The sequence below is a fragment of the Pseudopodoces humilis genome, chromosome 9, assembly GCF_049639895.1.
Source record: "Pseudopodoces humilis isolate 2021_Gansu_Grassland_sample_001 chromosome 9, ASM4963989v1, whole genome shotgun sequence".
In the NCBI taxonomy this organism is placed as follows: domain Eukaryota; kingdom Metazoa; phylum Chordata; class Aves; order Passeriformes; family Paridae; genus Pseudopodoces; species Pseudopodoces humilis.
Genome location: NC_142208.1, coordinates 17616958 through 17749651, shown reverse-complemented (window position 1 = coordinate 17749651; position 132694 = coordinate 17616958). Strand labels below are relative to the sequence as shown.

Below are 132694 nucleotides of genomic sequence, written 5' to 3'. Positions count from 1 at the left end.
ACTGGGGGTACAAGTTGGTTGGTTGACGGGAGGTTTGGGGAATTAAATGTGTATCTTTGAAAACTGGCATTAGAATCTGATTAGATGGCAGGAAAGGCTGTGGAAAGAGGTAAAGAGGTTAAAAGTAATACTGGCACCAGAAAAGAAGCAGATACTTGCAAATAGTGAAGTGCTTACTCTTCCAGGGTGTCTGAGCATTCATGCTGCTATCCCACTCTCAGCTCCTTTTTCAGTGTGTCTCCATCAGAAAGTCACCTCCCTGGGCATGGGCCATGGGTTCCTTCCCCACATCTTTAGCCATGACTTGCTCAGAGGTGTTTCCTAAGTCATGGTACTAAGGTGTACCCACTTGCAGGTTCTCTCCTAGGTGGAAATGAAAGTACCAGCTCTCTCTGAAGTGTGTCATGCACTCAGCTCAGACATGGAGCTGGATGTGCATCAGCCCAGCTCTGACAGGGTTTTCCAGCCAGTAGCTTGTGTCTTGGCTGGATGGCTATTGCTACTGGCCAATGTAGCCTGACTCTTCAACTCAGTCTCCCTTGCTGGAAAATCAGTTGCAGTGATTCTCACTGGCTGGAAGATTGAACTAGTTTCAGGAAGCTGGTTCAGGAAGTCCTGCCAGCATATCTGAACTTGCTTTCCTCTTTTTGCAGGGTGAATTTAACTCTATAAACTAATTTTGGGATTGTCCCTTTCCCAACTCTCAAGCATTCCTTGCAACAGTATGATTCTCATTGCCCCTAAAAAGAAAGGCCTCTTACTTCTTAGTCATCCCATGGGAAGTAAGCTACCCTTTTCCTATCAATCCCCATTTTACATGTGGGGAAATGGAATAAGAGCAATAAAATTCAGTAGATCAGCTCTAATTTGAGGTTCTTCCTTTCTAGAGAGAGCATGAGAAAGTTGTGTATCTGAAGCATGCTAGTTTTATGCTTCTAGAGAGCAGACAACAGGTGCAGGCCTGGCTGCTTGGAATTACTTGCTCTGTTGCATGTTGAGCAGAATATAAACCCCAAAAGATGTGTTTCTAACTAGCAAGCTTCAACCAACAGCTGCTCTTTCCTGCTACAGTAATAGCGATGTGGTATCTAGGAAGAAATTGCACACACTGAGATAGTATCACAAGGGCGTAGTTTTCTTTATTTATACTATAAAAAGGCATAAATATTTTGCAATCTGATGTGGCTGGTACATTTAGAGGTTAACTGAGTCATGGTCTTTTATGGCCAGAAGATGGGGGTTTGATTGCTTAGACTGATCTCATCATAACACAGGCATTTGGATTTCCCTGAAGCATTTCCCTCTTCAAATTCAATACAGGGGTGCTTGATCTAGGAGTCATCTGTGAGATGATGTACCAAGACATGACTCACCCTGGTGCTTGAGACACTTGTCTCACTGGTGAATTCCTCCTGCTGTGAAAGATAAATGCTGTGTTTCTAGATCAGTGTGCATTCTAGCTCCACATCTTGCAACAGATGGCATTCTTGCAGCAGCCTTGTGTGACTGAAGATCCTTCTCTGACCATGTTCCCTACTACATGCTTCCCCTTTCTTTTGATAAACTGAATAATTTCCTGAGTCTTTTGCTGTAAGACTTATCTGTTAACCACTGTGTGCACAGCGTGTGGGCAGATGACAATGATGATTAAATGGCTATTTCAGTCATTATTTCACAGGCTGCATTTCCTCATGCTTGCAACTGTGTATCTGCAGTTTTTCCATAGATTTTTGTCACAAACCGCACAGCAAATTATCTGTGTAGCTGAACAAATTTCCTGTTTGTGCGTATGCAAGCAGAGGACAATACCTTCAGGGAGTAAAAGAAATACTGAGTTGTTCAAATATTTCCTTCTTAGAATTGAGTGGGGACCTGGACTTCAGTAGGTCCCTGTCAAGCTTCAAATTCAGCATGCTGTATATCCAGCAGCCTTTTAACTTTAGATTTGCAGTGTTTAAAATCCAATACTTGGTGATTAGGCTCAATCTCTAATTACATAGCTGAGTTGCTGTAGAATCGTAGAGTAGTTTGAGTTGGAAGAGACCTTGAAGATCATCTAGCGCTAACACCCTGTCACGGAGGGTTCTATCATCAATGCTAGAAATATTTAACTTGTATTTACCTTAATCAGGGTTTGCTCTAATGTTCATTCAGGCTTTTGTCTACCTGTATAGAGCAGAATACAGCAGAGATTTCTGGGGAGCCTAGAGTTACGTGGAGCTGTGCAAGATACAGCAGAGAAACGCCTTAAACTCAGTGCAATTACCACAGTCTGTCAGCAGTGGGAATTAAACATCCTTTAATACAGGACACTGAAGAACCATTTCATTCCCAACTTGGTGCTTGTTGTAGAGCTCCTCCTTCACTCTTCAGTGCCTTGTCTGAGCACTTCCCTCACATGCATGAAGTGACTAATGTCATGTGCAAACTAGCAGCTGCTGCGTGTCGATCCTCCCTCTCCCCTTGCTGCCTTTTCACAATCCCCTTCAGGAGAAATCCCATAGGCAGGTGGTGTGTTGGTCTTCCTGCAGACATGGCAGCAGAAGGTCCTTTTGTCTCTGGGGGAAGTACAGCAGTGCCACTGTCTCTGGGGGAGCTAAAGCACTGGATGATTCTCATTTAAATGGCTGCAGATACTTTATAATGCAGTGCTCTTTGTTACAGCCTGCTGCTCTCAGATGGATCGTCTGCTTCACTTGACCAGTAAGCTGAGCCATGCCATTTGTCTCAAAGATACTGCAGTCATGACAGCAAGGGGAGCTCTTTCTGCCTCAGGCAGTATCAAATACAGACTCCAACCTTCATTTTCTTTCTGGCTCTAGGGTCAGGTCTAGACAAGCTACATGACATAATGAGCCAGTTCTCACTCATCTGTGAGGAAAATGTTACAGGGATCATTGTCAAAGCTGGTTGGTAACTTTTCAGATCTGCCACCTTCATGTTTTTTGCATGTTCTAGAGAGATGTGTCTGTGGCACTGTCTGCTGCCACTCATACCTTCTAATGGTTAGCAGCCATCAATCTTCAACAGTAATCAACAATTAGCATTAGCCACTACCCTAATAATTATAGGCTACTCTGTCTGAGGACATGTTTGCCGAAAAGCAGACATGCATGGTGACAAAGCCAACCTGGTAGGCTGATGATCAGGTGTCACAAAGTGTTTGGGTAAAGCTTTGAACAGTTTGGCTTCGGTGCTTGCCTGGTTACCACTGAGCTCCAAATGGTAGAAAAGCTGTGTTTCATCAGGCCTCAAACATGCAGATCTGGTTTGCCTGGCCCTGGGGAAACATCAAGTCAAAGGCAGACTTCCTACCCTCCTGTGCTTGTGGGAGGTATGTTAGTGTTGCCTGGTTTTCACCTGGCCACTGCATTTGACCCAATGTAAACAATCACATTAACAGGCTTCCTTGTGGACTGCAGAAAATCAGAGGTGATTTTGGCGTGAAAAAAAATGGGGGTTTTACATTTTAACCTAGAAGCAATGGATTTACACCACTGGAATCCTACTTAAGCCTGGTTTGTATCAGTATTTTCAAGCTGTTTCATCAGCAGCATTTCACAGCAGGTTTTCCTTGTTTGGGGAATAAAAGGCCATCTGGAAGCCTTCTCCTTCCTAGGAACTGTACTGCTGAAACATTACTTTTCTGGCATCATTAGATCTCAAAGGCTAATGAGTGCTACATGATTTAAAAGTGGGGTTACTGGTACTTCTGTCTGCAGAGTGGAAGTGAGTAGAAATAATCAATAAGCATGGCCAAGGTTTAGGTATGTTTCTTCTCCCTTTGTTTTACAGGCCTAACTTGACAGGAAAGATATGAATAGTTCTCAAAGTATGCATGAGAAATGTTTCTAGAAAGAAAACTTTCTTATAACTACTTGTGTCTCAAAAGGAAACCAGCAGATCCGGGTAATAAAATGGATGTGGGAGGCTTTGCAAAATACATGTACTGAAAGCAGAGGCTCTGAAGAGAGCAGTGACAGAACAGGTTTGAGCTGCATTTGGGTGACCCACAGAAAAGTCTGAGGCTTTGCTGAAGTAATGGACCATACTCAGATGTACAAATTGATTGAAGCAGCTAATGACAAAATGTCTCTCCATAACATTTTTGGGAGTTACATAGGTGGAGATCCAGAAAGTATGTTTGGGAATAAGCCAGCAACTCACCCACAGTCTGGATATGTTCTGGGTGAAGGTTCTTGGCTCTGTTTATGTGAAAAATCTCCCAGAACGGGTGTTACAAATCATGAAAAGGGAATTTCTGCTTCAGCATTTGACCCAGTGTGTGGAAAACTGCCAAAAGAGACTCAGTGGGACTGACCACATGTGATGGGGCAACACTAAAAATTCAAGATTTTATAAACACTGACATCTTGTGAAACCAATTCCTGAAAGACCTCAGAAGTTATGTGAATCCTAGTATCATAGAATATCCTGAGGTGTTAGGAATCCACAAAGCTCACTGGGCCCAAGTCCTGGCCCTGCACAGGAAAACCCCTGAATCACACCATGTGCATGAAAATGTTATGCAGCTGCTTCTTGAATAATATATAAATACAAGAATAATAAAAATATATATAAAAACAAGAATTAAAGGTCTCACAAGCAGGTTGTTGTCTGAAGGCTTCAGCTGCTTTCAGAAACATGCAGTGCAACCTCACTTCATGGACTAAACTTTTCTGTGCACATTTCCTTCCCCTTTGGCAGAATGTGCTGTGCAGCAAATGGGAGAACCACAGGGAGGAGGAGAGAGCTTGTCCTTTTGGTGAGATACTACTCTGAAAAAGTTACTGGGGAGACTTGCAAGAATCATGTATGACTTGGCACTGGTAGAGAGTTAAACACACTTTATTTAAAAATCTGAGGATGATAAAGAGTGATGAGGGGTAAATTAGGAGCAACTTTTTGGACACTTTTTGACAACACATATGTCAGCATACAGCTTGTATATATATATCAAGAGAAACAGCCTTACTGATATGTGTTTGCCTGGCTGTTTCTTCAGGCAATTTCAAGAAAAGTAATTCACACAAAATACTTCCAGTGGAGCATGAAAGCACTGTTGAGTGAAACAGTGCTTTGGTTTGGTTTCATACCACTTTATCTCTTTTAAAACTTTATCTCCTTTATCAATAGAATCACTTAAATGCTGCAGCCAAAATCATGTCAAGAGCCAGGAGCTAAAGAGAGAAAAATTCAAATAAGGACAGCTGCCGATTGATTTATCATTGCTGACAATTTTTGAACTCAGTCTGTCTGAATCTTTAAAGATTATGCTGGCTGTCTAACAAGCAAAAATTCATTGTGCTGCAGGGACGGTAAAGCCAAACTGCATTAGTTTGTGGCTTCATCATTTATAAATGCACATTTTAACAGGAGAACCCAGTTTAGAGGAGTCAGGAGAATAAGGAAAAATCCTTTAACAACTGGAAAAAATCTAATGGGTACAGTTATATATCTGCAGTTTTTCTGTGGTACTTCTTTATGGTTTTGTTTATTGCTTTTGGTCTCGTTTGATCTGCCAAAGTTCATCTGTCTATAGGCCTTACACGATAAATGTTTTCACTATGAGTAAATTCACTGGGAAAAAAGTGCATGTAAAACCAAGTTTCCTGTTAGTAACGGGGGGCACAAGTAACAAATGGTATTTTCACACCAAATTTTCTTAGGCCAGTAACATTTCAGAATATATTTTGGGTGTATTTTTGGTTTTCCAAATCTTGGGCCCCTTAAAGCTGGAAAATGTCACTTGTTTGTTCCTAAGGCAAAGTTAAATCACCAAACTGTTCTTGTATTCTTCTTATTCTTCAGCCATTCACATAGCTAATTAAATTCATAGGACCAGTAAATGCAACTTTTTTTCATCGCAAAGAGTGTAATTATCCAGTCCTCCCTTTAAAGTTGGCTGGCTTTCACCAAGGTTTTTGAAGGAAGAGCTTAGCTTTTTATTGCCATAACAGGTAAGATTCAAATTCTGTCCTTTTCTTCATAAATAAGACAGCATCTTGCCACTAACAATGCTGATTTTCAGGCTCTGAAAATGACTCATAACTGCCTGTGTGAGTTGGTGTCACCCAGATGGAGCCATATGACCAAGATGGCCCTTCACACGCTACAGCATGAGAACATACTGACAGCAAAAGAAATCGTGCACTGGCTCCCCATGCCCCCCATGCTGGTGAGGGCAGCAGGAACATTGTGAGAGCTTTGCCAGCGCTCTGTGTCCCCAGGCATGCAGTGTCCATGGCCTGACTTCCCACACCTGGAGCACTGGCAGGACACAGCTGCACATTCGGGCCTGGAGACGAGGTAAGAGAGGGCAGATGTGATGCAGCTGTGGAAGGGTTTTGGCATTCAAGGGTTGGGATGTGAGCCAGTGAAGAAAACCAGAGAGAAATACCTGACACAAGTATGGCTTGAATCCTGAATCCTGATACAAATTGTATGCCTTTAATGTTGTAGGTCTTCCATGTGTTGTCACTGCCGTTTTCCTGCAGCCCTGGAACCCAGCTTGTTTCAGCTGGACGGTGGTTTGGTTTGGAAGCAACTTTGTGACTGTGTTTAGCTAGTCCCCAGTGCTCTGGGAGGTCATCAGGATGGCTGACAAAAAGAAACTCTCTCTTCATAGCACAATGATGAGATCGGAATTTTCTAGAGTGTTTTATGATAGATTTATGAAATGAGAGTCTCAGTGGCCATGATCTCTCATATTCCAGGTGTGGGTCCTTGTGGAGGATGGGAAGGAGTGCTGGAATTCTTGGAGGGGCAGTCATGGGGCAGGCACATCCCTGGGAGAAGTACCACAGGGTGTGGAGCAGGCAGGGAGAGGTACCTGTGGTGTGACTCCTTCCGTCTGGGGCAGGGCACCTGAAGCAAAGAGGGAAGGATGCCGAGGGGGCTCAGAGCACAAGCTTTGAGAGTGGAAATGGCATAGGTGAGGATCACACAGGGAGGAGTTGGGACAAGTATCTTGAGAGATGAGTGAAGCTGAAGCACTGCCCAAAACTGAGCAGCAAGAGAAGCTGAAACACCAGAAGCTGAAACACCTCAGCCCCGCAGAGATGCAAAGGAGAGCTCTGGAGAACTGCTGGAGCCTCCAAGAGTCCTTGGGGGGCTGTGGGGACTGCCCTGGCTCTGCACTCTGAAGTAGTCAGATGTTCTTGCCACTGGTGCCCTCTGCTGCTGCCCGGCTGTGTTAATATTTTTTAGAAACATTTCTTGTTCTTTGCCAACACTGTTAGTATTTACCACTGGTAAACAAAGTGCCCTGGCATCTCACTACAGGATTTCTGAAGAGAGTATGTGTTAACATGGAGATAGGATTTTCCTCTTTGGTGGGGTTTTACTTCTGAGAGCACTAAGGTCCACTTCTTTACATCTCAGCAATTTGTGTGGTTGTCCCTGGTGATCCCTGCTCGTCTGCTTTCCTTTGGAATCAGCACTGAGCTCAGATTCAGATTTTCCAGGAGCTTACTGTTTTCACCTGGACATGTCTGACATTCCCCTGGTACAGTGATTTTTCTAGTTTTAATCACAAAGTCACAGCTTTATTTGAATGACTGCTATTGACTTTTTCCCTCCCTCAGTGGTTATCCGTATAAAAACACTGTGTCATTTTGTGTAGACGCCATTCCCATGCCTTGGCTGTGTACAGCACTTTTTCTTGATGAATAGTTAACAGGTTCCATTATCTGAGATTATAAAATATGTTGATGAAATGTGCTGAAGTTGTTCCAGTACTTCATCCAGCTATAACCATGTAAAAGACTCTTTTCCTCTCTCAGCCACAGCAGAAGCACCAGAGTAGCAGTTTCTGGAGCCAGGTGGTACAAGGAGACCCCTGTGATGGTAAAGGCAGTCCCACAGCAGCAATGTGGCCATGAGGTATCAGTGTGGGGCCTTTGGGACTATCACAAGCTCTGACTGCAGGAGTGCTCTCAGGCACATCCTGTCACCAACCAGTCAGTCCCTAAGCTCTGTCTCTACCTGCATCTCCAGAGTTTTGCAACTGAAATCTTCTGCCACTCTCTTTGTGCATCTTTTGATAGCAACAAGTGCACAAGCATTAGTGTGTGTGGTGGCAGAAACAAGAGGTAATAGGAAACATCAAGTTTAAATTTGCTCATTTTATAAAGTTTGTGTTTGTGCAGACCCCTTGCAAAAGGAATGGTCAGAGCAAAGCAGGGAGAGAAAGGTCAACTATCTCTGAAAGCAGAGACAGAAACTCAGAAAAGGAATATTCATTGTCCAGCTCCACAGCAGAATGATTTTCAGCTTGTTATCAATGAGCTTTCTCTATACCTATTTGACATTAATAATCATATCAGAACTGGGTCATAGCTTTTCCTTTCCCAGGAGCCTGCCAGGCCAAGGTTGAAAATCAGTTATATTGTAGAGAGGTCTTTTTGACGGTGATGAAGGCATTACTGGATAATTCTGCTCTTATTAATTCCTGTGTTAATTCAAAGTGTTTCTTCTGAATAGAATTTTTGCATATTTATATCAGTGTATTGGAGTAAAGAGTCCTTTTTCATAAAGAGATTTTCTTTGATGTATTTATTACTTGGTGTCTGCATTTGTCATTTCTTGGGCTGGGGTCCCAGACAAGAAGGTACAAGAGGATTCTTCTGGGTAGGCAGAGGAATGAGACTTAACTTTAGAGCCTACCTGCTGCTAAGTCCATCCTTGAGTAGGGAAACCACCATGTAGCTGTAATTCTTTGCATGTAGTGTTTTGTGGCAGTGACTGCTGTGTGTGCATCCCAAGGAGCTGAACAGCAATGGAGAGAGGAGGATCCCTTCAGCCTTATTTACCATATGGTTTTAAAGTTACACCCTCATCTTCCACAAGCTGCTGGCAATGTTTTAGACCCTGGCAATACCCCTCAAGTTCAGCTGTTGGAAAGAAGTGATCTTTATTTATTTCTCCCAGCAAGACAAGTGGGAAGAGGTGGTTTATGAATTTGAGGCATGAACAGGAGCCCAGCTGCTTTCAAGGGAGACTAGATGGTATAGTAATGCTGCCATTAACTGTCTTTAATAAACAAAGATGGAAAACCCCAAGCAGTTGGACCCCTGCAAATCCGATTCATTGCCTATGAAAATTCCAGCCTGGCCAATTCCAGCCAAGAGAGGGCACTGAGATCTCAAAACACTCAGCCTGAACACTTTACACAGTTGCTGGTGGGACTGAACAGCAACAGGATATCCTCTCTCCTGCATTCTCCTATTCTGATCAGAAATTATTAACAAACCAGCCAAGCAGCAGAAAATGTTCATTTCTCAAGATAGTACCAGTTAATGACTGTTCATTCAATCATCATGGGATAATATGAATAACGAGTGCTCACCATGGTTTGGTTTTCTTTGCTTTGTTTTGGGAGCGTGGGGGTATTGTATTGTTTTGTTTTGTTTTGTTTTGTTTTGTTTTGGGTTGGTGGTTGGTTTTTTGGGGGTTGGGTGTTTTTGCCATAGGCCACCTACCAGCCTTTCAATGGTCTGTTACTAATGACACCATTTCCAGACCCTGTTCCACGCTATTTCTCTTCTGGCAAGGAGAATACATCAGTGGGGGGCAGGAACCCAGCCATTACCTATAAACAACCTTTGCAGCCATACTGCAAGGATTTTTTTTTTGTTCACTTTTAAATAGCACTTTTAATGCTAATATATCAGTACATGACCTTTGGGAATAAAAATAGGCATGAATAGGAATAAAAATTTTCTTTGCTGAAACATAATTGTGATAAGAAATGGTTTGGGCTTTGGGAGGGTTGAGTGTGTGTGTGTGTGTGTGTGTGTTGCTGTGTATTGGTTTGGGCATTTTTTTGAGAATTTCTTTGTGGATTTGGATGAAAACTGGGCTAAATAAACAGTATTTACTTTCTGATGAAGAGATAAAATTCTGTCCCCCCACTTCAACTCTGTCATTATCTGAATAACATCCTAAATTGTACAGGAACACACAGGTGGAAATGCATGTGGAAGTGTAAGAAGAGCCAGGCACCAGCCCTGGGCCAGACCAGCGTTCCATCTGTGCCAAAGACTGGCAGTAGGTGGGAATTCATGAGATGTGAATGTGTGTGGCACATGCTTCTGGCTGCTTGCAACATACTCTGTATGGATAAAAAGGTGGTGTTTGGGAGATAGAACGAGGTTTTCCTCACCCCTCCAGGCACAGTCCTAGATGGGGCCAAGGAGAAGACTGAGTGTGGGGCTGTAGCAAGAATTTAATCTGTGTAACTCTTGATGGGATTAATTGGTTCGTTCGTGAGATTAAGGGTGTAATTCTTAGGTTGAACAGGAGACGGAGTTGTTCCGCATTAGATGGCAGCACTGAGAATCGGCCTAAAGGAGAAGTTGCTGTCTGACACGCTCGGTTTATGTTCCTGTAACATGGAAAAGAACTCAGGGTCTCAGCTGTTAAAACAAACACCTGTGCAGACATCTAACTTCCTGGGCCACAAAATGATCAACCTTTTGGTACAATCACTCTGTCGAGGAGTATATGACTTTCAGCACAAGCTCTAAATGAATATCACCCAGGTTTGTTCAAATTTCTGTAGCCGACCTGCAGGCTGTGCATATCCCAGTGCTGCAGGCTCAGGTGTGTCAGATATGGTCCACATGCCCTCACCGGTTCAATCACATTGCACCTGGCCATTTGTTGTACAGCACATTGCCAGCACTGAGGCAAATAATGTGCCTGACCAAAGGCCTGGAAAGAGAGAGGATCCACAGAGCACCTAAGGAAGCAGCACATTTTCAGCACCTCACCTTCTCCAGCACAGAAGTTGCTTAGCAGCCATCTGGAGAAATCACTTTGTTTATCCATGACACTGTGAACTCCTCCCTGGACTTGGGATAAGCCAGCAGTAGAAAAGTAGGGGAGGAATGTCCCATTCATTCTGGAGCCTGTTATTCAATTTTTTGAGCTATAAGAGAAGGCCCATATATTTTTTTCCCTTGGAGGGTTGAGAGGAAAAAGGAGAGAGTTGGGAGAAACAGTATATAAAGAAAGGAATCAATATTACCTTTTTGATTCTTTTTTACTTAACCCAGCCCACAGACATAAGGAACTTACCATATTATCACACTGATAGAGTGAGACTATATATACATGCTACTTGTAGATTCAAATTTCCTTATATATCAATAAAAAAATAAATTAAGAAACAATGGCTGAAGCAAGTAGTTTAGAATCCTTTTTAAATTGGTGTATATTATCCAGCTAGCTGTATTTATTTTCATAAATGTATGCTTTGTCTCATTTTGTTTGTTACTTTCAACTACTCTTTATATTAGCCAAGATAAATTTCCCCTTAGGGGCAGAAGGGGAAGCACCTCATAAGTGCCTCCTTGATCTTTGTACATCCCTTTCTTTCCAGTAGCACAGCGTGTCTTTCCATGGAATGAAATGGGACCCCGTGCCCAGGTACCTACCAGTATCTCTCGCTCCTGCTTCTTCCTCTGCAGGCCAGAGTCCCCTGCAGGGTCTCAGAGGTGGGCACAGCCCTGCTCCCAGAGGCTGCTGCTCACAGGCTGTGCCCTCATCCTGCCTTTATTCTGCCACCTCTTTTCTTCCGTGTACCTGCCACCCCCAGATAACTCTTGTTTGCTGCCCAGGTTTTTGTGCTGAGGTTTCCTGCTAGCAGCACGTGGAGACCCTGCATCTGACCAGTCTCCTATGGGGAGTGACGGCAGATCCATGCTGCTTGGAGCTGGTTTTCTGGGCTTATATTTTGCTTAGAGTCTTCTCTTTGCCTCCAAGTACATAGTCTGTGAGACATTCAAAGTTCAGGACCTGCTTTTAGGGGTTGGACTGATGATTTTCTGCCTCAATTGCTTTTTTTTCCCCCAGGCATCAGTCTGCAAATGCTATTCAAATGGACCCGTGGAAAGCTGAATTACTCTGCCTCCAGAACAGACACAAACCTCTCATAAGGATGAATTCAGTATTCAGGATAGGGAAATCTCTTTATTTCATAAAAAGAGGGTGACAGTGTTCTTTCTTCTTCTTTCTCAATTTTTTCTTTTCTAAGGCTGAAGCATTTCTAGGCAGGCCTTTGCCATCACATGATCTATAGGTACCCCCAGGTAGGTAGACACACCTGGATCAAATAATAAATAATAATCCATCCTTAACAGCTCTTAGTCTAATGAGCCAATGTACCTTACATGAAAGGTGCAATGGAAAAGGTCATGGAACACTGACAGAGATCATGGAAGTTCATTTCCAGTGAAACCTAGTAACAGAGTCTGATGTTGGAACCTTTCAAGTGGTGCCCAGATTAACTGAGTTCATTAAGAAATATTTAACCAACCTATTTGCACTGATAAATCAAATGTCTGTCTTGCCAAGCCCTTGTGAAATATTAGATAAGCTTTGCAATGTTTGTTTTGCTTTTAGCAAATGTGTCATTGGAGCTGTTGAATACTGTGAGAATATATTGTACAATACCATATGTGGATCACTCTGCATTTTCTGCCATAGCACTACTGGAATATTTACTTCAATTAATAACTTCATCTGAAAGTCACAGAGAAAGAAGGAAGAGGTACCTACCTAAATATTTGATTTTCTTTTTTTTCTGACAATTTTTCATTGAAATATCATATACTTCATACCTCTTAAGTGGGAAAAATAAATCATAGTTAATGTTCTCCTCTTTCACTATTCCAAAAAAATTAAAAGGGATTGGAGACATATTTCATTTTAATGAGAAAGAATGCATTAGGCATCGCCATTTCCAGAGGAGGTGATATGTGTAGTGAATGATATTGTGGTTGGGGGGAGGGAAGAGCCACTTTCACACTTGAGGGAGACAGGGATGACACCTGAAGCAGGAGAGTCTTTACATGGGCCCTTTTTACCCATGCATGAAACCTGTAGTGAGGGAGGACTGAAAGAGCTTGTTGCACACTTTGGAATGGGGCAACAGAATCAACCCCTGAATTCAGACTGCTGCCATGGAAGAGGATGGCCCCTGTGGGTTCTAAACCAATCACTATTAAACATTACATGGAACTCAAATACAATGATTAGTTTAGAAATCTCTCTTCACCATGAGGTAGTCACATATTTTGCTTTAAGCAAGTGAACTCTGCCTTTGGCTCATTGACTAGTTTATCTTTTATGTTAATTTTCAAGCCATTGCTGCTTGTGTCCCACTAGGTAAACAGAATCTGTTCATCTGCTACCCAGATACTGCTTCTGAGTTAATGCAAGTTCTTATTCCTTGTGGGATGCAGGCAACAAATGATGCAATGGGTCAACATGCACTGCCAGAGCATTTCATGGCTGATTTTCACTGTGATGAGCAGACAGTACAAAACATTCTAGAAAATCCCCACTGACCCTGCAATTTCTTCTTCTCCTTCTGTCACCATGTAGCTGGTGTAGGCCCTCACACAGGGCTTGATGGGGTCTTTGGCCAAGGCAAGTCCTCCCTGTCTCACCTGTCACTGTCCTTGTACCCCACAGCACCACTAAATACTCACCAGTTTGGCACTGACTTCTACAGAGAAAGGTCTCTCCCGGGCTGTGCCCTCCATGCTGTCCTGGGCTTTCTGCATTTCTCTTTGACTATCATATACTGAACATGCTTCTCTTGCTTTCCTGCATCTTCTGGCACAGCTCTTCTTTCTCAAGTTATTCTACATTTCTTTGGTTACCAATTAGAGTAGGGAAACATGATTTTCACTTTTACTGCTTGTAATTTGGCATGTTTTAGGAGAAAAGCCCAACTGACAGCTACCTGTAAACTTGGAGTTAAAATTCAGTTAGTTTATTTTCTTCATTAAAAAACTAACATCCCAAATAATAAGGAAATATGTAAATCCATCATTGGGAACTGCTCTGGCAGATCAGGCTGATGAGATTAGGCAATGGTGTGTTCTCCTGAAGACATCTGTATTGTATTGCACTAGGGACTCCTCACGTGGTGCTGTGGAAATTGCTGTGCCCTGACTATCTGCACAACCATTAGGGAGACTTCTTGGGGTGGTTGTGTTTCTTTGATTTCCTCCTTGATCTTCTCAAACCACTCTGCTATTTCTGTGCTTCTGTCTCTGGCAGGACTGAAAGGCATGATGAAGGCATACATTTTATCACTTGGTGTCAGCATCAGTTACTGCTTTTTTTGTGCTTTAAATGCATGATTTATCATCTGTTTCCCTTATGACTGTAGTTAATTGATATCATGAAGTGTTAACAAAGGTTTTGTTACTTGGTGATTACTGAATTCTTCTTGAATTTTAAATTATTTGGTGAGTTTTTCTGTTATCATTTTTCTTTATGATATGCTCTGTTTTCAGAGCATACAGACTACCAGCAAATTATATCCTTCCATGATTTTTTGTGATGATGATAAGCAATTTTCTAAAGTTGCAGACTGCCTCTAGTTAAGACCCTAGCCCGAGTTTGAGCAGGTCTATGATCAAATCTTGTTTGTCCTGCAGATTCCCTGCCTCTGGAAAGGCACAATGGGCACTCTGCCCCATGATGATGGTGCTGCAGCTGGGGACAGCTGAAATGTTGTCCCTTTGCTTCCTTATCTCACAGAGCACAGACCTTTTGGTTGACCTGCTGTACAGCACAGTGGTTCTGCAACTGGTCAGGAGGAGCTCAACTGCTCGTGCATGTCGCTGAGAGCAACATTCTCAGGAAATCTGCTAAGCTCAGACACCCTCTTTGAAACTGGCAGCTTACACTTCTGTGCCTCTTTTTGCCATGTATAGCACCTGACTGACTTTTCCAATTTCCTGACTTTTTTTTCCTGACTTGGGGAAGTGCATGTTCTTTCTTTATAGTCTAGAACTGAGCACCTTTACTGAGACATGATAGGGTATAGCAGCAACATTGTGATTTACTGTTGGTGGAATCACAATACAGGTCAAGAAAAGGCTGTTATTAGCTTCATTTCCATGCCCTTCTGATTACTAAAAAGCAGTTTGTCGTGGATTGCGAATGACTGATGAACTTCATTGACTTAATTCTTTTTCAGGTAAGTTATGTTTTGGGTCTAGTGAGTTCATACATAAATATTTAACCAAGTTTTTTGATCAAGCTGGTCAAATGTAATTTTGTGATCTGAAAACTAACGATGTGATTTGTATCTTATCTCTAGTACAACGCGTAGCATTTTACAAATATGGGTGTACACACATTGTTGAATACTGAAGATATCACTGAACCTTAATACTTGCTGACCATGGCAGATCCTTTGTCAAATTGCTGCCAGAAATAAGGCAGAGGTTGATCTTGTATTGTCTACACAGCACTAAGGAATGTCCTGTCTGAAAGTAGTAAAAGTTTAGCAGCTAAGATGTTGCTATTCACAGCAGAACAGGCAAGACGATTTCCACAGGCTATTCTGCCAACTTGCCATCCTGGTTTTGGATGGGTAGAGTTCATTTTCTCCATAGTAGCTGGTATGAGGCCATGTTTTGGATTTGTGCTGGAAACAGTGTTAATAAATCAAGCATGTTTTAGTGATTGTTGAGCAGTGCTTACACAGCCTCAAGGTCTTTTCTAATTCTCCTACCACCCAGTCAGCAAATAGGTTGGGGTAGCATAAGAAGTTGTGAGGAGACACAGCTGGGACAGCTGATCCCAGCTGTTCAAGGGGATACTTCATAACATATGGAAACATCCTCAATGCATAGAGAGAAATAGGTTGGGGACCGCTGCTCAGCAGTGACTGGGCATCAGTTGGTTGGTAGCGAGAAATCCTTTTAGTTTCCATTACTTGTCTTTCTTGAGTTTCACTTTTATAAGTTGTTGTTGTTCTTCTTCTTCTCCTTCTTCTTCTTTTTCTTCTTCTTCCTTCTTCTTCCTTCTTCCTTCTTCCTTCTTCCTCATTATTTATTTCAATTATTAAAATGTTCTTAAGTCAACCCATGAGTTTTCTGACTTGTAGTGCTCCAGTCCTCTTCCCCTCTATCCTGCTGGAGAGGGAGAGTGAGTAAGTGGCTGTGTGGTGCTCAGCTGTCAGCTGGGGTTAAAGCATTTCAATGAAAAGGTTTAGTGAAATGTCACTAATTTTAATGTAAGGACATACGAGCCTGAAGATGGGTGTGCCAGATCATGACAATAGTCAAGGCAGCCCAGAATTCTGTCCAACTCCAACACTAGCTTAAAAATTAGTTCCCAAGGAACAGAACAAAACCAAACACGGCTACCAGAGAGGAATATTCTTTCAGACTTCTTCAGTCTCCAGTGATTCCTGAGCTATCAGTGGTATCTTTGTGTTTGAGTACCCTCAAAGGATTTTGCTCCCATGAATTGGCCTGGTCATTTTTTGGACACATACATCTTGAAAAAGGGTGTTCCATAGCCCAAGGGCATGGCGTGTGAAAAGCCACCTCCTTTGGCTTATTTGAAAATATAGAAAAGGACAAATGCCATTTATTTGTGCCTGGATGCCAAGGAATAGACACTGGCTGATAGTCTGTACCCAGCTTTCCACTGTGACAACTCTAGATTTCTCTCTAACAGGATGAGGGAGGAACTTGGAAGAACAAAAATGATAAAATTTCCTGGACAAGATAAAGACAGTTAAACAAAGAGAAGGAAAAAAAAAATAAACAAGTGATGTAAAGATTCACCACCAGAAGGCTCATGATCACAGAGTCTCTGAACAATGACTGCATTGGAGAGACAATTCCCCAGTTTTCATTGCCAAGCATGATGTTAAGACATGGATTATCTCTTTGGTCAGTTTGGATTGGTTGTCCCCACTCCCAATCCCTTGCTATCCCCCAGCCTGTTACTTGGGTTAGGGACAGAAGGAGCAACCGAGAAAGCCTCAGTGCTGTGCAAGCATTGTTCAGCAGTAGCTGAAACACTGGTGTGTCCTCACCATTGTCCCAAATCTAAATCACAGCACCACACTGGCTGCTGTGAGGGAGCCAGATCCATTATGCCTAAGCAGGCTGTGAATACACTTAAGGGGCTGTTCTGGGGAGAAGGTGGTGTCTGTTTTCTCACAGACCCAATCTGGAGGACAACAGAAGCAAGTTAAATAAGTGCAGGTCCCAGATTAAAGGCTACATGTAAACACAGGACAGAACCCCAGGAGCTGGCCCATACATGCCACAAGGCAGGCCCAGCAAGGCAACAGCCTCCAGAAGGCATTCAAAGGAGGGCCTGGAATTTGAGAGACTGGTACAGACAGCAGCATCCCACCCTGTCAATTTGAGTTTGAATTCACAGGTGGACCAGAGAATGGTGCCAGTTTGTAACAAGACGAGAGGCCCAGGCATCTGCTTTGCTACCACACTGGGAAGAAAGCTTGGAAGAGTCTTTTAGGTGATTCCTGTGAATGTGAACTATATCAGGATGGGTCTTTCAGACTTAGATAAGCCTTTCATATTCAAATAGCCTTTCGCACTCAAACAATCCCTGTCATTCTGTCATCAGAGGTGACCCAAGACCTTTGGCAGTTAAATCTCTTTCCAGTTAAATCCATGGATCCCTCCAAGCAGCTCTGGCTTTATTCCCAACACCATTTTGAAACCCTTCGGGGATTACGTGAGTAATTAGATAAATAATAAAAAAGCCATGTCCTGATGTGGGATGATGCTGCAAGCAAAGTCCTGCTTTTCCAGTGCATTAGGCTTCATGGCAATTGTTCACCCTCAGGACTGCCAATAGAGGAATGCAAGGCACTTTATCTACAAAAGTAAAAAAATCAGAGTTTTTCCCTTGATGACAATAAAACTGTTTTCAGCAGTATAATCATCCCTCCAAAGTCTAGAAGGTTCCTTTCAATTTCACTCATCTGCCCACTTCTGGTTTTAAATACCCTGGTGCACAGTATTCAGAGTAATGCCCATTGTACCAGAATTTGCAGAACTTATTGCTGATAAAAAAATCCATTAGGACCAGGAGAAATGAGCAGGGAATTAGAGTCATCTGCCTCAAAACAGATCCTTAGCAGACAGACATGTAAATCTGTATGTCTCCAGAGCCTTCTTTTGTAGTCAGGGGAAACAAACTTCTTCAGTGACTGACTCATTTCACAAAAATAAGCTCATAAGCAAAGTGGGATGACCTGTTCTCTGGAAGTATTTCCCCACTAACAGAAGAGACCGCCAGCTCATTTGTACACCCACCTTTTTAATATCTAAATTTAAGCAGGACGTGTTTCTTTCCTCACCGTTGTAGAATCTGTTAGTTCTCAGCTACTTGGGCTAAAGATAAAATCTGCCCATCCTTAAACCCCATTTTGACAACTCAGTAGAGAACAAAGTGTGGTGTTTACAGTAGGCCGGCTATTCTTGTATACATGAACACTCAAAAACTGATTGAACAAATGTGGGCTCAAGTTCTAAACCAACAACGAGTTCACACAGGAAGACAAATTACTTACCATGGCCAAGGAGACAAAGAAGAGATTAAGATACATATATATTCTTATGTATAGGATATATATTCTTATATATGGGATATATAAGGATATATAAGATTATATGCATTTTAACGCATCCTTCCAGCATCACAGCATCTAAGGGCTCAGTATAATTTTGGGTAAGTGTAAAATGATGGAATGTGATGGGGAGAGTCTTGGCAGGTGGCAGAGCCTGTTTCTCTGACTGAAATGGTCCCTGACGTGGTTGTTTGGGTGGGATACCCCGAATCTGACATAAGTTGTCTGAAAATCTGGATGAGCTCCCTCTCTAGTGTGTAAAGAGAAACAGGCACTGCCAGAGGACACTGACACCAATTTAATGCTCATCCATCGTCAGTAGGTGCTTTACAGAGACCCAGGTGTCTGAAGCAAAGAGCAGGAGAGTGGTCAGAGTGTGACCAGAGCCTATGTGAGGGTGAGGGCTCTTCTGTGGGGCAAGACCTACCCAGGAAGCATAGAAATGAGGATTTCTCTCCCCTGCTAGGGGTTTGGGGCTGTAAAACATAAAGCTTCTCAAAAACAGAGGGGAAGGTGGGAGGGGGAGGAGGGAGAATAAAAAAGAGAAAGCTGTTTCAAACAGAACTGTTCAGAGATTTTGCTACAGAGAACTGATACTGAGCTTAGCTCAACTGATTAGAACATGGTGCTAGTAACATCAAAGTTGTGCATTTGATCCCTGTAGGGGCCATTCACTTTAGAGCTGGACTAGATGAACTTTGTTGGTTTCTTCCAACTCAATATTCTGTGTTTGGCACACTTCATTTTTCTTGCCAGCATTGTCGACTGTGTTGTTTTTGAGCACCAGTTTCATAGCTAGAGATAAACAGAGATAACCAATCTTCTTCTGCAGATTCTCAATCAGGATTACTTTACAAGCAATGTCATGTCTCTTTCTTATTACACAGGGACTTTCTAAGGTAATGAAAGCTGTTTCTTTTTTTTATTCCATTAATACTTCCATTCCCTTTCTTGCACTACAGTTTTTACCATCTTCTGCTCTCTACACATGTTCTCATTCCTTGTTCATTTTTTTCCCATACCAGGGCTTTGCCAGGTCTTAATTGCGATTGCTTTAGAACTATTACATAACTCACAAAGTCAGCTTTAGTAACATTCATTCTTATCATGAGCAGATTAATAAGTAAACTTGTATCTCAAAAGGAATGGGAAGGCACTATTGGCTAATTTCATCCATGTCCTTTGGCACCACAGCATATAAATAGGCATGGATTTACAGGTCCAGCATCAGGCTTTTCTGACACTTGACTTCTCTTTCCTCAGCCCACCATGGAGGCCCTGGGAGCGACCACTATTTTCTTGCTGGTATGCATCTCATGCCTCTTGGCATTTGCCTCATGGAGAAGCAGATCTCAAAAAGGTAAAGAGCCTCCTGGTCCCACTGCATTCCCCATTGTTGGAAACCTGCTCCAGATAAACCCATGGAATTTGCCTGGAAGCATAAAAAAGGTAAGGGACTGTCTTATTCTTTCCTATGTTGTCTTCATGGCATATAAAATAAAGTCCAGTCCTGCCGGTCTTAGCTAAATTCATAAGCTTAATTTGCATTGACCAAATGTTAGATTCAAACAGAAAAACCATAGTTTCCTATATATACATGCTTATTAAGTCTATATATTGCAATAATCTTTTTGTTTATTGTATTTCTAAGTCTATATACTACAGGTGTGTGTGTATATCTATATATCTATATCTATATCTATATCTATATCTATATCTATATCTATATCTATATCTATTATAAGTCAGTCTATATATTTGCATACTGAAATGAGTTCTGTGCTGACCTCACAATTTGTTCCACAGTACTACTATTTGCAGTGGATTTGCAGTCAAGGCACTGATGCTGTTGCAGTATAGTCCTCCTGTGCTCAATTCCTTATCATGCTGGCAGCATGCTGGCCCTTTTCAATGGGAGAACCCAGCTCCATTCTGCTGCCTCTGCTCCCTAGCAGATATGCAGGATCTCCTAGGAGTGGAAGAAGCAAGTGCAGAAACTGTAGTAAAAATGTTTGGAGTTGAATCGTGCTGTCCATTCCCACCCCTGACTGATGTCACCCATCTGCCTAAAATAACCCTTTGAGAGACAGTTTCACTGTTTGTGGTCAAAAAACCTTTAAGCATTTGCTTCTATATTGTGTATATAACTGATTTTAGAGCTCATGTAAATTGCTATCCACTATGCCCTGCACAAAGGCATTCTGAAATCTTTTGCCAGCCCTGTGAAGGGCTATTTTCTTTTGTCAGATTTGGACTGGATACTCGCCATTTCCATTCATATTCCCTATTTCTTGTACAATTCCCTCTTCCCTTGTCTGTAACTCATAATTGAAAGATCTCTGCACTATTGCTAATCAATGTCATGTCCCGACAGTGCTGGGACAATGACACATTACCCCTCAGACCTCTTTGCTACAAACATCACATGATTATCATTCATGTTGTCATGTTGTTCTTTATGCTCACCTTTCCTGCAGCTCAGTGAGAAGTATGGTCCTGTCTTCACGGTGCATTTAGGCCCACAAAAGGTTGTGGTCCTGTATGGCTATGATGTTGTAAAAGAAGCTCTGGTTGATCAAGGAGATGACTTCAGTGGAAGAGGCAGTCTACCACTGCTCAAGAAACTCTTCCAAGGCACAGGTATGTCCTTGGCAATGCCAGAATGCAAAAAGATGCTTTCAGAGCTTCAGAAACACAGCTGAGAGGGAAGTGCAGGGGAGAACAGTAGATTTAGTTTACTACTTTTGTGCAAACAAATTAGCAATTAAAAGCCAAAAACTCAGCTCATTACTTGGACCCTTGAGTAAATTCATCCCCTGGAGAACCATTAAAGGTCCCAGGATGGCTTCACTGAGTGCCTTTTTATAGCATGCTTCAAGCTCCATCTAAAATTTTGTACTTTAAATGTGCCTCTAAGGTCTTACATTCATTCTCCCTTTTCTGAAAATCTGAATATACACACAGCTAAGGAACCAGCAAAAGGAAAGCCCACAACACAACAAAGATAAGGTAATATAGGCTAACCCAGTAACTGCCACAGTCCAGATTAGGTCATGAGATTATTCACCAGGTCAGTCCCTAATATGGCATATATAATACCAAATTCCATGGTGTTATATATATAGTGCAGTACCAATGGTATTTTCCATAATGATATGCTCTATGAAGGTGCACAGCAGAACATTTGACTGGTTATGTCAGTGTAAAGGCCTTGTGCCCAAGACCAATTCAGCGTTACTTCTTACTGACTTCCGAACATAGTTTTTCTGATCCTGGGAATAAAGTCAATTTTATTCAACTGCTGTGACAGATGGATCAAATTTGTCACCTTAGCAATTGCTGAGAAGTTATTATTTTGGGTAGATGGCAATTGCAGTAACTCCACAGAGAGGTGTCTTTGCATGCTGAGTATTTACTGTGTAGTTTTCATTAAAGGGAAAAAATCCCTGATTCATCATGAAGGCCTATTTTCCCTCCTTGTGTCAGGCATTGTGACCAGCAACGGGGAGACCTGGAAGCAGCTGAGACGATTTACACTCACCACCCTGCGGGATTTTGGGATGGGGAAAAAAGGCATTGAGGAGCGAATCCAGGAGGAAGCTCATTTTCTGGTGGAGAGGCTCAAGAACACACATGGTATGAAAAGGACTGTGCCTGCTGAGACTCTGTACATATCTGCAGTGAGACAATGACGAGTGTAGGGCTGCTTCACAAAATCTATGACCCAAGGAGTGGGCTGTTTCTGCCCCCTCCTTCTGTAGGCAAAGTTATCAGTGGGTCAATCAAAGGCACTGTGACAGTATGGAGGATAAAAGTAGAAGAGCTTTTGAAAGCACCTTTTAGCCTATTCTGCTTGAGGAACAAGACAGGAAGTGGCAAAAGGAATGGCTCTGCCACAGAGCCAAGGGTTTGATGGAATCCAGCACTGGAGACAGTGCTGGATACTGTCAGGTAACCAAGTATGCTCTTCTTCACCATGTCCCCTGCAGCTCCATGTAAACAGATCTTGAAGAAGTAGGTGACCAGAGAACTCATTTGCAGATATTTGGGGTTGGGTCCAGTCCATCTGAGCTCTCGACAATATGTCCCAGTATTGGTGCTGTTGTCCAATAGGAACAGGGATATAAGCTACTTCTGAGGGCAGGGTATAAGGTTACCCACTTGGTTTCAACCTGTAAATGTGTTTTTTGGTAGTATTTAAGTCAGTGGTACTTCTAAGTGTGTCCCCTGAGGGTGGCAGAGTTCCAGCCTGGACCCCAGGCTTCTTTTTCATTGCCAGCCCTCAACGTGTGCCTATTCTGCAAGGGGGGGAAAGCAGATGGATCTAAGAGAATGATTAAGCATCACTGTTTTCCATAAGCCACTAGAAAAGTCAATCTGGCTTCTCAGATAAACATTCATTTTATAAATCAGAAAAACCTCTCACCTGCATTGCTTTTGACTATCACAGTAATACTGTATTTCTTGTGCCCTTATGCAAGCCTCTAACTCTGGCTCACCTTGTTACAGCATCTTTTACTGTGTGTTAAAAGGTTTTACAAGCAAGATGTATACAACCAAGAAGTATAAATCCATTATTTACCCTTAATGCAATTAATAAATAGCTATGACCAGGGTCTTCTACATTCAGCATTAATATACTCACCACCTCTGAGATATCTCCTGAGTCTTCAATGGCCATAGAGTAACTGGTCAGGCAGAGAATTGGTGCTATTGCTTCTTGGAATGGTCTGCTACCAAGTTGACATTTTCTCACTCTGTAGTTTTCTTTCAGGATTTTATACCTTTTCATGTTACTGTTTCTCATCTTGAAACCTTGAGATGCACCCTATCACTATCTGTAATTATAGCTTTCCTTTCTTTCTTGGATCTTATCTTGCTTTTTGCTTACACCATAGTTCTCTTTACAGGAGTTATGCAGCTGTGCTATCAAAACTAGACTTTGATCACTGGCATTGGAACCGCAAGGAAAGGGTTATATAACAGGTTGCACAAATAAAGTTAATAAGGAGAGTGCAATAACCTAAAGATATGATTCAGACAAAGCCCCCATGGTTTAATTGGGATTTTGTGGGAATGTTTAGACTCTTTCTAATAAACAGTCTATAAGACAGACAGGCATGTGCTAGCTGAAGAGGAACTAAGGCACTCAGACCAGTGTTCTGCTGAGAATAAGACAAAAGTGATACTTAAACCACTGTAAGAGTGAAAGTAGTTCACTTCAAGAAGAGAAGAATAAATTGGATAAGCCCTTCACCATCCTTTCAAAGGAGTGCAAAATTCTGGATCTCCAGAGAACGTGAAACTACCCTGTAGTGTCAGAGGAGGGGATGATTCATGAAATACTGAAAGCAAGATACCATGTTTTTGGTGGTTGTTGCAGAGCGACCCCTCAACCCCAGCAATTGCCTAATCCATGCGGTTTCCAACATCATCTGCTCCATCGTCTTTGGGGATCGCTTTGACTACAAAGACAAGAAATTTCTAACTTTAATTGATTGGATAGAGGAAAACAGCCAGCTTCAGAGCTCTATACAAACACAGGTGTGTGTGGTTTTATTTAATACATTTCTTAATAATACAATATTTTATTAAGGAATGTTTACTCATGTTATTAGTTTTTAATTGCAGTGGGTTTCCCTAAATTTGAAAAAAATTTTGGAAGTGAAAAAGGCAGTTAAACAAATTCCTGCTGGTTTTTCTTTACCTTAAGGAATTGCCATTGAATGTCCAAAGGCTATCATTGCAGAAGTTGCTCAAATCCTTGAATATAGTGAAATCATAAAGTAAATGGCAATAAAATCCTGAGTAAGAAAGACCCACTGTTCCAAAACAGTTTAACTGCCCCTGTTTAACTATTTTCATAGTTATAATCAGAGGAACATTTTATTTTATCCACATTAATCAGAATGTGCTTTTTAATCTCTTTATTTTTACAGGTATATAATTTCTTCCCAACTCTCATGGATTATATACCTGGACCTCATCAACTTTTGATAAAAAATTTTGAAAAAATTGATAAATTTACAACTGATATCGTATTGGAACACCAGAAAACCCTGGATCCCACTTGTCCTCGAGATTTTATTGATGCTTTTCTTAATAAAATGGAACAGGTACTGTAAGAGTAGAGATGTATTGGATTATATGGAAATTCCTGCTTGATTCTCATCTTTACTTGTGATGGGGCATTGGGTTTTTGCAAATAGAGGGGAACTTGCTCTTCTTGATACATTGACTTCATTTTATCCTCTCCATTTTCTTATCAATGAATTTTAAACACAGAATTAACAGCATGAACCAAAGTAATGAAAGCTGAATACCAGTCTGGTTAATATAATTCGATGCTCCTTCCATATTAAAAAAGTTTCATAATATTATTCAGTAAACCTACCATAAATGCTGCTGTTCTGGAGAACGAGTGTCATATTTTTGAAAGAACATTAGATGTGTCCATAAACCTACATTATGGGTACAGGATTTTTCTTTTCAAGCAAACTTCTTGGCATTGTCATTCAAGACTTTCTGCCAAATCTTCCTGCAGGAGAAAGGGAATGATGACTCAAAATTCACCATTGAGACCTTGAGCAGAACCACGCTCGACTTGTTCCTTGCAGGGACAGGGACCACAAGCATGACACTGAGATTTGCAATTCTGATTCTCCATAAATACCCAGAGATAGTAGGTAATGGAAATAAATAGTTTAAAACTTTTTAATAGGTTGTGGGGTCAGTTTGGACAATTCCTGTCATTACCACATGTGGCAATAGTCCCCTAAGTAAGGAAATATATTTTTGCAGTGTGGAAATGTGTATAAGTCTTAGTTGTGTTCATGGGAAGCAGATGTTAATACTAGGTATATTCGTATATTCCTGGTGTTCTAAAATCAAATTCTACTGTAAATGTGTAGAGAGGTTTAGGCAAACAGATGGGGGACTTGTTCATTCGACATCTACTGATTTCTTAACAGAGAAAATGCAAAAGGAGATTGATTCCGTGATTGGCCGAGACCGAAGCCCTCGCATGTCGGATCGGAGCCAGATGCCCTTTACAGATGCTGTGATCCATGAAGTCCAGAGATACATTGATTTCCTTCCTCTTAATGTCCCACATGCTGTAATCAGAGACACCAAGTTCAGAGACTATTTTATCCCCAAGGTCTGTTCCACTGTGTCTGAGAAAGGTTGTAATCTCTGGAAAACAATGATGTTATTTTATTTTATTTATTTTAAAAAGCATTGAAAGGTGATACTGATTTTTTTTTTTTTTGGAAGAGGATTCTGGAAGTTATTGAGTCCAACCCCTTCTATTAGAAAAAAAAGAAGAAAATACTTTTTCATCCTCTGTATGAAGAGGGAGGTTTTTTTTTTTTTTTGGTAATTTATTTGGAAGCAATATTAAATACTCTAAACAGACTCACTATTAAAATTCACTAAAAAACATCTTTGCCATACCAGTGGCATATATTTTCACGCATTAAATGTTCATTAAAACTGGTTAAACTTTGACTACCCTTCTATTTAGCTCTGAGAACTTCATAGTGCCTCCTTGCTTTGACGTACCTCCATTGTACCTTTCTTTTTTGTTAATTCAGGATACTATGATATTCCCTATGCTGAGTTCTGTCCTACATGATAGCAAGGAATTTCCAAATCCAGAAAAATTTGACCCAGGACATTTCTTGAATGCAAATGGTACCTTTAAAAAGAGTGACTACTTCATGCCATTTTCTGCAGGTAAGACCTCTTGCTGTTTCAGATCCTAGACCATCCTCTCCTGAAATCTCTCTGAAGATTTCATGGCTCAATCAACATTGTCAGCACAGTGATGTCAGGTGACATCTGCTACAGTCATTTCTGGGCAGCTCTACCCCCTGTTAGAGTTCAGTTGACTTTGTTTTTTAGCAAACACAAAACCTCCTCCAGTGCTTTCTACAAGATGTGTATGAAGTGGGACTCAGCAATGCAACTTGTCTCTCAAACTTACCATCAAACATCAGCAGAACATGAGCAACCAGAGCCTTCAAACTGCCCTCACACACTGAGCGCTCTCATTCTAGACCTTTAGTTCCTAGTTTAATTCATGCTTCCTCAAAATAGTGCAGTGCTGCCTATGCATTCTGAGATATCTGAACTCTCATGTAACTGTGGCTAAAATCAATTATCAGAAAAATACTCCACTGTAACTTTTCTTTTTTTTTTCTTTTTGCTTGTAGGAAAACGTGTTTGTGCAGGAGAAGGTCTGGCCCGGATGGAGATATTTATATTCTTAACATCCATCCTGCAGAACTTTACTTTGAAGCCTACTGTGGATCACAAAGACATTGACATTAGCCCAATAATCACCAGTCTGACAAACATGCCCCAACACTATGAGGTCTCTTTTGTTCCACGTTAGCCAAGTGAAGACAGTTTCCAGATCCCAAACTCAACTGGTTGAATGACAGTCATTCCCCAATCTGTTGAGAATGAAACACTCAGACCATTTGGTAAATACTTTATGGAGAGAAGAGTGCTTAGAAAGTTGTATGGTGCTTCTATAATCAGCACAGCCAGATCTTAACAGAATAGGCAATCACATGGGGAAGGACACAGCTCCCTGTGCAAAATTACACAGATTCGTCTCTGCATCTACCTCACTCAGCTCTGGTTCCTGTCCAGCTCCTGACATGCCAGACTGTCTGCACTAGTTCTCTGAGAGCCCTGCCGCTGCTGTTCCTATCACCTGAGGGGTTCCATCAGGAACAGACGCTTGTACTCCAGGGTTTTTACAAACTTTGCTTGAAGTACCTCTCTCTGTACTTTGTCTGTAATCTATTTGTAAAGGCAAACATAAAACACTGAGGTTGTTTTTTTTTCGATGTTAAATAATGACCATCTATTGTATTCTTGCCTCAGTACTTCCTGTCTACTGTGGGGGGGAGAGTTTATCAATGACCGGGCAGATGGGTCATCCTCTGTGTGATTACAATGAGGGTTTATGGAATTACAATTTATACTGCAAAATAAAGAAGCAGTATACTGAATTGTTGTTTCTCTGATGTTCCAGAAAATCTTTTATTGAAAAAGCAGTGTCCACAAAGCTTACATTCCAAAATCTCTTTCAAGTCCTGTACACATCTGACGGCTTCACTTCACTCATATGAAATGTACTAAGGCTTGAAGAATGAGCTAGCTAATGACCTGTAAACATCCATTCCCAATTTGGGATAAAGCTGCACTGACCCTATGGGACCTATCAGAACCCCAACTGTGGTTACAGAGCTGTTCATTGGGTAAAAAAAAGACAAATTTAAATAATACCAGGATCCCCCCTCCACAGCACCTTTTCCTAGATGAACGCCAGCTTGCATCTTCCCAATATTTTATGAAGTACACAAAGATCACTACAGCAATATTACAGTCACAAAAAAAAAAAAACCCATAATTAGAGTTTATATAACTTGCCAAACATATATGTACAGATCAATGGCAGGAATTTCCTATCTTGATCACATTCCCATCAATGTATAATATATAGTGATTACAGTGAAGAGAGCTGAATTTGTACTATGTGGGAAAAGACTGAACTGTAATATTACCACAATGCCATTAACTGTCTATGTGAAACCAATGGAAGTTGCTTCCTTTCAAATATTAATAAGCTAGATATACTATGCATTACTAGCATGGCACTGCAAAGGCAAAAAGCCACAAATGTCACAGGATCACAGAAATAAGTCCTCTTACCAGATAAAAAGAAGAAAGCACTGTACTTCCTCTTTAGCTGTGCCACAACTAAAATAGCCAAAGCAAATGAGGGAGCAGCTTGCTTGTACCAGTTATCTTCCTCCAGGCTGAAAAGCCAAGGAAGAATGAAGCTGCAAGCTAATGCAGATCAGCAAAACAGCTTTAGCACCTGGAGACTCCACCATGAAGTGCGCTTTGGGATCAGAGGAGGGTTAAAGCCATTTGCCCCGATTCTGAAGACTGGATACCTCCACTGAGTATTGCTCTGAAACTTGAATGACTTCAAAATAACATGTCAGAGTGACTGGGCTGACCATCTTAAGATGCTGGAAAAACAGAATTCTTCTGCTTCTGCTAAAAGAGCTGTATTTGCTAGGCTGATTTTCATCCCCTGGTTTTCAGTTGCAGTCCAAGCCATTAAAAACATTAAGGTTTCAGCTCCAAAGTGGTTTACAGACCACTTTTAAGACACACTTTTCCCCTGGACTCCCATCCATCAGCCCTCCTTTAGTTCTGTTTTCCTCTTGTTCCTCCCTTTAAGAACCCGCTATTTTCTTACTCTATTTTCTACCAGAAAATGCTGCAAAGGAGAACTGTGAGATTTAACCTACTTCTGTATCTCCTCTGGAATTTCTCAGGGATTCTCCAGGTGAAATATCTGAGCAGTAACCAAGTCATAGCTTTGGCTGGCTTTTTGGACTGACTATACATTTCCCCAGTACAATGCTGTTCACACACACCTATGTCTCTTCCATGGTGATACTCTCCAAACACCTGCCATCCTTGACATGATTTGGATTCTACCAGCAACACAGAGCTCCCTCAGGCAGGGAGGGTAACAGTTATTCAGAGACACAACTGGGAACACAGCTGTCAGCTCTTAATCTAACTGGGATGCCACTGTCACACAGTCCTCCAGTCAGCCAGGAACTCCATCTCTTAAATTTCCTCTCAGAAATAAAGTCAATTGTGGGACAAGCCCCTTCTCCCATTTTTGCATCCTGGAGGTGGAATACTCAAGACTTTCTGAAGGAACTCACTACTTCTTACTTTTCTTACCTGAAAACACTAAGCACTTGGTGACAGTGCATGGCTAGAAGGATCTCCATCTTCAGAATCCCTGGAGGTTTTCATCCTTGTAGTTTTAAAATGGCACTGTATTTTGTGTACAAGCAACTTTTTCAACACAAACAAGGCATGGTCCAAACTGTGCCTCTCCTGTGTGATCTGTGGTTTTCCCTGCTGGCAGGGACTCCCTGTGTCCCCCTGTTGGCAACACTGTGAGCACAAAAATGCTATTTCCATTTCAAACCTAGGATTTTCAAAGTGATAGTGAAGGCTCTCAAAAGTCATCTGCTTCACTCTTTTTAAAGAGCACTAGGGAAAAGTGTCCATCCTAACTAATTAGTGGCTGTACACACCCTGACAGCATGATGATCTTCATCACACTGGCACCTGAATAGGCATTCTTTTAAACATGCTAAGTTTGAACCACTTCTTTCCTACGTATCAGTACTTGTACTGTCTTCAACTGCAACTCACTGAAAAGCCAGCCTGAATTACTTAAGATCAACAGGTACAGAAAAAATATCCTTGGAGTAGGAAGAATACCTGATCAGTACAAAGAACTCTTCCAAGTCAGCAATTTGGAACATGGTTAACCTAGTAGAGAAGCAGACTTTGGGCTAGGCATGCCACTTCAAAAACTACTAGGATCAAAATTCACTGGTAAAGTTAACTGAGCATGAGATAAAGTACTATGTCTTGAAACTTCACCAGAGGTCCAGCCGAAGAATATAACTGCAGGAATACTCGATGCAGAGTTTAAAACATCTTCTCTTCTATCATCCCTAGCAACTTGAAGGAGTTTGTCTTTATTAATAGACCCTTTTTTAAAAAAAAAATTTAAAAACAGTTTGTGTAATCTTTCCAACAGAATTTGAGATTCCAGAGAAATATATGCAGCAAGTTTATTGTGAATTTGTAATTAGTCTCTATTTCAAACAGATAAAAGGGGATACCAAAATGAAGTGTTTTCAATACCCCACCCATTAAGTCCAAAGGACCAGATATCTTTCCAACACAGAGCTCAATGAAGGAAAAAATCAAGTTTAGGTCCTGCTGCTACCAAGGTAAAAATTACAGATTATGGAAGACTTTCCCTAGACCAAGTATTTCATGTGGAAAACAGGACTAACACACATATAGCCAATGTCGACATGAGTTAAGGACAAGCTTCTACCTTTCACTGCAGAACTGAGGCAACAGTACCCCTTGAGAAGAGGAAAATATTATTCAGCCTTAAGCTTGAATACAGCCTACTGTATTCAATAGCTGGAAAAAGTTCCCAGTCTCCATGTCAGCTGTTACCAAATCCTTGTCAACATACAGAATTGCTGTTGTGCAAAACCAGAGATCAGTCCGATTCACTGCCCAACTCCAGCTTACAGACTGTTGTAATTTCATCGTTTCTCCAGTTTTTTGTACTTGGCTTCTGCAGAAGGAAAAATAGTATTTTAGTACTGGGTAGGTTAAAGCTTTGCATCCTGTAAGCTGATTTACTGTATCCTTTTTTCCTAATGCATTTAGGCAAATATAATTGTAAAATAATTTTTTTTAAGAACCCGGTGCTTAAGTCAGACAGTAATATTAATTTAAGCCAAGAGGACTTGAGTGCCTGATAGAACATTATGAATACCTCAATTTGCAAGGCTAAACAACAGTCTTTAAAATTTGAGTCAGTGTATACCATAAAAAAGAAATCAAGCCTCACTAATAAGCAGTAGTTTGACAACACCTTTACTAGTCCACTGTAATGTAATTTGTTACAGAAATCTTTTCACAATGCTTAACACTTCACATACAATGTCTGTGGTCAAAAGCAGCATATCAGAAATCTGCAACTGAGATTTCTTAAACAAAACAGAGTTTACTTTCTTTCTTTCTTTTTAAATCCCATTGCAAGGCACTATACCGCTATGTCTTAACAGTGGAGGATGATAGTTACCAAGTTTTTTGGAATATGCATCCAATTTATAAGCTGCCTGCTCCAGAGCTGCAACCTGTTCCTCAATTAAGTTTATCTGTTCCAGATATGGCTGAAGATCAGCGTCTTAAAAAAACATAAAAATTTTATCTGTCAGTTCTCAGTAATATACTTCCAAGAAACAGCTCACACTTGAAACACAAAAATTTCTTATTACATTCTTCAGAGAGAAGAATGGGCCCTCTTCCACCCCAAAATTAATTAGGAACTCTGACAGCCATGTTCCAGGAAAGTATGAAACGTTTAAGAGTACTGTCTAGTCTCTAACACAAGTAACAAGAGAACATGAATTAAAATAAGTGTTATTCCTATCAGACCCAGAATCTGGGGAAAACCAGGACACAAATTCAGATGTATTTTCTCTTACAGTAGTCTACAGATTCTAAAGCTGTTAAGAAATACGGAAGACTAGCATTGCATAGCAGCACATCTGTATCAGTGGGTTTTCTTTCCTTCAGCACTAATGGAGTGTGAACCTTCTGACTCTAAGATGTTTTATTTCCCAAACAAGTGCACCATTCATTACACACCTACCTTATTTGGTGTACTTACATTTTTGATTTAAATCCTTCAGATTTCTACTGATGTTTATAGCAATATCTTTCATTTCTAAGTACTTCAAGCTAGTCAGCTTATTCATGTTTTCCAGGAGTTTGTAGTCTTCACTGGTGGCTTAAAAAAAAACAAAGTTTATTTTAATTAAAGGTGATGTGGTTTGAATTGTGTGCAGACTCTTCAAGAGGACAAGAGATTTCAAACCAACAGCTAAATGAAGCACAACAGTTTCGATGGAAATACAGTTGTAACTATACACTCTACAAAAAGATGACATTTTGTGAGCAAAAATCAACTGCACTGATGAATTCACTTCTAAACTTTTTTTTGAGAAAAATTTACTAAGCCCTCATATTTCTACTCTTAATTCTGTCAGTTAGACACGTTTACAAAACTGATGGCACTAATGCAGACTGGTAATCTGTACCATGTAGCCTTCAAGCCTGTGCAAATCAGGAGTACTTTCAAAATTAGAGCCTATGCAATGCATTAACTTGGTGAGCAGTTTACTTTGCTACAGTTAATTTTCCACAGCAGTTTATTCTGAAGCATCAATGTTGGAAAATGTGTATGATCCTTGCTCTTGGGAAAAAATAACTCCACTCTCTGTAGTGCATTCTTCCTACTCTGTCTTAACCTAGACTGCTTTTGTTAGATTGATATTCCATCTACAAACTTCTTAAAGATGAAAAATAATTATTTTTAAGCTGCTGCTACCACAATGAATTGTTCTGAAAAATATTTGTGCTATTCTGGGACTTCACTAAATTAATGTAACTAATCTCAGTGTTGTTAGCAGCCTAGCAACATGCCAAATTTGGACTGCCAGTCTTACCAGATGTGATCTAAATAGTCACAGTTTAGACAAACTATGCAGCAGATGTCTTTGAAACAAAAGAAAGAACTTGTAGGTCAGTATTGCAGTGCCTTACCTGTCAGTTCACCTGTCAAGTAAGTGGCCATTTTGCTGAACATGTCTTTGCAGAGTTCATTGATATCTGCTTCCGCTGGCTCCTTAGCTTCCTCTGCGGTTTCAATAGCAGGATCCTCTACTCAGGGTAAAGACATTACAGGGTTATGGCAAACTATATCAAGTCCAGAAACACAACAGAAAGATTACATGGTCCCATTTTTTCCCCCTTCAAGCTGCCTACAGCTAATTTCCACGTTAGTTGCCTTCTTTACACTAAGGGGTAACAAACCATGGCAGCTTTGAAGCAGCACCAACATTATTTAAAAATAATACTTCAGGGAGCATTCAAGAGACAGGCACCCGGCCTGACAGCACTGGCAAGTATTAGCCCCTTCTTGTGCTTAGACATCAAAGCAATTTGGGGAGAACTTCCGAGTGGCTATGCACGGTGCTGTTTATTTCTAGTCACTGACTCGGAACAGAAGCACAGCTGCCCCAGTCTGCTTCATATGGGTACAACAGATCCCCACCCGCGGAAAGCGGCAATCGCCGCTTTTCTTCTGCAAACCCGTTTCTATCGCAATCTGCCCCTGTCCGGCCCCTCCCCGGAGCAGCCCGGCACCTCTTCCCCAACCCGACAGGCCGCTCTTTCCCCGTCGGCAGCGCTGGCCGGCTCGCACACAAAGGCTGCCCGAGACCGGCGGCTCCCTCGGACCGAAGCGGCGGGTCCCGGCCGGGCCGCGGGCCGGCAGCGGGCGTATGGCCCGGCCCGGCCGGCACACGCCAGGCCGCAGGTTCGCCGGGAGCTCCTGCCCGCACCGCGGCCTCCCCGGGCCCGGCCCCTGCTCCGGGCCCGGCCCGTGTCCCGGTCCTCCTGCCCCTGCCCCGGTCCTCCGGCCCCTTACGCTTGGCGGGCTGCGCGCCGGCCTCGGGCGGCCCCTCCGCGGCGGCCGCCATGGGCACAGAGGCACTCCCTCAGCCCGGAGCCGCCTCCTCCGGCCCGCGGCAGGCCCGGGACCGCCCGGCGCAGGGAGGGGCCCCGCAGCCTCCGCCCTCTGACGGGAACGGCTGCTGCGCGGCGTGCGAGCGCTGCGGGGACGCGGCTGCAGACACAAATACCGAGGTGTAAAACGTAGTACGGAGTTAATCTGCCCCAGCTGTGAAAGGCAGCGAGGCAGAACGGAGAGCGGCCGGTTTGTGCTCGATGCGGCTGCGCCGTCAGTGCGATCATTTCCCCCTTCCCACCGCAACCGGGCAGCTCATTGCAGGGACACCGGCAGGACTCGCACTGGCTGCTGCCAGCCCGACCCTCACAGGAAAACTCTTCAGTCCTGTGCTTGAGGACGTTTTCCTTTGGCTTAACCGATCCGCTTACAGCTGCAGGTCTTGATGCGATTTAAAAGCATCTCTTCTGTTGCTGATGAGGTGGGCAGGAGACAAGAACCGGCACGATAGTCCATCCTGTGGGGACTGTGGTACGTGTTGCTGTAGTTGCCACAGCAGTGTCTATATAGGGTTTTTTCAGTCCATAGTATAAGTAGCACTGTATAGAGGTAGTGTAGCTAAGAACTGTGTCCGCTGCTAAAAACTCCAGCCAGTAGTAAGTATACAAATTTTTATTTAGAAAAAAATAAAGAAAAAGGGAATTCCCTCTCCTCATTTTAAGTAGTAAATATATTTCTTGCTGTTCACAGTGGGGAGGGAAATTTTTTGGTTTCTTTTTTCTGCAGTACAACAGTATATATTTCTCTTCTTAGGTGAGATATTTAATACCACTGCTGTTTAGTTTTTAATGAAGCTAAAGTTGTTTCTGGAAGTAGCTTCCACTGAGAAGCTACTAAAAGTACAACTGTTCTTTCCTGGTAATGAATGCTCGGTCTCTGTACTGCCTTCCAATCAAATTCATCCCAAACACATTGTGAACAGTCTCTGTCCTCAGATATGACAGGCACTAACAAGGGGAAACAAATCAATGCATAAATGCCACCAACACCTTCCACCTTTTGTGATGGAGAAGCTCACATGTTCAACGGAATATTTTCTATATAAGCTGGCCACAGAATAATAATGGTTTACAATATAAAGTTTGATATGTACCTAACAAATTATGAGAATTATATTTTCTTAGGAAAAATCACTTATGCAATGTACATTAATGCATTTCTTCTTAACACCCGCAATCCTGTGGAGATCATGCTCCAGAAACAGGGGAACAGGCTTCCCATCTGAAGTCCAGCAAACTCAGCTGAAACATTTTGGCAATCTCCAGTAGGCCCTAACAAGCTTTGTAGTTTTAACACCTGAGAAACTGCAGGGCAAGGCAACACAGGAGTCTACGTGAACTTCCTCATAAACCGGAGTTTTGCATAGGCAATGATAAGGAAGATAACAGTCATGCAGAAGAGAGCCACTATGTTTTCCCACATTGCCCAGCTGGTAGGGGCGATTCCTTGGCTGCACAGGTATGCTTCACCAGAACACCTGCAGAAAAGCACGGGACACAAGTTCGTATTACTATGTGGCACACATCTTCAGGTAATTACTTTTATTCCTGTTTCACAAAGATCCTTCTACCCTCGACTGCAAAAGAGGTGATAGAGAACCCATCACCAAATGAAACTCAAGGGACAAATCTAGATCTCTAGTTCTTGTAATTTTTCAGTAGCAACCTAACTGTTCTTTATAGATAACTGGCAATTTATAAGGAAACTTCAGAACCACCTTAAACCATAGTAAGTACAGAAGCATTAGTTTCCCTTCAACAATCACTGGAAGTCCAAAAGCCATGGAAACAATGCCCTAGCACTGTTCCCTGCAAAATAATCAGTTTGCCTTCTTTCTAGTACATGTCATGAAATGGTTGCACTGCTACAGCTTAAGGTATCCATAGCCAAGAGTATTGCAAATGGGGCAAAATGGAGCTCTGTGAGAGAGATACCTTGGCTCTCTCTGTTTCTGTAGGAAGGTCATTATTTACAAACAAGTTCTGTAGTGGAGGCATATTTCTGATCACAGGTCTACTGCTTTCCAGCAACTCTGTAACTGTCCACACACTGCATTTCCATTAAGTGACCCTGGATTTGTTTAGGGAAACTGATCAGTCAGGGCTAGGTTATCAAATACAAAACTTAATTTAGCTCATCTGCCTATTTTCCCAAGTAAAGTTTCATCCCTACTTCACTCTTGAGTAATTGTGGAGTTTTACTGTATAATCCTAAAACACATTACTTTGGGACATGTTGAGACTTGCTTGTACGTGGTTATTCTGCAAACAGTAAAAAAATCTGACACAGTCAGACTTCCCTTTAAGCAAGTCATCATGATTCAGGCCCAGAAACACCACGAGTTACTTACATTTCTTCTGTAATATTGGGGGGACAACTGCCCATATCTCCCACAAATTCTGTAGCATTTGGATTCTTCTCACCACAGAAGTAGAGATCTCTGTACTCATTCACCTGAAGAGCCTAGGGAAAGAAGCAGAGTTCATGGTTTGGGGTGTTAAAACTGAAACACTTCAAAGGAACTTTATTACGAGAATACACATGCCACCATTCTTGGAATCATATGTTCATATTCCTTTTTATTTTTAAGCTCTTAATCACTGCCTTTCTTAGGAACTGCTCCAAGTTCTACATGCAGGGTGGTTTGGTGTCCCAGGCCTTGGCTTCCAAGTTGCTTAGCCATGGGTTTCTGTCTTGCCAGCTACAGGTTCCCATTCATCCACTTTCACCTGGGTCAATCTACTTATCCAGAAAACCATGTGGCTGCATGCAGAAACCCCAGCACCACCACACTGAAGGCATGGCACAGTCAGCTGAAGAGGTGAAAGGTTCCCCAGCACTGGCATCCTGCACTCACTGCTATCTCAGAGGACACTTCCACATTGAGTAACACTGATAAAATACCTCAGTGATACCCAAACAATGAGATTTTGCACATCTCCCACCCTGTGCCAGCTGCAGCATTCATTTCAGTCATTGTTACTCAAAGTAGAACACTATTCCTTCCAAAGAGGCTTGGCCAGGATGCAAACAGGAGATGGAAACACAACTGCCACCTGTGACCTGCTCTATCTATTTACTGTGTTTCAAGCAGCTGCACCCTTAGATTTCTGCTGCTTACTATTCAGAAAAGTCAAATTTCACTTCAGAGGAAGCCATGCTGAAGACTTGTGCACTATAGTAAATCCTTTAACCAGTTGGAAAGTCATTGGCCTAAGACTGGCCACCCATACAGTAGTGTCTGGAGAGGTTGTACAATATTTGATTTTATTCTAAACCACAGGGATCAACTATTCAGGCTAGGAATTAATGCCTGACTGGACAGCCTGCTCTGCTGCTGTCCAAGCAGCACTAATTCTGTAGCACAAAGGGTTTGTTCAGTCTCTGAGGCTTCCAGCTCTAACGCAGAGTTCTAACTTTTGCTTCCTTTTTGAGGCTGGCTGGTTTGTTTTGGGTTTTTTTGTTTTTGTTTTTTTTTTACCACATTCATGCAACGAAACAAACTAAATCTGGCTTTAAGAAAACTTCACAGTTTATACTCAAAACCTCTCCAGGAAGCAGCAGTGTGGCTATGTTACTCAGAGGAGACCAATGCTACTTTCTACTCACAGTGAGGCCATATCGGGGGATGCTGAAGTACTTGAGCCAGTTCAGCCAGCCCATTACTGAAGGGAGGTTCACTAAGAGGCCAGAAAAGATCTGAAATAGAACAGAAGAGATTTATGAGTCACAAACTCTGTTTACTGCAAATAATACCATTCCTGCACAGATGCTGCAGTTCCCGGCAGAGGTGCACTGGGATTGATGAATCAACTACTGCTGTTATCCCTGTACCCACAGACACGAGTTGGAACCTTGGAGCACTCCCATGCTGCTGGCCCAACAGCACACCCAAGTTACTTCAGCTCAACTGCTTTCAAAGAGGTCAGAAAGGTTTTCTACATCCACATGTGAGCTAAGAGGCATGATCACAACTTCTTACTCAGGAGGACTGTCCTTTGGTCAAGCTAGCCAGAGGCTAAAGAAGGATGACTGGGAGGTGAGAAAGTGGAGAATAAAAAAGGAGAAAAATGGGGAGCCTTAAGAACTGCTATTATTTCAGTCTTGCCCTCTGTCCTACATCTTTTATTCATGCTTTCTCTTGTCTGGAAAAATATTTGCTTTTACTTCTAAGTACAAGTGGTCTTCATAGCTAAAATGACACTTCACCCTCTGCTTTATCACAAGTGATCTTTCAGGACACAGTCCTTATACACTTAGTCCTTATGCACTTGAGTGACTTAATTCAATGTACATCAGCTGCCCTTCACTACACAAGCACACTTCTCACCCACACCCACAGTGAACAGTTCAAGCAGTGCACTATCACTTGGCTAACTGCAAAAGAAGGTTAAATTGCAAATCGAAGAATAAGGGATGTACTGTGGCTCAGAGTATGAAATCATCTAACAAGAAATGTGTAATTTGGTAGGTTTCACAGTCAAGAAGTTTCATCACCAGCATCACCTCTTTGAAAAAGAATTCACAGCTCTCATCTATGAGTAGTCAAAATTCCTTTCTCACTTGTTCTCTTCCTTAAAAAATCCTTGGGGAAGAGTATTGAATTAATTTCTAGAACCCCAGGGCAATATTGGATTACAAAAAAGAGAGGGTTTGTGCCTTCTAATCCCACTTGGGCAGCAAAAATTAATGTAAAAAATCAACAGATCTAAAGTTTATTTCAAGGTTTTTTTCCTTTTAAATGATCTAGTTGATCACTTAGATTTCTAATAATGGAAATGCAAGATTTTTTTAAAGTCAGTCTTTGTAAGGACAAGTGTGGCACACTGTTAGGAAAGCTCTGGTGGCATCACAACTACTGAACTGCACCCAACCCTTAGACTACAAGCTGGCAGAAGTCTATCTTTGACTACAGAGACAATAAAATCACAAGCATGGGGCTGATGAACCACTGGACTATGGATATTTTAGCCTGCCTAGGGCTAGCTCAACCCGGTCCTCTCAGCTGGTCTCAGCTCTTCCCTCCCATCCACCAAAGGAGCACACACCCCCTTAACATACTTACAAGCATCAGGACAAAACAAATGGTGATGAGCAGATTGGCCACAGCCACCACATCCATCCCAGCACTGATAGCCAGGGACATGGCTGTGGCTGTGTAGGACACCAGTATCAGGGTCAGCATGAAGAAGAAGAACCGCCCTGCAACAGCTTGGTATCCTATCAAAAACCAGAAAGGTAAGAGTCCAGTAAACAACCACATTATGAATTCCAGAGAGGTACCCTTGGATTCCTATACAAGACAGGCAAATCAGGAAGAAAGATCAAGTTTGGAGTTGGCAGGAACTATGCATGCTTCAAAGGCCTAAAGAGTTTAACCAAAAGATGTTGTCAGGCAGGTCCCTGTATTAGATTGCTGGTGTCTCTGCCCCTGCCCCAGAGTCCTCCAAAGTTAAGATGCCAAGCAGTTGGAGGTTCAGCAGTATGTTATAGATACAAAGAATCTGGCTAAGTCAGAAATCAAATGTGTTGGAAGATGACAGGTTCAATGAAAGCATCAATTCTTTACCAATCATCCAGTAACTGATGCATGAGAATATGATGGCTGGAGTAGTTCTCATGGGCAGCAGATCTCCTATCATCAAGGCCAGGAAGTAGGCAGACACACGGTAATATCCACTGGTGTACTGATGGCTGCGAGGACAGGAAGGAGGGGAGTTGTACAGATTTAGAGGTTCTGTAGGAAGCAAGCTTAGAGTACGTGTTTGGTTTATCCTGATTTGTTTCTGCTCCTTCTACCACTGACTCCTCTCTATGCAAAATGCTTGTTTTATCAGTGCCATCACTGACAATCTATGAAGTAAGGGCTGATTTCTCTCAGACCCTGCAATCAAACTGACAGCCCTCCAAGGAAAGTGAATGAAAGACTGTGTGATTGCTAAGTAAAATATCATAAAAAATCTCCTAAGTCTCTTTTCAAAGAATAAGATCCTTAATACAAGAGCACAGGGAAGCATTAGGCTTCTATAAATGGGAAGAACACTTCATCCACTGCTAACTCATAGAGCTGCTTCCAGGGAAGAAGGAATGATATCCAGCAATGGGAAAACATCTTTGGGATATAAACTCACCTCCAGTTCATAGGGCAATTAAACGTCATTATGATTGTTTTGCTGCTTAATGGAGCTCATGAAAAGATGTTTTAACAGGTGAGGTGCCTAAATCCCCACTGATGCAGCTGGTAAACTATGCTGGCAAGCTAGTCTTCCAGACTAGCAAGAAATGGCAGTGTGGGGCAGTTTCACTCCTGAGCAGCTGTTAGGGACAATATCAAGCGACTCTGAGCAGCCTGTGGGTCAACATGTACATTCCAGGCATAAATCTCCAGCTTCCTTTTCACTGCACAGGATCTGTCTCTTGCCCTTCTACTGCATGAGCTGGAGGCACCTCCAAACTACACTTCCAACATATATGTATGTATACATGTGTGTATACTGTATCTACATGCATTTACAAACATATACACACATACAAAAACATCTACATATATGTGTATAAATATAAATGTAATTATAAAAATATTACACATAAATAATATTATAAGCAAATAAAGGTAATAAATACAGTAACTATATTTAATGATATATTAAAGTAATTACAACAACAATATAATAATCAAGCACATCCCTCTCTAAACAGAGAGATGCTCTTGATTACTAGCGAGCCCTTATAAGCCAGACAGTGGCCCCCTTCATCTGAGCATCCCTTGCAAAATTTTTCCAGGAACTCTCCCTTCATTTTTGCACAGTCTTGCCTCTTTAGGACCATTGCAAGACTGTGTGTCAGTGCTTGTGAGAAAGAGGGCAGGAAAGATTCACAGTCCACAGGATTCACAGATGCAGAACTCAAAAGCACCTGTTACCAAAAGAGGGTAGGAAAAGCAGTAAACAGTCACACAGCGAGCAAGTAAAAGCATTTCCTCCTTCCCCCAGCTCTTAGTATTTCACATCCCTGCTCTACAGACTAACTGAGCATTACTATTACAATCTGATGTTGCAAGGAAGCGATCAAGTATTGGTGGCAATAATTTTGTTCAGCATCTAAGATACTGCCCCATCTTATTCCAGGGTATGAAACAGTCCAAGTGCCTTACTACTTACACAAATAGTTTCTTGTCTCTGATGAATAGCTCAATTGCAGAGACACTGGAAAAACACTGGTTTGTAGTGACAAAGAACAAGGATCCAACCCTAGACGGCAAAACAGAACAGTAGAGAAGTGAGAGAACAACCAGAACAAACAGTGGTAGCCTCAGACACCATCACACCATCAAGTCAGTGCTTTTCTCCGTTCACAGAATGGAGATATTTAACTGTGCTACTGAAAATCTTAGCTGTATCCTTTATCTTCCCTTTTACATCCCCTTTGTACTTATGTGCAAGACTGACAGAACTATGGCCCCTTTAGGACCCCTGACAATTCCATGCTGCAGTGCACTGAGACTTGTGAACCCAACCCTCCTTTGTATTTCAAGTAGATCCCAAGGCCTTCCTTCCCTGTGCCTCAAACCTGACTGTTACAGATAGAAAAATGAGCAAAGCTGTGGCTTTTCATCTTACCGATTCTGAATGCCACTTCGGTCCAGTTTTACACCAAAAAAGATAGCACCCACAACCAAGGCTAGAATTATGGTCACAGCAATCTGGAAGTGGAAAGAAGAAAGGAAAAAGGAAATCCTTCAGATAAGTAAAAAAATTAGGAACTAACATTATTAAGTCATATGCAGGGTTTAAGATTCACACCTGCCTAAAGCCTTGCTCTTGTGAGGCAATGTGTACCTATGACACAGACAATTAAAATCCTTATGACAGTTTTTCAGATTTTATCCCCTTCACTTTTCTACTTCAGAGGAGCTAGCAGAGTTTAGTAGAAACATGCTTATAGAATAACCAAGTTTAAATTTTAAAGTGAGGCACAAAATTAATATCGCCCTAGAGGTTCCCTATGTGAACCAGAGAATGGAGCACTTTCCCCACACCCAAATCTTCAGTGCAGTAGCCCTTGTGCTAAACTAAACTGGAGATCTTTTTCCAAAGGCCACAAAGGTAGCTGAGCATCACACTCCACTTAGATGGCAGTGGCACAGGACTTTTCTGCTTCCCTAACTGCCTTTGAAAACATGATTCTGTCCTACAAACTGCAGGTTATGGGACTGAGAGCAGCAGGAATCTGAGACTTCTAGCAATCGTTACCTACTTGTGCAATGGAGGCCTGTGGGTTCCTGATGAGATTTTTCAGGGAACGCTTGGACACCCAGTACAGCTGAGTCAGGAATCCATTTGCATAGGTAATCTCATGCTCCTGCTTGGATAGTCTCTGCTTGCTTCCCCGTCCAAGTTCCACTTTTCCCAGTGCTTCCTTTGTGCTCTGATATAGGCTGGAGCTGAGATATTTCTGGTGCAGCACATCTACCACACTGCTATCCACATTCTCTTCTGCCACTCCATTGTCACAGCTCACTTCTGAGTGAGAAAAACAAGACATAGCTTCTGATTCCCTATGAACCTGACCTTCAGATATAAACTCAGCAATTCTGGAGAAATTCTGAAGAAAAATGCAGAAACGCCCAGAGAATTTGAGTTGTTCAAGCCTTAGCTCTGAGTTTAAGAGGCTATCTTGAGTGAGAGGTTTTTCCTACATTTTTAATAGAACCCAGCTAACCTGCCCATTCTTTCTGGCACAAAATGGTCATATTCTTGTAACATGGCACCAGAAAACCATTGTTTCATTGAATTTGGGAAAAAACAATGTTTGCTCTGATTCGCATCACCAAAAACTGCTTTACAAAATCTGTTCCCTTATAGTCCTTCAGTCAACGATGTGCTACATGATCCCCAAGCCTTTCCAAACATTTCACTCACTATATTGGTAGAGAATTTGTTCTCTAACAGTTCCAATCTTTTTCACTCTCCTGTAAATCCAACACTCCTTAGCCAATCTACCTTGTCTTCTCTGCAGCAGCCTCTTATGTGACTGAACTTGTCAGCTGCCTCTTGAGACTAAGTTCTAGTTTTTCTAGTCTTTCCCTCACTGTTTGTTTTTTTTTAATTTTTGGTATTTGTCATTGCTCTCCTATACTACTGAAGCGAAAAAATCCATTTAAAAAGTCTTCTGATCTCTTTAAAGAAGCCCAAAACAAAGTATATCTATTAGTAGGAAAAACAAAAAGATAATGAAATGCCCTTAGACTCAAGAAAACCCAGAGAATAAAAGCTTGCCATCACCACATAGAATTTCCCTTCTACACTAACCAGCAGTGATTTCTCCTTCACAATTTACCTTTTCCTGTGTCCACAGATCTGTGATCTTCCTTGCTCGCTGCCACAGCAGTTGAATCACCATTTATGACATCGAGGAAGAAGTCAGCTGGATTATTGAAGGGTTCACATTCATATCCTTAAAAAAAAAAGAACAGACCAAACCAAAACCACACATGCAATGTGTTTGCATTGCACATGGCACACCTCAGAAGGTCAGGTCTAATACTATATCACTTGTCCATAACCCTTTTACCAGAAAACTTCACTGATTTTCCTAAGAGTTACTTTCAGCAGTAGATGGACAGGATTTAGGAGATGGTGAATCTGGTGTATCTAAAGAGCTTCAAAGCTGCTTATTCACTGATTTCAGGTGAGGAGAAATCTCTAACTTGCTTCTACCATGGCTCAGTGTGGACAGCTCTTGCCTCCTTCCCAGTGCTGTTTAACCACATTCCACTCTGAAAGACACACAGTTCCTCAGCAGAGGCTCCTGGATGTCCACTCTACAGCCTCAGATATTTCTTCCAGAAGCTGAACTCTTGTTGGTGTTTCCCTGGTCACAAGGTTGAGGAAGGGCTGTCCAAGAGCAGCTTCTTATAATACAGTTCTAAGTGTGGGACAAGGAGGAAATTAAAAACAAACAAACCCAAAGACGCTTCTACAGCTTTGAGAGAAAGGAATTGAGCTACTAAGAGGAGGAGCAGAAGTACTGACATTGGTTAAAGCACCTCCCTTAAAGGCAGGGAAAACTTACAATTTAATGTGTCCACAGTTGCATCTAAAGATTGGAAGTTCACTCCACATTCTCTGTTCATTATAGTCAGACATCCTCACCCTACTTATTCAGAGACAGGGCAGCCACCCAGCAGTGCAACTATTAACCCATCTTAAAGACACACCATAATTTTATCCTCTTGGCTGCCCACCTGCATTCAGTCTGGAGCATATTTTTGGATCAACCTGTACAGATTGCTGCCAATCTGCAGGCTGTGGTTCAAAAACCACTGAATCTGCCATGGAGGCCTGGTACAACTACAGGCATTATCTTGTCTGTTGGACATTATGATTATACATGTCTAAGCGATTCTTGGCTTTTGTCCTCATGCAAGGCAAAACAAAGGCAAGAGAGCCATGCTCTCTTGTCTTGAAAATTTTTGGGTTTCTCAGTCTTTTTCTTGTTCTAACATAACACTGCTCAGACTGTATGTGTACAGTCTCTAACATCCTAGTGATAGAAAAGCATGAGCCTGTTATCCAGTGCTAGGGCAAGAATCTACACACAGATTTAACTCATGAGCCAGTTGCTTTTGCTCTTGGCATGGAAGACTTACCAATAGAACTGAAGTACTCCAGGGCATGCTTTGCAGGACCATGGTACAGCACCTTTCCTGAAGCCAGTAATGTCAGACTGTCAAACAGCTTGAATATGGAGTAACGAGGCTGATGGATGGAAAATATGATGGTTCGCCCTCTTCTTGAGAGCCTGAAATAGAAACAAAGCATCTCTTAAGTACACCACACTTTGGATTTCAGGAAGGTAAACCCTAAGTATCAAAATCCAAGACAAATACTTGGCAACTTCTCAGGGTCTTGACCCAGAAAAACCTTCTCTCCCTTCTCTACCACTGCATCAAGACTCTCAAGACAGCACCAATCATTACAGGAGACCATCACTGCAGTCCAGGTAGCCAAAGTAAGATGCTGTCTGTAGCTAGCAAAGCCTGAGGCCACAGCTGTGTATAAACCCTCTTTACATGTTTTTTATACCAGAAGTCAACCTGACTAACTGGAACTGTGCTCAATGACAGTACCAGGTGTTACTTATCAAGCTGTGGAAGTCTGGCCAGCTGAGATTTCTATTAGCTCTTCTGCTGAAGATTTACTCTAAAGAAAATTCAAAACAAGTTTTCCTTGAGGTTTGTCAGATGCTCTTTCAAGTGCTTTAGCACTGATGCCCAACAAGGACCTATATTCACAAACACCAGAGCAAAGCAACCCCAACAAGCAAAACCAGACAACATGCCACAAACGCAGGAGGAGGATTAGAAAGTCATTCTCATTAAATAAGCCTCTTTCGTCCTCCTTGCATATAACTTTGTTCTAATTGTCAGAAGACAGCTCATCTCCAAAACATAGGACACTGAGGGTAAATCTGCAGGTGAAGTTTAATCTGAGTTCAAGATTTTTGTCAGGTAATAAGACTCAGATGGACGGCCAAGAAATTATGATTACAAGGCCTGACCTCCCAGTCCACCCTTCGTTGTGGCAAAGGGAAGCTGTCCAAGCTACATCTGCTTTTTGGGCTCCAATCCAATGCTTGCTGTGGAAAGATTCCCATAAGCTTAAAAAGGCCTTGGAAGAAACCCAAACAAATAACTTACCACTACTTCAGAGTATATTTGTCTAGTTGTTTGGAGGTTTTTTTGTTGTTGTTGTTTTTTGGGGGTTTTTTGGGGGTTTTTTTTAGGTTTTTTTTTTTAAGGAGAACTATAACTACTTGGTCATAAGAACATTCCTTTTTTCACTAATGATTTGAAAACCAAATTGCAACACAGCCCTGAAGAGCTGACTCTTACTTCTTCAGAAGGATGAGAACTGCATTGGCTGTGCTGGCATCAAGGCCAGTTGTCGGTTCATCCAGAAAAAGGACTGGCGGCTCTGTGATGAGCTCCATCCCAATGTTGGTTCTCTTCCGTTCCCCTCCAGACACTCCCCGGATCAATTCAGTTCCTACCTGCAAGCAGAAGAAATCAGATATTTTCAACAAGACCCAGTGAGTGCATGCTCTGGAGCTGTGGGCTTTCCACACCCAGCCATTTTCATTTTCGGAGTCCCTTTAATGAACTCAAGGGCCAGCAGCAGGTGAGTTTGACTCAGTGTGAGGGACTGGGTAGCAGTATGCTGAGCCTGATTTTCAGAGGTACCAGGTGCCTTATGATTTCAGGGAACAAGGATGACACTGACAAGGAAGAGACACAGCGAGGTCACAGCATTCAGAGGAGGCACTGGCATGTGGGGATGCCTTTTTTTGGTAGCTTGCCTGTTAATACAAGCTCTGCACAGAACTTCTCCATCAAAGACCAGTTTTCCATCCCTCAGAGCTTTCAGAAATGAGAAAACAATTTTCTTGTCTTGTTCCACAAAGCCAGGAAGTGACTGAACAACTTTCCAAGATACAATGACTAAGCGACTCTTTCCCTTCTGAATTTATACAACATGCTGGACACGGTCCAAAATCATCTCCCTTTAGTAGCAAATATAAATACCTCTCTCCAAGCTCCCTCCTGAGCTGGAGACTGATTTCTTGCATGCAATATGGTTTAGTCAAGTTCCTGTTTAGTTTCCTGTAACTGCACTACATACACCATACTGCCCAGAGACAAATGGTTCAGTTTCCAGAGGTAGTATGATTTCTGAGAAAGGTGTTCTCTCTGCTCACCTTAGCATCAGCCACTTTGCTTAATCCCAGCTCATTGATAATCTGGGTGACTCGCTCTTCCTTCTCCTTAATGCTGATGGAGCTGGGGAGTCGCAGCGCAGCAGAGAATTGCAGGTTCTCCCTCACCGTCATCGTGCCCATAACAACATCATCCTGAAAGTACAAACGGACAGTTGAAAAGACTCCTCAGCTGCAGAGTGGGTATAGTATAGAGTCCCTTAGTGGCACTAACTGGATAAACTGTTTGCAGACCACAGTGGAACCCAGACTGAAGGACAACTTCAAATTTTACATGACATGAGATTCAAAGTCCTTCTGCAGCAGGCAAGGGGAGACTGCAGCTCTGCAGGCCCCACAGCTTACACCAAGCAACCCCCTAGCCTGCTTTCAGGCTGAGAAGTTCAAGTGCAGACAGTGCCACTTTGCAGTGCATGTGCATTTTTCTTACTAACCAAAGTGAGGCAAAGCAGGTAGTGTTTTTGTAGAGTTAAATTCCTGACTGGAAGCCAGTTGGAGCCAAAGGATGTTGCTAGTGCTCAGTGTTCAAGGTAGAGACACTCAGGGAATCACCCTGGTCAGCTCTGTTCCCAGTTGTAAGCCATACCTCTTTGTGGTCCAGAGCACCTGCTGAGTTCAGCTGCCAGCAAGGAGTGTTCCCCAGCTCCTCACTGGCAGCAGCTTCTCAGAGAAGCAAGAATATTGCACCAAGATGTTCCTGCCATGTTTCAGCTATGTACAACTCTTGGACCTAAGACTTTATTCTAAGGGTTCAAAACCTTCAACAGTCACGTGCACTTTGAGAGAAAATCAAATCTATCCAAATAACAGACCTGAGCAAAATCCAGCAACCTGCAACAACCATGAGCCTAATAGAGATTCGTCATCAGGTCCATTCAGAGCTCCATGCATCTCCATCACCCCCACTTTGGTATTTGTACCAATTCTGTATCCTACCACATGATGAGAAAGGGCTGCAACACTGGATAGCTGCTGACAAACTTGCCTGTTACATCAGCCATCTTTGGAAGACATCCCCTAAGCTGCAGGGCACCAGATTCTTGCCTGCTTTAAGACTCTGCCTGTGTCAGCTGTAGTGCATCACCAGCAAATGATATACCAGTCAACCATGTTTGCCACTGGACTTAACAGAGGAACACAAGAATGTGCTGCTTTGCTGCCAAAGATGGTTTAGGCCTTTCATGTCCTCCCTTCCCATAACCCCTCAGTCTCTGATCCCAGCCTCCCATCTTCCACTCTCAGATCCACCAATACAACTGTTGAGTCCCTACACTGAAAACTAAACTGTGAATTTGTTTTTTTGAACTGTGAATCAGTGACATGACACCTTCACTCTCACAGCATGAATGGAGAGACAACCAGTAATTTTATAGGGGTGACAGATGACTTAGCATGCCTATATGCTTATCTGCATAAAAATGATCCTATAATTACGTATTTAGGACTTCAGTGCTGCTTGTAGTTTTTGGTCCATCTTTATTGATCCAGGGAGTGCTGCATTGGGTGGGAAGGGGGAGAAACCATTTAATGTTTCACCAAGTTGCTTAACATTTTAAGGTTATGTTTGGTTGCTTTGGACATTTGAGAGACAAATGTTTCCAACTGGGACCACTTGTAAGAAACTTACTGGCTATTAATCATCCCCTGAGAATTTGGGGATCTCTGACCTGCAGGATCAAGATTTAGCACCAGTCTCATCCCATGGATCCTCCCAGAGCCCCCAGCTGGCAGTGTTCAGCTGCCTGTGTCACATCTGCCTGCAGTCAGAACCCTGGATGGTTTCCAGATTTGGCTGCTCATACAGCTGCCAAGAATCCCCTTCTCCCCAAAGTTCCCCAGGGCTTTGAGGGTCTATTATTGGTCCAGGCCTCCACCCACTTCCGCAGATTCAGCTGGCTTTTCCTGTCTCCAAGTGGAATGAACCTCTGTCACAGCCAGCTAGAATCAGAGGAAGAACAGCAGGGATCTATTTATTTCCTAGAATTATTGTCTGATAGTTTGAAGGTACTTCTGCCAGCTAGAACTGCTTCTGAGTTTAACAACAAGAGATTTTGGGTGTCATGATTTTTTTCCTCCCTTTTTTAAAAGTCTTTCCTAGCACTTCAGGGCAGAGCCCAAAGGACAAGTCACAGTAGCCCAGCAGTTTGGGCATCCGTGGGGCTGTGGGAAGACACACCTCTATGCCTGGCTAGGTTGGAGTAACAGTTTGATCTTATTGTCTTCCATATCCTGGATAAAAACTAAACACTGTAACATCTGAGTTATCAAATTAGGCTCTGTAGGGATCACTGAAAATTACCTGAACTAGTCATTCATGTTTCCTCATCTTATGTAGTCTCCCATCCCAAGGTTTCCCAGGCCTCCAGGAAGGCAGTTACTCACCTGCACAACATATCCTGAGATGCACTTGAAATTTGGAGGTTGTGGGATGCCATCTATAAGCACTTCTCCAGACAGACCTGCTGGGTCCTTTCTGGCAGCCAGCACATCTAGGAGACTTCAAACAAACACCAGACATTAGGTTCTGCAATAACTGCTGCCTTTACCCTTGACTGGGTAAGTACCACCAGCCATGACTGAGTTACAGCCTGCTCACAGTATGCTGAAACCAGAGGGCACAGGAAGGGGCTTCCCCTACTCTGCAGGGTTTAGCTCTTTGTACAGAAAGTCTGGTGTACATCCAGGATTTTCCAGCACACGGTGTGCCACAGCAGTATGGCAGTGTACAGACGCTCACAATTCACAACAGTCAACCCCCTACAGACATAAACTTGGTCTGTGTATTTACAGATAACCTCAAATGCACAGAGACAAAAGCACCCTGCTGAGTCGTTGCAGGCTGCTCTCCAGCCAGGGGAGCACTGAACTAACTCCTCTGATCTCAAGGAAATTAATCCATATGGGTGTAAACAAGACAAGAGTTAAGATTAATTCTAGAAAGTAATTTTTTTTCACGTATCACTGGATTCTCCTTACTGCCAATGCAGAGGCCAGCCTGTCTGCCAGATAAGTAAACTGCCCTGATGAAGTGCTGCTCTTGAAAGCATCTTGATTAACCAGCAGGCTCCTTAGAAAAGAACATCAATGGTCACCACAAAGACGCACCTGTGTGAACCCTGGCCATATTTGCAACTGTCTGACATTCTTAAAGTGGAAGAGTGACAAAGAGCTCTCTTACCACAGGAGAGAAAACAGCATTAGGACTGGATGGAGATAGTCTACACAGTATTTCTCTGTGCCTTCATCCAAACACCTCAAGCATATGTGTACCCCCACCAGCAGGCCACAGCCAAGCTGGGGTAAAGATCAGAGCATCCTACAGACTGCATTACACCATGTTCCTGTCAGCTGTCAGAGAGGGGTCTGACCTAGCAGCTTCAAGGAACTCTCATGTTGCAGAGAGTTCAGAGGGGTTGACATCTTCCATGCCCCAGGGGAACTTGTACCCCATCCCCACCCCATTACTAGTCAGAACAGAGCCTACATCTGAGCTCCAGTCACCTCAGTTCTGCCTGGTGTCTTAACTCAGGCCACCACCAGACTGCAGTAATAGGGAGCACCAACTGGAGCAAATGAGGGATATGACACAGTCACGGTGCAAGAACTTCAGCAAAGCTGACAGAGGGGCAGGAGGTCAAACTGCATCACCAGATTTCTCAAAGGCATGCAAAGGTCTAAGCCTGCAGATACCTCACATCTCCCCTAACCCTCAGAATCCCAAATATATTTTGAACAGCTGACTGTCCATTTAAATGAGCAGAAGGTACTCACGAAGATTTTCCACTCCCTGTTGGCCCCAGGATAGCATTCAAGCCTGGTTTCATAATGCCACTGGAAGAAGGAAAGAGTTGTTTACAAATAAGGACATTTACAAGGACCACCCATATGCCAATTTTAGTAGATGTGAACAAAATGCTGTTAAAAGAAAAACTTCAGAGATTAAAAACTTCTCAAATCTGAAATCAATACACATTTCTCCTTTCTGTCCCAGACTGCCAGTCAGAACAGAATCAGAACTGGACATAAAAAGCAATCTACAAAAGACAAAAATTGTCTTCTCTGCTCAGCAGGGTCTTGAAAAGAAGCAACAACTGCTCTCTGTTGCTCATTTCCTCTGACTACACCTTGAACCTCAGTTAAGGGAGTCCTTAGATCTTACGGCAGAAGAGTTCACACAAGTTTGGTCCTAATTTGCTCCAATCAATAACTGAAACTACTTCATCTACATCCCAGCTATTTTGCCTAAAAGCAAATCAAAGTGCTTACATGAACTGCTGACTGGCAGGAGGGCAGTAATTTCTGTACCAGCACAGCTGGATCTGGAAGGTGACACGAGGTCACTGGTTCACAGCAGCAGATTAATTCCTACCCTCTAGTATTTAATTTAAGCAAACACTTACTTAACATCATGAAGAATCTTCTTTTCCACGATTTTCCTTTTACATAAGAATCCACTGGACTGCTTAACAGAGTACTGGATGTTATGGAAACTCACAACGGAGCCACGAGGAGATCGGAGGGACTCTTGTGTTGGAACAGAACGTTGGAAACTGCCCGCTCCTTCCTCTTCTCCAACAGAAATAATGCTGTGATCAAATGTGTCTGACATCATGTCCTTGTTACACAGGTCAAGCTCCACTGCATGGAGATTTTTGAGGTCGCTGTTGTTTTGAGCAGTTCCCATCTGTTGAGATGAAGAACACAGAAATACGCGGGGAAGGAGACATGTGAACAAAAATTTCTCCAGAAAGTGTCTTGGAAGAGCAAGTTCATGTGCACCACACCAATCGGTACACATGCCAAGTTTCCAAAAGGATGGACATCCGCACCGGAAGACATCCAGTAGTCCCCAAAGGCATGGAAATCCACAAATTTAGAACTAACCTTTAAGAACAAGAAGTATGTTCTTGAAGTAAATGATGCTTGCTCAAAGGGCATCTAATGAGGCAAAAACAAGCCTACCTATGATGGCCACCATCTTTTGTAACACAGTCGGTACTACTAATGAAAACTGTCACCACTTAAAGAGATTCAAGCTCATCCTTTTCAGTCATAACATGCTTAGCCCCCTGCCCCCCCAACAAAGCCAGCAGAGAAAGCCTATTAATGAATCCATATAAAGAACCACAGCAAGAAAAATGTTTGTTGTTTATGAAAATGAAGGCCAGTCACATCTTGTTGGCTGCACAAGTCTGTTTCAGAGATATAAATGTGATTAAAATAACAATTGCCCATGCTAAAAATTACTGTGATGATGGGGAAAGCCCAGGTGCTCATCAGGTTAAAAGAATAGGGAGAAAGACCTGACCACAAACACATCCATTGCTAGTTCCTTGAATTTTGTGTGAAGGTAGAAGTATCCCACCAATCACCAATTTCCCACCGTCTGCACTTCTTTCCTCCCAGGACAAAGAGGCTGATAACTAGCAAGGACCACCACTACAGCAGAAGTAGATTTCTCAAGGAGAGAGAGATGGTCACCCTATTGGGAAACTGGAGCTACAAAAGCCAGGTTTAAAGAAATGGGAATTGTCCTTTCCTCTCTGCCTCTTCCTATCAGTGTAAGTTCAACAAGTTGCAGAAGCTTTTTCCTGTACAAGTGAAATAAAACTAAGAGCAAAGGAAGGGTAGTTTAGTTTGGACCCATACTTAACTCTAAGGCTAGTCAACCCTGGGAAAGACTTGCTTATGGGATACAACACAGGATATGCTAGTTACATCAACAAGAGATGGCTTACACACTTGAAAGGTTGCACAACAGATGGTGAGGAAAAAAAAAAACTAACAGGATGACACTGACACTAGGGACAAGGACCTTGTTAGACTTTTGAACATTTTGCTTGTATCTGTCCTGGCTAGGTTCGATGGTTGCATTCACCGTACACCCTTTTGTGCAGGTTTTTGTAAAGCTACCGATTTGCACTGGCAAGCGTGTGTGTGCACGGATGGCAAAGGACGAGAAAGCTCAGCAGAGGCTACAGGTAGGCTCGGGCTGCAGCAGCCCCTCACGGCAGTGCCCCTCTGTCACCCACCCACGCCCCGCGTTTCGCTGGTTTCGCCACTAAGCCGGAGCCAGGACCCGACCCGGCAAACCACGCTCCGCTCCGCTCTCCTCCCCCACCCGCGCCCGCCCCGGCCCCGCCAGGAGCGCAGCTCGCCCGGCCCGGCCCGGCCCGCGCCGTTACCTCGTGGCCGCCGCGGCGCTCCGAGCGGCGGTGGCTCTGCCTTGGCGGCGTTTTATAAGCGGGTCCGAGCGGCGGGTTACATAAAGCGGCGGCGGGAGTGCCGGCGGTGTCACGCAAACCCCGCCGGTCGCGGGCGAAGGCGGCGGTGATGGAGCCCAGCTCCGCGGGCGGCGCGACCCCCAGGGCCGTGCCGAGCCCGGCCGTGTGAGGGCCCCGCTGAGGGAGCGCTGTCCCCGCCGGCAGCGCTGGGCCCGGGGCGGCGGCGCGGAGCAGCCCCCGTGTGCCGGGGTGCCGAGGGCTGCCGGCGCTGTCAGCCCGCCTTCCCGGGGCGGGGAGAGCAGCGGGACAAAGCCGCGGTGATCGCTCGCCGGGAGCCCCCAATGCGGGCAGCGGGCGTCGGACGCGAGGAGCCCCCTGAAATGCCCCCGGCCCCTGCGCGCCTCGGCACGGCACGGACAGACGGGGAGGCAGCGCCCACTCTGCCTCCTGCCCTCCCACCTCCCCGAAAGGTCATCACCCCCGGGGCACGGTCCAGTCCAGCCGGGTCAGCTGGGGCCATTAGCAGCCCTTCCCAGGGTGACACTGCCGCTCCGGGCTCTTCCGTGGCACTGCGCTCCTTGGTGGGCCCAGAGGGGGCCAGGACATCCTGCTGGGGTGACGCGCTGTCCATCAGGTTGTCTCTCTGTGCTGCCACGTGTTCCCGGCTAGGAGAACGTGTGAAATCAGGAATATCGGATTTCCTTCAGTTTGTGGTCAAGCCTTCTCCTTGTCTTCCCATTCCCAAGCACTATTGTCTATAAATAAGCTCTATCTCCCCAGGTTCCGTGGTAGTGTGAATGCAGGAAAAACCCACTTTTATGATTTATAAATACTATTTGTGGCAAAGCTGTCAAGTCACCATATTAATTGCCTCTGGTTTGACTGCCTTCTGCAGCACTGTACAGCATTGTTTTTTCATAACATCTTTTGCTAGATCAATTTAAGGCTCAGCTAGGGTAAAAGATACCTCTATCTATCTAATCAATAACAATAATAAAAACTCCAAAGGCTCACCTCTCCCTTTTCCAACACCTGCCTCCTCTGGGTATGTTGATATTCATGATATTCAATGATCAATGCCATTGATGCACTAGGCGAAAGACACCCACATCCAATGAAGCTGCATTGCTCTGCAATGAGGAGTCAGTGGGTAGGTTTATGGGGGTATTGAAATAGCCCTAGAGATCTCTCAGAAGAGCAGGTTTTGCCATAGGCTTGCTGAATGTTATCTTCAGTCACTCTATGGGTCAGAAATGGACTTGAGTTCATGTTTCCTGTATGATTTAACTTCCTCTTTCGAGGAAAATCTGCCTACATTGAAGACTTTTGCCCTAGTGTTTCACCAAGCATGCACATCTCTGTCTCCAAAAATATTTCAATCCTAAATACTCACTACCCCTCAACAAGCTGCAGAGGCAATCTTTCCTTGTCATGTGCCTGTAACAGTGAGACAAAGAGCGTGTGTGCTTGGGAACAAAGGTGAGAATTTTCTGAGTCATGAACTTGCTGCTCCACATAGTGCCTGCACAGTGGTGCAGGAGAACAGCTCACTTGAGGAGCACAACTAAAAGTTCAGGTTATTCTTGACAGCTTCAGTTGCACATTTGCTCTTCAGACAAAGGTGGTAGGTGCCTTCATGCTGGTAATTTTGGGAAACACTGCTGTGCCTCCCACACTTCATGGAATGGAAAATCCACTTCTCTGTGCCCTGTGCCTAAGCTCATCCCAATGACAAAGAAATAAGCAGAGACCCCAGATATGGGGGGGAACTAAATCTGCCAAATACAGGATCTGGCTGGAGGCTCTGTCTTTTCTCTAGCCCATTCTCCAAGCAGCAGTCTTCCAGGTTTCTTCAAGGAGAGCCTGTTTCATCTCCCACCCCAGTTAGGAATATTTTTCAACTGTATCATGTTACTAATCCAGTTATCTAGCTCATACTGTTGCTGAGGGAGGTTTCTGCCAGTACAGGGATAGAAAACAGTGGCCAGGGCTGTAGTTATTTAAGACAAATACAATAAGCCTGATGACAGCCTGATGTTACTGTACTCTTCTCTTGCCCACCACTCTGTAGGCTGGTGGGTGTGCCCGCCAGCAATGCTTTGTGCTCCTCATCCACTGAAAGGGGCATTTGCCCTGTAAACTCTCAGGCTTTACTGCAGATTAAAGGATGTGGTTTTCACAGAAAGACTCCAAAAGGATCAGCCCAGTGTAAAGCCCTAGAAAGCAACAAGCTACAATGCCCTGGTGCATTTACTGACATTAAACAAATAATGCTACAGGCCTCAAATTGATACATTATGATAGCAAGGAAAGAACAGCCTGGGTCATGTTTAAGATCTCATGCAAGTTTTAGTACAGGTTTGAGACCTTTGCTTTTGCTCCTTAGGTCCTGCTGCCTTGAGCCTCTGATTTGGCTGCCACTACAGGGTAGCAGAGCAGGAGGGACCATGATACCATCATGGGCATGGGGAGAGGAAAGTGAGCATAAAGTGAGGCTTTGAGGAGTCCTGCTGTTTCTCCACTGCTTTGTTTAGCATGTTCCTCTCATTGACCTGAGGATCCAGGGTGTTTTTCAATCCTACCTAATGCTGAATTTCACAAAGCTCATAAAATATTTCAGGGACTTGAACCAGCAAGAGAGTGCATAAGAAATATGTCCAGGAGGAAATGTAAGATTATTAGTACTATTGCTTTCTCTACTGAATGCATCAATAAGCAAATCCTAATTGTTCACTGTACAAAAGCAGCTCTGAGATCAATGCAGCAGACAGCAATATCAGACATGGTGCTTGAGTGTTACTTCCTGGGCTCTTCTTTTCCAAAAGCTCCAGTAAACCATTCCAAAAGACACACCCTGTACAGACGTGTACACATGTACTGAATCTGGTGCATCTACAAATTTACCACCCTAGGCACAAAAAAAACTCATTGTGTTTTTTCCACCCTGATTGCTCATCATGTCAAAGCTAGTGCTGACTGGCCTCCCTTACTTGGTTAAAGTGCTGCTTGCCTTGGAGAAGTTGACTTTTTTAAGACTTGCAGATTATGTAGGAGAAAACTGACTCTGTCAAGTTTGTTAATCATTTAGTCCATTATCTGAATTCATAGTAGCACCAAATCTTTAATCGGTTAAAGATAAGAAAGGGCTCAGGCAAATCTAAGAGTAAAGGAAATCAGTATTTAACTAGTACACTACACTGAGATATCATGGGCTTCATTCTGACAGAAATCATGAACAATTGAACTATAGGACCAACAGAATTACACACATCTGGTATAATCTGGTATTACCTGGTAAAGCAAGTAATCAGCCAAGGATGTCATAGATACAGTACATACTGCATCTAAACCACCATGACAGTTCTTCAGGAGTTAAAAAGATGACATCATAAATGCTTAGATTTTTATCGCTCCTACTTGCTGCTGTTAGTACTGTGTTCAGGAGCCTGCTAAGGAGAAAGCAAGCTTGTCCTCTCTAGGCTAGCAGGTCTGGAAGAGATGCCAGTCACGACTGCCCCTACAGTGTTCTCAAGCCTTTGGGACAAAGCCTAGGACTTCAGACCAAGAAGTGCACCAAGCACTGAGGCCACAACACACAATCCCCAGTACCATTTTCTCCCATACTCAACCCAAGCTCCTGAGCAGGACTCCTTCAAGTACAGTTTGTCTTGCTATTTGTGAGTCAGGAATGGGCACTCCATCCTTCTGCTTCCCTTTTGAGGGCCTCAGTGCCTGCAGGAGGCTAACAGGATTAAACTGTGTTTTATCTGTCCCAACTCAGCTCTGCAGAGGTCAGTTCCCTTGCTAGACATGAATGTTGACATACACATTGTTACGTAGGCATTTCACCTCCTTCCTCAGGAGCAAAGTCCAGGCTGCCCTATGAGACATTCCTAAAAACAGTTTAACTTTCATCCACTCTCAAGGCCTGAGCTGCTGCCATTAGGATTTGTTGTGGCAGCCCTGAACACTTTCAGATTTATTTTTTTTTTTTCAGTAGGTGTTGTACAGCCAGAGTTGCAGAGTGTTCTTCCCCGACGGGACCATACACAACAGTAAGACTGCAAGATAACCATTACAGCAAACAGCTTGCATTCTGGAGAAGGAGATTTAGGAAAGTAGCTCTGTCTCACCCATAAATCTTCCCTTCTTTTGTGCCTTCCTAGAGGCCCACCAGTGCTATATGACCTTGACAGAGAACTACTGTGCCATGACACAGGGCAGAGCATCACAGTAGGTGAAAGAAAAAGTGCAAGGACTCAGAAATCTCAGCTGTCCCCTACTCTGCTGCAGACTGCAGGAAAATCACATTTATAAAGAAGTGAACTGAGGAAGGAAAGCAAGGAATCACTAGGTAGCAAGTGTTATCAAAGATAATGCAAAACAGAAAGCCAGACTAACTGTTTGGTTTTTCATCTTGAAGATGAAGACAGTAAGAGAGAGGAGAACAAAAAGAAGGAAGCACTTGGTTGCACAACTCACCCGTAATGCCACAGGAAAAAGCAGAACACTCCTAAGCTACTCAGGTCAGAGTTCTTTGTACTCGCTTTCCATCTGGCCTCACTGGTTATGTTCCACTGTGTCCCAACTCATCTAGATTTGGCTTTTTCAGTAAAGACAGTGCCTGGAGTTTGTCTTGGCCAGGGCATCTCAGGTTCTTTGACTGTGTTGTTCTGCTCCTCTCCAAACTTAATTTTTCTCTCCTATGTTTGAAATGGCCATGTAAGTGGAGATGACAAGTGCATGCAAAAGGGGCAGAGGGAGCCCAGAGTCACCAGGAGCCACTGAAGGCCAGTGAGATGTCCTAGGGCTGGAGGTAGTTCTCCATGATCAGGAGAGGCGGGGGAATGTGAGAAATGCCAAGGTAGGTCTGGATGGAGAGTGTGAGTCTGGGTGTAGAACACCAGAGTGGCAAGTGTTAATTTCACTGAGCTTAGCTTCTCACCAGGGCAGCTGCACATCTAGCTCCTCCAGGCAATCTGAGTGGAAGAGAAGGGGCAATGAGTAAATCTTAATGACCCACAGAGGAGGGACAGGACAAGAAATTGAACAGTGTCATCTCCTAAAGCATGTGAAAACACACATTCATAAACAACCCATGGTCACCAGGCTAAGGATGGAGGAGACATGAGAGGTCTCTAGCTGGTGTTCTTTGTTCTGTGTCATGACAAGAACCCTGACCACAGTACCTGGACATAGGTCATGGTGCCCAATTGCTGAACAGTTCATTTGGGCATAGCTCTCCTTCCTCATGAGTGTTTGGTAAGAGAACAGAAGCAAGTACAATCTGTTCTGTTTTACAATAAGGTCATTCTATTCTCTTCATGGTAAAGAATGCCTGCTGGTGGCATGGCTGCTCCTGGGCCTGAACAGAATAAAACTCTTTGAGGCAGAAGAGGCAGTTTTCCTGAAAGGATTCAGAAAGCATACCATCTTTTGTTGCTGTAACGCTTCTCAATTGGAAAATGTGAAAATAGGAAACTGAGAAGAAGCTCTGCCCTTTTGTCTTTCCCAGATATAATATATATAATATATATAATATAATAATATTTGAAAGCTTATATGTGCTTTCAAAGCCTGCTGTCTTTGTGAACTCCAGACATGTCTGAACAACCTGGGTGGTTTGCAACATTACAGCAATATGTCTGCAGGTGTATGTGCGCACAGATAGGGAGTTTTGCTCTCTGAACTCGCCCTTTACTATTATTTCTGATGATTTTTGCAGAAGGGGACCCCATGGAGACTCACAGCCAATAGAAATGATCACTTGAGATGCCTTCCCAGTCCCTTCTCAGGCAGCACAAGCAAAACCAGCTTCAGGTTCCTGATTTGCATGTTCTGAGTGGCTGTTTCTTAGGCTGCTGTGCCTTCTGGCACCTAGAGGTGAGTGTACCATCAGAGTATCAACTGCTATCTTCTGGGGATGGCAGTGGCCAGGAAACAGCACCATCCAGAGCTGTCTGGGACCTCCTGTGCTGTAGAGCCCTGTCACTGCCATTCACACAGGCTGTCTTGGTAACTTGCTATGGCACGCCCCAGCCAAGCTGGCTGATTCAGGCTGGAGACGCAGCGCTGAGCAGACATTGTTTTGTCAACTGAACTTTTGCACTCCTCCTTCAGCACTCTTCATCCAGGGCTGGGCTTTATCTCACCGCACCCCGCAGGGCCGGCACCCTTCTGTCACCTGCCTGAGTGCCTGGCATGTATACAGCATGGCTGGCTGGCAATGAGCTACGCCTGGCATTTGCCACCTCTGAAAAGGGGCCATTAGCAGGGCCATACCCGCTCCATGTCTCCCCAAAACCCAGCACATTCACGTTGTCATATCCCTCAACTGCTGAGCCCGGAGTGGGGGCTGGACATGGTACTCACTGAATTTCCTCCTACTTTTACTGCTCTCGCACTCCCAGCCTCCTTACTTTCATGTTTGGAGACCTGGAATTAGGGTTTCTGTGACCAGCAAAAGGATGACACATCATCTGGGTTTGTAATCGGCTAGCTCATGAAGTGCTGGTTTCTCCCCTCCCTTTTTCATTAGTTGCTGATAAACTCTGAATACTGATAGTTGTTCACTGATGTTCCTCTTTTCTTTGTGACTCCTGCTAGGGTGAGTTTGTAAAACAGACTGGCAGGGCAGCCTCCAGCTAACAACCTTCTGTGCTTAAGATTGAACAGTTAGCAGCAGCTCCACACTAATAATAGCACTCATTAAAAACTTTTCACAAGACTGGAAGAAAATGAGAAAAACCTGTACAAAACCCCTTTTTACAGGTTGTAGGGAGAATTAAAACCTGCCTGAGATAAAGTTTGCAACAAATACTCAAGTGTGAAGGTCTAGTAACATAAATTACCTTTTGGAAGCCATGGATTCTGCTTCTGTCTTCTCTGTAACCACAAAGGGAATGTTTCTGTATCTCAGTTTCCTCTCAATAAAACAAATGACAGATTTGTTCTGTCCATTGAAAATGGAAGAGAAGGGACTGTAGGTGCAAAGAGTTGTAAGTAGTGCTGACTGACATCTACTGGTAAACCAAAACAGGCTGATAAGTAACTAGAAGCTTGGCTGCATTTGTGTATTGTGTATTTTTTTCCTTGAACACATAAAATAAAATGAACACATGAAAAGTTAGGCTTGCTCATTGTTAAGACTATGGCATCATGTTCTTGGAGAGGCACGACCAGGAGCTTTTCTTGCTGATGACCACGGCTGGTTGGGGCTGCTTATTGCCAGATGCCTGAGCCTCCTCTCAGACATCACTGCCATGCCCTTCCCTGCACACATCCGTGAATGTCTCTGCCTCATTTGTACTTTGAAATCACGGCTAGGACACCGCTTCCTTCCCCCTTGGCTCTAAATCAGGAGCACGCACAGCACCTGCCAGAGTGGGCTTCCCACCACATCCATTGCTACTGCCAACATAAATAACAGTGATGGTATAAATACATAATATTGGCTTTTCACAAGTATTAAGATGAATGTTATATGTATAATGTTTGAATGGCTTTGCTGTGTGAATGTAGTTTTCGTCTCTCCTGCTATTAGCAAAAAATTAGGCACAACTGGTAATAGTTGATATAGTATGTTTGAACTGCCTGCCCAGTTAGGATAACCCCAGTGAACAGATGATGGGACCTAGCTGCTATCAACACTCACCGCCTGTGGAGAGCAGGAGCCAAAACCCAAATTAAAAGATGACAAGAAAGGAATTAAAACTGCAAGCCAAGAAATGCCCATGCTCTAAAAAGGCGGATCCAAGGAGTGGCCATGCAAAATAGTTCCTGGAAGATATAAACTAATTAATGGAAAAGTCTGAATATGCATTAAGGTGATGCAATAGAAATGGTATATAAAGGGTGTTCCTGAAACACCAAATGTGCTCTTGGCAGAGCGCCAAGCACCCGGCTGTTATTCTTTACTTTATTATAATCTATGTCTCTTACTGTCTTTATTAAACCTTTTAAATTTTACCAGGAGAGTGAACCTTGTTTTTCACAGTTATAACTGCTGATATATCTTCAAAGCACTTTATACTTTTCTAAACATCTTCCCAAAGATTTTAACCACTTCAAGGCACAGCTGGCACAGTGCAGTTTGGAAGGCTACCCTCTGCAGATTGAAACAAAACACGATCACACTCCTTTGTTTTGAGGAACAAATACTTTACCCATCAGATACGTATTATCTAAGTAATATTAGCTCCTGATGGGAGGCCTGACAACACGTATTTGAAAAGAAAAGCTGTATGAATTTACCATTTGGCATATTGATGTTATTTCTCAACCAGCTTGAAAACACAATTGACACCTGCACAAAAGCAAATACTGGGAACAAGTAATTTCCATGCCTGCTCTAGGACACATCATACACATGACAGCATAAACGAAGAACAGACAAGGCACAGTGGCATGAAGATGTACAAGAAATACAAGAATAATGCAGGCATGGGCACATGCCAGTAACAGAAGTTGTTTTACACTGAGAAGCACTAGCACTACTAAAATCACAGTACAGGGGCAACTGGTCTTTCTGCCAGGAAGGGGATTAGAGCTGACCTGGGAGACCACTATAGCCTGCAGTTCTTGTCTGATCACAGCCAGAGCTGGTTTAGGGCTCCTCAACATTGCAGACTGACTGCTGTCCCCCAAGTCCAGTGGAGAGGAAGCTGCCAGGCTGTTCTTGCCAGAGAAAGGGAGAGCCCTGGCAAGCTGAGCTATAGTCTCCCACATTTACCAGAGACAGGTAGAATGAGACGCAGGCATCTCTCCCAGCTGCAGTGGTCCTCTGGAGACTCCTATGCTCTCCAGTTGCAGAGGAAAACTGCCTTCCCAAGTTTCAGACATGAACAAACACTGCACGTGAACATTACCATTTTTGTTCCTCCTGCTGCCATAAAGAGCTGACTCAGTGCCTGGGAGCTGGTTGCCGGTGCTGTTGGTCACTGTCCCATGGATCTGAGTTCAGCTCTCACACCTCTGCACTTCACCTGCCTTTACTGATAGTTATGGGAGTCCCTGTGCAGAAAGGAGCAGGGGTGTGGTTATCTTCTGGTGTGTAGTGACAGGCATGGCTCTTAGGCTGTGCTGCTGTGGCTGCAGCATCCCTGCCTCAGTGGGAGGTTATCTGTGGGGCTGCTCTTGGGGTTTGGCACAGCTCAGAAGGGAAACAGAAAATAAACACTGGGCAATGCAGAAAGGGAGGTTCTGAGTCACCTTCTCTGTTGAACAGAGCAGCTAAACAACACTATCCCTTGTGAGAAATCTGAGGCCTTGTAAAGCCAAGCCTTACAGATACTACGTTTTACCTTCATTTTCTTGGCAAAACCTGAGTTCAGGGTCATCTTATCCTCACAGTAGTTATTTCTAGGTTAAGGAGCTCAGCCTCAGCCAGCAACATATCTTACACTGGCTACTAGCACAGGTTCAACCACCTGAAGCAGACAACTGCTGCTTGGATTTCTCCTAAAGTACCAGACTTAGTTCCTAAAAGATCAGCATCCCAAGCATTTAATATCTGTGCAGTAATACAGACTCAGAATCTCATCCAGTAATTTAAGTTCATGGATAAGGCAGACCCTCAGAGAACTCAAACAGCAATTTTTTTCTTACTTTGCAATTATGCCTTGGTACTCATAGTCTGCTCTTGAGCCAGGATCTAAAACAAGATCTTACAAATTAATTTGTAAGAAACTTCTTCTATGCCTTTCAACGTACAGAAGACCTGATGAATTGACTACAAAGGGCTGTGTGCACTATTTAAGCCTATTATAGAGTAGAAATGTTTCTCTGTTCAATTACAATTTAGCATATGAATTTTCTGTTTAATTAGAATTTGGAGGGGGAAAATAGCCTATTTCAGGAAGTTCTCCTGACAGGCTGTTTTCTTCTGATTAAGATAACAGCTTCAATGCAGAGAGGAGGAGGAAGTAAGGAACACCATTGTTCTTTTTTCAGCCAGAAAAGCTGAAGGTAAGACATCTTGCTCAATTCTGAATTCAGTGGAACTGAGGGTCAAGCACCATGGCAGTATCTCACAGGTAAGTCTTGTCCCCAACAGCAGGACCAGCTGATGATGGGAAGTGAGTCATGAGATCCTGTAGTTCCTGCCTCCACAGCTCCTGTCTGAAATCCAAGCTCCCTGTGAGCTGGACAAGCTGCTTCTCCCAGTTCCTGCTGGGCCCTTGTAGTTGAATGACACTGCTTCAATTTATCAAGACTATCTTGTGGCTGTGGCAGCCCTGACACCTGGGCCATCTGAGGACAGGGCTCATCCTGAGGTCCTTCAGACATTGCCAAAGAGGCTTTCCCCAGAATGCAGTGACACATTCATCTTAAAAAAGGCAGCAATACAAGATGCCCCTGCACAAGTCCCCCACTAAACCTATCACTGCACAGCACACTAAACAGTGTAGCACTAATGAGAGCTGTTAGCAGTGGTCTGGTACAGCTCACATTTCTATTGGCTTTAAGCCTACAGAGCCTATTTGAGGTTAACTAGGTTAACTATTGCAGAATATCAGTGATTAAGGTATTTGAAATATATTTACAATGTCCCTGTAATAGCAGCAATAGTCTGCACCAATTGCAAGGAAAGACAAGCCTCAGCAAACAGAAAAATGCTTAGAAAAGAAGTTATCTTGCATGTGGTCAAAAAAACTGACACATCTCATTTTCACAATATTCTTCAACGTAGATGGTGTCAGCACCCATAACTGCAAATTTGTTTCCTTGACAAAAACAAGAAGCATCAAACTTCATAAATGGGGTGCTAGTTTGCAAGGTGCAAGAATCTTGAGATGCAATTTAAGAAGTGTGAAAATGAATGACAAAGATTTCTTAGTGTCAACAGCTATGTTAGAAATCATATAACCAGAAGTTTGTTCCCTAACACTCAGACCTAGGACTTTACCAACTGCTTCTCATTTTAGAATATTTCAGACTTTCTCCCAATTACACTGGTGCCAACTCTTATTGTAGTTATCCAGAGTTAAGCACTAGTAACCTCTTTCCTAAACACCTGAATCTAAGGTACAGAGAGGGTTACCAAGGTAATCTGGAGACAAACTACAACAGAACAAAACTGGCTGTAACCAGGCAGAAACAACTAGATTTCTTCTTCCCATTTTACACTAGTAATTATTCTAGATTAGTAATTATAGCTACTAGTAATTATAGTTACTAGTATATATATATACTAGTAACTAGTTATTATATATATATATATACTAGTATATATACACAAATGTTCAGAGTTCAGGGGTCCCTACTTTTTGGGGAAGGCTAGATACATGATGCTGTGCCAGCCTGTTCAGAGGCAGAAATCTAATACATCACCTAGTGCCAAATTTTACCTCTGCCTGAGATATGGGTACAGGGGAGAAGGTGAAGTGGGACAGAAGTTCTAGCTCTGTGACATGATACATCATTACACTGGAGAAGAGCATCCCTGATTTTTCACATTAAGGGCTCCTGACAACAGTGCTGTCTGTGTCCAGCTGTCTGGATTGTCCTAACAGTGAGGGAACAACTGACAGTGACTTGGTACTATGGCAGCCAGACTGGGAGCACTGGGCTGTTGAGCACTGCTATAGAAATGCACATCAGACTGGCTAGAGGTTCTTGGGCACCTGAGACCCCAGCACACTCGACTTAGGCAAGATATGATAGACCCCATTTTGGGAAGAGTTGCCACTCAGGTTGTTTCTCTGTACATGTTCTGTCCAACTTTCTGCTTCTTCTTTCCCCAGCTGGTCTAGGCTCTGGGGGTGCAGCTCTTTCTGACCGGCTTCTTCCTCCTGTGAACAAGAAGAAAGTGTGACCTGCAACGTCAGCAAGCTACCAGGAAGTCTAGCAACACTCCAAGAGAGAGGCAAGGTGTGCGTGATACTAAAATATCTTCCCACATTCTCTCAGAACAAGCCTGGCTGTCTATTAAAGACCCAATACACAGCTGCAATACACTAATGAATACACATTCAAGTTTTAGACCAAAAAGGAGAGATTAATTCCTTTTCATCCTTTACAAGCACATTCACAGAAATACTGTGGCAAAGCAAATCTGCAAACAAATACTTGAGTAAGACTTTGGGCATGCTCACATGAGCAGCAGGACCTCCCAAAACACTCTTTCAGAGGGGAAGGGATCACAAGACTATTCTGCAAAAGAGAGGCTTCTTTCTGACTCTTCTAGGTCACTTTGTGCTGTTTGGCTATTCTCATTATTGAAGCCACAAAACCATGAAGTAGTGACATGGCTCCCACATGCCTTGCTGCCTTTGACTGTAAGGCTGAAGATCCAAAATACACTGGTTCACTCAATATGGGCACTCTTTGGCAAAAGTCATAATTCTGCAGTGATATCCTATAAGCACACAGCTGACTGATAACCACCACATGTCTGATAAATAATCCACAGGCAAGATGTTAAGATCACAGTCCACAACAGCCATGAGCTGTCTTGCTGGAAAGGACAGTTTGATCATTTCAGTATCTGAGGATGAACAGACATCTTTCTGTTCTAACTTTCTGAGTTAGAAAGCAACTGAAGACAGGCAAATTTTATGCACTGCCACAGGACTGAGGTTGGCCACAAAGGAGCCAGAAAGTGTGTTTAAAAGGTACTAGGGTTAACTGTGCAGACATGAAAACAAAAGGGCTTGTGTCATTTTGCTTAAACAGAAAAGGATTGATCATACAAAATGCTGATCCTGCCCAAGCCTTTTTGTCTTAAATCAACAAAGATTGGAAAAGCAAAGATGATACCAGGCCCTTTCTCCCAGCAGAGCTGGTCACCTGATCTGAAGCTGGTTCAAATCCATGGTGGAGGGCTACCAACCTTGCTAACATCACCCAGGTGTTTGCCCAACAGATCCTTCCTCTTCAGCTCTTTTCTTTCTGGCAAATTGAGCTTGTTCACCACTGCATCAATCTTGGAGCCAATGCTGTTTATGGAATGTTCCAGCTGCAGCACACGATGCAGGAGGCTGAGGGAGACATGGAGAGCATTTGTAAGCTTCTACATGTGATGAATAAAGGGAGTTTCTGCAGACATCTCCCAGAGACCTCAAACAGAAGCAAATATTCCCAGATCACTGATTCACACCTACTGATGACATAGCTCCATACTACACCGTGTTTTCATCTGTAATCAGTGTTTCTGCTTAGGATGAATCCCAGCCCAGACACAGTATAATTCCATTATTAAATATTGCACCTGCCTCTCCTTTGATATGGCCCAGTGTTTCTCAGTAGCAGAATCAAGATATACTGATTGTATGTGCTGTGTTTATCTTGTGCTCCTCCTATGGAAGAAATATGTTATTCTTGGACCTGGAGGATAAAGGCCAACTAGGCTATAAATCAAGGATATTTATTGCTACAGGACCTTCTGTAAAGGTATCAACTTTCCCTGGCCCAGTTATTTGGGCCACCTTCTGACCTGAAACATGACAGTATATTTATTGCCTGTGGGTAGATGACAGTTGCAGAGGTTATTCAAGCAGCAGAAAGCAAAATTTCTTAATTCAGTCTTTTATAGGAACTAGCAAACTACTTAAGTAGAACAGTCCCAGTTATCTCCTGACCTGCTTTTTTACACATGTGCAAGATAAAAGGGACAAGATCTTACTGAATCAGTTCAGCACCACTGTAAAGAGTTACATCAGGGAAGGAAGCAGCAGGAAATTGGACCCCTCATTTGCAGGGTGTTTAAACTACTGACAGCATACAAACATACACTTGGAACTCTTCTTTGGAGACCCAGGTGGCCTTATTGGTGTGGTTATTCCTTGCTTCCATGTAGGTTAGATTCTCATCCATGTTGTTGTCACCATAGGATTTCCCCAAATTTTCAATTTCTGTATTCAGAGCAACCTGGAAAATGAAGAAACTCCTGCAAATATAGATATTAACTCTGTGGTGGGCTTTACTGTCAATAACACAGAGCTTCACAGGCAGCAATACACTCAGTTGTATCCAGGTAGAGTTGGAACTATATTTTAGTTGCCTGCCTAGTTTATACCATAAACCCAAAGATTCCTGAGGCCACTTTGGAGTGATGTCTACCAAACAGATGATTTTTTTTCCTTTCCCTTTTTTTTACCCTTTTCGCCTCTAGGTCATGCTTCATCTGCTGTTGCTCCTCTTCATCAAGGATATGGTTGCCATCTTTGTCAAATCTGGAGAAAGCTGCTGTGATCTCATGGTCTGCATGGCCCAGTCTGCAAAAGAATAGAAAGAGAAAGCTCAAAGCATAGAATTATACTGTTAAGCTCTAACAGAGTGGGAATTTTGAAATCAGTGTATTGTTTCCTCCTGCCAGTGACAAATCTAAACATCCCAAATAGGCAAGAGATAGTTAACAAACCTATTTAGAACAAGGAATTAAACATTTGAGGAAAGAAAATTATTTTTTTTTAGTCTTAAATTATCCAGATCTAAGCTAACTGCTCTCCTTGTCTTGAAAACCAGAAATTTTAAATTACCCATGTTACTAAGAGAAAGGACCAAGTAGGCATCCCTCAAACTGACTCACTCACTCCTTCAAGCTGTTCTTGAAGTCTTCGAAGTCTAGTTGTTTTGTTCCATTCTGCAGGGCTTTCTGCACATCAGAGATCCGCTCCTTCTTCAGCTTCAGCCTCGTGAGTGTCCGGTTGTAGCTCTGGTACCGAAGATACAGACCCAGAATCACGCACACAGAACAGTGAAAAGTAGAACAGAGCAGACAATGCGATACAGGTGAGTTATATGCCAAGTAGTACCAGGTCCTTTCCACAAGCAAAAAACCAAAAAGCAGTGCTGTATGAACCTCATCTCTAAAGCAGAATCACACCTTCAGAATGACACTAACACGTTAACCCTCTGCTTTTCTCATCCCAGTTCTTCCTTTATCTGATTTCCCAACACATCAGCTGTTTAAGATAACATCTCAAATACTATTCCTTGCAGATTATTGGTCCCACAGCAGAATTATGACCTTCCAGGAACTTTTCTGGAATTTGCCCATGGGAAAGACAGATTTAGCCTTCTAGATTTGTGCCACTCTAACAGGCTCAGCTTAGCACAGCAGGACTTTGCCATGTCCTGCCATTGCCTGCCTGACTTTGCCATTGATCAAAGTACATTTTATGAAGGACTGAAAGAGGTTTGTCTAGAGACCATCCTGGGAAGAAAATTCTCTCAGAGACACTACATCAATTAACAGGATTCCCCCAACACCTGCTTTCTCATTGTCTCATTGCCAAAGGGTCTGGGAGCTTGATTTATCCCAGAAAAGAACTGTGACTCTTGTGCACACAAAGAAGGGGGATCTGGAGTTGGCCACCACTGTTTCTCTCTAGTAAATCCCACTTAGGTCAGGGACTTCCAAAAAATGCTTCATGATTTAGCTAGAAAGTAGCACAGCTTTCACTATTCATCACCTGCTTCAAGATGTCAGAGAGCTGCAGCTCATCCTTCTGGCTCGAAAGCTCCTCCTTGACTTCTGAGTAGGTGTCATTGATGATGGCCAGAAACATGTTCTGGGAAAGAGGGAAGAAGTGACATGAATATACATGAGACATCTTGCCTGCTCCAGCAGCTGAAGCAGAAAGAAACAGGCACAGATGTGCAAGACTTAGTTAAATGAGGAGTTGTTTCCCTATAGGGTATCTCTCTTGGGCATATTAGCAAGGGTGAAGAAAAGGCCCACTTCAGCCAAATCATGTTTTCTTAAGTTTTTGCAGTTAAAGCAGTGACTGAAAGAACATTTGTTCCACCTCAAATACTATCTTTGGTAGCTTCTATTGCAAAATCTTAGGTTGCATATGGACTCCTGACATTGGGTGTTTAACCTGGTTTTTATGAGCATCCCTCTGCATCCATTGACCAGGAAGCCAGTCAGTTTCAGTCTTCACCTTGACAGATGTTGGCCCTTAATTATCCTAATAATCAAATCCCCAGCTGTAGTAACACACTCTTTGCTTACTGTGGTCTATTTGCTCTGCAAAGCTATTGTAACTGAAACACCTTTTCTAGGCATTTGCACCTAACCCAGGGATTGTCAGGAGGGGTCTCTCAAACACTGCTTTCAATACACAGATAAGGAGGACTCTGTTGCTTACCAGAAGTACAAAGAAAACAAAGAACACATAGGTGACAAAGTAAATAGGCCCAAGGACCCTGTTGGCATTGTCAATGGAATTGTAGTCAAAATCACCAAGAATGATCCGAAACTGGGTGAAACTGGGGGAAAGAAAGAGCACAGGGTCACACAAAGGCACACGCAAACAGTCCTGAGGTGAACCTGAACCTGCCTGCAGCCCAGATGGGCACAGGCACAAACCAGAGCAGGGTCTAAGTCACTCCAGAGTAGTGAGTTAAATGCATCCATGGTATTTCTGGGGTGAAGCGAGCTGATCTGATTAGAGGAAGAGGAAAATAAAATGTGGTTTTCACACAAATTCAGGTTGTCCAAAGTGTGTTTTGCTATAAATAGGAGGCAAAAACAAATTTTGAATTTTCCCTGATTAAAGGCAATTGACTCAACAAAGCCATCTCTTGCAAGAGATTTTTTGAGATTCTGGAGGGATATTAAAACTGGACAGTGCTCTTCAACCTTTTGCAGTTCATAGCCCCTATAATGAAGAAAGTTCAAGAGTATTGATCCAAAGCTTCCTTATCTCAGTTTTCTCTTGTAGACCCCTCAAAGGCAGGACCTGGATGTCCAGAGGTCTGTGGAACACTAGCTGAAAACAATTGCTGTGGCAGATACCTCCATTAACATCACAAATTACTTGAGCAGGCCCATGGACTGCAGGATTGTCTGAGACAGGATTTTAACTCACTTCCCCAACACTCTTATGCATGCTCATCCACCCACTGGTCATCCTCCATTTCAGATATATTGACCAGTATCTATGGAACTTCTATGGAAATCAATATCCTTACCAATATCCATCATACCTCTTGTCCTTGCTGACAAACAAAAGACAATCAGGAATCTGCCTGTTTCCCTCAGTTTTCTCACTGTGTTCTTTCATCCATGAAGATGTCACAGCCAGAAGGCTGTGAGCAACTTATTAACCATTGTGGCTTTATTAGAGTGAGCTACAACAGGTGTCTGATTGACATTGAGATTTGCAACTGGGGGGAAGTGCAGAAAGCGCTTAAAATTATTTTGATAAAATTATAGAAACATGGTACTAACTTACACACTTACATGCATTTAACAAAGGTACTGAAGTTTTCCACTTGTGTCCCAAATAGAAGGTAACCCAGCTGGGCATAGGCAAAGAAGACAATGAAGAACATAATGGCAAAGCCCAGGATGTCCTTGGCACAACGTGCCAGCGTGGAGGAGAGCTGGGTCATTGTTTTGTTAAAGCTAATGTACTTGAATATCTGCAGGATGGAAGAATGGGGACAAAATTAGGCCAAACCATCAGCTAGGTCCATCTCTCTCATGTATGCACATGCTTACTAAGACAAGAGGCTCACTACAGGACCAAAGTATTGAGGGGAAAGTTGGCTAGGAATGGTGGCTTAGTCTTCAGGACATTTATTCCAGGTGTGCCACCATCCTTCTCTGGGTTCATAGACACATGACTATGTTCCCTCAAAGGAAAATATAAACAGGAACTGCTACAAGGACAAATCTTTTAATGTTGATGAGGAACCCCTTGATGGCTTTCTGCCACACCAAGATGCTTTAGCTGAATTCCAAAGTCCATGTCAACAGATGAGTAATTTCCAGCTCTGGAGTGACCATCATGAAAAACAACCCATGGTTTGCAAGAATATCTCAAGAATACCAAAATAGTACAGGATGGACAAAGTTTCATGGTACTCAGCATTTTCTAAAACCACTTTTACACTGCAGTGTCTGAACTCATATCCCTGACTATCTCCAAATAACTGACCTCAGAATGCAGGGTGAAAAGTTACCCAGATTTACTGCAAAACAGTTGAGGAATTTACTGCAATTTACTGCAAAAATTGAGGAAAATTCTCTGTTCTATAGTTATTACACATCTACTCAGAGGGATGGAATAGACAACCCTCAGGCTATCCAGAAGGAGAGGCCTGGCTGGAGACCTGGCACCTCCCAGACCCCCTACAATACCTTGATCCAGGCAAAAAATAAGTTGACTGCATTCATATTGTTGTACTGTGTCTGCCAGAATGCCAGGAATTCAAAGTCTGCATAGGTGTCGGGGTGTTTCAGCAACTCTCCCAGCAGCCTGTTCACCTCAGTGGTGCGAAAGATGTGAAACCCAATGGCAACAATGGAGAGCTGCAAAGAGGAAGAGGAATAGTCTGCAGTGACCACTGCTCCTATACTTTCCATGGAAATTAAAATGTCACAGAACTCATTGGAATCCCACTTCAGAATCTGGTGGGCTATGGAAGTATGGTCTGGATGTACTGAATGCCCTGACTTTACAGTCTCTTGGGCATCTCTAAGAATTTTCTCCTAGCAGTTCTTCCAGACACAAGAGCATGTGTCAATTTACTCTGCTGTTCAGTTTAGTATTAGAGCAAAACATACACCCAGTTCTTGCCTTATTTAGACTAATTTCCACATTCCTTCATTTGTTTTGGCTCTTATACATCTCTGCCATTGCTCCCCAAAAAAAGTGTGCAAGGATCCTCACCAGAATGACAACCACATCCAGAATGTTCCAGATGCTGGTGAAGTACTGAAGCTTGTGGATACGGAGCTCCAAAGCCTCTTCCACCACATAGTAGAAGATGAAGACACAGAATACAATTTCACAGGCAACAATGAAGAAGTCCCACGCGCTGACATATCGTATGAGCTTCACTGTCCGGATTTGCCAGGAGGGAATGGCACCACCAGTGGCTGGAAACTCAACCACTAACCTTGAAGGGGACAAGGAAACAATTTCAAACTAGGGGATGGAGGCTCAGAGATAATTTTGAGAGGCATCAAACTTGAGCATGAGATATCCACCACAAGCAGAAGTGTTGTGTATGTGTTTATGCATCCACATCTCTCCTGCTTCACTGCCTGTGGTAGGAAAGGGTAGAAGGTGACAAGAAGTGTGACTGGTTATTTCAGGAAGACCAAGACTTCTCACTAATCCATACGATTTCTACTGACACCACTCAGACCCACCCCAATGGTGGACCATAATAAAATATTTGCATTTTAAGAAACAAATTGAGGCATTGAGGAAGATGAAAGAGCCTGAATAATTTTTGTCAGGACTCAGCTTACCTCAGAACACAGAACAGATTGATATTTGCATTATACACAGAGAAATCAATAAAGACAACTCGTGTTCCCCGATCCAGCCACAGTTTCTCTTTCAAGACTTGCAGGGCTTCAGCGCTCTCTTCTCTGGTCATCTTGAGGTCTATGTAGTATCCTCCCCCACTGTAACTGGTTAGTCTTCCCCAGTGAGATGAACCACCCAGCTCCTCCTCAGAATGGTACCTCCACCTGCAACAGACAAGGCACAAAGAACGGCTTCACCTGCCCAGGCTTGAATATGGCCTTATATGCAGGAAAAATTATAACTTCAAGGCGAAGAGCAGTTTTCAATTGAAGAATTGGCACAATTCCTACTCCTGATCTGACCCTACATAATATTGGTAACCATTATGGTTAGTTTTCTGGTTTAGTGCTTTCCAGCAGTGACACAACATGATTTGCAATACTATGGAGGGAAAATTCTGAGGTTTGTTGGCTATATCAGTCTTGTTTTCATGGAGGTTATTCTCAGGATCTGCTCTGTTGCCTTCTACATCACACACAACCATCTGCTTAGAATGCCCTTGTACTCATATTTCCTAATGAATAATAGTTTCTCATTCATGTATCAAGATTCATGCAGTGAGCAAAGTTTTTAAACTGTAGCTACCTCACAGTATTATAGGGAAACAAGTTGTTAAGATGAAAGGGATGTACTCCTTTTTCTCTGGCTCCTGAAATCCCAGAGAAAAGCAAATAGTATCTTGCCAGCTGAATGCCAGCTTGCCATTTGATGGATCTGGCCCCAAAGGCCTTTACTTATTCTCACTTTCTCAAAAATAGGTAACAATTTCTTCCTATGTTCCCACTGGATTTTTCATGGCTTTCCCAACATGAAAACTCCTTCTGTTTTTCTTCTCCACAAAGAGACACTAGACCTTATTTATAGACAAAAAGGACTTCCTGCCTCTGACTGCAAGGGGAATTCCAGCCTTATGTTAGAAAATCACCCCCAGCATCCTTCAGCTCAGCAGTTCTTATTTGAACTAGAAGAGACTAATCTGGATTAGATGTACTTACGCCGTTCCATTGATGAGCCCAAAGGAGACCCTTTCCTCCTTGTCTTCAGAGTATACATCATAGCAGCCCAAGATTTCCTCCTTGAAGTCATCATGGACCACACAAGAGTTGTTCTTCACCTTCAGCTGTCTCATGCGTGGGACACCCAGCAGCAGGTTCTCGTAATAGATGTATGACTGGGTGCTGTGCGCTGCCAGGGACTCGTTGTTGTACCACTTTGTCCAGTAAAGATTATCCAGCAGGGGACCTTGTGCATACTGCAAAGGAGGCAGAGGAGAGCAACTCCGTCATAGCTCATGCATCAGAGGAATTTTCTGAGTCTGGGATTGAGGTAGGAAGACCTGACCCACCCCTCTCCAGTCCCCAGGATGAAAAGTAGTAGAAGTTTGTGTTGCATGTATGTTAAGGAGAGGAAAGAGCAGGGCTGGTGGATGGAGGAGGGATGCTAGGTAGCAGGGTCTCTGTTGGTTTCTCACAGGCCTGTAACGTGTCTGTGGCACCTTCTATGCCGTATGAAGAGACGAGAACTCTACGAGTCTCATTGTCTCTTCTACTTCAGTCAGCACACGTTTCACAGAATTGCCTTGGCACAAGCTGCGAACAATGAGAAGTGCATGTGCCAGTGTCCTGGAAATGGTGGGGAAACAATAGGGCCATTGTTTGCCAGAGTGTTTTAATACAACAGAAAAAGGCAACTGTAACTGACAAATAATTTCTGGCTGTCAGAGATAAGTGGTTGCAATAACTCAATGGCCTTCACTGAGGTTCTTGTCATTCTTTCACCCATTCTTTGACAGAAATATGTTAGACCCCAGATGTTTTTCCCCTTCTTCATTTTCTTCGCTAAAAGTCACTGCAAATTTTACTCCAACTTCTTCCTAAAAGAAGCTATAGATTAGACAAGCCCAGGCATGAATTACAGGCAGGTTAATTTTGATGTTCTCAAAATGCCATGAAAATGGACATAGGCTATTACTAAGACATCAGCTTGAAGATATTGAACTCTAGGATTCAAAGCCACTTGCATCACAAGGAAACCTGAAGTAAATCCCTTGGCTTCTCTAGTCCAGTACTTCCTATCTGTGAAATGAGCTGATGCTTCTATCACCAAAATTATTTTGTTATGTCCTGCCTGTTTTACTGGGAAATGGACTCTTCTGGGCACACACAAAACTTAGCCTAGCCAATATTCTGAACACAGTGCTCAGGGATAAATTATACTTTAAATCAGTGAATATTTTGCACACAAATATTATTGTAACTATCGCTAGTAGCTGGCAAAAGCTTGTGGCAGCAAAATGTCTTGCTGAAATCATTAGATAGTACTTCAGAGAGAACTGAATACCCCAGTCTAGCTGAGTTTCAGGGCTCTCCATGGCAGGCCAGATTGGTACTCACCACCCAGAAGTCAGCCATGCTGCCGATGGACTGGAAGGAGACACGGCCATCTGTAGAGGTCTGCAGGAACAGCTCAGACATCACTTTGGTGTAGTAATAAGCATTGGAACTTGTCATTCCATATGTCACTAAGAGAAAAATAGGAGGATCCTTCCTTATACCTAAATGTTGGAGTCTGATATAAATGTATTTATATATTCATTTTTCTATGTACCTTATATTTTCACAGGTAAGCTGAACAAGGCACAGGGGAAGAAATCTTAGGGCTTTCTGCTTTCTTAGGGATATACAAATTTATCTGCTCTGTGTTCCAGAGTTTAAATGGTCAGACTGACCAACTTTAAAAGTTAAGTAGTGATAGAAGACCATTGGAGGATACAACTGAACATTCTGGATAACAGTTTTTTGTTTCCAGGCAAAATTTCTGAGGGAAATTTTATCTCTCAGAACAAAGGCTGTGATCTATATTTTGAATTTCTGATGTGAAGTCATGAAGGCACAAAGACCCCCTATTTTCCCAAGTGAAAAGCTCCAAGTAAGTTTTCATCTACCAAGAAACTCCAAGAGGAGCAGGCTCTAACTTCCACAAACATGTTGTTTCAACTCTCCAGTGCTCCTTCCTTCAGAAAAATCATCCATCATGGTGATCACTAAGAATACGTCCTGCTCTTGAAAGGACACCAGGAAAATAAAGCACCTGACATTCAAGACACAGCCCCCCCCACACTTCCTGGATGATGAGTCAGTGTGTGATAACATGTATATCTGTGTGTGTGTCTTGGTTCTTTAGGAAGAGTGACTGTCTCCCTGGGCCAGCATGATAGTAACTTAGGGTGGTATTGTCTGTCCATCTCTCCTGCCACAGGGTCCATGAAATATAACCCTCTTCACTGTCCCATGCCACAGGTGCTCACTTGTGATAAGGAACGAACCTTTGCAAAACCAAACAGCCATTGTCCTACTGACATAAAGTCTCTATTAGCATTAGCATTCAGTACAGGGACACATTACATTCACTCAAGAACAACAGGGTGAACTGCCATCTGCTTTATCACCTCAGCCACCCATCCAGTCTCAGAGGGGAAAATCTCCCTGAACTGTCTTTGATACCAGGAAGTTTCTAGAGCTGCTCTCTGGGTGTTGAGCATTTGCTGTGAAACTGAGAAAAGACATTGGGCACTGACTCCTAGGACTGTGGAGTCAGTGGCTAGAACTGAAAATGCCAATCAGAAAATACTACTTAAGTCTAACCAATGTCAGTTGGCATTCATCAGTAATTTTACTTCCTTGAGCAGCATTAATTCTGTAGGTTAATGACAACTTCTTGCTGCTGTGAGAAATACAATAAATGTAACATTTACATCAGAGCAAGGAAGACTTTAATAAAATCTCACATTATTCCCCTCACACTGCACACAGACGTGGTGCCTATGAGATATGCCAGCTACTTACATAGACAGATATCCACCAGGAACATAACATAGACCAGCAGCTCTCGCAGGGTGGTCTTCACGTAAAGCTCCCTGTTTTCAGCTGTGTTCTCAGTCAGTGTAGTGCCCCACAGACCTGGTGGGTATAAGGAAGGGACCATAGAGTTTTCACAGTGATTCTCAAGGGTCATGTGAGGAGCTGTAGTCCTGTTCCAAAAAACACCACTATTGGGAGTTGAAGTTTTGTTGCTTTTCAAGGCCAAGCAACTTTTCATTTCAAAACTTAAACTACAAAAATGTGCTAAATACCCCTAAGAATAACCATTCCAGCATGAGTAAAAGATTTGTGGCTAACTGACACTAAAATATACTGGCTTTTTATTTTGCTAAATCACTATTTAGTTTTATGTTCTTTTGTTTTCTGTGCATTCCACCTGATCTTTTCCTGACTGTTTTTCAGCTTACTCTTTGAAGAAATTCAGTCCTTGTCACAAATGCTCTTGAAACCATAATATTTCATCTCAGTCACCCATGTGCCAACAGTTGACCTTCTGAGAGGTCTTACATTGCAGAACTGTATCTGGTGTTAGCTTTACAACTATTACTCCTTTTAGGGTATATTGAACCATTAGGTCCCAAATATTTGTCTCTTGCTTACCAAAAAACTCGTGCAATTTCTTTGTTGTTTTCTTGTCATAAAACTCAATCAAATAACTCGATATTTTCAGCATAACATTTAGAGCCAAATTATCTTCAGAACATCTAATGATGGAGCTTAGCTGAATCCAATACACCAAATGCACCAGCTAAAGATCCTATTTCTTCACACAACTCATTAAATGTCACCAGGGTTGTCAATAAGAGAGAAATGCTTCCTTTAAAAGGAGCCTTGATATTTCGGGTTGGATGAACCATCTGATACCATTAGTGTATTTGTTTGTTCTTTTTGTAATGGCTTTCTGTTGTGATTTCTGGAATGCACCTGAAGTTAAAAGGCATAAGAACTTTCAATTGAAAGTCTAGTGATGAAAGCCATGTCAGTAATTGCCATAGTCTTCCTGCTTTCTGCAGCTCCTAGAGAGCTCAGCCCTGATTCCTTTCCCCAGTAGGATGCAACAACTGTCTTCCTGCAAACCAGGATCAAAGCTGATCAAAGGCCCCACATTTGAAGTCATCTTTGGCAGATGGCAATTTTTTTTTCCTCTGTAGTAAGCAAAACTTCTAGGAGTCTGTGTGCATTTATCCTGTCATTTTGATAGCTCTTTGGCATCACAAGAAATTACAGAGGTTTTTTGCACCTTTAACTGCCATAGTGACTGTTGCAGCATCTGCTGTCTCTTCTGGGCAGGCAAACCACTAGCCTGTTCTGGACAATCCAGACCAGTGATAGAAATGACAGCCTGGAGATGATCTCGATTAACTCCAGTGGAGGAGAAAGTATCATGTGTTCTACAGGAATCTTCACAATGGAGAAAAACACAGGGAAACAATTTGCCTATCTCTTCAGGTCACTTTTAAATGACTACTTTCATCCTTAAATATGACTATACTGCAATCTTTTGTTTGGGGTTTTTTTCCATGAGCAGGGAACCCCTACTATCCGTATGTTAGGAGCAAATGCACAGACCTTCTTTACTTTGAGAGCAGAAGTGTACTCAGGAACACCTAAATTTAAGGACACTCAAATATCCTGGAAAACTTGGTTCAGAGACTTGCCCAAAATGATACCTGGAGGACCATGAGGCTGCTCCAGTCCTTTCAGATTGCATGCTGTAGTTGTAACTCTGTATCAGCTGAGGTTTATTTTCAGCTATGTCTTTAGGAAACATGCCAGGGAAACCTATCACCTTATACATGAAGCATGTCCCCATCTGTGTCTCCTTTGGCACCACCTAACCCCTTGGGGATGCAGCTATTTTGGACATGACATTTGGAGTAGAAGGACCCACGGCTAGAAGATATCCAGTTTTTCTTATGGCACCTTGAATGACCAATCCAGCACTCACACGGCTGAGCAGAGAAAAAAGAATCTAGAAAATAGGCTATGAATGCAATTCATTTATAAGTCTCACCTTCCTCACAGTAGCAAGTGACTGATAAGAATTACTGGCAACATCTACATCATCTTCTGGGTGTGCTTTCAAACAAGACTTGTGACCCAGGTGAGTGACTAGCTCACGGTCTCAGGTACAGCTGGAGATCCTCTTCCAAAGGCAGTGGTAAGCTGGGTATCCCTTATCAGCCACCATGCACCCAGATTCCCAGCAAAGTCTGTCCATGGGCTGACCATGGAACAGCAGAGGTGGCAGAGGCAGGCAGGAACCAGGACACAGAATTGCTTGGACACCGCTTAGAGAGGAATGGTCCTGAGCAGTGGTACCAGGAGCAGCAGTGCTCACTACTAACCCAGTACAGTAACTGATGAGGACAAGAAAAAAGCTTAATAATCCAACTACTACCACTAGCTATGGACATGTAATCCCAGGAAATGGTTTTTAAGCAAAAAAAACAACCTCTCAAACTCTCATTGTCTAACTCACTTATAAGTACTACTTCTATTTTCCATGAGAGACACCAAGGTGATTAAATGGAAAGGGGGAAAGCCAGCAATGGAGAGGCAATGAATAATGATGACCTAGGAAAGATGCAAAGGAAGCAAATTCTTCAAGGAAAATGTCCCCACTTCTGTGAGGCTCAAAGAGGCCTTTGGTCAGTCTGCACTGGCCTTTCGATTCCTAGCTTTGGTGTTTCCTACGGCCCTATTTACAACCCTTAGTGTCAGGACATTCTGCTGCAACAGTCAGAAGAAAATAATATAGTATCCTGACAGTTATCATCATTTGAATGCTCCAAATTGAACTCTGGCATCTCAAAAATGGAAATTGGATGTTAAAGCATGGATATGTTTTTCCATTTTAAGCCTCAAACAATGCCTAGAAGCAAGCATTTCAGAATAAAGCAGGTAAATGATACACTGCCTAGGAGTAGTCTGTAATTAGCTACCAAACCCACTCAGCACTGTTCCTTGGCCAGGAGAAATCTCTAAAGCCCCTGCTCTGAATTCCATGTGAGTTAGTAGTGTTAGACTGTAATGGCAATGACAAAAGTATTGATCACAGAGGGGCTGTGCAATTCAGGACCATGCTATACCATTATTCACCCACTTGTACTGTTAGAGAGTATGGCTCTGAGAAGGGTTCTTGCCTTCCAAGTGAGGAAAAAGAAGACACATTGGCAAGATTTTTTTTTTTATTTGCTTAATCTTTCCTGTTTTTAAAATATTAGGATTTTATGCCTTCTATAAGAAACTGTTCAAATAATGCCCTTACTCAAGATTGTATCCTGACAGGAGATTTACCTTGCCCCGAGGATTTTGTTTGCCTCTGAATAAGCCTATATGGTATTTAATTCCCCTTTGTCTTTTAAACTGGGAAAAAACACCTCTTTCTTTCAGCTATCTTCAAGCAAAGCATTATTTGATACATTGCTGTAATCCCCCCCCCCCCTAAATTTCAGTCCTGACAGTGCTAGATTTTTCTCTGGTAGATAAGTCTATCAGTTCTTATGTTGCTGTAGCACAGGGACCAGTACCACTCTATCTAGAAAATGCACACAAAGACAGAATAGTCTCACCACCACAGTGATGGCTCCTGGAGATTCACTGCACGACCTTGAGCACACCACTAAGTCTCTTGCCTTGTAGTAAAGGTAACAGGACAGACCATGAAGCTATAGCAAGGCACACAGAACGAGGATGCTCCTTTCAGGTCAGCCAAAGATGATCTCTGGAATAATGCTACTGCATGTTGAACAGGTCCCTGGGCTGCACAGACACTATGAGGTTTCTGCCTTCTGCATCCTTTCTCTTCCTCCCCTCCTTCCCACAACATTGCTCTGAGAGCTAATAAGTCCCTTCTAATGAGATATCAGAGATTTACCTCGGATGCCTCTGAAGATGTAGAAGCAGCACTTGAGGAAAGGACTTGTCTTCCCATTCACAGCTTTGCTCTGTTCTTCCTGGTAGGGCAGTGGATCCCCAATCTCTTCAAAATTCTCATAGGGATTCTCCAGGACAGACTTGGGGTTGTAGATGGTTTGAATTTTCAAGGAGGTAGAAGGAGAGCCATTGTAAACAGGATTGTCCCAAGCTTTCTTCCCCACTGTCTCCAGTTCATGCACCTCCGTTACTTGAAAGTGGCTCTCAGCTCTGCTTAGGTGAGACAAACTCATGACTACTCACTGCCACCAGAAGTACTTTTTAACTGGAATTGCGACAACTGCCTGCCCAGGCTGGAATTAAGTTAGCAGAGAGATAATCAATGCCAAAGAGCTTGTCTGCCTCAGCAGCCAGGAGAGGGCACACCAGCAGCTCCCCACAGAGAGTAAGCATCCTCTCTTTTTTATATCAGCTCAGCTGGTGACACCGATCAGAGGGGTGGCACTGCCCGTTGTTAGGAACCACCGTCAGCCCTATTATCACAGTCACCCTGGGAACACTTGCAGTGAAGGGCCAAAGAGCAGGAGCTCCGCGAGTGGCAGCGCCCAGGCAGGCGGGAGGCACAGCATCCTCTTCCTTTGCTCATTGTAAAAGCAGGGGTGAAACACGGGTGTTGCCCTGAAAACTCAGCTTCTGAGCTTGCTAACATAGTTTTCTAAGGACTTTCCCAGGACAGTAACTGTAAACATAGATATGTGTACATTCTTTCTGTTACACGTCTTGTGATGGGCATTTCTCATGGCCAGTGCAGTGAGAAAGTGTTATCCTGACCATCCAATCCCTGGCCATGGTCAAAAGCCTATAAATCCTGGGGGGAAAAATAAACTCTGCTCTTTCTTTCACCACACCTCAACATGTGTCCGTGTGATCTATTCATCTTCAGCGGTAACACACGGGAGTAAATGTAGTGGTCGTTTTGGAAACCAGGGGGTGTAATCTTCTGCTTTCACGGTATTTCCATGAGCCCCACAGTGCCTGCCAGTCCTGAGGCAAGCCTGATTAAAACAAACAAACAAAAACAACAGAAAACACAACAAAAGCGAACCAAACAAACCAACCACCAAAATAGCAAACAGGCAACACTGGCAATAACAGTGGCTGGGAGTTGCCTGCATCCACCTTGCCAGTGGCCACCAGCAAGTCCTGCAGATGTGTCACTGTACCCTGAGGGGTCCCAGAGCTTAACCCTGGGATAACACACTAGTTTTGGTGATGAGACTATCAAAGAATGTGTAGCCTGAGCCTTGTCCTTCCTCAGGTCTGACTACATAACTCAGAAGAGGTGCCTCTCTATGGGAACTGAGGGTTGCTATTTTTCTGGCATTACCCAAGGAAGCAACATGACTCTCACACCTGTAGGCCTGTCTTCTTTGGACTCTAATTATTCATACAGGTGATGTTGCCAAACCAGCTGGGATATGCAGAGATGTCCCCTAGATGTCACCTAAGATCATGGCACTAAGCAGCTGCTTGAACAACAAGACAAGACCTAACTTGGCACAGGGCACTAAGAGGGCAGCCTTAGTGGCGGAAAGTCACTGGAGGTCTGGGTTGGATCCTTTGACTGAATTTGGTATTATTAGGGCCTGTTTTGTTTCATTACTCCCTAGCAAGATGAAAGCAGTGGCATGGAAATAGCGGGTTCAGAGGAGGGGAAGCATTTGCAGAGCCCCCAAGCAGCAGCAATGCTAAGGAATGAGGCCTCAGCAAAAGGCCACATGCCAGAGCCAGGCATCCAGTTGCACTCCTGGGACCATACAGCTGGTATCCCTGCCCATGCACAAGCAGTGTGACTTATGCATGGAGCTGCTGCTTTGGGGGAACATGGAGGTTTTTTCACAGTGCAGCTCCTGCTGCCTGTGGCACAGCACCAGTGCACATCCCATCCCATCTTTCAGGGCCCAGGTACAGTGCAGATCCACTGTCTCAGTGGCTGGGGCACAGAGCAGGTGGTGAAAGGGGAGGCGTTGTCCTGTATTGAGAGACCAAGCCACCCACCTAGCCCAGAAGACAGGTCATGTCTGTGTCACCTGATTTTGAAGAGCCTAACACAAGGAAGAACCAAGAGCACTCTATAATTAAGGAAACACGTGCAAAGCTTTACAGGCAGCATGGGGGGTGACTCAATTTATGTGGGTCTAGAAAGCTTCTTTTCAGCCAGTAAACTTGAATTATGGGAGATGTGTCAGCTAGGGGAGAATATGATCCAGACTTTAGGACCTCATAGATCACTCTGCTATGCCCTCTGTGGTGTTTGATGCAAGCCTGTGTGGAGCAGCAGTATTTCCTTGCTATGGAACAGTGTATGTCTGGTAGCATCTGTGAGCACTTACCTCACATCTCTTTTCCTTACAGTGTCTTGGGCCTTATTTGCCAAACTTTCATTCTTGTGAAAACAGAATTTCTCTCCTCCATTCTTCTTTGTCCCTTCTTTGTTGAGATCCATTTTTCAGCACGCCTAGAAGAAACCTTTCAGAGATATCCAGGAAAGACTGTTTCTAAAACCGGAAACCACTATCACAATGGGATTCAGCATGTTAGGATAAGACAAAGTACCACAGCCACAGAAGTTTTTCTGTCAGTATGCCAAGCACACAGACCTTTAAATGATATCCCACACTTAATTCCTTTGTGTAAAGAGAAGAGAGCACCAAGGAGTTTGTAAATTCCCCCCAAAAAAGCACTATCAAACATTGAATTAGAACTAGAAAGCATTTAGATTTTATGGTTAGAAAAAAGTCCTGTCAGTTAATGAAGAGCAGTCACTTGTTGGGACTGAGGTGAGTCTGCTCACCAGACAGGCTCTCCAGGAGCTCACCAGCCACTGCTGAAGTGGCCCTGGCAGGGACACTTTCACCAGCTAGAGGTGATGCTGGGACACCAGTTACAGACCAACTTTCTGTGCTGAATAAAGCTGGTAGAGGACCAGGACAGAAGTATCCCACTCTATAAAAGAATCAGTTTCAGCACAGATTTTGAACAATACTTCTAGTTTTCTTCCAGGAGCTTAATTATTGTCACTGAGGTTTAAAGTTCTACAGATGCCTCATTCATGAGACAGAAGTTTAGCAGTACACAGTATTCTATAATCACTTTTCACTGCATCTAAAACAAACAAAGAAAGAGACACAACCATGCATAAATAATTCTATAGCCAAGTTCCTGTTTTCTTACTTAGGGTGCTATGTTAATTCTCTTGGCAATAATCCATTTTCAGCTGGTTCTCATCAACACAGGCACTTGGTTCCCACTTCCAGGCAACATGAACAGAGCTAGAGATAGTTGTTATCTCTATGGATTGCATCAGGAATAGAGAAAGGGAAAGTGGTGCTGACAGCACTAATCAACTGTTAAGCATCAGAAATAAAAATCCAGGCTTCCAAGCACAGTACCTTGGTATTGAGTAAACTGTTTATGACACATTTTGAAAATTTTCCCAGCATAGTGTTCATTCATGTGTTTTTCATTACTTTTCATTTAAATGAAGTCTTCTCTGCCAATCTCTTTTTTTGCATGAGACAGGTGGATTTTATCTTACATTTGAATCTACATTTGAATAATATCGTTCTTGTTCTAGTTCTGTTCAGAGACTAAGGAATCCAACCATCTCATGAGAGACTTGTTGAGGAACCGGCACAAAAGGTGCTTTCTGCAGACCAAGATGTAAGGACTGTTTCAGTAAGCAACCCTACATCTCCAATCTGTCAAGACAAATCTGCTTGAGGAGGAAAAGGTGAAGAGAGAGTGAAAGAGATTTTAGCTAAGGACAGATTGAAATTGACCTATAAAAACTTGTTACCATGATGTACAACTTAGCAATAAGTTTCCATAAACATCTGTACAAAGACATATTTACTAACACACATTTCTTAACGCATTGGAGAGCTGTTGTTACATCCATGTACCTGTGCAGTGGCCTTCAGTGGGGACTTCACTGGCTGGCTGCAAATTCACAGGGACTGTGCAAGTGCAACTCCACTTGAGCAGAAAGAAGCAGGTAAAGGACTAAGTTATCAGGTCCCTTCAAGATAATGTTGATTTTTCCTCTTTTTAGAATATAGAGCTAAATTTTCTTGATCTCTAAATCCAGTTTTGATTACAAAGAACCTTTACTGTCACTCTGCCGGGTGTTGTTTTCTTAAGGCTTCATTGTGATACATGCAGCTGTTCAGATCCATGTGTGGGCATGTTACCACACACACATGCAGCAAACATGCTCTGTGTTCCTAGGAACTGTCTGGGCCAACTGGCATTGCTGGGAGAAAGTCTGTCTTTGACACACCGTGGGCAGTGATGAGCACCACACCTAAAAAAACCAGGAGCGCCTGAGGAGGACCAGCTTCAAAACAAACGTTATTTCCTCCTGTGCAATGAAACCAGCTCTGGGGAGGCAACCAACCCACAGTTTACTCCCAGAGGTGACCCACGCTTGTCACAAGTCTGGGAGCTTCCATCAAGGGGTTCAAGGAGTCACTTCTCATAGGCTGGGCTGCTGTCAGGGGCAGGATGTTTGGATACAGGCTGCTCCTTTGACCCAGATTTATCACAGCCAGCAAGAAGAGGGACACACAGTCTATGTTCTGTGGCATATCACAAGCAAACACCTGCCACTGGCCCTACAAAGACAAAGCAGGACTCAGACCAAAGATTTCTTCCCCAATCCAGCTATCTGCCACATGCAAGAGAGTCACTGTATACACAGAGTGCTCACACGGTGTACTCTGTGAACACAGCAGGCTGTGAGCTTGTGTTGACTAAGTGTGATGAGAAGAAGGAATGCTGATCCCTCTTGGTTTTTAGGGAATGTTGCATTAATACATGGGCTAACATGTAGGGAAAAAAATAGCAGGATGCATCATATGTGAGATTGTATTTTCCATCACCTTTGTTAACAGATGCAAGCATGATGGAGAACTACAGTGCTACACCCAGCTTTCTGATGGAATAGCATAATTCATAAAATGGGAGACCAGTGAAAGAAGGTCTCTGTTGTGGAATTGTTTCCCTCCTCCAGAACTCGTGTCCCTGCTGGAGTTCCCACTTTTAGATGCACCAGCACTTTTTAATGCATTTAATCTCCAAAGCGTAGGTAAAGCCTGTAGTTTTTTCATCTATTCACTGAAATATTGTTTGGTTTCATTAGCTATTATTTATACTTCAGTGCTTTTCATCTACTTACTCCCCAGTTACATGCTTACGAGTTTAGTAAAGCACTTAAACTCCCTATTGTGACCACCTAGGTTTGCTGGGCAGTTCTTAGCATAAGGCTACAAACTGGCACAGGGTTGCCCTGTTTGGGAAAGCTCTCTTGGAGCATCATTGACCTTTTCTGACTGTTTGGCAGAATCCCAGGAGGACAGCGTTCAGCTGTCTCAGCGATGGCCCACCTCAGACACGTGCACCCCTCTCAGCTGAGCCCCGCGGGATGCCCCAAGGACTGCCAGGGCAGCTTCCATTCCCCAGCGTCCATTCCCCAGTGTCCATTCCCCAGCGTCCATTCCCCAGCGTCCATTCCCCAGTGTCCATTCCCCAGCGTCCATTCCCCAGCGTCCATTCCCCAGTGTCCATTCCCCAGCGTCCATTCCCCAGCGTCCATTCCCCAGCGTCCATTCCCCAGCGTCCATTCCCCAGCGTCCATTCCCCAGCGTCCATTCCCCAGTGTCCATTCCCCAGCGTCCATTCCCCAGCGTCCATTCCCCAGCGTCCATTCCCCAGTGTCCATTCCCCAGTGTCCATTCCCCGCCGTGCAGGGGCCGGACCCGGCCCCGCTCCCTGCGCCGTCCGGCCCGGACACCAGGTGGCGGCGGCGCTCCGCCCGCAGGTCCTGCTGCTGCTGCTGGCCCTGCTGCTGCTGCTGCTGCTGGCCCTGCTGCTGCTGCTGGCCCGGCTGCTGCTGCTGCTGCTGGCCCTGCTGCTGCTGCTGGCCCGGCTGCTGCTGCTGCCGCTGGCCCGGCTGCTGCTGCTGGCCCTGCTGCTGCCGCTGGCCCGCCGCGCTGCGAGCGCTGCTCACCTGCCGGCCGTCCCCTTGGCCCCTCGCCTGCCGTCCCGCTCTCCTGCTGCCTCCGCCCGCAGCCCCGCTTCGGCCCTGGCCGCGGTGCCCGCTGCTGAGCGCCTGTGCCAGCGCTGCCTGCCCGAGCTGCGCTGCCCTGGTGGCACAGGCCTCCCGGGCCGGGCAGCGCAGCCCCCGGACACCCCGGTCTTGTGCCCTTCATGCCCCTGCCTGATCAGGTGGCTGTTCTGCCTGGAACTGCGTCCTCCAGCAGCCACAAGCACTGGAAATCCCAATCCCACCAGTACTCACCTTCCGTACCACACTGGGCTCGTCCTTTATCAAACTCAGTCAATGACTGCCTGTCACCCCGGTTAGCAAGGACAATATGGGCAGAAGCAGCACAGTCTCGACAAGACCCAACCTGTCCTTGCCAGGACAGAGCAGCAGCAATAGCCTACCACCGGGAGCAAGGCAGAAAGGCTTCTCTGGATGCTCGGCAGAGCACTCACTCAGCTATCAACAAATCCCACCCGAGGACCAGTGCAGGTGTTCAGGATGAAGGCAGTGCAATTTATTCCACCCGGGAAAACTTTTTCTGGCTGGTTGCTGATCCTTGCATATCATGCACAAGCTACAGCATGTGTGGCAGGCATATGCTATGAAGGACATACTGTGACCATCTGCTGAAAATTGCCAGGCTCTTTGCAGTTCAATCATTGCATTTTGACTTTAGGAATACTTCCACCTCTCAGGGCCTCTGGCAGGGGCAGGCAGTGCAGATATCCCATGCAGAATAATTCAGGGAAAGTCCAAAGGGTGGGGCTGGGGGTATAAAACTGGATTAACAGTTCAAACTTAAATCATCAGCACTGGTTAACTGTCATGTAACTCATTCCTGGACAAGGAACTCACTTTGCCTGTTCCTGTCATGCCTGGAGCAAACTTTAGCAATGAGAGATACTGAAATCGGGGCCATCCAGGGCAAAACATCAGGCTTCTCTGATACCTGCTGCAGGAGTATCCCTCTCCCCCTCCTCTAGCAGCTGTCAAGTGTCAGCAGTTGACATTTTGGTGTTGTTTTTCCCACAGTCTATGGCTTAGGCTCACGTTAACACATGCTGCAGAGGAGATACCCTGTTCCCAGGGGTGAAAAAAGTGCTTGTGATAGATTCAGCAGCACCAGAAGAAGGGCAGGGTCCCTGCATCTGAAGGCCTGGCACCTCCTGAGATCCAGTTGTGAGCCCCAGGGAGGAAATGCAAAAGAAGGAATCCTGACATCTTTGGAAACCAAGGCAGGAACCCTCTGGACACTAAAGAGCTGCTCTAGTTTTACCTCAGCACGTCCTGAACTCACTCCACTGTTCTTTTGGAGGTAGGCACTGGCCAGGTCCTGACTAGAGAGGCAGATTCCTCAGGAGCTGCAAATGATTCACCACATTTCTATTTTTGTTCACTGGTTTTCTGTAACCAAATCACTGTTTAGATGAAAATAATTTGTCTGCAGTGCAATTATATCCATTCAACCTGCACAGTCCCATACTGCACAGTACTCATTTTTTTCTACTTATTCTTCACCATGTTATTCCAAACAATCCAGTAAGTTTATATTTTATGGGTAGGAAGACAAGATGGGAAAGGTTTAGGTGGCTGTTTGAACACCCAGAGTCTGTCATCAGTTTTGGGATTAGGTGCTGCATGTGATTGATATTCAGGGATGAGCTAATCCCCTGATTGAGCCACTTTTTAAGGATATATTTGGGTGATTGAGAAAGAGGAGGCGAAGGAGTGGGGGCCAAACCAGTCTCTGGTAACACTGTGTGTTTGCAAACCAGTTACCTCCTCTCTGTGTTCCAGTGCTTTCCAAACTCATTCTATCTCAGCACTCAAGCATGTTAGCTGGGATCCTGGAGTACCTGTGGGGGGCTCTCAGCATATTACAGAAGCTGTGATCAGGTGGGGACATCATTGGGTGGGAGATATTGCAGTCCCTTGGTAGTGGTTTGAGAGGTGCCATCCAGGCATTTGTCCCCCAAAGCTGCACAGACAAGTATCTCACATGAAAGCAAAACCTTGCTGCTGCAGGACAGGCAGCAAAGGATTCTGCCTGGGTTCTCCCTGTGTGATATTTTTGCTATTCAGGGGGTCTCTTGAAGCTTTAGGGTTGCTAATCTTTACATGCAAATCCCTTTTCAGAGTTGTTATTCCCAAGGTACACCACAGAGTCAGCAGGCTATTTAAAAAGCAAAATGGCACAGTGGACAAACGAAGAAAACCCTCAGACTTTGGGTGTCCCCAGTTCCAAGCAGAACCAGACAGTCTCCCCGTGTCTATCGTATGCCACTACCTGTACACCTGCAGTTCTTATCTGCAGATCTGCTGTCTCACCCAGTTACTCTCCTAGTGCAGGTTCGGATAGTTGACTCTTCACCTCAAACTGGAGCTTTGTACTTGTCTAGTGAATTGCATCCTATTACTTAGTTCAGTCCATGTATCCCATTTGCCAAGATCTTACTGGAAATCTAAGCAGGTGACCTCCAACACATTTTCTACTCTCCCTAGTCCAGTACAGTCTACAGAAGGAAGAAGTTTAGTCTGTCTTTCTTCATGTGTATCAGCAGGGAAATTCAAAGTATCTGTACTGTAGCTAGGGATCCCAGAGTTGTTCCAGCAACCCTCAGACTGAAAGTGGGCGCTCTTAGCCCAGTTTCCCAACACCTCCACAACCATCTTCATCTAGTTAAAATTAGTAAAACAGTGGTAATAATGTCACATAACTCTATACCAAAAGCCATAAAATTCTGCTACTTCACCCTTACCTTGCTTTCTTTTCTCATAGAATCAGGAATAAAATCACCTGGCATTATCAATTAGAGAAGGTTGAAGTAATTTCCATATCAACACTGGTTGTTCTTGAGGTTTATACCTGAATCCTCTGCAAACATGATCCTCTCGAACACAGCTTGGATGAAGGAAAACACACACCTTCCAAAACACACCAAATACCTGCTGTGTGAATGTGTGAATGCGTGTGGTGGTCAATCATCTGCTCACCTCTCCAGTGCCATGAGGACTAGACTTTTTAAGAAACCTTTGTAGACTGACATTTTGAATGAGACTGCTGCATTGGTACTGTCACAAGACTTTAGAGACAAAATGAGGATGGCTTTAGAAAGGTAACAGAAGTAGCTAAGTGCAGATGATACTGGGCTGTAAACTCCCCTCTGTGTTACCTGCTCAGGATTTCTTTTACACTTGCAACAGAACTTTCCCTCTATTAACACTCCAAACACAAACACCAGGTTAACATGGGACATTTTTACCCACCAAAACCAACAGGAATCCAGAAGTTTTGCAGCCCTTTACTTTAAGTGAGGAGGTAGACATGGAAAGGCAAGAGTATTTTCAGCTCCATTCTTTAGAGGAGACAGGGTAGACAAGTTCTTTAAAGACCCGAAAAGGCAGCAAAACCAGGCAGGCAGGTAAGGGAGCAAGCAAGGAAACCTAAAAATGTTCCTTGCCAGAAACATAACAGCTTGTAGGACCTTTTTTTCTGGGCAGAAACATAATAGCTTGTAGGATGTTTCTCCTTAAGGACTCAAAATGTCCTTTACTGGGCCAGTCAGGCATACTGCTGCAGCCCATCCACCATGGTGGGAAGGCACTCTGCTCAGGGGGGAATCCTGAAGGATTTTCAGTTGCAAATGGACTTAGACAAAGACACGAGCACTACCCCTGTAAGCAAAAATATCCCCAAACCAATAAAATGCTGCTGACTATATATAGCTCTTCACTGTGATAAGCAGAGAGCAAAAAGAGAAAAAGCAATGCTGCCTACTGGAGGAGTACAAAGCTCTCTGCTCTAGTCCTGTTGTCCAAGAGGAAAGAAAAGATTCACTCTAAAAGCAATTGAGGTATGGATGTGGACAAAGTCGGAAGCAGCAGACAGGGAGAGGCACACCCCATCTTTGAGGTTTTTGTCTGGGTCCCATTGATAAGCCTAGAGTAGGGAGGATTGGGCTGGGGGCCCAGCAAGTTTCTCCTTTGTCCTTCCTGCATCTCATCCCAGCACCATTGTATGCATCCTCAGGGCCACCCCATCAGTGTCTCCCTGCCAGAGTATGCCTGCTTCCCCTAACAGAAGTCTATCAGAAGCATCTCTAGGATAAAAATGAGTATCTGGGATTCAGCCAGCAAGTATGTAAGGGAGATGTCTCCCCAATCTTTAGACCCCAGGTTATTTTTAACTTTGGTAAACTATTTTTGTTCTCCTAAATGTCGGGGCAGCCATCAAATAGCCAGGCTACTGGTGCAGCAAGGAGACAGGGTAGAAAGCAATGATGCAGAGCACGCACACAAACAGGATAAACAGTGGCATGGGACATTGTGCTCTGCCCAAGAGGCAGCTGCAAGCTGACCTTGGATGTGCCCTCACCATTCCCCGGTGCAATTTCCCCCTGTGCTGACTATGTGGCAATGTGTCCCCAGGGCTCACGCTTACAGCCACGCAGCATCGCCTGTCTCCCCACACAGGTGGAGATCCACCCGCAGACGCAGCGAGTATTGAGGATGTGTTGGCTGCATCTAAGCCGGGCTGACACCACGGATCACGGGACACCGTGGCACTGCCCACGCCACCTAAGCTGGGTCAGAAGATCTGCCACCAGGAGGTGGCATTTCTGCAGATCCCCGCTCGGCACTCCCACGGTGCTGGCAGCAGGCGATGCGGTACCTGGGAGGATGGTCGCAGCCTGAAGAGAGGGGCAGGAGATGTAGGCTGCAGATGTGGGAAAGAAGGCACAGAAGGCCTGGAGGAGGAGAAAGGCCGGCTGAGATGAGCGGAGCACGCTGCAGCCCGAAGAAGGGAGGCTGCAGAAGTGCAGAGGTGCCGCTGCCCTGCGAGCGCAGGGCGGGAGGGTGGGGATGGGCGCTCAGCATGCGGCTCCTTGGCACCTGGCCTGCCATATCTGATGTGGGTAGAAGGACACCAGAGAGCACCAGTGCTGAAGAGAGGGTGGCAACACAAAGACCGTTGTGTTCCTCTGGTCCCCATCCCTTTCTCCCCCTCCTCTCCCAATTTATTTACCGAGTTCAAAAGACAGCCTCACAGTCCCGAGGGGCTGGCTGAAGTGGCCAAGGGGTGGGCTGTGAGGTCATCTTCAATGAGGGCAAAAATCCAGTATCAACAATGCTGCCCATTGTATGGCCCTGTTTAGACAATACCGGCTGGGTTCTTGCTGCTGGCAGCCCGAGGACTGGGAGCAAAGCCTGTTTGGGGTAACAGGAGGGGAGGAGGGTGGGCAGGGTGTCTGGCATTGAGTCAGACCAAAAGGGATGGAGCAAAGTGCAGAGATAAGCACCCTATCCCAGTCATCAGCACTAATTCTTGATGCTGATAAGACTATCTTGGCGATTATCCTCTCATCAATGGCAGGGAATTTAGCTATCCTGGTCATAGCTTGGAGCCATGGCCCGCACCCCAGTTACATTTGCATTCCCTTCTAACCCTGGCAATGAGACACTAGTGATTGCAGCTACTTTATTGACTCCCTTTAACCCTGCATTTCCCACTCAGAAGCAGCAGGGTGACAAGGTAAGCATCAGCTTCTTCCAGCCCTTGCCCTTCCAAGGGCAGTTGGGGATTTGGCCATTGCTATTCTTCTGGGTGCTCCCAACTGAGGAGCCCAGGTAATCCATACTGAGCTTAGCCATGCTGGAGGAGTGAGGATGGAGCAGGGGATCTTCAGGAATTTGCTGAATTTACAGAACAACAGCTGATGTTTTAAGGTGTGTGTGTGATGGGGGGAACATGATAGAAAGCAAGCAAGTGACCAGGATGCTGCACTTTTGGTAAATGCCATGATACCAGCCTCCTCAAGTCACTGTGTCTGGAGCCAGCTAAACAATTCTTAGCTTTCCATTTCAAATATGAAAGATATTTGCTACTTCTCCTGGACAAGGAAGAGTGTGTGAAAATGTAACACAGGATCATCAGCTTCCAAAAGAAAGCATGGGGAGAAAACAACATCAAACAATGTGGTGATGCCACAAGCTGGCATCTGATCCCTGGCACCTGCACTCCTGAAACAGATAACCCCAAAGACCTGCAGCTGCCGTCATCTTTCAAGCAGGCATTAACTCTGAACTCTTGTAGTCTGAGCCAGGTCCTGTCCCAACTCATTCTGTAGCCATGGTGCCCTACCCTATTTCTCCGCAACACATAACTATGCCCAAAAGTCAACTTGTCAAAACCAGAGACACCATTAACCTAAGAGACCACTGGCAGCAGTGGTGAATGATGAGCAGTGTTCATCTGCTCTGCAGAGTGGGCTCGACACCTTTGAAGAGCAGATTCTTAATGAGGGTAAGGAGGAGAGAAGGCCTTGGTGAAAGGACAGAAAGCCACCCCAGCACTGCTCTTTGAATGAAAGACCCATGACATGATTCTCTTACCTCTAGAAAAAGCTCTAAAGCTGGAATTGCTTCATACTTCTTCAGAAAATCAATGCAAGAGATGTAGAAAATAATCCTAGGAAAGTTTTTGCAAGCCTTTATTTTTGGCACAGGGTTCATCTCTTTCCCCAGTTTTCAGCTTATTCCCTCATTACTTGAGTCTCCTCTTCTTGTTTCAAATTCCAGCTGTGAAATAGAAGACAAAGTGGGAGACAGGGAATGTTGTTAAAGAAGATAAATAAACATTAAACAAACCTTGCAAAGCCCTTTACAGAAAGTGTTTTTGTGTACATGGCTTTTTCAACAGTTTTGGAGGGGGTAACTGAGGAGATCCAATAAAATTTCCAAGATGTCAACATCCAATGAAATCCCCTTGCAATACTTACTGCCAAATGGAAAAGCATTTTTATATTTTTAGAGGAGAATAGGAAGGAATGTGTTACGGTAAAAGAACCTTAGCTTTGATGCTTTTATCTGCATTCTGGCACTGTGGTAGCAAAACCAGGGTGGTTAGTGCATCCCAGGACAGGAATGTGACAGTTCTTTCTCTTAAGGTGTCTGCTCGCTGATACTGTCTTGTGGTAAACCTCACTGCTGGTTTATGCCTTGTTCTCCCCACCCTTGATGAAAAACTGTGAGACCCTCTAACAAAAAGAATTCTGCAAGAATTTTTCACTAGCCCAGTGCCCCATCTGAGTTGTGAATCTGTGGCGAGGTCTTAGGAAGGTGGAAATAGCCTTACATTAGACCATCTATTTCTAAAGAAATCCAGTGCTGAAGTTCATGGCCTGTGCTGCCCATGACACGGTTCTGCTCATTGCTGCTCTGCACCATGGCCCTGGTTGGTTGCATCAGCTCTTTTATGAAAGACTATGACCCTGGGCAGCAGTCACCAGGTGTAGAAAAATTCAATCTTCATGAGGCGGTGCTGGTGTACACCATGAGCAATGTAAGTCTGCTGAAGACTCAGCTGGGAAGTTCTCTCTGGAAGGAGGGAAAAGTCTGACTGGAGAGATACAAACTAGAGCAGGAAAAGCCCAATTTAAGCTGTGTTTCTGGGTTTATACAGACATTTCTGTTTTCCCACCTGGGCTGCCCAGTTATCCCCCTTGTGTCTGAAGCCTTTGAGCAGCAGAGCTGAGACAGAAGTCTGCAGCTGGGACTCAGATGGGCAGGGCCGGGTGGCGGGGCCAGGCTGTGCAGGGTGCAGGCCACTGGTATGGCCAGCAGCTCTCCACAGGAGGGAGCCTGGCTGGCACAGCATGGCCAAGCCTCTAGCCCACATAGGGCCAAAAAGCCTTTCGACAGCAAGGCCAGATCTGCTGCAATCCAAACACTGGAAAAGCAAACCATGCTGCACACTCTCTACTTCCTCACCAAGGTGTCAATGCCTGAACCTCGTGGCCACATTCAGGAGCATGAACCTGTTTCAATGGCAATGAAAATGGCAGCTGGAGAAGTTGGCCAAGCTGTGCAGAGCATTTCTCAGGACTGTCCTTGGCACAGAAGACTTGAAACCTGCCAGGTGAGTACAGCCCAAGTGATGGTAAAGATCCACCTCTTCCTCTATGCAGCAAAAGAAATGTGATGGTCACCCCCCATACCAACTGGGCAGGGGAATATGCAGGAAACTTATTCCTGTTGTGAGGGAGCAGCCAAACGTGTTATTAATTTTAGATGGTAAAAGACTAGCTGCCCTGTATAATCCCTCTTAGTTGCACTCCATGTCTGAGGAAAGAAACCCATGGAAAAGGAAAGGGTTCTGGTGGGCCTGAGTATCTGCAAAACTGCAAACCTTGAATTCCCCAAAGCCTCACTGTCACCCACTGGTAGCAATTCCAGGTCTGCTCCTGGTTCATGACATTGAGATTATTTTCCCCATGTGTCATGAGCTGGAGATTACCTCTTTAAAATCACCAAGTGCCACCTTATTTTTTAAAAATTTTATTTATTTTCTGGTTTTCTTTTGGAAATAGCAGGAGTCAGGTTTCCCTAGGGTAGTTCTTAGCTCAATTTCTAGTTCTTTCAGCACTCACATAGAAAACAGGTATAATCTTTAATTTAAACATAATTTCTTCTCAGTGTTGTTAACCAAACATTTAATGGAAAGTCTTAAAAGAGGCGGTTGAAAGTCTTTCCCTGACTCATGTCTGCTTTCACTATCCAGGAACATCTTCTGATTTGGGCTCTCTGTTTTAATATTGTGTCTCAAAAGATAGGCATGACTTAAGATCCTAATATCAAATTTAAACACATATTCCCCACAGACCTCTTCATCCATCACAGTGAAATGAAAAAGCAGGGACATATTTCCCCCTTTGCTGGACACCTCTAAATCTTGAGAACAAAGGGCTACTGTTATTTTTCATTGTCACTTTTCTCTTCCAGTGATTACAATGAAACTCACTTTTGACAGCTGCCACTGAATAAGCCACGATATGTCTTAGCAGGATCAGCCCAGGGATGGACTCTGCAAGATCTTGGTTGTCTGCCTGCACCTCGTGTGGTCAGCTCCATAACTGCAGGAGAGCTCTGGACAGGATATATGTCAGAGGATATGGGCACACTTTTGGCTTTTCACATCCCTGCTCCACTCCCAAAATGACCTATGTGTTAGCAGGGGACAGGAACTGAACACGGGACACACTATTGAGTAGGGGAAGGACCTACAAGAGGTCCTGGCCGGGGTAATGGCACTAGGGTACCCCAAACCTTGGTGCTAAATGACTTAGGGTGCCTGGCACAGTGACCACAAGGTGGACTTAGGAGAGCTGCCTCCGGGCTCTGCCACCGAAAAGGTTTGATTTGTAAGAGTCCTGGTTTTCACTTTTAACGATGAAGGTCTCTGTGGGATAGAGTTTGAATTTCAGAAAGAGTTTGGATTTTGGATAGAGGCTGGATATCGCTGGCACTACTGGCTAGCGAGGAGGTTGTTATGGAAAACAGCTGATGGCAAACTGAGCTGCTACTTTTTCCTTCCATCCTCTGCTGAAGGCACTGCTTTCTGGGGACAACAGAGAGGATTATTTTTAAAATGCTGCAACCAACAGCTTCCAAACCATTTGCGCATATCGTGATGAACATCTACACAGACATACAGGTTTATCCGGGCGTAAGTTGTGGGGTGCTTTTCTTTGCAGAAATGTATGGTTTCTATACACTCATACACGTGCAGAATGCTCCCCAGACAGATCCCCAGTACAGAGCAGATGTTTCGTGCTGAATCCCTTTCTTTCCCCGCCGCAACCCACATCCAGCTGGGGAAGGGGAGCGGGGCTCCCTGACATCGCTCACGCCTCGGGATCCCCTTATTTCACTCGGGGCAGCGGAGGGGCTCTGGGGGAGCGCAGCACCCCCGGCGGGCGCGCAGGGTGCGCGCAGGGTGCGCGCCGCGGGGAGCGAACAGCAGATTGCGGGCAGCCAATGGCGAGGGCAAGCCGAGGTGGCACCAAATTTCCCGCAACCAATCAGCTCGCGAGGGGGAGGGAGGGGAAAAAAAAAAAAAAGGAAAGAAAAAAAGCGAAAAAGCAGCCAGGCATCATGAGAGAGCCTGGCCCTCGTCATCCTCCTCTTCCTCAGCATCCTGCCTCCCTCCCGCCCCCCTTCCCGCTCCGCCCCGCCTCTCCCCCCGGCTACGCCGAGAGCCGGGCCCCCGCCGCGATTCGCCGCCCTCCGCGCTGACCCCGCGCATCCCAGCCGCGGGCAGGGGGTCACCAGGAGGCCGGGGCGCGCAAAGCCCGGCCCCGCCAGTCGCCGGGCAAGCAGCCCCCCTTAAATACCTCCGCACCCGCCTCCGGGAGCCGCACAGCTCGCCGAGCGAGGAGCCGAGCAGAGGCAGCCTCTCGCCAGCGCGCCCGCGTACCGCCGCCGAGGAGCAGAGACAGGGCCGCCCCATGCCTGCGCACTTGCTGCAGGAGGAGGTAAGCGGGGCCCCGGGGTGCGGGTGCTTTGTCTTTCCCTCGCCCCTTCCTCCTTCATCTCCGCGGCTCCGGCAGCGCTGCGCTGCTGCTGTGTTGGGGAAGAGGGTCTGGGTATCCACGCGTGTCTGTGCGTGCGCACACACACACACAGACACACACACAGACACACACACACACACAGACACACAGACACACACACACACACACACACAGACACACACAGACACACACAGACACACACAGACACACACAGACACACACACAGACACACACACAGACACACACACAGACACACACACACACACAGACACACACAGACACACACACACACACACACACACACACACACACAGACACACACAGACACACACACACACACACAGACACACACACAGACACACAGACACACACACACACGTATTCACACGTGTGTGCCCGTGTCCTCTCCGCACCGCTTCGCAGCCGTGAGCCGGAGGGGCTCAGTGGTAACTTAACACATCGCCCAAGTCTGATGGGGAGCCCATGGATGAAGCGGAGACATCCGCCTTTGAGGTGATCTTCCTGGATCCTGTGCCCTCAGGTAGACTCAGCATAAAATACAGGTTTATTTTGAAAACACCCATCGAAGCATGCTGGGTGCTTGAATACCAAGAGCTGTTCAAGAAGATCTTTTGTGCCAAGAAGTCATAGTTTTTTTGATAATACTCAAACTGGGATTTTAAAAAAAATCCTTAATTAATTTTCTTTTTAATAAGAAAGGGCTTTCACTTGCAGTGTTTTAAAACCAAATATTGCAGCAGGAAGCATCTCTAGGACAGACGCAAGGTGAAAGCCGGCTGCCCAAATGAAATGAATGACTGTGTCTGCTTGAGCCAAGCAAGCATACAATGGGGAGACTGCCCATTTTTGGCATAAGAAGGTCTGAATAACAGCCTGACACCCCAGTAAGATGTGTGGAGCTGTTGGATTTTTTAAAGATTGTCATTTTTATTTTTGACCCTTATGGCAGCCACCCTTTGCCCAAGGGGAGGAGGCAGGGGCTTGCTTCTGGTGTTGGTGCTCTCACCTTCTCATCCTTCTCCCCTCTGCCAATGCCTAGAAGTGGATGTAAATCATAGCCCTGTTCTTTTGCTGTCACCAGCACACAGGGTCTTCCTTGATCATTTTGTGCAGGTGCCATGACCTTCCCGTGATGCTGTGATGTAAAGAACTTCACTTTTCTCCCCTCCCAAAATGGATGTCAAGGGCAGTGTGCTCAAACCATGTTTCATGGTTTTGGCACATATTTTGGGCCATATCCTGGAAGCTGGAAAGAATCCTGTCCCTGGGTCATGCTGGGCATATTCAAATATGCTGGACCCGAGATTCAGTGCCTTGGGGCCCATACACTGTACCCAGTGCAGGAGCCTTTGAACTGCAGTTGGTTGTATAAGCTGGCTGGGTGCCAGCATCACCTATGGCATGTTCAGTGCTGGGGAGGTGGGGGTGTAGATGGGGAAACACATCTGTTCTGCAGATGAGAGCTGCAAAGTCATTCAGAAATGAGGGAAAGCTAATGAAAATGATTTAGCTGGCTTCCTCCCTCTCTCAGTCCTAGACCCCAGATCAATCTCCATCCCATTTTCCTCGGTAGGAGCCACTATGGTCATAAAGGGATAAAAACCCTCTTTCTTTCCTTGTTTCCCCTGTTTCTACCTAAATAGCTGCCCCCTCTTCCTCCCTCTCTCTTCCCCCCCATGCTCTTCTCAGCAAGTCTGTAACGGTGGAGCTGTTTCACAGCTGCTTTGTAGCCCTTTTGTTCAAGGTTAGTTTACATGTGAGAAAAGACCAGTCCGATTATATCAATGTAATTCCAGCAGCATAGGTATGCTGGTAAAATTCCTCATGTGGCTACTACAACTCTGGAAGACATTTTTTTCCTCTCTGCTGTTTTCTTTGCATTCTCCCTCCTCCTCCTCCTCCTCCTCTACCCCTGTGTAACTTTGACAGTGACATAAGATATCATGGAGGAGAAAAATGCAACTCCAGCCCCACTTTCTTACTCTGGAAGCAGCATGTCCATATGGGGTGTGTTACCCGTCTAATTATACCACCAATCACTGCTGGGAATTTTTCCTGCATAGACAAGTCTTGGGTCTTTTTGGTAGATTGTCCTGCAGCCAAGAAAGAAAATTGTACCTTTCTGCCAAAATGCCAGATGAGAGTATCTAACACTTGGGAACGGGCAGGACTTCTCCTTGCCTGATCTCTGGATTAGAAGCCATTTCTCATGGCTCTTTTGGTCTGGGGATTACCTCTAAATTCTCCAGTAGATGAGAGTATCATACCATCAAAACATTCATTAGCAAAGCAGGCAGAGACAGCCTGTAGCCAGGATGCAGAAGAGCCAGTCCCAAGTTCAGCAGCTTGCCTGCACGCAGGGAAGGCAGCCGGATACTTTGTGTCCAGCTTTTTCCTTTCAAACCTTTGATTCCCCAAGGAAAAACTAAAAGCGCTCCTTCTGCAGAGATCATTTTACTTCCCAAACGTGGGGAATCTGTCAGCCTTGCCAGCTCCTCCCCATCGGAAGGTATGTCTGTAACCCTCTAGTTTCAGCCCTTGGGAAAGGGAGGAGTTGGGGTGGCCACGTAAGCTGCCTGGCCTGATTTTAATGCTTCCCTCAGGAAACTAGGCCATGGCAGGATGGTGGTCTTTCATGAATCCTGAACACCTGAGTGGGAATCTGCTGTTAATTCAGGAGAGACTTCTTTTGAGAAAGGAGCTTTCCCAGCTTGACCACGCTCCCTCCGGCAGTCTCAGCTCTCCTGTTCCTGCTGGCTGACCTTTAGTGCCCCTCACGGCCGGGGGCAGCGGTGCTGCGGCAGAGGGATGTGTCCCTTGGGCAGGTTCCCAGGGGATGGGGGTGACGTGTGCAGGACACACCGCTTGCATCCCACGTGCTTGGCACCCCCAGGGCTGAGCCGTGTTGGGCACTTGGGCTCGGGGCTGACAAAGGACTGCGAGCACTAGCAAGCGCACAGCTGTCAGGATGGAGATGGAAATCGGTGATTCAGGGTTCAGTGACCTGTCTCATTCGGGCCAGTGCTGCCTGCTCCTTTTGTCATGCATGCCTGATGGGGCAGGCTGTCACTCAGCCAGGGCAAACAAGCATGTGCTGAGGGAATGTTGTGTCACAGTTACAGAAGGGAGCCAGGAGCCAAGCTGAGCCAACTTTGTTGCTTAGAACTTCCTCTCTGCGTGCTGGTGGCCATAGATCAGAGGATTGTCTTCCCTTGTCTCAGTTTGCCTGTGGGTGGGAAATAAGAGAGGGATAAAAGTCTTAGCAGCAGGCACGGGATAAGTAGCTGCAGTTCTAAGTAGAAGTACCTCACCTGACTGCCTCCATCCACTGATCTTCAAGCATGTTGGTCTTGCCACATCCCATCTTGGAAGGTGAGGCAGGGGAGGTGAGGAGGCACCCCAGAGGAATCCCCTTGTGGATCTTCCTGATGTTCCCCCGTGATCCCTGTTGGAGTGGCACAAATAAGTAGGATATCAGGAGCAGCCCGTTGATTTATTATAAAACTGTGTTTCAGACCATATTTCTCTCTCATTTTTATTCATTCACGAGATTTCCTTTATTGTTGTCTGCTTATGCATAAGCCCAGACCACAAACCCACCTAAAAACACCCACTAATCAAATTGAAGGAAAAATAAAAATTCTTGCAGTCTGCAAATGATCTCACCAAAGCCACTGGTGGAAAAGAGACTGGCTTTCAAGTATTTTTCTTTACTTTTGGCACCCTACCTACCATTCACCTCCTCTCCAGAAAGACCAGGTCCCTGTTGTCTCGGGCCATGACTCTACGTGGCCAAAGCAGGCTCTTCTTTGTGACAAGGGATCAGCTGAAAGAATGGAGCCTTCCAGGGAAACTACAGGCTGTGAATCTTTACACTGCCAGCCTAGATGCATGTGTTTCTATTTCTTGAATTGATAACCATCAACTTCTTGTTTTGTTTTCCCTTTTTTCCTTTCTTGAAAATATCCATTGCTACCTCTTCAAGGAGTTCTCCTCCACCTCCAGCACCACTGCTGTTGGCACAGTCACCTCCCGGGTGACCAGGAATGGAGATGCCATCATGGAGAAGGACTCACTCAGTCATGAAGACTTGGCAGGAGACCGGGGCATGATAGACGATATCTTTGATGAGACCTACCGGGAGAAAGAGGGCCCCAAGCCCCCGCTGCGCTACGTCTGGAGGAATATCATCCTCATGAGCCTGCTGCACCTAGGGGCCCTATTCGCATTGACACTGATACCTTCTGCAAAGATCCAGACACTGGCATGGGGTAAGCGCATTCCTCAATCTGTTTCCTGGCATCCACAACCCCCAAACTGGGTTGTTTGATTTTTGTTTCCTCCAGGCCCACAGACTCGGGGATGAGAGAGAAAGAAGCAGGGGGCTGCTTCTAGAAGCAGCTCTCCAGCCAGATTTGTAGCAAGCTGTGGAAGGGCTTGCTAGTGTCTCTTATAAGGTTATGCATGAGAGGGAAAGATTTGGCAGGGATTTGGCTTGTCTGCTCAAAGAACAAACTTGATTCACAGACATTAGGCTTGGAAATACCCTGAATGTGCAGCTGCTACCGGGGTGAAGCACAAAACTGTTTGATAGAATACTGTGACAGTGCCAGAAAGTAAGGAAGAAAGATGCTAGCAAGAGCACCATAATGGGTATTTGGGGAGGCAAGGTACAGAGCACTATTTGACATGAGACTGCTGCCCAGACATGAGAACCATTCCTGTCTTTAGCAGGGAAGTGTAAATCCCACAGAGCCTCAATGTGTGTATGAGGGAAAAGAGACAAAATTCAGTTGTGCTGAAAATAAAAGTCAAGAATTAAGTCTGAAGCTCAGGTCTTTTATTATTCTTAAAAAAGCACAGATTAGCCACTGGCATCCCGGAACTAAGCCTGACAACTTTCAGAAAATAAATAAGCGTCTCTTCAGGCTGCAAATTCCAGTGGAAATCACAACACAGCAGAAGGTAGCTAGGCAAAGCTCTGCTTTCTCAGAGATCTTGCCTTGGGTAGGAACCAAACTTCTCCTCTGACTGCTTGAAAGACAGCTGGGCCCAGGGCCCACTCTGCAGGAGAGCCTTGCTTTCCAGGAGCCTTTGTGTGGACCCCTGGAGGAGTCCAGAAGCCAAATGGCTCCCAGTAGGGAGGTCGAGAGACTGTATCCAACCACTGCCTCACTGTGAAACAGAACATCCTGAAACAAAAATCAACAGTCTAGATTGAGGCCTGCTGGGGTGGCTTTTGGGTTCAGTAGTGCTCCTGCTTCCTGGTCAGCTCAGCTATGGATGGGCCCTGGGGTGATCCACCTGGTCTATCCCATTCTCTAAGTCTGTCTTCCTGATGGCTGTGTGCAACAAGTATCACAGCTGAACCAGGAAGGAGATCCTGGCTTGCCGGATGGCCAGGCTGACTCTTCCTCCTGAACCACATCAGCCTCTCACAGGCAGAGGTCCAGGGGATGAACTTCACTGGAGGCAACAGCCAGAATCTGGCTACAGCATCTGCAAAAGCAGAGGCACTGATGTGTTCCCTTTTGCAGCCAGCATGACCTTTTAGGGGGATGTTGTGAAAGAAGACTTTGCTGGGCCCTTCCCTTGTGAAAACCTGACAGGCTGTACTTCCCCCTGGCCTGTCAGAGCTGGGCAGAACATGCAGCCTCAGCATGACCTTGGAGGAGCATTTCAGGGCTCTTGATCCTGGTCTGTGTGTCCCATCCCTGGGCTGGAGGCTAAGCAAAGACTGCTGGCTTCTCTCACTCACTGAGCTGACAGCCTGGGTCCTCCAATTCCAGTCAGATAACCTCAGGATGTTGGGGCAAGGAGAAGAAAAAAAAAGTGGGTAGAATTTACTGATTTCATTTCAAGCTGTTGATATACTCCACGATTTCCAAATCCATCCAACCCTTCTCCCTTGAGTTCCCTTGGGATACTTAAGAGGGCTTGAGCATCTTTATCCAGAAAGTTGATGCTGTTTTGCATTCTGCTAAACCCTGCCCTATCCCAAAATGGTCTCTGAGGTAGAGAGACTGTACATCTTTTTTTTTTGCAACTGTACATCTCTTTAGGACATCTGTACCATCCCATGGCACTTCCCAGGAATCTACTTTGCTTTTTATCTCATGTCAATCCTTTCTGCTCTCCTTGCTCAGTCAGCTCTGATGTGAAGTGCCAGTTGCTCTCCTGCCACTGTGAGGCACTGCAAGATTCTTTGGTGGATTCTGGAGTGACATATTCTGGGAATGGGAGAAGGACATGGTGTTTATGGGAACTGCACTGTTCTGGACTGGCTGAAGATTGAAGATGAATCCACCAAAGCTGGAGTAGCTCCACCAAGCTCCTGCACTCCTGTTCCAGGAAAGGATCACCGTTCATGGCACCTTGAAGCCAAGTCAGAGTTCCCCTATAATCCATTCTCCTCCAGCACTAACTGGAACTGGAATACTCTGATCCTCCACAGGTCTACCTTCTCAGCAAAGCTTCTTGCTCCTTGCATTGCCCTTTTCTCAGCTCATGCCTTTATTTGGTATATACAAGACTTCTGTGGCTGTCATGTCAGTGACTTGCTGTTTTTTCCCCATCACCCTCTGGTAGCAAGGAGAGGACTACAGTTCCCATGTTAGACACAAGGATAGTGCAGCAGAGACTTAGGTTGCTGCTGGCAGTACACCATAGGCTCATGGAAGGCCAGCTCTGGTAGCAGTGGTAGTTCTGGAGCTGCTGGAGTTGTTGCTTGTCTCTTTGTTTGTTTTTCAGATAATTTCTTCCTTAGGTTGGGTACATATGATACAAAATTAACATGGTCCCAGATGTTCTCTGTTGTGGTACAGCAGGCAGCTGTGGGGCCTGGTAGCTCATCTACCTTCTATAATTTATCCATTGCTTATACCCACTTCCTCCAGGCCACCATCTCCTTGATGTTTCTGTCCCTTTGAAACTAGTTATACTGGTGACTGTCCTCTTTTGTTTTCATTTCTCTATGTGCTGATTCCTCTTTGTCTCTCAAGATCCCCAGCCCTGCCTTCATCATTGTTTGCTGTTCTGTGTTGCTGTGTGCATTGTATCCCCTGATCTCTTTCTGGTACAGAGCTTCCCAGAATGAGCTCGGGTTGTTGATCAGGTGAGAGCTCACCATCACAAGAGCTCTCAGAGCCTGCCCAGCACTGGCTTTCTAGTCAGCTCCCCTTTTATTTATTGTCTTCTCTACTGCACTTCTCAAAGTCTTGCTTAGTCTTTTCAAGGATCATAGGCAGATTTTACGTCATTTACCAAATGACACAGAAACTTGAGTCTAAAAGGGCAGAATGCAAAGGTGATGGACAGTTTCTTCTCTAATTGCTCAGATCCTCCCTAGAAACATGTTTTGTGGGTAGTCTTTCTAGCCCTTGGATGCAGCAGACTGACAGTAATTGTTAACTCCTGTTGGCCTGGACAGCAGTGTCTGTAAACAGGAATGGTTTTTCTTGACATGGTGCTCTGTCAACACCTCATTCCCTGCAGTGCCAGAAGCTCTAGAAGCATGGGCTGATATAATTTTTTTTTTTTTTGCTGTATTATCTTTGGACCAAGGTAAACCGTGCTGGATAATTTATGCAATTCTGACAGTATGAAAATCTCAGCCCATACTACCCCCAGAGATATGACCAGAAAAGTGTTTATAGTGTTTTTTTTTCACTTTCCCATCAAAACTACAGCTGGCAACACCTTTCCACTTAGTGTTCCCTCCAGGCTTAAGTAGCAGATGGTGTGCTTCTCTGAGTGTGGCAAGGAAGTCAGGTTTGAGTGACAGCACATCCTATTGCTCCTCCTAAACACTGTTCCCTTTTATGCAGCCTGTAAATTTCACTGCCCCTGGTATCTTTCTCCTGACAGTAGCAGGACTCACCTGGCTAACAGGGACTGGGCAGCAAGGAGGGAACAGTCCTGCACTGAGCAAAAGCCCAAGGACACATTCTGTAGCAGGAGTACCTCTTCATGTAAACATCCTTGGTGTTCACTGCAGGTGACAATGCTTTTAGCACATTCCTAGCTTCTCATCATAACTTGCGTCTGAATCTGGGCCCTAAAGAGGTAAAGCCTAATGAGTCATAGCTATGACTGAATGAGGAATGTTTTCTGTTTAATTTTTGGAGCATTGAGTGCTTATTACTGACAGTGGTCATAATTCTTCGTATTCCAGTTGAATGGGTCACTGGAAATATCACCTGTCAGTTGCCAATCTTTTGAATCTCATGCAGTTCAAAGCATGGTATGGTATGGAAGCATCCTCATCTGACCCTCTAAGTCCTTCAGTTTGGGGCAGCATCACAGGGCAGGTGTGAAAATCTGTGCTACTTCATTTCACCTTCTCTATTCTCTTTCCAATTGAATTCTAAGTGGATGATCTTGGAGGAGTTTTTCTTCTTCCCTGTGAGATGCTGACTCCCTGACTATGATCATCACTGTACCTGTTTGTGGGGGTGAACTCTCTGAATCATAAGGGTGCTGGATTCTTCTGTATTCCACAAGGATTTCAATCATTGTGCATATCCTGTCACTGTCACATAAACTCTTAGATATGGCTGATGGATCTAATTGTCTCCAGGTAGGGTTTGGCTTTCTGTGGTGCTGGCACCACAAATGCATAGACTGAGAATCGCTTGCTTTCCCACAGAAAGTGTCTGCCCCTTAGATAAACCACAGCTTCTGAATACGGGCAAGAGGCCAAGCAGCACGGGATTATAATTAGAGAGTTATGGCCATTGTAGTGACCTGGGATGCAGCTCCATGAGAAGTCAACATGAGCTGCTGAGGTTCGTGGGCTTTGGATGGAGGCTGAGTCTGTTCTATGCCAGGGCACCCAAAAGCAGTGGAGGCTCTTCCAATTTTTTTACAAAAGCTTCCAGGAAAAAGCAGATACTGGGTTGTCTGCATTTGGAGTCTGTTGGTGTCCTCATTACATCTCTTTTGTGATTCCCTGTGCTTGCTGATAATGTTTTTGTTGCTGGTGTCATCTTTTCCCAACAGGGATATCCACAGGCTAAATTCTGAGAATTGTCTGTATAAAAGAGATACAGATGAGCTTCCTTTTCTGCAAAGCTTAAACACAACAGTCATCAGCTAGGCTCATCTTCCTGGAGGCCTCTTTTACCAAAATATGCTCAGTCAGCATGTGAGGATTCACCAGATAAGAAAAGCTGAAAACTCAGCGTTATGAATCAGGCCTCTACTCATCTAGCCTGGCATTTACTTTCTTGTGTTACTGAAGAGCATGAAAAATCATACAGTTAACTTGTGTCCCTGGTACACCATCAATTCATAGGGCCTGCCTGCCCTACAGGGTTCTTTCCCTAGCAAGTTGCCCTACACATCTATTGCAAAGTGCCCTTGTTTATCATGGACTCTGTCCTGTATTATCTGTGGAGATAGTACCGATTTAAAATGCATCTTAAAATTTAAAATAAACAGGTCATGAGTTGGTTCATAACTTTCAAGTCAGAATCATGAAACTGAGTAAGATCTTCAATGTTTTCAGCACCAGTATGGCCAAAGGGACACCTGAGCCAAATGCCCTGTTCGATCATCCTTTGCTTCTCCCCTTCCAGGCTTGGACAGCTTTGTGAGCTTTGTCCAGCTCTGTTCAGCTCTGTCTCTTGCAAAGGCTGGATCCTGCTTTATTTGCATGCTTGGCTCTCCCGAAAGACTGCCGAGGTGCTGGGAGACACAAAGCAGAATTGTGCTGGTCCAAAACTTGTGCTGCATTCAGCAGGGAGCCAAGGGAGAAGATGATGGGGAATCATGGTCAGATCAGCAGACAGGGAAGGTCACTCTTGTGCAGCAGGGTGGAAGTGAGAAGGGTTCGTGCAAGTTTAAGGAGCCAGAAGTTGATGTTAAATCACCCAAGACAGGCTTTTAGTGGATAAGAGATTAGGTTGAGAATGTAGAAAAAACAAAAAGGAGGTTACAGAAAGAAGATGAAGCAGGAGGTTACAGGAAATAAAGCATGTTTTACTTGGAATGAGAGAACTGGGCTATGCCTGGCACAGGTCTCAGATTTCTGATTCCAGACAAGTTTCTGTCAGAGTATCTGCTTTTCTGGGTTCAAGATAAACTTGATTAGAGCCATTGGCTGGACTGAATGGCCGAACATCAAGCAAACGACCAGCAATTCCTATCCATACACTTACGTGTAAGAATGAAGAAATCTTTTCATGATCAATACAATTGGCTGAAATGTGCAAATTTATACCAGGAAAGCTTGCCCTGGGGGACTGGTAACAAGGCATTGTTTCCTCAGAGGACTAGAGGTGGAGTTGACATACTCACAGATATGCACCCTTCCCTCTTTGTATCTGAGCTTGCAGAATAAACCAGCTGTTGAATGCTGTCTTTCCACCAAACTTCCTGACCCTTCCTTCCTAGAGGAGGAGTTAATTTGCAGAACCCATTTTCTTCTTACTCTACTTTCCTAATGTAATGTTGCTGTGAAACTCTTGGGGTCTTTTTCCATTTTAGTTTTAGGGTCAGATGCTGGAGCTGAGGTTAATTTCCAGAATTCCCAGGAGGACAAATGGGCACACAGATCAGGGCAAATATGTCTTGGGAGAGGGATGTGGTTTTTTTACTAGATGCCAAAGGGGCAAGGAATTCCTTCTGCTCTATATGAAGAGGGAACACATGAAGCAGCCTCAAAGCTCAACAGGGCCCAGCAACATCAGCCCCTGCCATGGGCGCAAATTGCAATGAATTGTTAGCTCTGGGGTTTCCTTCTGTAAAAGGTGCAAGAGTTGAGCACAGGGAAGGATGAAAAAGACCCTAGGAATGGTGGCTTATGGGCAGATTTTAAGCCAGTGCTAGAGCTGAAGGTGAGCAAGAGCTGAAGGTGAAGCCCAGACTTGAGTGGGAGGATAGGTTAGATCTTTTTTTGGCCAGCTTCTGCTCGGAAAGGGAGCATAAAAAAAGCCTGACCCTGGGCTTGAACTGTCCCCCAAAGAATGCTAAGATTATCTACCATCTCTAGGTGAAAATAATGCAGAAGAGATTTAGTGGGGAGTGGTGAGATAGGAAAGCAAGAGCCTGGATTATTCAGGGTGGAAGGAAAGGGAGAAGCTGTTCCCTGGTGGACTGCAGTGCTTTTACCACTATGCTTTATGGAAGCAGCCACTTTATACAATTTTGACTATTCTGCACCATGACAGATGGCACTATGCTGAAGAACCAATCCTTGTGACAAGTCTTCTAAGGGGGAGCCTCCTTCCTTGTTAGAGATGAAGAGCTGAATTTATTTGTCCCACATTGCCTAGGAGGGCTGTGGTAGCTTGGGCACTCTCACATTGAATTTTATTGCCCCAATCTGTGCTCTCCATGGATTTGTCTCTTGTTTATAAAGCTTTGGGGGAAGGCCCACCTTTGTGTTGCTCTGTCTGAAGCTTTGCTCTAACTGCTCAAACACTTTCTCTTCCTTTGTAGCTCTTCTGTGTTTTGTGGTGAGTGCTCTGGGGATCACAGCTGGATCTCACCGCCTCTGGAGTCATCGGTCCTACAAAGCCACGCTGCCCCTGCGCATCTTCCTGACTATTGCGAACTCCATGGCCTTCCAGGTAAGCACTTTCTCAGTGTGTCACTGGTGCTCAGAAGGAAGTGCTCCCATGAATCCCTGTCTCAGATATGGGACACAATCTGATGAAGAGGTTCCAATCTCCTACCACTTCTTGTTAGGAAAAAAGACGGCCCTTTCTATCTAACACCGCAGTGTTAGAGTCTGTCTCCTTGTCTTTACCTATTGTCCCATCAGAGGTTGACTCTGTGACAAACCCCATGGGGAGAGGACAACTGGCCAAGACCAGGGGTAGGAAAGCTCTCCAAAGCAGGAATGTACCTTTCTCCAAGGTGTGGTCTCCCTGTGCTTGCACCAGATCCTATGAAAGAGGTGTGGAAGTGTTACGTGTTCTCCTGATGTTGCTTCACTCTCCTTTTGCTGTGTGGCTGATAGAGGAGAAGACATCTGTAAAGCCAAGGATGTAGATTTCTACAGGATGTAGAATGTGCTACACCCTAAAGACCAAGAACTTGTTGAGATTTAGGGGATGTTTCTGTCGTTCAGATTAGGACTAATCATGTTACAAATCACACCACTGGCTTCCAGAGAGTTGTCCCAGGTTAGTGATATTTTAAGGAGAGAAGGGTTGGGCCCATTTGGAGTGGCACAAGTGACTGCAGGCACTGTTAAGCACCTTGGGAGTTTGCTTCACCTCTCAAAGAGCACTAACCTCAGGATATTGCCTAACTACTGTGAGAGTACTTCACAGTCCCCAAAGTAAATAAAACTGCAAATCTGTAGAAGTCAGAGTGAAAACCCAGATTGCCATGGCACAGAAAAATAAATCCTCTCAGGCTTGCTGCTGTAAGTCAGCCCGAACAACACTCCATCCTCCAACTGTACTGAAGGGTTGCTTGTCTGTGGGAAGCACTCAGGAAGGTGTCAGAATGCAGCACTTTCTGCTATAAAAAGGTGAACACAGAAGTATCAAGTGCTGTGCTCTTTAAGTAATTCTTCAGAGGATATTACTTTGTTTACATGTAATCAAAAAAGAGTAAATTTTTTTAAGCCTTGAGAAGCTTTCTAAAGCATCATTTAATGTCTTCTTCTCTGACAATACCAAACAGCAGTCTTTCATGAGGAAGGGGAGGGACCAAGCTGCTGATTCCAGCCAGTGGTCCAGTACTCATCAAGGCAACAGGATGGGTTGCTGTGTATTAGCTAGTCCTGTACAAAGACCATCTTTCACAGGGTTATAGGGCAGAGGGGAAAAGAATTTGCTGAGCTATTGCTGTAGGGGATAGGAATAGACAAAGATGAGAGACAGACAGATATTTCAACTTCAATAGGAACTAATCCAAAGTTTCACTGAAAATTCAATACTATTCCCCATGGATTTTTTTAATAGTTACTTTCAGTGAGATCAAGAAAAAATTTATTTTGAATTTATCTCATTCCTATCAGTGGCAGCAGAGGAATCAGTAACTTTTAAGATCACAGAAGTTTATGGACTGTCTTATCTTTGGTCCTCCAGAAAATGCCTGTTGGCTGTTCAGAGTCCAGTGATTTGTAATTTCAGTGAATTTGTGAATTCTGTCTCTTAACTGGCTTTCCCACCTGCAAGACCTGTCAGCTGCAGCACAACAGAAGCTCTCATGGTTATAGCCTGTATCTGGAAACTCCCAAGGAAGAAGACATTCTCCTTGGCTTTGCTTGCTCTTCTTAGAAGATTTTCAGTCAGAGAGCAGTTAGAGGTGATCCCAAAATAAGACCAGTAGAAAAGATAATGAGCTAAAGTTTGGGTCAAGATATAATTTTTCAGGTTTGAGACTCCTGATTTTGTTTGTAGACAGGGTGTGGCAGATGAAGTCATGCCATGATCCAGCTGCGTTACATGGTCTCCTTCCAAATTTGTGCCTTCTGCCTCCAGCAAGACATCTGTGCAAACCCAAGTTGTCTGTCAACTTTCAGACTGGGCTTTCTCATGTTATATGCTCCTGTGTAGGGTCTGGAATGTGAAAGAGACTTTGGGTCACTGATGAAACTTTTCCAGCATAGGTACTGGTTGAGTTTCTCTGCTTACTAGATGGGGAGGGCAGTTGGGCCACCCTCTTCTGGGGGAATACTGAGTGACCAAGCTCTGGCCAAGATCAGCAAGGGTTGCTGATACCTGGAGATATTTGGCTTGAAGGAAGGCAGCAGTTCCCAGTATCTGGAAACAAGCAAGAGTTTAGTCCTGGCCCTTGTCTATCATTGCCTTCTGGAATGGCCTGCAGGTAAATTTTATCTCAGTTAAAGGATGAGTGGTTGAAAGGGACTTGAGGAGTTGCGCCTCTGTTACAGGCTCCCTGTGTGGACAAGTCCTTTAGTCTTTTGAGGCAAGAAATAGGGATGATTATGCCATTTCCCTGCCTTCAGAGTGTTTTCAGGAAAAGTCCTGGGTATGTAAGAGATTAAGGAGCCTCTTGTGTAATACAGGTAATAGAGCCATGGTTAGATCTCTATTTCATGTTTTCTAGGATGGTGTAATACAAGGCTTTAAGCTCATTGAAATCTTGATACAAAGAAATGATCACAGGCTTATGAAAATCTATTCTTAAAACCAGCCAAAGCAATCATTTCATAATACAAATGATAAAAGCGTTGACATTTTCCAAACTGTATTGATTTTCCTGCTTAAATGCAACAGTAATGGGTCTGAAGAGAGGTATTTTTGAGAAATGTCATTGAAATTATGTGTTTGTTCTCTTTCTAAATAGGAACCTTAATTTTAAGACTATTTGATTTCCAAAGGAAAAAAAAAATTAAAAAAAAGCCTCACCCCCCTCTCCCCACAAGTTAAACATGTGATTAGGCAATCCCAGGACAAGCAAGGCAGGATGACCTATGGGAAATGTCAGGTACAGGGAAGGGGCAGGTCATCCCTGGCTGGCACTGTGCAAGGATGGGAATGGGGACAGGGATGGGGATGAGACAGGAGGCGAGCATAGGAGGGTAGGGCACCAGCCAGCCAACGAGAGTGGCTGCTGCAGGGGTGGGGCACAGGCTAATCAATCAGAGCCTGCAGCACCATGGGTGTGGTGCAACTCCCAGAGTTGGCCAATCAAAGAGCAGCACTGAGGCACCTGGAGCTGCTTCCCAAAAAACTGGAGAGGTGCAGCCAAAACCCAACCTCTGTTTTAAATCACAAACCCTAATAACACATAATGCAACTGATATGAGTTCAGGTCAATAGGATTTAAGTATTTAAACATTTCAGGCCATTTTATAATTTGAAGGGAATGTGTCCAGCCCTGACCCTAAGTTTTCACTCCTGTTGACTTGCAGAATGACATCTATGAGTGGGTCCGGGACCACCGTGTCCATCACAAGTTCTCCGAAACAGATGCAGATCCACACAATGCCATGCGGGGCTTCTTCTTCTCCCACATTGGCTGGCTCCTTGTGCGCAAGCACCCGGATGTCATCGAGAAAGGACAGAAGCTGGACCTAAGTGACATAAAGGCTGACAAAGTGGTGATGTTCCAGCGCAAGTGAGTGGTGGGGTCAGCCCTAGTGAGGAGCCATGGGGAATGGAGCGGGGACAAATGGGCTGGGAACTCAAGTGGCTTCGATGGAATGTGAGATGATTGAGGGCATCATGTGAGAAATGTGACTCTTCAGAATGCCCAAGGCTTTGCTGTGAGATGAACTGTGAGAAATTAGCTGCTCCTCTCCTATGGGAAGTGTTTAGAACCCAGTGCTACCTCTAGCCCTCCCATACCCTTCTCTTGCCTGCCTACCTGGCAGCATCTTGCCAGCAGCTGGCTGAGCTTCCCACCACAAAGCCCCCCCACCTGCTCACCTCACAGCCCAGCTGCTACTTTGGCTGCCCCAGAGCCCACATACTGGTGCCTCTGAGACATCCTGGGAGATTGTACACCTTCCAGGCCATGTGTATGCCCCTCTTCCCTAAGTCTTCTGGAAACAGTATGGTGAAAGAAGGTTGAAAATGGAAATGTGAGAGGGGCAGTAAGTGGGAAGGACAGTTGTGATTCACTGGTGCCTCTTGGGTAGGGTATCTCTCAACCATCTAGAGCTATACTAGGATTGATTCCCAGAGCAGGTGAGCCTATCATCAGGGCTGTAGGGATGTGGGACTGAAACCATATAGTAACCAGCCTAAGTCAGGAAGTCCCTAGTTCAGTCTCAGACTTATTTTTCTTGTGGGTCATCAGAGTAGTTCACCTTCCTCTACTGCCATTCTTCTAGTGTGAGAGAGCCCACATGCCCATCTGTATGCTCATCTGTTCCACTTGCTTGCACTTCTTATGGGGGGTATTTGTAGGCAGAGGCAAGTCTGCAAGGAGGAGTTGCAGCACTGGGCCAAAGCCAGAGAAAGGACCATCTGTGGGACTCTGGAAGCACTCTGGAAGGGGCTGCCTTTACAGGGACCAGTGTAGCTGAGAAGCAAATAACAGATGAAGCTAAAAGCAGCACTGGACTCATGGTGATGGGGGCATTGCTCTGTGCATATGTGAGGGGAGCAGGATTTAGTCGGAGTCTCTTGCCTAATGACAGGACTTGGGAATCTCCAGGCATGACTTCTGCACATCCAGAGCAAAAGATACAAGGCTCAGGAGTGAAGCATTTCTGCACTTAATTTTCCCTTTATAGTTGAGCATGAATCCTCCAAATGGAGGGCTGAATCAGTCCTTCCTGTCCTGCCTCTGCCACTGAACACCTTCCTCCTGGTCCCTTCCTTTCCAGATACTACAAGCCCTCAGTGGTGTTGCTGTGCTTCACATTGCCAGCTGTAGTTCCCTGGTACTTCTGGGATGAATCCATCGTCATCAGCTTCTTCATTCCAGCCATCCTGCGCTACACTTTAGGGCTCAATGCCACTTGGCTAGTGAACAGTGCTGCTCACATGTTTGGCAACCGGCCGTATGACCAGAACATCAACCCGCGCGAGAACCCCCTGGTCAGCCTGGGGGCCCTAGGTATGTTCAGCATCTGTGTCTTTGCTGCAGGGGGACTGTAGAACAGGAACTGCCTCTTGGGGCCGCAACTGCTTCTAGGAATTTCTATCAACCCAGGTCTCCCTATTTCCCCTGCACCCTTCCCTTCCAGCCTTTGCATCTGGGGGTGTTTCCCATGCTGGCCAGTGAGTACCTAAGGGCAGTGGGGTTATCAGCTCCCATCAGACTCTTTCCAGGCTGGAAAGAATTCTACTACACTTAGCACCTTCTTATCTCAATGGCAATATTTTATTTACCTTGTTCAGAGGTCTCTCTGCCATGTTCACTAGACTGAAAAACGTGTGCTGCAATCACTGCATATCTGTCTGAGATTTGTCAACTTGAAAATCAGAAGATTCACATTTTGACACATTTTCAGGACAGCTGGTGATTTTTGGGGTACTTGAGGGTAAGACAAGATAGATGCTTCATGTTTTTTACTGAAATTTTGGAGATCTAGGAAAGTACATCCCAGGATCAGCATATGCCCTTATCTGTTTTCCCATGCCTAAATCCTCATCTGTTTTCCACCACCGTACCTCACTGGGGCTCCACTGATTTCCACCACCAAAGCATCTGCTTGTGGAATTTTAGTAAAGAGGGATTTGAACTGCAGAGATTCAGGGGTAGGAGCAGGAATCAAGGCACCTTTGAAGGGGTGAGCACTGAAGCCAATGTTGACAGTGTCCAGAACAGATGGTGGCTGACTGGTGTAGTAGAAGTGTCTGCTTAAGTGTCTGCTTTTTCCCCATCAGGAAGTGTCCTTTGGATTTGGCATTAGGATTGCCAGTGTTGTAGGACTATTGATTAGCCTGATTTGTTGGGGGCTTGCTGCTGGTCTAACTGGTAGCTGCATTAATACTACAAGATTTTTTGTGTTGGCAGGGGAAAAACTATTAGGAATCCCCTGGTGTTTTGGTGCAGCTGGGGAGCCAGGGCCTTTCACTGTTCCTTGCCACATGCTTGTTTTCTTCTAAAGCACCAAAAATCCTCTGTGATTGTCATTGCCTCATTTGGGCCAGCCCTGACATGCTGGGTCATGCCCAAACGAGATGGGGTAGATTGCAGAAGGGTGAAATTGGGCTGAGAGGAGAGAGGAACCTGAACTCAATCCAGAGCCCATTACAGGAATATGGTGCTTTAGGTCAAGATAAAGGGTCTGTCACCTAGAGCTCTGCAACATCCTCTCCCTGGTCATGTTTTTCAGGAGAAGGCTTCCACAACTACCACCACACTTTCCCCTATGACTACTCCACCAGTGAATTTGGCTGGCGCTTCAACTTAACCACAGCCTTCATTGACCTCATGTGCCTCCTGGGGCTGGCCAGCGATCGCAAGAAGGTCTCCAAGGAGGTCATCCTGGCTCGGAAAATGCGGACTGGAGATGGAAGTCACAAGAGTGGCTGAGTTCCTGCTCCCTATCACACACACATCCACATCTCTCCTTCTGCCTTTTTTTCTCCCTTTCTCCCTTCCCAACCCCTCCAAATACGCTGGACAAAAGTTTAATGTTCTGTTAACTAACTACTGAATAACGCTACCAGTTTGCTTAAGATAATGATAATGAGTTTTAACGCCCCCACCTCCCACGCTGCATTTTGCGTGATGTATTTAAGATCTAGGACTCTGCCTTTATAACACAAGGACACCCTTTCCCTCCTCTCCTTTTCCTTTCTGTTTTCCTCTCCTGCCTCTCTAACCTGTCTCCTGTTTTACATTGTCCCAGTCTCTACCTGGAAGAGAAGCTGGTAGGAAGTGGCCTGGGGAAGCCCATTGCAGTTGGCTATGTATTATTTAGTTAAGGGAAGCCTTAACCAGCCAGATGAAGAGTTGAGCCAAACTCTCCCCACTACCTTCCCCCCAAAGTTTCTGCCACATCCCTCCTCTTTTCTCAAGGGCTGCTGACAGACATGACATGGCTAAACTGCTCTTTCTGGGAAAAGCAGCCCCATCCCTCACTCTTGCCATCAGAAAGAAGAGTTGTTTCTTTCCAACATGTCTCTTGGGAAGCGTTCTCCCCTGCTTCTCACCTCTTAGCCACTGTGGCTGGGAAGAGGAGAGTGCCCAGACTCTCTCAGATCCCCAGCCAGGTCCACCAGTGCCTGGGGCATGTGGTAACAGCAGTGGGCACTGGAGGGGGAGTGCTGGTGGCCTTAATTCCTACTCCCTCTAGTGTCACAGCCTCCCTCCCTGCATTGCCCTCTGTGCCACGAGGGACTGAAGGCAGAGCATGACTAAGCTCCACAGCTGTTTTGGAGAGCCACAGTGAGGAGGAGGACAGGTGGAAGGGTGTGCCACAGGCTGCCAAGAGGCAGCACCAGCCCATAGTGAGTTTTGTTCACCTCCACCACTGAGATTTTTGCTGGCAAATGGGACTTTGCCAAAATGGAGAGGAGGAGAAGGATGTAAACCAAAGCTCCACCTCTGAGTTAAGCTGCTTTATGTGCTGGAAAAACAGGGTCCCTTCTGGGTGGCAAGCACATCCAGATCTTTGCTGAGCACAGGGACCAGACAAGGGAGCACCTGCAGGTGTAGGGAGGAGTGAGGGTGTCTGCAGGAGCAGGTATTTTCATCCCTGGGGGGGTCCACTCAACAAGTGCCTGAGAAACACCAGTCTGGAGCCAGGTGGCACAGGGGGCTCGAGGAAGTTGAGACCTCAAGGTGAGACACTGCCACCAGTGTGAGCTACCTCTGTGCTTTCTTGCCCAGGGTTGGCTGTGTTGGCTTGCCATTCCCTGCTACCCAGAGGGAGTGGGAAGGAGATGCAAAAACAGCTCCTTGTTAGTCCCTTAGCTTGCCTCCCAGCCCCCTCGGCGAGCCATCTCGCCACCTCACTCCTTTGCCAGTGAGGCAGGCAGCGAGGGCGGCTGAGCCTGCAGAAAGGTCAGTTACATCACTGAGCCGACGTGGGCATGCAGCTGGAGGGCGCTGGGGAAAAAAGTCCACGTGGGTGTTGTTTCCTGCAAGTTGCAGAGACCAGCTTGAGTTCAGGCGGTCGGTTACATTCTGGACGTCATGGTGTCACACCCTTCACTGAGCTGAACATGCTTTTTCCCCCTTAATTCTCCTAGTTATTATTAACTTTTATTACTATTATTATCATTAGTTGTAGCAATAGTACTGTTTTTGTTGCTTCAAGGCATCAATCGGAGCTGGAGGAAAGCACAAGAGGTAGCTGGAACAAAGTGATATTTGAGTGGGGTTTGCAGCATCTCCCTTATTCAGGCAGGCCAGGGAAGGCAGAGACAGTGCAGATGCCAACTTCCTCACCTCAGCTCTGCCATGTCACAGCCAGAGAAGCTTCGTGGAAGCAAGTGTCTGCAGCTTTGCTTCCTCCTGCTGCAGTGAAAATTGTCAGGAGCTAGGATAGTTCTGTGATGTTCTCCTTAACAAGAACAAGCTTGTTACTCAGAAAATGAGTCTGTCTTCATACCTTCCCCTCCCTGCCACCACCATAACTTTGTTTATGCTCAGCAATGGGACTCTGAGTTTTTGAGCCATAAGGAGTGATGTGTTCTCCAGCCAAGAAGAGCAGGGACAAATGGAGAAGAGAGTCCTTCAGCTTCTGGTTTCAGGAGATAGTTCCTTACTGCTTTGAGGCTCTTGACTGCCTGGGTGCTGGCTGGATCAAAGGGAGTTGTGGCTAGAGTAGTATCCTACCATTTGAAAAGAAAAAGAAAAAGAAAAGGCCCTCCAAAAAAAGAGAAACACTGTTAGCTCTGTAATTGTGGGCTAACTTTGCTCTAGTGTAAACCCCTCTGAACTCATGAAAGTCCCCAGAGAGGATGAATTTGCTCCAGCCAATAATTTGAAAGGGGTGTGGGGAAGGGAGAAGGGGAGAATTATTTCCTTGCTCCTGGTGCCCTTAAGGTGTAGTGTGACATACCCTACAGTAAAGATGCATGCTGTGAAATGCAGCAGTATTTCACATCCTCTCAGCAGAGAAGCAGGTGTTGACATCAAGAGTTCAAATTTCAAGTGCTGATTTGGGTCCAGAATCTGGAATGAGAGTGGAAGTTGAGGGGCAGTAACCAAACAGTCCTGGTGTTTGTCCAGTCACTTTAAAGGTAGATTGGCAAATATTTCTGGGTGCCTTAAATCTTTCTTTAATATACATAGAAGTATTGACAGCTATCTGCCGTTTTTTGGGGTTTTTTTCTGAGTTATGAACATTCAAGGGGTTTCTTAATTATTTAATTGCCTACATTGAACTGTGGGTACAGGTGATTTTGAATGTATTTGAGTTAGAATTTTTGTTAGATTAAGAAACAGATACAACACTTTAAGTAGAACTTTGTTTGAGATATATATATATATATATATATACACCTATAAATATATATATATTTTTGGTGGCATGTTTGTGTCCTGGACGCATCGTCTGTATGTTTAGCTTAAATGAGTCTGTGAAAGGTGGAAGCAGAAAAAGCAGCAGTGGGACCTCATGGCTAAAGCAGCTGGGACCTGTTCCCAGCTTAACAACTCGCTCACTGCATGATCTGGGACAAAGTCACTTAAAAACGCTCTGTGCCTCAGTTTCCCTATCTGTAACGGGGAGGGGGTTACACCCTGCCTCCTAGAGGTGTGTTGGGGCTTGCTGCTGACCAGCCGAGCACAGGAAGAAACAATACGAACCACACACACCGCTGCTGGCAGAAGCATGGACTGGTTTGTTTTCCAAAACTGTTCCCAGCCCTGCTGGTATTGTGAAGAGCAGAAGTCTAAGTGTTGAGTTTTCAGGGAAGGATTGGAAAGTTGAATCTGCACATTGTCTAAGCTCTGTCACTGTTGAAATATGAGTAGGATATGATTTTTCACAGCTTAGGGATTTCTGCATACTAGTATCTCTGTTTTGTGTACTGGGAAAAAAAAAACTTTTTGAAATAATTTCTACTAATATGGAAACATCTGGTTGTGCTGATCTGAAATTTTATTTGTTCATAATAAAAATGATAAATGTTACTTTAAAACTTGTTGGACTGATGACATGGTGGGCAGGGCTTGGTAAAGCACGAGATGCTCCATCAGGATGGGGAATGCTGTGCCTTACTGTTTCCAAACCCTTCTCTCTTCCAGGAGAACCAGGGGAAAAACGCCTCTGGCTCTTTAAGCATCATGAATGAGTGGATTATAATGGCTTTCATACTCCAGCGCAGGCCAGGCAGGCACACCCCGCCAAGGCTGCCCCTGCGCCTGGGGTTACTGCAGGTTAATTCCAGCCGGGGCCCCTTGCCAGGGCCTTGTGGCTGGCGGATACACATGCGGCACAACACGTAATACCGGCAGCCGCCTCCCGTCAGGCGGGTTCATCAGCCTCAGCAAGGGGAATTTTCCTCATCCAAGAGTGTGTCTCTGCTTATCCCCACCCCTTCTGCAGCTGGAGAGAAGTGAAAGGAAAAGGGGGAAATCACCTGACCAAGTATCACTTTAATTGATAGCACCTTCCCTGCCCCCCCACCCAAACATCTTTTGATCATAGTGGCGAGTAAGACCATCTCCGCATGCACCAGCTTGCTCCATGCCCAAGCAGGCAGAGGGAATGGCCTTGTCTGTGGCTGTGGCATCTTTGCCACCTGCAGCACACAGGGACCCCTGATCCAGCCCATGCTTGCTGGCATCACCAGACCATTGCAGCTGGGCATGCTGAATCCCTTGGAAAAACAGGGCCATGCATTGGTTTCCAGCTGCAGCTACTGCTGCTGGAAAGCCCTTTGAGTGAGTAAGCCAGAGTCAGCGTGCTGCAAATTGGAGCAAGGGGATGACAAGAGTGTTGTTCAGACAGAAGGTTGAGGCTCTTCCAGCAGCTGTGTTCTTCCACCTGGAAATATGTGACCAGCCCAACCAATTTGACATGTTGCTCCTTTGAGCTGTAGAAAAAAGCAAATCAAATGCTCCTGCTCATCAGCTGGTCACAGCACTATGTCCCTGGAAGTGACAAGAGAGGTGCTGCTTCTGGTAATCTGGTGCACTTTTGATCCCAGCTATGACAGCACAGCCCCTCCTAAAACAAGTGAAACTGAGAAGGCAAGTCAAGTCTTCAAAACTCCTGATTATTCAGCCAAGCCTAAAAATAAAGTTAATGATCCCTCTGGATTTCATGCAACTCCAATCGCAGCCTCTCCCTCTTCGTTAAAGACTGTTATTAAATCCCCTGCCTAAAATATGTTTTCCTACACTATCAACCCCTTCAGCAGTGCCAGCTCAGCATTTTTAAGTCATTGCCTGGATGTATTTCATGCATGATCATTCCTGGTTTCCTATGTAATCTGCACATTTGGGCTACAATCCCAGTGCACCCCAACTTTGCTCCTCTGAAAATCTTCCACCCATCAGAGAAGGAGAGGGAAAGGAAGAGTTAATGCACAAGCCAGCTCTGCTGGGTAGGAGAGAACAGGCAAACAAGTGCCTGCTTGTTCAGACCCAAGGGAGAGAGAGCAGGGAGGGTGGCAGGCTGTCAGGGGAGAGGTTGCTGCATCTTTTTGCTCGGAACACAACATGCAGAAGATGCCGACATGATCTTTAGGGGAGACCGGGTTCCAGCTGCAACGCACTCCCCAGGGGTGGGATGTGCACACAGCTGTGAGGAACCCAGTGTGTCCAGTCCAGGAGCCTGGGAGCAGGACCAGGGAGGGTGCCCTAGGGAGCTCAGCAATTCCCCCCGGAGATGCCCAGGAGCAGGACTGGGTATCAGCTCTGCTCCAAGCTATGGGCTCCAAATGATGCCTTAAGTTTTAGCTTTCATATTTTCCAGATTCTGTACTGCATTAGTATATAACTCTGAACTTCATATAAAGTGTTAGCAAGTTCTCTTCACAGGTTAGCCAAAACAATCCTTTTCCAGCCTGAGAACCAAGGGCTCCATTGCAGCATCAGGCCCAAAATGTATAAACAACAGCAAATTGAGGAGAGCAATCTGGGAAGATGGGATTTATAACCTGAAGCTGTAATTGGACAATTAACCCCAATATGGAAATGGACTAAAACTTATAAAAGTGTGAAAACATGTGACAGGTCATCCATCTTGGGTAGAGCCTCAGCCGGGCTCTTGTACTGCCCAAGGTGTATCAATTGAAGGCCTTTTTAATAAATTCCTACTTTATTCCTTTAACACTGACTGCCCTCTGCTCTAGGTAGCCTCTCAAGGCATCCCAACCACACCGAGAAAGCACCAGCCACTGCTGACCCTCCATGCGGGCCTCACAAGCCCGCGGGGACTTTCGGAAAGAGGGAACCAAGTCCCGGGAGAGCACGTGGCGGAGATGGCACCAGAGCAGCCCTGCAGAGCAGAGCGGTGGAGGAGCATCATGTGCTGAATGGCCACTCGCCGCAGCCCAGCCCCTGAGGGAGCTCTTGTCCCGGGGGGCCGTGCAGCGCTCCGTCCCACGGCTGCCACGGTCACAGCACGGCTGCGGGGCGGCACAGGCCCCGCGGCAGCCAGCGCCAGCTGCCGGCGCAGAGCCGGATCGTGGGGAACACCCGCAGTGGGCTGGGCTTCCCCGGGGTTACTGCCGGTCAGCGGGGCCCGGAGCCGCGGGTGTGCGACAGCCCAGGGCGCCTGAGCGCGCCGGGCCAATCCCGCCCGGCCCGGCCCAGCGCCCGGCCCTCCTGCGGCTGCTGCTGCTGCTGCTGCTGCTGCTGGAGTCGTGGGAAATGCGAGCACTTCAACTCCTGTTTAAAAATAAGCTCCGAGTTTAGCTTTAAAAAGACAGTAGAGAAAATCCGGAAGGCAAAACAATTGTGATTCAGTATGTGTGTGGATGCATGTAGTCACACTCAAGTAGGAACATACGTATATAGACATAAATAACACAAAAGTATCAGTCATGGAGCGGAATACTGAGGTTTGGGTTTGGGATAGATGCTTCATACATATTAATGTTAGCTGTTTTATAATCTGGTAATTTTGTAACTGTATTTTGAAAGATGACATTACAGAAAGACAATCAAATCCTCAGTTTTATGCAGTTTATTCTTAATTGAAAAAACCAACCTTGTAAAACTGTGTCTTTTATTTCATTTTAAACTGCATGGAAAGATACAAGACTTTACAGAAGAAATAGTATTTCATAATAGAGAACAGACTGACGACAGCTCTTACATGCCACTTTGGCTTTGTAACAAACACAGTTGTTTGTTTTACTTTTTTTTCTCAGTTCTCCTAAAATAGCTTTCTACAAAACTCTGGTCTTTATCACTCAAACAGAAGAAACACTTATCCCTTTTGAAAATGCCTATGACCTTCAGGCACCTTGTATGCTGACTAAGTGAAATTGTCATTTTGACAAAATGATCCTAATTATGTGTTCCTTCATCTGCAGAGAGGTCTAACATTCTGTCATATTTACATAGTTATATAAAATAAAAAAATTCTAAGCTAATCACGCAATTCTGGTAACCCCTGCCATGTGACTTTTAATGTTCAGAAACAGGAGGAGACTTACACAATTGTAGTATTTCGCTTCTTCCTGTCCTTTTGAGTTGCCTAATTACATACTGGTGATTCAAATATCACACATTTTACTACCATATTATCAGCTAAAATGGATTTGGCCTGATCCTGAGTCCCAAGGAAATTATGCTTGGATACATTGTTCTTTGGTGATCACTGGTAAATGCGTCATTAGAAAACCAAACTAATTTTTTAAAAGCCTTGAACAACTACATCAGTGACTGAGGTCAAGATATTTTCTCACCTCAAGCAGGTGACGGAGCATCAGGCTGCCCTGCACTCACCTGTCCACTATCCCCCTTCAGCAAAAAGTCTTTCAAGATGACTCAGAATTCATGTGTCTCTTTTCACAGGGCAAAGATGGTGGGAACAGGTTTCAATTAACTTCAGCAATTTTAAACATGTGTGAAATCCACTTTGGTTAAATAAGCATCCTCTACTCAGGGGAGATAGGGAGGTGGTGCCCACAGTGACTCACAGCAGCAATCTGAGATACCTGTTTTAGAAAAAGGTGACTCATCTGCTGGTGGTGCATCTGTAACTTCTATATACAGATACCTGGATTAGTTTTTGGATGCCTGTCTTTTAGATCATGAGTTTGGCGCAATGAGTTCCACACCTGGATATTAATGAGGAGACCCTAAGCATGGACTCTGAGTGCTCAGAGTGATAAACATGTCATCTGAGGCATCTTGGTGGCTGTGGCCTATGACTAAGCTTCCTTGTTTGAAGCTAAGCAGTTTTAAAATGCTTGACATAGAAGCATACTTCTGTTTTTTCCTACTGGGGGTGATCAACTTCTGGAAATTTTTTCCAATTTCCACAGCATCAACAGGTTCACCAATGCTTTTGGGAGACTCACAGTAAACAAGGTCCATAACTAGATGGTAAAAGCAAAGGTGTGCCCTCTAACACACACAAAAGGTTCGTGGACTCAGGTCTGAGTGGAGTAGACCTGGAACAGCTTGCAGGCTCTTCCTAAACAGCCTCTCTGGCTGCCACTGATGGAAAATATGACATGTCAGGCATGTGCAGCAGGATCCGGAGTAGTGACCCTGCTCTAAATTGTGCTTTCATGACAGCCCCTGTTGCAGCATGAGGATGCAGAGGGCTGGAATCACTGTGGATCCCACAATCCCAACAAGCTTTGGAGGCAGCACTGCCATTCCTCCACGTCATTCCTTCCAGATCTTCCAGTTCTCTTCCCCAGGCTTTGTTTGAGCACTCCAAGCCTCTAAGGCCAGCCACCAAATTATCAAGATGTTTGATGACACATAATAAATACTGGATCTTTGGGAAAGAAACTCATAACTGAGTTTGCCAGTCTTGACTAACAAAGCCATGTCAGACTCATAAATGAATATGTTCTTCGGACTAATGACCACATAACATACTGGGATTGATACTGTGGAAGATACTGCAGACCTGAGAGTTTTCAGAAAATAAGTCTCTAGAACTGCTAGTAACAATGCAATAGCTTTGTTTTAATATTTGTGTGGGATTTCTATTCTGTGTTTATGAGATTTTTCTTTGTCTCTAGTCTCTCCAATGCCAATTAAGCTGAGTCATATGCTGGCAGAACATAAGAAGTTATAATAGAGAAGCATCAAAAAGGGAAATTTTTGTTTCACAACTAGCTTTAATTTGGATTCAGAAAGGTGAAAAAATGAATAAAAAAATTTATGAAGACTTCTTGGATTTATCTGAAAAGAGAGAGAAAACTGTGAGCTCACAGCTTTCTTGTGTGGTTGATTGTTCATGAGGCAGTTTCAGCTTTACATGTTTGCCTTCCTTTGCCTTTGATGTGACTCCTTCCATCCTACATAATAGTATATAAGATCACCACCTTTGCACACAAATACAGCTGCAGAGTCTTTTCCAAGCAACATTTAGAAGCATTTAATTTTGAAAATACCCAAACTGGGAAATCTCAAAATGTCCAGAATATCTTTTTTCTCCTTCTGGTTTCAATTCAATTCTCCTTCAGTGTTTCAATTATGATGACCACATTGTGTGCTGGCAGGTGGCTCCCTCGGTGGAATTTATCCAGTCAGAAGGATGATGCAGTTTTATATGTCTTGGGCTGGGCCAGCCTCTAGCCTGAATCACTACTAGTGAATTTGCTTGGTTCCCACTCTGCTGTTGATTTCCTATGTGATGCTGTGCAGGTCCCTTAATCCTCCAGGACCTGGGAAAATGCTGCTTTCCTCCTTCCCAGGTTTTCTGCTGTGCTCTGTGGACAAAAGACTTAATGTTCCACATCCAGCACAAGGAAGGCAGAGCATGGTTAGGAATGTTTTAAGACAAAGAGCCATCATAGAAACCTTCCATCTTACCTGCTTTACTTAGAGTTCAGCCATTCCTGTTTCTCTGAAGTTCACAAGGCAGGTCCTCAGACCATCCCTCAGTGTTTGAGGAAAACCAGAACACAGTATCCCATCCTTTGCTGCTGCAGAAACCCTTACCATAACAAAACTCCTGTGCAATGAAAGACCCTGAAACACAGAAACTAAAGCACCTTCTCCCAGGAGATGCATGCACAGGATTTTTTTCCTCAAGAGACTCAAATCAGTTCCAATTGCACATTTAAATACATAATGCTTTTGAATGATTGATGTGTTGAGGCACAGCTCTCCTAGTTTGCCCTCATCCTTATCTGGATGCCTTGAGCTAACAGAACAGCACAGACTGATAACAAATGCTTCTGCCATGAGAACTGGACACATTTAATATTTTAACAGCGTGTTTACTGTCAGCTCCTTCCTCTGTCTGAGCAGGTACAGGGCATATTGTGAGGATCACTAATTGCCTGACACATCTTTGTCAGTAACCCAGCTGAATAACTTCAGCTGAGTTTTCTCTGCCCTGGTGAGTTACTTTAATTCATCTGTATTATGTGTTGTGCTGTGGTAGATTTCTGTTTGGCTGGAGAAACACTTCTGCATCTGCCCAGTGCTGCTCTGCCACACAGCAGCAGAGCCACTAAGCTGCGACACAGGAGAACTCTAAGCTCAGCCTCTTTGCCCTTTAGCTGCACCCCAAAGATACACCTCCTTCCCATGTGGCCAGAACATACAGACATTTCCAACCCAAATGTTTGCCTGGGCACACTGTATGGTGTCGGTGCCAATGGCCTCTGGCCTTCTCTGGTCCCCAAGAGATAAGGCACAGAGCTTTCCTGGCCTCATGACATCAGCTCTAGCACAAGGGTGGTACCACACACATCCTTATAAATGTACTTGCTGTTCACTGCCAATGTTTAAATGCATAAGACTGCTTCAGGCATATAAAATAGTAAATATTTATAAGATCAGTCTGTGATCAGGTATTGCATCTTTAATACAACCCCCACTTCAGAGCACATTAGCTTATTAAATGCACTCAATTCCCTTCTGTGAGGAGAGTACTGCAGAGAAAACCAATTCCTGGTCACAAGGAGGCCACAGTGCAGCAGTAAAAGAGAACAGTGCTCACTAAGAAAGTGAGTTAGCTTAAAGATAATTACCCTCATCCTCAGTGTAAAGCACTGAGACACTCTAGATTAGCTGGCATAGATAAAGCACCTCCCAGTAAAAGCTCAGATTTATAACGACTGAAAAAGTGCCTCCTTCCTGATGTATTTGCAAATAGCTTTTCTAAGGCTGAGAGGATGGGGTTAGGCAGCTCTTCCTGTTGGGGGAGATAGGGACACTGATACAAAAATGTTCTTACTGCAAGATAGCAATTACAAGAGTGCCCTTGCAGAGAAACCAGCAGCAGAGGCTGAGAAATAACCTGGCTGTAGCAGAGACGTTTGACTGAACCGGCAGGGAAAAGTAGGTGGAGTTAATTCCAGTTAAGGGCATGACAGTTAACAAATGCTTTAGTTGCCATGGCTGGCAGGGTGTCCATCACAGTGACAAATAAATAAAGAAGAGAAGGCATTTGGCGCTGCAAACCCCCAGTGAAGTCAATGCAGAGCACGGTCTGTCAAGTAGGGCTGCACGTGCCTCTGATTTCCCAAATGACAGCTCTGTAGTAAGCTGGGTAAGAAACTTGGCTTTATGAAACAGCCTGTAGCACTTCACTTAGCTCTTAAATCCACACCTAGTGACTCTGCTTCACTGACATGTCAGCATGACTTTTTCAAACTTTCCTGCTGTTTTATACTTTTTATCAGACTATACAAAAGCTTCCACATGTTTTAAATTTATAATTCTGTTTGTAACTTCTGAATGTTGTCAAAAACTATCAGGAAATGCCAGTGATGGAAAGACATGGAATGTATGCTAACTTACACACTTGCCAACTTCACCATCATGGGTAATAGCTACACAGTCAGCTGTCACACACAGCAGCACAACCCTTTTGGTTTTCTCCACTGTGCTATGAATGAATGTACTAGTTCAGAATGTTTCTCCATTTTGGTTCCTCCTAAGAAGCCCACTCCTCCTGTTTCCCTGGTTACAGTAGTCAGATTCCTCCATGCATCCTGGTGCCCCTGCTGCTGGTTATAGTGCAGATCAGAGCATCAGGCTGCTGATAGATCAGATACACGGGGTCTGCTGCAGTTGCACTGAAAGCCAGCCCTCCAGGTAAGACGTAAAACAAGATCTGAGGGATCCTGCAGTAGTGAAGGGCCCATGTAATGGTGATCAGGAGCCCTCAAATTTCCCTGTCTCAGTGCTCCTTTAACCCAACCCCATCCACTTTGGCTTTTCAGGACAGGAGCCTCTTCAGAGGGCCAGACTCCATGAAGGTGAAAAGGCAAGGGTAGATTTAGGAAGAATTTCAGAGCACTTACCCCTTTCCTTCACTGTGGGCACCCAAGATGTAATACACCTTTCCACAGACTAGCTGTCTGGCTTTACATTCAGACTGGTCAGCTCCACACTAACTACAGCTCAGACTTCTTTGGAGATGTTTGCTGTGCAGCCAGCAATCGGGTTTTTTCTTTCAGCAGCAGCAGCAGACCAAGACTCATTTGGGCAAGACCACAGAAAGCCAACCAGGAGCACTAGCAAAGGCATCAGTGTGAGCCAGTGCTGCTCAAAAAGGAGCCAGACTAACTGAGACCTGCTGAAGGGCAGACTGTCTCATTGACCACACGTGTAGGAAAACCCCTAGCAAACCTATTCATGAGTAACCAGCACTGTATGCCATATGGCTGGGATCCCACAGAGCTCTCTCCTGGTTTGAAAGCTTGGGCCATCCTGCTCTGGTAAGTTCCCATGTAGGGCAGAGATGTACATTGGTATCTACTGGGTGCTACACAATTACACTGCTTCTCCTAACACTTCTAGAGTCTGCAAGGAACTCTATTCTTCACCAGCAGCCATGCTGGGCATTACAACACAGCTGGCAGAGGAGGTGATCGCCCCATGTATGAGAGAGCTGGATCACCAGGGAACCCCTTCCAGCCTGCAAAACATGAAGAGGAGCTGTGAACGAGCTATGTATCACATACAGGCTCTTAAACCAGTTGGAGTAAGTAAATGTCAACTCCATCCATGTGAAGATGACAGCATTAATGTGCCCAAGTACTGCTATCCATCCAGCTTATTCCAAATTAATTTAAGCCCACCACAGGCCACAGAGGACATACATGTTCCACCACCACCCCAATTAAATACTACCTCCTGGTATCATAGAAGCCCCCTTTGTACAAGTTTGTATGCTTCTATAGATTCAAATGGAGAAAGAGTTACCAGGAAATACTGCAGGCCAAAGACAGATATATGCTAAGAAGATATTATGTGAAAATTTCCTAGGGGCTGATAAGCTTCAGAGATAATTAAATCCTCATGAATTTGGAAGAAATTATAAATTTAGACCACCAGTGTTTAATGCTCTACAAGACTACCAGCACACATTAGAACCTGCAACAGGTTATATAACTTGGATCACACCCTGGAGGGAAGTGGCTGCTCTACACAGATTAAGACTACAGAATTATGTATACAGGTGGTGAAACAAGGTGCCCTCTGAAAGAATTTCTAAAGACCTGCCCAGAAAGCAGTGGTGCATCAGGATGACCTTCTGCTTCCAAGCATTCACATTGGGATTGGCCTTCTAATGCCTGCTCCCGCTAATGAGTGAACGTGAATGAGTGACGTGTTGTGTGAATCTGGTTTACTGATAACACCTTGATTCTATTACCAGCAGCTAATGAATAGAAGATATTTTAAGAAATAACAGTCGTAATCTGTGTTTTCCCCCAAGAGTACTCCATATCAAAGAAAATAGAACCTTATACTATCTGTTTGGGAAAAACTTGTTAAAAGAGTGTGGCACACATAACTCTTCACGGTGGCACCGGCAGATCCAGCTAGGACAGACAGTGCTGGTACAGGACAGCTTCTGTGACCAAACAAACTAAGAAATGGTTTGTGGAAAGCCCAGTGAAACACATGCTACTGTTTGCCAGAGAGAATTGGTGGCTGTGGGGAACATGTTCCTCCTCCTGAAATGTACTATAGGAAATTCAGTCAAATTCAGCCCTGTGGAGGGACTTGGCAGGAACCACGTGCATGTCTGTAAGGGCAAGATCTGTTCAAAAGGAGAAGGTCCCATGTGAGAACTAAGTGCTTTCTGCTCCATCACCCACATGTTGTTTTCCCTTCATGCTTCAATGCATGGCTGGGGACCATGAACTGGCAGACCCAACTCTGCCACTTAGTCACTCTGCAAATATGGCCATTGCCCAAGTCTGCTGTTTTACTAAAGCATCTCCATACGCCTTGTGGCTTCCACAGATGTCCAGAGAATCTGTGCAAACTCATCACTTCTAATGCAGAAAAGTAACAAGTGTTGGAAGTCACGCTGCTGCAAATGAGTGAAGCCCATGACAATTTATCTTGTAAGCCTCCCTTTTAATCTGCCTCCAGGTAATCTGCATTCCCATCTCTCCAGGGCTCTGAAGTTTGTACCTCCAATTAAGCAACAGCCAGATTTTTCCATCTATAGAAAGAATTTGAGGTTGTTTGACTAACTATTGCAATAAAAGCTAGCTTTATTTTGAGTCAGACCAAAGGTATCCTCTGACTAACCACAGCCAGCAGCAGATGCTTTGAGCCCTATAGAAGAACAGCCAGGTTATATCTGGATGTCTATTTTTAATAACTACCAATAACCTCACCTTCTGTGAAGCACTCCTTCCATGTAAGTTCTGAAACGTTTGAGCAGAACACACAATCTTACAATTCCTACCCCAGAGAGAGTTTATAACGCAAGAGGCAAAATCCCCATCTACAAATGCAGGCACAGAGATGCCTGGCAAGAGGCAGCCCAGAGCATTCATGGCAAAGCTGAGAATCAAATGCAGTCTCTTGCCACTAGGTTTTATTTTTAAAACTATCTGTCCAAAACATGACAAGAGTGATTAAACTAAAGAAATGAAGGCTTTGACAGATGACATTTCCTTCCAGATTTTCAGGTGCTGTTTCAGCCTGATCACTGAAATCTCTCATGCACACCTGACCTCCAAGTGTGCAGGAGCACAGTGCTAGCTCATGCCCAACTGTTGCTCCATTCAAGCAAAACTATCTGCTTGAAGAGCCTCTTGCCTCCAGTAACTCCTTCAGTACCAGCACACTGATATCAGCCACATTATGATGTATTAAAACATGCAACAGAGTTTTTACAGTGTTTCCCCCACCATTGTCATCACGCATGAGGTCCTGGCTTTGAGAGCTTTCTGGGTGCTGGCAGCTGGAGCTGGCAAGCTGTGGTCAGCAAACATTTGCAATCAGCAGCTGACTTCCCACTGTCACCTGCCTGTGTGGGCCGACAATTCAATGTTTGCTTTTGTGCCCAGCACCTCACTTTGAGGGCAAAAGAAAGCCCCCCCAGGCTTTGGGACCCCCTGAGCCTACACATTGCCTACAGCTGTTGGATTTGTTAGTGCTCAAGTAAAAGAAGCTAAATAGTGTGTGGTCGAAGAACAGGGCAAATGAGCTGGCTCAGCTATGCTTTAATGATATTAGTCATGAATTTTTACTCATTCAATGTTCTCAATGCTTGCTTTCCTTTTCCCTCTATCTCTTTCATCTGTGTGAAATGGATGATATCAGTCCTGCTGAGACAGTCCTGAAAATTTTGCTTAGCTTTGTTACTTCCACTTCTGCCTCAGACTTTAAGGAAAGCCTTTGGGGTGTAAGCACCTGTAGAGCTAGAGGAACTAATTCCCCCATCCTCTATACCAGTGCCAAAACATTGTCAAATCCCCACACTTCTAGCAGAAGCCTCCCAGCTTCAGAATGCAACATGCTTTTACCTCTCCCCATGCACCAGCAAGTATGGCAGCTGATGGCATGGCTCCAGTACCCTCTAAATCTTCCCCACTGCTGCTGCTAGCAATCTAAACAGATATCACCTCTTGTGGCATTTAGAAAGCCTTAGGGTTTCAAGTGAGAGTTCTCCAAGGCTACACTGCCAGAAATGCCAGAGGGGACCCAGCAAGAACACTAAGATTAAATCCCATCACTTTAGGACTTAAATTAATTGCAGAGCAAGGGAACCTGGATGAGGTAATTTATACACCTACTGAGGTTAAACCCCAGTTATATCTATTTCCTCCTCTCAGAGAAGAGTCTCTGGTCTGGCTCTGTATGCAACAAGGTGAGCATATCAGCTTCTCCATCAATAAGGCAGAAATTTCCAACTCACCTTACTCCTGCAAAAGTCTAATGAAGATTAAAACAAAGTGCTTTTTTTCACTTGATGCATAAAACATGAACTGGAGCTCATTCCCACTCTGCCACTGATCAGCTGAGCAACCTCAGCCATGTCTTCCTGTTCCTTCTTCACAAGAAGTACCAATCGGCACTGCACCTAGCCCTATGCAACAAAGCCCTGCTGCAGCCTGTGATCCTGGTGCACCCATTAAAGGAATATCTAGACCTATCCTAGATGGCCAGAGGCTTGGCAGAGCAGTTGGGTTTGAACCATCCACAGCCTATTTGATTCTGCAATGTTGATTAAGATCTTTTTGCAAATGAAGGAAAAAGTCCTTTCCAGGACTTTTCAGGCCCAAAAGCCTTAAAAATTTTCACTTCAGTAAGTAATAAAAATATTTGTAAACTGTTATTTGGCTTGTGATGGAAGAGCAGGGGTATAGCCACTTACAGCCTTTCAGCTTAGTACCTGCTTTTCAGATATCAAAGATATGATAGCTGTTCAGATCTAGTAGGGGTCCCGACGGACACTGTTTGAAGATCAAACTCTTGTAATTTTCCCTCAGACCAGTTTCTGTCAACCACTGCAGGGACCTGGTCACACTAACACAAGTACCAGATTTTCTGTTTGGCTACAAGCACCAGGGAGTTGCCAAATCTTTGGCTGAGCACAGAAACCTGAGAACAGTGACCCTGAAATAAGAGCAGTGCCAGGCAAATGGCTGGTTGATTCACCCCTGCACTCTCTGACATGTGAGGAACAAGGGGTTACTTAAGTGAAATGTCCTGACCAGACCACTGCTGGCACACCAATCTTCACTAAGGTTGACATCACCATCCAAGATAGCAGGTCAGTGACAGACCTCATCTGAGGATGGCCTCATTCTCCAGCACCTCTGATGGCACTTCCTGGAGCTGTGCCTCTCCAACCCAGTGTCTGAGTGGTCATCAGCTGAGAAATACTCCTGGCTTTCCCAAAGAGATCCCACAGCAGGCCTGCTCTGGCATAGGGAAGAGCCTACAAATGAACTACTAAGATCTTCAGAGACCTAAAATCCATAGCTTTCCTATGCCTCTATAAGAGGGAACAAAGGCACTTAAAAGAGCAGCTCTGTCCCCAGAGCTAATCCATAAATTTCTACACCCTAATGGTATCCCAGGAATAAGTAGAGAAAGGCCACATGGGAGGTCAGACTGCCATATCATCATCAGAAGAGAGACTTTCACAGGCCTTCATTGCATGTAAGGCCAGGGACAAGGGCACTGCTTTCTACACCAGGAGACCGTAAACTCTCAGAAACATTTATAGGCTCTGGGGCCTCAGGGTTGCTTCAGGCTCCCAGTATCAGAGTGGTAACGTTTCCTTTACGCTATTCAGAGCATACTTAATTACAGAAGAGAGAAGCAAGGGAGAATTTTAAAAGGTAAGTCTCTACTCAACCAAGTATGCTTCCCTCCCTGAGAGCAGACCATGTGTTTCTTTTCTCCCCTTCCCCTCCACAGTACCAATTTTAATAAGTAGTATTCAAATTAATCTGTTTCCCCTTTTCTCTAGCAGCTGCTTTACCAGCCTTAAACAACAGCCTAAACCACAGAGTTTCTGAGGCTTAATCTCCAAACCTCAGTTTGGAGATTACAGTTTTGCTATAACCCACCCTCTCCCTAGCACATATCATCAATACCCTACATACCCACATGCCCCAATCTTCCAATTCTACCCTCATAGTCTACCTTTTATAGGAAAGTCCAGCTGCTCAGCTGCCCCACTATTCCTGAGAAATCCCCCCACCTGAAAGGAGGGATAAGGCATAGCTGAAGTTCAGAGGAGGTCAGTCTACCTTTTTTCAGCAGAGTAGTTTGTACTGAGAGTAGCTGAGAGTAGCTACTCTCAACTTTAAAATGCACAGGCTGAGCTCCTAACTAGGCCTGAAAGAAATTTATTAACATATTTGACTGACCGTAAGAGAGTGATCCACCGTCTTAGCCTTGCATAAATGACACCCAGCCCAAGGCTTTTATATACAGGTGATTTTGGAAATCCTACCAAAGATAGTATGAAGCAGAGTTTTCAGAGGGGAGGAACTCTGTTTATTTTTCAGAAATCAGAGATTTTATGACTATTTTTTTCTTAGATGTTTTCTGAGTTTTGCCCTTAGAAACTCAGTAGTAATTGCTAGTTCCTCAGGAATTCTGGCTTTTGTTCTGTCAAGATTGCCAAGCAAAGTGGGAGGAAAACCAGCTCCAAATTAGCATTTAGCTGATGCTACAAACAACATATTTGGGGCCACCTTCTCCCTGTTATTATAGGGCTTAGAACATTTTGAATGTGTGTTCTTTGACTCACCTCAGATGAAGCCCCAGCCGTGTCTGCTGGTGGTCCAAGCCAGTCACTCGGCTCTCAATGACAGCTATCACATCTAGGGCACACTGGGGCTAAGGTCACAAGAGGACAGGGCATTGGAGACTGTTCCCATTTGTTAGAACATCGAGGGCAGAAATCTCAGAGGAATGAGTGATTTTTTGGAGTTCCTACAACCTCTTAAGTCACATCAGACACTTGCTCCTTTGATGTTTGGGGAAGATGGTGGGCCTGGTAGGATGCTGCTGAATTCTCCTCTACTACATCATTAATGCAGTTGTTTTGGGAGAGAAAGAGAAAGAGACCCCTAGTTTAGTAGAAATGGTGACAGAGCCCTGATATCCAGGTTCTTCCTCTTAGAGAAAAACCTTGTTACTGGGGTCAGCTTAGCAAGCAAGATGCCATTTGATTAGTCAGTTGTTTTCTGGCAGTAGGGCCAGAAATGACTGCAAACTGCTTTGCCTTTGGCCAGACATTTGAGAGATTGCCACATTATTTATTTAATAAAGGAGTGAGGAAATCT

The 132694-nt window shown here is 44.6% G+C and overlaps 5 protein-coding genes across 5 annotated transcripts; 2 read left to right on the top strand and 3 right to left on the bottom strand.

The window, feature by feature from the left end:
• The first annotated feature begins 19652 nt into the window (after positions 1-19652).
• Positions 19653-27456, top strand: LOC102112233 (cytochrome P450 2H1-like). Its single transcript, XM_005520566.3, has 9 exons — positions 19653-19879; positions 20908-21070; positions 21917-22066; positions 23814-23974; positions 24370-24546; positions 24975-25116; positions 25402-25589; positions 26026-26167; positions 26647-27456. Exons 1-9 carry the CDS (start codon positions 19700-19702, stop codon positions 26826-26828), a joined length of 1485 nt encoding a protein of 494 aa, XP_005520623.2. The 5' UTR covers positions 19653-19699; the 3' UTR covers positions 26829-27456.
• Positions 27457-30490: 3034 nt separating this feature from the next.
• BLOC1S2 (biogenesis of lysosomal organelles complex 1 subunit 2) lies at positions 30491-33750 on the bottom strand. Its single transcript, XM_005520565.3, has 5 exons — positions 33579-33750; positions 32693-32809; positions 31758-31877; positions 31167-31271; positions 30491-30653 (listed from the first exon to the last, which is right to left on the bottom strand). The coding sequence occupies exons 1-5, from the start codon at positions 33628-33630 to the stop codon at positions 30622-30624; spliced, it is 426 nt and encodes a 141-aa protein (XP_005520622.1). The 5' UTR covers positions 33631-33750; the 3' UTR covers positions 30491-30621.
• Positions 33751-34274: 524 nt separating this feature from the next.
• On the bottom strand, positions 34275-52901 carry LOC102111871 (broad substrate specificity ATP-binding cassette transporter ABCG2-like). The gene is made up of 16 exons (XM_005520564.3): positions 52640-52901; positions 50855-51138; positions 50226-50285; positions 48837-48951; positions 46437-46589; positions 45574-45731; positions 44329-44480; positions 43017-43133; positions 41934-42199; positions 41297-41379; positions 40838-40927; positions 39247-39371; positions 38743-38897; positions 37287-37376; positions 36028-36140; positions 34275-35154 (listed from the first exon to the last, which is right to left on the bottom strand). The coding sequence occupies exons 2-16, from the start codon at positions 51136-51138 to the stop codon at positions 35007-35009; spliced, it is 2109 nt and encodes a 702-aa protein (XP_005520621.2). The 5' UTR covers positions 52640-52901; the 3' UTR covers positions 34275-35006.
• A 7942-nt stretch (positions 52902-60843) lies between these two features.
• Positions 60844-80146, bottom strand: PKD2L1 (polycystin 2 like 1, transient receptor potential cation channel). The gene is made up of 15 exons (XM_005520563.3): positions 79717-80146; positions 75801-75914; positions 74349-74476; positions 72951-73207; positions 71895-72119; positions 71308-71536; positions 70776-70946; positions 69873-70054; positions 68776-68896; positions 68095-68193; positions 67213-67334; positions 66777-66894; positions 66411-66547; positions 65511-65658; positions 60844-64470 (listed from the first exon to the last, which is right to left on the bottom strand). The coding sequence occupies exons 1-15, from the start codon at positions 80006-80008 to the stop codon at positions 64285-64287; spliced, it is 2529 nt and encodes an 842-aa protein (XP_005520620.1). The 5' UTR covers positions 80009-80146; the 3' UTR covers positions 60844-64284.
• Positions 80147-95776: 15630 nt separating this feature from the next.
• Positions 95777-117679, top strand: SCD (stearoyl-CoA desaturase). The gene is made up of 6 exons (XM_005520562.3): positions 95777-96137; positions 100183-100468; positions 107640-107770; positions 111037-111242; positions 112459-112691; positions 113917-117679. The coding sequence occupies exons 1-6, from the start codon at positions 96111-96113 to the stop codon at positions 114114-114116; spliced, it is 1083 nt and encodes a 360-aa protein (XP_005520619.1). The 5' UTR covers positions 95777-96110; the 3' UTR covers positions 114117-117679.
• The last annotated feature ends 15015 nt before the right edge of the window (positions 117680-132694 follow it).

Bases quoted from the DNA above. Each gene is read 5' to 3' on its own strand.
- LOC102112233 (XM_005520566.3), top strand. From the start codon at position 19,700: ATGGAGGCCCTGGGAGCGACCACTATTTTCTTGCTGGTATGCATCTCA. The intron at 21,071-21,916 runs GTATGTCCTTGG...TCCTTGTGTCAG, and splicing joins GAAACTCTTCCAAGGCACAG to GCATTGTGACCAGCAACGGG. The intron at 25,117-25,401 runs GTAATGGAAATA...ATTTCTTAACAG, and splicing joins TAAATACCCAGAGATAGTAG to AGAAAATGCAAAAGGAGATT.
- BLOC1S2 (XM_005520565.3), bottom strand. From the start codon at position 33,630: ATGGCGGCCGCCGCGGAGGGGCCGCCCGAGGCCGGCGCGCAGCCCGCC. The intron at 31,878-32,692 runs GTAAGGCACTGC...TTTTTTTTTAAG, and splicing joins CTTGACAGGTGAACTGACAG to CCACCAGTGAAGACTACAAA. The intron at 30,654-31,166 runs GTAACTATCATC...TTCCTTCTGCAG, and splicing joins TGCATATTCCAAAAAACTTG to AAGCCAAGTACAAAAAACTG.
- LOC102111871 (XM_005520564.3), bottom strand. From the start codon at position 51,138: ATGGGAACTGCTCAAAACAACAGCGACCTCAAAAATCTCCATGCAGTG. The intron at 43,134-44,328 runs GTAAGTCTTCCA...TTTTTTTTTAAG, and splicing joins GGAGTACTTCAGTTCTATTG to GATATGAATGTGAACCCTTC. The intron at 42,200-43,016 runs GTAAATTGTGAA...TTTCTCACTCAG, and splicing joins ATCTGTGGACACAGGAAAAG to AAGTGAGCTGTGACAATGGA.
- PKD2L1 (XM_005520563.3), bottom strand. From the start codon at position 80,008: ATGAGTTTGTCTCACCTAAGCAGAGCTGAGAGCCACTTTCAAGTAACG. The intron at 74,477-75,800 runs GTAAGTAGCTGG...TTTTTCTCTTAG, and splicing joins CCTGGTGGATATCTGTCTAT to TGACATATGGAATGACAAGT. The intron at 68,897-69,872 runs GTAAGTGTGTAA...TCTTTCCCCCAG, and splicing joins AGTACCTTTGTTAAATGCAT to TTTCACCCAGTTTCGGATCA.
- SCD (XM_005520562.3), top strand. From the start codon at position 96,111: ATGCCTGCGCACTTGCTGCAGGAGGAG. The intron at 100,469-107,639 runs GTAAGCGCATTC...CTTCCTTTGTAG, and splicing joins GATCCAGACACTGGCATGGG to CTCTTCTGTGTTTTGTGGTG. The intron at 107,771-111,036 runs GTAAGCACTTTC...GTTGACTTGCAG, and splicing joins CGAACTCCATGGCCTTCCAG to AATGACATCTATGAGTGGGT.